The sequence below is a fragment of the Phyllobates terribilis genome, unplaced genomic scaffold (genome assembly GCF_046119375.1).
Source record: "Phyllobates terribilis strain yellow unplaced genomic scaffold, ASM4611937v1 Scaffold_11__3_contigs__length_659146591, whole genome shotgun sequence".
Classification (NCBI taxonomy): domain Eukaryota; kingdom Metazoa; phylum Chordata; class Amphibia; order Anura; family Dendrobatidae; genus Phyllobates; species Phyllobates terribilis.
This window is the reverse complement of record NW_027362771.1, coordinates 558,608,009-558,752,187: the sequence shown is the minus strand read 5'-3', so window position 1 is coordinate 558,752,187 and position 144,179 is coordinate 558,608,009. Positions and strand designations below refer to the sequence as shown.

Here is a 144,179-nt window from a genome sequence, read left to right as displayed (position 1 = left end):
CAGTGTATATCCTCTGCCCCCCCTCCAGTGTATAACATCCAACCCCTGTCACTCCCTTCAGTGTATATCCTCTGCCCCCCCCTCCAGTGTATAACATCCACCCCCCTCTCACTCCCTTCAGTGTATATCCTCTGCCCCCCCGCCAGTGTATAACATCCAACCCCTGTCACTCCCTTCAGTGTATATCCTCTGCCCCCCCGCCAGTGTATAACATCCAACCCCTCTCACTCCCTTCAGTGTATATCCTCTGCCCCCCCTCCAGTGTATAACATCCAACCCCTGTCACTCCCTTCAGTGTATATCCTCTGCCCCCCCCTCCAGTGTATAACATCCACCCCCCTCTCACTCCCTTCAGTGTATATCCTCTGCCCCCCCGCCAGTGTATAACATCCAACCCCTGTCACTCCCTTCAGTGTATATCCTCTGCCCCCCCCTCCAGTGTATAACATCCACCCCCCTCTCACTCCCTTCAGTGTATATCCTCTGCCCCCCCGCCAGTGTATAACATCCAACCCCTGTCACTCCCTTCAGTGTATATCCTCTGCCCCCCCTCCAGTGTATAACATCCACCCCCCTCTCACTCCCTTCAGTGTATATCCTCTGCCCCCCCGCCAGTGTATAACATCCACCCCCCTCTCCCTTCAGTGTATATCCTCTGCCCCCCCGCCAGTGTATAACATCCAACCCCTCTCACTCCCTTCAGTGTATATCCTCTGCCCCCCCTCCAGTGTATAACATCCACCCCCCTCTCACTGCCTTCAGTGTATATCCTCTGCCCCCCCTCCAGTGTATAACATCCACCCCCCTCTCACTGCCTTCAGTGTATATCCTCTGCCCCCCCTCCAGTGTATAACATCCACCCCCCTCTCACTCCCTTCAGTGTATATCCTCTGCCCCCCCGCCAGTGTATAACATCCAACCCCTGTCACTCCCTTCAGTGTATATCCTCTGCCCCCCCCCCGCCAGTGTATAACATCCAACCCCTCTCACTGCCTTCAGTGTATATCCCCCCCCCCCTAGTGTATAACATCTGGAATCTTACTTGGTGTATAACCTGTCCCCTCAACCCCCCTTCAGTGTGTAACATCCGGCCCCTCATCCCCATTAAGAAGTGGAAAGAACCACAGCAACTCAGCCACTAAGTGGGGGGCCGAGTGCTGAGGAGCAGAGAGCAGAAAAGTCACCAACACTCTACTGACTCCATATGTCCAGACCTCCTCTGGTAATAACATCAGCACAAACACTGCGCCCCCGCCTGGAGCTTCATGGCCGAGCAGCTGCATGCAGCCTTACATCACCAAGCACATTACCTAGCGTCAGATGGAGTGGTGTAAAGCCGCCACCACTGGACTCTGGGGGAAACGTGATCTGTGCAGTGACGGATCACTTCTCTATCTGGGATTGGTGAATGCAGAGAGAACGTTACCCCCTGATTGCATTGTGCCCGCTGTACAGATTGGTGGAGAAGGGATAATGCAATGTGGTTGTTTTTCAGGGTTCGGCCGAGGCCAAAAACTCGTGAATTCACTCGACTTCTTACAGCTAAAGGGAGTGTCAGCTCCAGCTGACAGTATACACGAAGTACATAGTCTTGTAGGGACTATAGCCCAAATAAATATCTCTCCTTTCCTGCTCTGATCGCTGCCCTCTTTCTGCAGAGACTGAAGTATAATTGCATATGCTGATTAGTTGTGTCAGTGTACCCGGAGTGTGGCCAAAAGGCTCAGTGCAGCGGTCCACCCACAGGTTTTGCATTTCCTGCCTCCTTCACTGGTGATCGACAGCATTGGCTGGCTTGAATTTTCTTTGCACTCCTTGCTCACTGAAGGCAACCCAGTTCTGTCAATCATCAGTGAGGGAGGTGGGCTAAGCAATACCTATCCGAAGAGCAGTGCCCTGAGCCTCTTGGCCACACCGAGGGTGCCCTGAGCCTCTTGGCCACACCGAGGGTGCCCTGAGCCTCTTGGCCACACCGAGGGTGCCCTGAGCCTCTTGGCCACACCGAGGGTGCCCTGAGCCTCTTGGCCACACCGAGGGTGCCCTGAGAAATCGAATCAACATAAGTAATTAAACTTCAGATTCTCACAAAGATGGCAGCGGTTATAAGACTAAAGGTACAATATTTATAGGGGCTTTACCCTGCAGGACTTGGCTTATGCTGGCTGACAGACCCCCTGTAAAGACCCCCACACTCGTTAGATGAAAGTCAAATTTGGCAGGACCGGCCGACCAATGATGTGTGTACAGACCTCCAGATGCTGTCGGGGAAGAGAAGTATCGGGCAGTTGGAATCTTTGCTCCTGATTTTTCTGTTTTCGAGGAGGGGAGGGATATGCCTGTCTGTTTTTTTTTCTCTCCCTGTAGAAAATACATGGTGGAATAGCCGTTTGACGAACCAACATTTGGTTATATCGGCGGTCCCCTCCTCCATCGCTCATGTCCTATAGATTGGTGATAATTTTTTGCACCTTAGAATTGTCTCGGCTTTTGCAGCTGCTGCCTGGCATTGAGTCCACTATTAGGATTTTTCGGTTCCATGTATACTCCCTATCTTATGGCCTCCCTGCTCGCTCTGTGATTTCTGTGGAGTTGTCTGTAAGACACCAGCAGGTGTATCAGCGGGCTGACATGGTCGGCTGCACTCGCCGCCGGTGCCGCCTTTGATGTTGATCCCGCAGGTCAGCCTTGTGCCTGTCAGTCACTTCGCTCCATTGTGTCTGACAACAATGACCCCCGCGTCTCTACCAAGGACCCTCTGTGCCGAGCGGCGGCGTATTAATAGCGTCCGACTCTGGGAAAGGTATGGAGAGGATTATGGGGATTTCTGGGGTGAATGTGGCAGAGGCGCCGGCGTGCGTGCAGAACTGCACAATGTCTTTGCTGTGTGCCGCTCTGCCCACACCCTGAGGTCTCCGCAGGCTGCGCTCGCCCCCTCCTCTCACAGCAGAGGAATGGCTGTCTGGGAGCATTTCAGGACAGAGACTTAAAGGGAAAAGCAGAACAGATTATATGTAAATGGCTTCTGGGTAGAGAGGAGTGATGGAGAGACCCCCGGGGTCCGGCGGGGGGCTTAGCCCGGCCATTAGGAAGCATCTTCAGCATCAAGTGTGTGAAAGGCTGAATCAGAGATCATTAGAAATAAGATTATTCAGAGGCTATCGGTCTCTAAATCTATATTTAATGGTTGTCAGAACAGCTTATGGTAGTCTGGGTCACCCGGAGCCCCTGTATGTAATGCCCCAGTCACACGCCATGGTAGTGGCTGGAGTTTGGAATGTCCCTCTAAAAAAATTGGTGTAGAAAGTCAGTCAGAAAATGGCACAAATTCTGGCTTGTAGCAGGCGGAAGTACGGCTTGTGCTGGATCCGTCCAGCCAGCGACTGATGGGCCAACTATAACGGGGTCTCCATTGTGGGGTCCACAACTTACAGCACTTTGCACCAGTGTTTTTGCATGAAATCCGCTACAAACCTCTAATGCCCTTAAAGGGGTGTGCTTATCTGGCTTCTGTGGGGGCGCCACGCCGCTCTTTCTGGCTTCTGTGGGGGCGCCACGCCGCTCTTTCTGGCTTCTGTGGGGGCGCCACGCCGCTCTTTCTGGCTTCTGTGGGGGCGCCACGCCGCTCTTTCTGGCTCTCGACTTCCTGCTTGCAGGGGTGAGGTGCACTCCTGATGATTGACAGTTCTGACCGGTGGCATGGTGCGCTGTCCAAGCAGAGGGCAGCATCCAGCGATCCGACCGGCTTTACAGCACTTGCAAGCCGTATAGCAACCCACTTGTAAGCGCTGCGCTCCTTGCCTAGGAGGGAGTTTTTAATAAGTAAATTGCAAAGTTGCTTGTTTTTGCAGTACTAACCATTAATGAACGTGAGACAATCGCACCTTAAAGGGATGTCCTCCTTCTCGGGACTTTTAGTTACTTAAATGCAGGTATTTTGAGCTAGATATCATTTTCGCTATTTTACAGATTTTTGTTTTCTTGCACATTTAACCTTTTTGCTGACTGTAGACATAAATTGGCTGAAAGAAGCTCAGAAAAAGAGGTAGAAACTCTCCCATTGAACTGTGAACACAAGCTCCCTGACAGAATCTCAGTTAACTCCTTCTGCAGCCAACAACTCAGCGGGATTACCATCCCATGTGAAAGCGCCATTAAAGTACGGGCAGTTCTCTCCGGCTCGTGGGAAACTACAACTCCCAACATGCGGAACTTGGAAGTTGTAGTTTCACAATAGCTGGAGAGACACAGGTTGGAGACCCCTGTGTCAGGACAGGTCGGGGGGTTGACATATTAGCTGCTGGATGAGCCCCCTATAGTACCAATGTACAGGAATATGTACAATGTACAATGCAGATTTATCTTAGTGCTTGTTCACACTACTTCTTTTTCCGTCAGTCAAAATCATCTGTTTTTCGAGCAGAAGGGGCTTCAGGAAACTTGAGTTTTACACCCTGGTGGTCCGTAGCTCCGTAGTATGATGCCGGGACCCCTGCGATCGTACAGTGGTGGCTCAGGAGAAGTTGCCGCTCAGGAGTGCAGGGAAGTTGGGTGGTGGCATACTATTCCAGTATAGGGTTAATGCCGCACGCTCGTTACATGATGCAATTAATTGGCGGTTTCCTCGGGCTCCGTCATCCTTTTGTGGCACACGTGAGGCCGGGCTTGTAGCAGACGTGTCTCAGCTCCTGTCGCTGGGCTCCTGTGTCACATAATCCGGGTGCAGCCGCTCAGGAGCTTTATCTGCCGCCCCGTCCGCCTGCTCTGCCTGATAAGACGCTCGCTGCCCTCATCCTGGCCGACCAGACGAGTCCGTGTCTCCTCACAGGTTCTTGGGTGGAACTGCAGATGAACAGCAACGGGAACAACATGGACAGCAACCGGAACGGAGGCCTGGAGCACGTGCCCTCCTCATCCTCCATCCACAACGGCGACATGGAGAAGATCCTGTTGGACGCGCAGCACGAGTCCGGACAGAGCAGCTCCCGGAGCAGCTCGCAGTGTGAGAGGTGGGTGCTGGCGGCGCCAGGGGTGGGTGCTGGCGGCGCCAGGGGTGGGTGCTGGCGGCGCCAGGGGTGGGTGCTCGCACCCCCTGCTGCCCCTCATTACACGGCTTCATGGGTCAAAGTATCCTCCACATCTAATCTTCTACCCCTGACTTATTAGGGAGGACCCCAATCTATACTTATCTAATGTTCTGCTGTGTTATTAGGGAAGACCCCCATTTACACCTGCGTTATGGAAGACCCTCCCTATTTATACTGCACAGTTCAACTGTGTGCTACCGATGTCTTATTAGGGAAGACCCCCATCTATACTTAAGGTGTGGGGGGGTCACTTATCTAATGTTCTACTCTTGTTTTAATAGGGAAGACCCCCATTTAAACTTGGGGGTTCATTTATATTTTTCCCTTATTCCATTAGGAAATATCCCCATCCGTACTTAAGGGGGGGGGGGGGGGGGGTCACTTATCTAATGTTCTGCCCCTCTCCTAATAAAGACCCCCATTTATACATGGGTGGGTGTTATAAAATGTTCAACCCTTGTTTAATTAGGAAAGGCCCCCACTTATACTTCAGGTGTCACCTACATGATACCCGTGTCTTATTAGGGAACACCCCCCCCATCTATACTAGAGGGGGTGTGGTTCACTTATCTAATCTTCTACCCGTCTTACAAGTTTAGGGTCTGATTACAAGTCGGGGGTCCCCACTGGATAGTCTAATTGGTTTTAAGGTTTAACACTACCAATCGCTGGGAGACGCTCACCGGATCCTCCAAACCTCTTGGCAAAGGGGCCCCTAAGGCCGGCACTGATCCGGACCCGTCTCTTCCGCCTCCTGCCCAGAGTGGACATCTCCGTTATTTGAGGGACTTCCTCATCAGGGATTTCTGGACTCTTATTCAATTTCTCAGCCCCTGTATCTCCCGTTTCCTTACTCCCCCATCTTATCGAAGACCCCCGCTGTGGGATGTGATTACTTACTGTATGATTGTCTCCCTCTCGTCCGCAGCCCCTCGCCTGAAGAAGGGCAGATCACCTTCGATGTGGAGATGCACACGAGTAAAGACAGCTTCCAGGTAATGATCCTATACGTATCCATATCCGCCGACGACGACCACTCCGCACAGATGTCCCTGAGAAGCCGCGTCTATTCCTGGGTCTCGTGCTCCTCATTGTCCGCATGTGGAGAGTCGGTGTCCTTCGGGGGGCGTCCAACTTCTGGTCATCTTCTGTTCCAGTGAGGACTGCCGCCAATCAGTGGACTCCATTTCTCACATTTCTGTTGGACGTTCCAAGGTTCGTCTGTAGGAAGTGTGAGCGAAGCTGCCCATCAGTGACCAATGATTGGCTGCAGTGCTCCTGTGTCTGGGAACACCCAGCTCAGACATTGCTGGTATGGGAGGTGAAGATCTGTTTTTTATTTGACATTGGGTAACATAGTATTTAAGAAGGAGTCGTCCATTACTTTAACCCCCTCAGATGCCGCTGTCACTGCCGACCGCTGCATCCAAGCAGTTAGATCATAGTAGGAGGCTTCATCTCGGAGTCCCGAAGGAGGGTCATGGCACCTGAGGGTCTAATGAAGACCCCAGAGTTTAGTTTGCTGTCATTGTCCTCCTATAAAAGCGGAGAAAGATGTTCGGACAGCGCACCGCAATCCAGAAGTATCAGGTATAATCCCCTAGTGGAGACCCCAAAAACCTTCCCACAAAATTGTGCTCCTCCTTAGTTTATTAAAAGGTGGAATAAAAGAGCACGATTTACCACTAGGTTGAATGGAAGATTTAAAAAGTTCTGGCTCTTGTTAGGCAGGAATGAAAAAAGAAAAAAAGCCTGAAGCGAAGGACCGAGACGGGAGGGGTTAATAGTTGTCACATTGTCATTTTACGAATTTTTTTTTTTTTTATGGTTATAATTATAACTTTTTTTTTTATTATTGCAGCATATAATTCCTTCCAGATCTGCTGCACATTTATAATATTTCTGATGTTTAACCTGATTTTCTGCATCCAGTGAAATAGGTCAGAAGTGTCTGACGTCACTGCCGTCTGGCCACCGCTATGGCCGCCATTGCTGACCTGTCACCCTAAAGTCCTGAAAGCCAAGTCTACCTATGGACATAGGAAAGAGGGGAGGGGGGGGCATGTGTCCCTGCATAACTGGGTGGGCTCACAGCCCCTATAGGAGCTAGAAGGGCCGACAGTGGGACATTTGATAGCTACTGACCGCTACATACTGTAAACATCCCACGAGACACGCCATGTACTGGGAATCCCCCCCATGCCCCCATGAGACATGCCACGTCCCCCCGTCCCCCCCCCCCCCCTCCCTGCAAGACGCGCCGTGCCCGGGGAGCCCCCCCCCCCCAATCCTTCCCTGCGAGATGCGCCTTGTCCGGAGAACCCCCCATCCTTCCCTGTGAGACGCGCCGGTCCGGGGAACCCCCCCATCCTTCCCTGTGAGACGCGCCGGTCCGGGGAACCCCCCCATCCTTCCCTGTGAGACGCGCCGGTCCGGGGAACCCCCCATCCTTCCCTGCGAGACGCGCCGCTCCGGGGAACCCCCCATCCTTCCCTGCGAGACACGCCGCTCCGGGGAACCCCCCATCCTTCCCTGCGAGACGCCCCGGGATGCTGTCCCAGGTGTCCGCCCTCGTCGCTCACATCTTCATTCTTCGCCATTTTTCCGTCTTCTAACACATCGAGAACGGTCTTTTCCCTTTCTTCCTAATCTATTGCCCCCCCTGACAGCCGCCATTATCAACATGTAATAATCGGGGTCTTCCGCTTCCCCTGTGGGTGGTTTTAGTCTTATGGCTGAGCGGTGCTTGTAAAGGTGAGTTTATAGGTTTGGGTTGGGAGGACGCAGTGACGTCGCCGGCGAGCGATATGGTGATGGATTCCACATCTCATCCCTCTCCTGGCCCATAAAGCACAGTCATTACATGGGCGCATCCGAATACTCGGTGACTCAGTGCGGAGCCTGGAAGAACCTGCCGGGCGACACTCGCTCACCCCCGGGCTCCCAGGGACTAAATATAGTGTGGCTGCGTCTGCCTCATGTCATGGTGCACGGGATCAGCCCGATCAGGGGCGCACGTTATCCCCGACTCCGACTAACACCCGGATGACCATTTGTTCCAAAAATTTCCAGGAGGAATCCGAGGAACAAGACAACATAGATATAAGGAAAGATCTAGAACTTCATGGGGGAAAAAACCTGTGATTTACTAAAATGGACTTTTCAGGGGTCAGTAAGGTTTTCTTTAACCTTTTCCTGACTTAGGACGTGTCCTCCTATCTCTGCTCTTTTAACCATTTAAATGAGGCAAAGCCGGCGCTTCTACCTGTTTATGGGTTGTGATTGGAGCCAGGAACCTGCTGAGAGCCCCCCATTACTGCCACTGTAGTCCTGGCTTTTTTTTTATAGGGGGGTCTATAGGTGTCCCAAAACAGCCATTATTATTATTATACAGCACAGACCAAAAGTTTGGACACACTTTCTCATTTAAAGATTTTTCTGTATTTTCATCACTATGAAAATTGTACATTCACACTGAAGGCATCAAAACTATGAATTAACACATGTGGAATTATATACTTAACAAAAAAGTGTGAAACAACTGAGAATATGTCTGATATTCTAGGTTCTTCAAAGTAGCCACCTTTTGCTTTGATGACTGCTTTGCACACTCTTGGCATTCTCTTGATGAGCTTCAAGAGGTAGTCACCGGAAATGGTTTTCACTTCACAGGTGTGCCCTGTCAGGTTTAATAAGTGGGATTTCTTGCCTTATAAATGGGGTTGGGACCATCAGTTGTGTTGTGCAGAAGTCAGGTGGATACACAGCTGATAGTCCTACTGAATAGACTGTTAGCTGCTTTTTTCTTGCCATAATACAAATTCTAAGTAAAGAAAAACGAGTGGCCATCATTACTTTAATAACTTCAGTGTGAATGTCCAATTTTCATAGTCATGAAAATACAGAAAAATCTTTAAATGAGAAGGTGTGTCCAAACTTTTGGTCTGTACTGTATATTTACTATTAATTTTAGCATTATATATTTTATTATTTAGATTGGATTATTATATATATTCCTGCGTGTGACAAAGGGGAAATGGGGATGATACAAAGTTTAATGGTTTGTTTCTCTGCTTTTCCTGGACATCCCCTTTATTTCCTCTACAGGAAAGGTTCTGACTTGTTGACCGCTGGGAGCCGGACTGATCGTCAGCAGGAGGCTCTTTTCTCCCCGTTACGATGGAGCAGGAGTGCGAATGCTGAACCGCTGCGCCATTCCTTCCCTATGGGGTCGGGGTCTGCTTTTTCTGGCAGCTCCATAGAGAATGATGGGTGCAGCGGTCCGGCATCTGACCTGGCACCATCTTGTAACAGACCCCCACAGATAAGTAAGCTATCACCTATCCTATGGATCTTGGTTGCCCTCGTTAGTCCAGCAGCTGCAGTCTGATTGCTTAGATACCGCTGTATCTAAGCAGTTAGAGTGCAGCGATCAGAGCCGGCTCCAATCACGGCAGTTTCAGGCGGCTGTATAACACAGCTGGCACCAGCCACGTACAGAGCAGGCTCAGCTGAGGACACCATGGCTTATGGAGGGCTGTGTGTACCCAGCTACACCTGGATCACTGGCCCTAAGGACAGACCTCAGACCCCGCCACGTACGCCATGTCAGCTGGTACATATTATTAGCCCATAATCCACTTCTCTCGGGATGAGGCGGCTTTCTTAGCTCTCAGGACTTTGCAGATTTCCGTCATTCATCCGATCATCATAAAGCATAATAATCCTGTCGTTACTATGTGCCGGACTCTAACCAACGCCGCATTTTTTATTTTTTTTTCAGTCCGAAGATGAAGATGGAGAAGCTGAGAAAGAAGAAGTAGTGTTACAGAAGAGTGCGGACTGGGTATCCGACTGGTCGAGTAGACCCGAAAACATCCCCCCAAAGTAAGCTACCCGGCTGTCACGTGTACATGCTCGGAGCCGCACCACGGCGCTCCTTATCTGGCGGCACTATGCGGCCATACGCCGCCACAGAGGAACCAGAGTCTCTGCCATTGCTCTGCATACCGCAGGCGGACACTTAGAGGAGGCGATACTACACCACATCCAGGCTGTCATGTCATAGGTTCTCCAATACCGCCATTCTCCTAGGCCTTGTCGTAACCTCTTTGGTGATATATATTTTATTTTTTTCACCAGGGAGTTTCATTTCCGACACCCCAAGAGGTCCGTGTCTCTGAGTATGAGAAAGTCAGGAGCCATGAAGAAAGGAGGAATTTTCTCTGCAGAATTCCTGAAAGTTTTCATCCCTTCTCTTTTCATCTCCCACGTCCTGGCCCTGGGGCTCGGGTATGTCTGATCGCTGGAGATTTTCTTCATGTATGATATGCTTACTGAGTACTGTTGGTGCTCAGATGGATGTAATTAGTGCTGGTGCGCTGATCGACTCCACTATGTATATACCGTATTTTGTGGATTATAAGACACACCCCAAATTTTGGGGTGGAAAATGGGGAGAAATAATTTTTTTTAATAAAATGGTGGTGCGTCTTCTAGTCCGATTTAATGGGTGCTTACCTGTGTGGCGGCTGCGGTGGATTTGTGGGACACAGAAGGCACGGTCGCTGCTTCAGGGGGCCGGCAGCAACAGGAGTAGGGAGACGCTGCGGCCTCTGGGCTCTCTTAAGATGTCGGCGCCGGTGAGCGGAGTTCCCTTTAGTTCTGGTGTTCTGATTGTCTCCCCAATGACTGTAGTTAGTGCTGGAGCTCTGATGGTCTTTCTTATGGTTGTAGTTAGTAGATTATTTCTCCTATGCATGTAGTTAGTGTCGGCCCTCTGATTGTCTTTCTTATAGATATAGTTAATGACGGTGCTCTTATAGTCTCTCTTATGGATGTTTTTAGAGGCGGCGCTCTTATGGTCTCTTCTATGGATGCAGTTAATGATGGCGCACTGGTCTCTTATGGTTGTAGTTATGTTTCTAGTGTTGGTGCTCTGATGGTCTCTCCTATGGATGTAGTTAGTGCTGGAGCTCTGATTTTCTCTCCTATGGATGAAGTTAGTGCTGGTGCTCTGATGGTCTCTTATAGATGTAGTTAGTGCTGGTGCTCTGATGGTCTCTCCTATGGATGTAGTTAGTGCTGGTGCTCTGATGGTCTCTCCTATGGATGTAGTTAGTGCTGGTGCTCTGATGGTCTCTCTTATGGATGTAGTTAGTGCTGGTGCTCTGATGGTCTCTCTTATGTATGTAGTTAGTGCTGGTGCTCTGATGGTCTCTCTTATGGATGTAGTTGGTGCTGGTGCTCTGATGGTCTCTCCTATGGATATAGTTAGTGGTGGTGCTCTGATGGTCTCTCCTATGGATGTAGCTAGTGCTGGTGCTCTGATGGTCTCTCTTATGGATATAGTTAGTGCTGGTGCTCTGATGGTCTCTCTTATGGATGTAGTTAGTGCTGGTGCTCTGATGGTCTCTCCTATGGATGTAGCTAGTGCTGGTGCTCTGATGATCTCTCTTATGGATATAGTTAGTGGTGGTGCTCTGATGGTCTCTCTTATGGATATAGTTAGTGGTGGTGCTCTGATGGTCTCTCCTATGGATGTAGCTAGTGCTGGTGCTCTGATGATCTCTCTTATGGATATAGTTAGTGGTGGTGCTCTGATGGTCTCTCTTATGGATATAGTTAGTGGTGGTGCTCTGATGGTCTCTCTTATGGATGTAGTTAGTGCTGGTGCTCTGATGGTCTCTCTTATGGATGTAGTTAGTGCTGGTGCTCTGATGGTCTCTCTTATGGATGTAGTTAGTGCTGGTGCTCTGATGGTCTCTCTTATGGATGTAGTTAGTGCTGGTGCTCTGATGGTCTCTCTTATGGATATAGTTAGTGGTGGTGCTCTGATGGTCTCTCTTATGGATATAGTTAGTGGTGGTGCTCTGATGGTCTCTCTTATGGATGTAGTTAGTGCTGGTGCTCTGATGGTCTCTCTTATGGATGTAGTTAGTGCTGGTGCTCTGATGGTCTCTCTTATGGATGTAGTTAGTGCTGGTGCTCTGATGGTCTCTCTTATGGATGTAGTTAGTGCTGGTGCTCTGATGGTCTCTCTTATGGATATAGTTAGTGGTGGTGCTCTGATGGTCTCTCTTATGGATGTAGTTAGTGCTGGTGCTCTGATGGTCTCTCTTATGGATATAGTTAGTGCTGGTGCTCTGATGGTCTCTCTTATGGATGTAGTTAGTGCTGGTGCTCTGATGGTCTCTCCTATGGATGTAGTTAGTGCTGGTGCTCTGATGGTCTCTTATGGATGTAGCTAGTACCAGCGCTCAGGCGCAAGAGAACCGTGTCTCTAGTGCCCTCTATAGGCACTATGCTCCTAATAATAATGTGATTCTACCACGCAGTAGTGTTTCGGCATTGCTGTGGATTCGGTTTCTGGTTGGTTATGTATCACACGTCCCGCTAACTAAATCTCCTCTCGGATTTCTACCTGGGTAGCATTTCCCTAAAGGCTTCGTACTAGTTTGCTCTCCCAAAGGACCTTTTAACAGGCAGTACACAATGAGTAAGCATTGTATACACAAAGCTGCAATTATTCACGAGCCAACGAGCCACGCTCATGTCATGTTCTGTTTTTCTTTTTTCTTTTTTTTTTTTTACACAGATTTTATTTCAAAAATGACTTTTTTTTTTGCAACTTTGGAAAAAATTACAGCGAAACTTACAACATGACCATCAAATTATGCGTTGAGGATTCAAAGTTTTAGAGCGGTTTCTGCACCTAAATCCATCCAAGTGTCGGCCCTGTTTTCTTGCTGTGGTTCATTTGCTTGTGAACAGTGTGGAGGGCTCGCTGAGGCCACCTAGTGGGAACTTCCAGCTCCAAGCTCAGGACCCATTCTAAGAACAGATTTTTCCTTTCTTAATATTAATCCGTAGACAGTGATCGTATCATTCACATTCTGCGGAACAGATCTATAGCTGGAATCTACAAGTTTGGATGTGGAAAAAAAGTTTCCAAAAATGTTTCTTTACTGTTCTGAATATTAGCACCTTTTTACTTTGGTTGCATGTGGATTTGCTGAAAAGTAAGAGTTCTCCTTTTAAAATATTTTTTTATGCTAAATGAATTTAAGAAGAAAACATTTTTTCACATAACTATATAAAAAAATTATAGGAATGTTGCAATATTCACACTGGCCACTAGGCCTAGTTATAGATTCACACAGCTTTCTCTGTACATGGGAATTTTCAGCAGACTCATTATGATCACTGATCACATACAATGACAGGTCTGTGAACACCCCTACATATATAGTAGATAACAGAGGATCCACCTCCTCCTCCTCCTGTACAATGACTGATCCCACCTCTATACACAGTAGATGACACAGATTCCACCATTCACAATAGGTGATATCACAGCTCACCTCCTCCTCCTCCTGTACAATGACTGATCACAGCTCTATACACAGTAGAGAACACAGGATCCACCATTCACAATAGGTGATATCACAGCTCACCTCCTCCTGTACAATGACTGATCACAGCTCTATACACAGTAGATGACACAGGATCCACCATTCACAATAGGTGATATCACAGCTCACCTCCTCCTCCTGTACAATGACTGATCACACCTCTATATACAGTAGATGACACAGGATCCACCATTCACAATAGGTGATATCACAGCTCACCTCCTCCTCCTCCTGTACAATGACTGATCACACCTCTATACACAGTAGATGACACAGGATCCACCATTCACAATAGGTGATATCACAGCTCCCCTCCTCCTCCTCCTGTACAATGACTGATAACACCTCTATATACAGTAGATAACACCTCTATACACAGTAGATAACACAGGATCCACCATTCATAATAGGTGATATCACAGCTCACCTCCTCCTCCTCCTGTACAATGACTGATCACACCTCTATACACAGTAGATGACAGAGGATCCACCATTCACAATAGGTGATATCACAGCTCACCTCCTCCTCCTCCTGTACAATGACTGATCACACCTCTATACACAGTAGATGACAGAGGATCCACCATTCACAATAGGTGATATCACAGCTCACCTCCTCCTCCTCCTGTACAATGACTGATCACACCTCTATACACAGTAGATGACAGAGGATCCACCATTCACAATAGGTGATGTGTTTTTGTCATTGCAGCATCTATATTGGGAAAAGACTGACCCTCCCATCCGCCAGTTCTTATTGACGGAGCATGATCCGGAATCGAACCCTCGACCCAGTGAAGGTGTGTTCCTGTCACATTTGTGCATTTTGGACTTTGCACCATGTTAAGCATGACTCAAAGCACCCTCTTCTCGTCACCCATCTTGCAAGCCTGGGAGCCCTTCCCTTACAACCTTTGGGGAGCAGCGATCTCTTAATGTGAAGAACCCAAACCAACAGCTCATCTCTCAATCCTTCACTTGAGACCCCTCTCCCGGGAGAAGAAGTGTCTGACTGGCTCCTCAGAACAGACGTTTTTTCTTTGTGGACCACCCATGAAATCGATGAAACCCTACAGTGGGCCGCGGTGCAAACAACAAGAGCCCCAGATATTTAACTTGATCACCCTTTAGCCTTCTGGTGAGAGCACCCAAAAAAAAAAAACACCTTCAAGAAGCGACAGGAGAGGTGTCCACCTACCCGTCCCCCCAAGAAGCCAAACAACCTCCCGGGGTTTCGTCTCCAATTCTGTGTGGATTGCATGATTTCACTCCCTTAAGAAATGGCGAATTTTGGATTTGGCCTTTTTCGATCCCGGCTCAAAACTGTCACAGAATATCACGTACACAAAGTTGGGATTTGAGACTTTGGATAGAAACATTAAAACATTTTTGGGGGAAAGGTTGAAGTAAAATAAGCAGCCTGCCGACTCCAAGTAGATGCAGATCCTACAGGGAACTAACCTGATGATCATCTCATAGATACACTGCTCTCCCTGGAGACAAGACACACACATATACGAGTATTTAGTCTGTAGAAATACTAATCATCCAACCTGGTCACAATCTAAAAACTTTTTACTGCTTTGCCCCCTATTAGTACAGTCAGGTCCCAGCCATGCCCCCTCATAACGTCATCAGTCTCGCCACCATACCTTGTTGTGACCTGATTCTTCCCCCTCCGGGACAGTGAATTTCTCTTACTCTTCTCCCTATTTTTAAGTCTTTGTTGTTTTTGTCTTTTTAACACGTAAAATGTGAATTATTACTGCTTCGGCGATATTGCCGATCCGGCGCGAATCGTATCTGTGGCCCCCGACTTCGCGTCGTAGTACCATACGTGATAGCAAGCCAATGTGGACATCTGTGATGGACTGAAAGAGGGAAGACGAGGTCCACAACTGTGACAAACGAGCCCGTCTAGTGACGTGAAGTAACCGTAGGGTGGAGGATCGTTGACCGCGTATTACAAGGCGAGTGCTGAAGCCTTCATGTCATGGATTGTAATTACTAAGGTCATTTTGTGTAATACAGTGATATATGCAAGTGAAGACAAGTGGCCAATGTAGCAAATACAGGAGACGTGCTGCCGTAGCGGAGCACCGGGTCTTCTGTAGACGTTAGGCGAGTGGAAATCTGCCCTTTCTCCTGCTGCCTGGATGACTTGCTTGGCAGAGGTGCTGATAATCAACATCTTGGTAGATTGGATAAGTACATTTTGTCCTGTCCAATCCCACAATTTACGTAAAGGCCCTCGGGTCGGATCCGTCTGTTTCACAAGCTCCCTTTAAATTGTAGTATCTGTATGATGTCCTATCTAGACAGACCTAGGGGAACAGTTTTGTTCATAACCCCATGGTGACCACCAATGCGCCTTTTTACTGTGGTCCTTAAGTAGACATAGTCCATGTAGAATAAGCCCCAGACTGGTGTCCTACACCAATCTAAAGCAGGGGCTCTATTGTCTAATCATAGCCCCCCCCCTCCCTTAAAGGGGGTGTCAAGGATTAGAAAAAACATTGCCATTTCCACTCCTGACTATGGGTTGTCTGGTTTTCCAACTTTTCCCCATTAGAAGTGAATGGAGCTAAGCTGTAATACCACGCATGACCCGTGGTCAGGGGTGGCGCTGTAACTGAAGGAAAGCAGCCATGTTTTTTCTAATCCCAAACTCCTTTTAACATCTGAGATCTGAAGAGTGACAACAGTATGATACGATCAGGGATTGAGGGGACCTCTGTAGTCAGCCCTGGGGATCTAGGAAGGACCCCAAGGCTGTGTGTACCCAGAGTCTGCTATTAGGATATAATGTATTGGGATAAGGAGTTTAATAATATGTTATAATGGTAATCCCTTACTAGGATTAAAAGAAAAAAAAAGTCAGCAGTAAATAAATAAAATTAATAATACATTATAATAGTAATCCCTTACGAGAATAAAAAAAAAAGCTGTAATAAAGTCAGCAAAAAATAAAGCACAATATATTTTCTTGGGCATAAATTATATAAAAAAACAAGAATCCTTCACCTATTAGGTGTTCACACAAGATTCTTCCTTTTTTTGTCTTGTGGTACACGTTGGCGTTTTTTCCGTCAATTTTTTTCAAAGTGATGCGCCAGGTCCATTATTTTTGCTTATAAAAAAAAGCCTTTTTTTTTTTGCTCAAAAAGTCTCATGTTCTGTAAAAATGATGCAGAATGTGCGCAAAAATGTCAGATTTGCATTAAATCCTGCAAGGAAGGGAGGGACTGGAGGACATTCGCAGAAAAATGTAGCGACTGTTTTCAAAAAGCTGCAATTGATGAATCGGGCGCAAATTTCTGGTAACCCGAAACCCTGCACACAATGGCGAACATTAAAAAAACAATAAAAAACAAAGCAGACGAACACATAAAATAGGCTTTATAAATGGGTGCAAGTTAAAAAAAAAAAAAAAAAATTTAAGGTCCAAATGGTAAAAACGAAATGCAATAATGAATGGAGCGCCTTTAGGGCCCGATTCACTAGGTTGGCATTTCATATGTCAGTCTTTAATGAGGGCACCGCCAGATTAAGATGCCGCTTAATTAGGCACATCTTACAGCTGGCGAGCGTCTCCGCAAGATGTCTTACTCCAGTCGGGAACTGGAGTACATTTATGGCAAAATTTATGCTACGAAGGTGGATTAAATTTTGATACGTTTTCTGGAAGGTCTTCTCCATGCCTCGTACCGCTCTTGTTCCACCCACTTTGTTGAAGCTGAACAGGAATGGCTTAAAATTGGCAAAAGTCGTAAAATTTTTGTGACCTTTTAAAGTCAAGAAAACTGGTCTAAGCACTTTGATGAATCGGACACCTTAATTTTTTTTTTTTTATTCTGTGAAAATCCTAAAAAAGTTAAAAAAAAAAAATCTTAATATTCATGCTGGAGGAAAAAAAAAAAAAAGCTTTTTGAAAGTCCTTTTAATGGACCTCCCCCTAAAATGCCAAAAAATGTATAATTTCTCAAGAAGAAAACGAACCCTCCATACAGCCACCAAAATAACAAACCTGGTCATTAGGAGGATAAAATTGTTGGTTGCATTTATTTGGACGTTTAGAAGAAGCGAGTTCTCCCCCCTTAGAAGCAGAGTCAGAGCTACAGAGCAATGACATGTGACTCGTCTGGGTTCTCCTCATTGGACATTGAAGCTCAGGAAGGGGAGGAGCATATACAGGAAGTAACTTTCCTTCCCCCTAATGAGCACTGCAGGAACTTTATTAGGGCATCATACAGATGTCATTCATGTAGAGGGGCCTGTATAGTTGTCCCAGCTTCCTTCTTGATCTACATGGTGACATGAAGACACCCGGTCCTAAAATGAACCCGTTTTCACTGTATTTGGTGTGACCCGGTGCCCGCTCAGTGCCCAGGTCCACGGTCCAGTGTTATATTTATACATACATAGATGCACACGTGTTTACAGGACAGACGGGACTGGTAATGGCTGCCGTGAGTGTGCGCTCTGCAGTCGGCAGAGCCTTGGAGTGCCGTGTTTACCCCCCACCACCTCCAATACCCCGAGATCAGGGGCGACAGAGAGATGGGAGCTACCTGGTTTTATATCTTCATCTATTAGAAGGGCGAATTTTAGATGTTAAATTTCCTAGCACCTGATGCTTACGACCTGCAGGGGGCGACCATGTAGGAGGCCGCACTTATATGAATGAGAAGGCTTTCCGTCCACTCTTGACGGAGCGCTTCGGTGATGTCACTGGCTCCTCCCACAAGATGGCCGTCTCCTTGTCTCGTGATCATCTGGCGTTCCCTCTAGGCGAATACTAGAGAAATCAATCTTTTAAGAGTTTCCAGGGAAATGCCTAAATTGTAGCTGTACTCATTTTGTACCATTAAAGCTCTCACTATATCCTTGTGTCCGGATCTTGTTATTTATTGCCACAGAATAATATCTATTTTTGGGGCATGAGGACCACCCTGGCCCACTTGCCCTGTTAGAACCATTGATTAGGATCCCCCTGTATGTGTGAGAGAGTGGCTACCGTTATGGAGAACTCGACACAACCCTGTATGACACAGATGACCATTCAGTAGAATGGGCTGTATGCAATACCATATCTCTCCTGTAGTGGCCACTGCAGGAGAAATGTGCACTTACCTCCAGCCATCCTGATTGTGTGTGATCAGCTGCTGGATCAGGCAACCGGCAAAACCTATAAAATTATTCTAGGTTTAGTTTTAAAAGGAATCCGTCACCAGGTTTTTGTTATCCCATCTGAGAGTAGCATAATGTAGGGGCTAAGACCAGCGATGTGTCATTTACTAGGCTGCTTGCTGCAGTTTTTGATAAAATCCCTGTTTTATCTGCTGCAGAACTAGCAGTACTCTGAATGCTGAGCCCTGTATAACCCCGCCCACACCACTGATTGGCTGCACACTGTACATTGGCTGCTTTCTGCTGCTTTCTGCCTATCAATGGAGTGAGCGGTGTTGTACAGAGCTCTTGAATATGGAGGAGTACATGGCAGCAGGTTTACTAGTCCTCTAGCGATAATCTCCTGGTGATAAAACTGTGATATTGTCAAAACCACAGCAAGCAGCCCAGTAAGTGACACATCGCTGGAATCAAGGTCTCTACATTATGCCACTTTCAGATTATGACAAAAACCTGCTGACAGATTCCTTTTTAAGGCTGCGTGGCCACTATATGTTTTTTAAGCGTTTCTGCAGTGGCAATTCCACCGCGGAAACGCTTAAAAACTGCTTGGTAGAAGGTCTGCAATGTTCCCCAATGATAATCCACATGTTCTCCTTTCCTCCTCCTCCTTCTCCTCCTCCTTCTCCTTTCCTCCTCCTCCTTCTCCTTTCCTCCTCCTCCTCCTTCTCCTTTCCTCCTCCTTCTCCTTTCCTCCTCCTCCTTCTCCTTTCCTCCTCCTCCTTCTCCTTTCCTCCTCCTTCTCCTTTCCTCTCTCTCTCCTTTTTTCCTCTCTCTCTCCTTTTTTCCTCTCTCCTCCTCCTCCTTTCCTCTCTCTCCTCCTCCTCCTCCTTTCCTCTCTCTCCTCCTCCTTTCCTCTCTCTCCTCCTCCTCCTCCTTTCCTCTCTCTCCTCCTCCTCCTCCTTTCCTCTCTCTCCTCCTCCTCCTCCTTTCCTCTCTCTCCTCCTCCTCCTCCTCCTTTCCTCTCTCTCCTCCTCCTCCTCCTCCTTTCCTCTCTCTCCTCCTCCTCCTCCTCCTTTCCTCTCTCTCCTCCTCCTCCTCCTCCTTTCCTCTCTCTCCTCCTCCTCCTCCTTTCCTCTCTCTCCTCCTCCTCCTCCTTTCCTCTCTCTCCTCCTCCTCCTCCTCCTCCTTTCCTCTCTCTCCTCCTCTCCTCCTCCTCCTTTCCTCTCTCTCCTCCTCCTCCTCCTCCTCCTCCTTTCCTCTCTCTCCTCTTCCTCCTCCTCCTCCTCCTCCTCCTCCTTTCCTCTCTCTCCTCTTCCTCTCTCTCCTCCTCCTTTCCTCTCTCTCCTCTTCCTCTCTCTCCTCCTCCTTTCCTCTCTCTCCTCTTCCTCTCTCTCCTCCTCCTTTCCTCTCTCTCCTCTTCCTCTCTCTCCTCCTCCTTTCCTCTCTCTCCTCCTCCTCTCTCTCCTCCTCCTTTCCTCTCTCTCCTCCTCCTCTCTCTCCTCCTCCTTTCCTCTCTCTCCTCCTCCTTTCCTCTCTCTCCTCCTCCTTTCCGCTCTCTCCTCCTCCTTTCCTCTCTCTCCTCCTCCTTTCCTCTCTCTCCTCCTCCTTTCCTCTCTCTCCTCCTCCTTTCCTCTCTCTCCTCCTCCCTTCCTCTCTCTCCTCCTCCTTTCCTCTCTCTCCTCCTCCTTTCCTCTCTCTCCTCTTCCTCTCTCTCCTCCTCCTTTCCTCTCTCTCCTCTTCCTCTCTCTCCTCCTCCTTTCCTCTCTCTCCTCTTCCTCTCCCTCCTCCTCCTTTCCTCTCTCTCCTCTTCCTCTCTCTCCTCCTCCTTTCCTCTCTCTCCTCTTCCTCTCTCTCCTCCTCCTTTCCTCTCTCTCCTCTTCCTCTCTCTCCTCCTCCTTTCCTCTCTTCCTCCTCCTCCTCCTCCTTCTCTCAGTATGTCACTGTCCGCTGCTTTTACAGTGACCTGAGCATGCCTTCTGCAGAGCTAAAATGTACAGTAAGTGAATTGTTTCTATAGGCTAAAAAGCAGCTATCATTCTAAGGCCACGTTCACACATTCAGTATTTCACTCTGTATTTATCACCCACTCCTGGTTTTGGCTTACAAATACTAATGTGAAATACTGAATGTGTGACCGTGGCCTAATGCAGAAATTTTTTTTTTCTTATTTGACATTACTTCCAGAATTTGGCCACAAGAGGGCGCATTAACGTTTTGCAATGAGAGTATACGATAAAATCTGCCATGGCTCGTATTCGCCAGTCACTATCCCTTATAGAAATGACCGTGTCTGAGATTCTTGATGTTTCTCATGTCATTATAATGCAGAGCGTGAATGATTTGATCGGTCCCTTTTTCTTAGAGGGGTTCACCAACTACAAGCAGATCACAGGGCGTCTCCTTACTGGGACCACCTGCGATCTATAGTACAATCCAGCAGTAAGTGTTCACATTTTTCGTGCAGCGCCACCACAGGGAATAAAATGCATTGCACCATGCTTATTGCAATCAATACATAGACATGTAATGCTCTCTGCTGCAGCTTATTGAGGGGGGTCCTGAGTACTACACCCCCTCTGGTAACTGAGTTCAGTAATTGAGGTTTGCTAATGCCAATTTCAGGGAGCCAACAACCCCCCCCCCCTCCCCCTCCTTCCTTTTTCCTTTTTTTTTTTTTTTTTTTTTTATAAGAGACCCGGTCACCTGATTCATGCTGTCCAAACTACAGGCAGCATAAGTGAGCCTGGCAGCACAATTACAGCCCGGGATATTATTGTGGTTCTGCCCCTGGCCGGCTCTTCCCAGCGCTGCTAGAAGTGATTGGCAGGTCTCTCCTGTGTGTACATAGAGACCTGTCAATCACCTGTGACAGTGCTGGGCAGAGCCGGCCAGGGGTGGAGACGGACATTTAAAGTATAATTTCTGTGAAACATGGGAGCGTTTTAAAGCATATTATATGGGGCTGCACTCGAGCAGCCAGGCTGCGGTTCCCGCCGACCAAGGCTGCATGAATCCGGTCACAGGTTCCCTTTAAAATGGCTTTTCCCTTCCTCACAAGTCTTGCAGTCAGTTGGGGTTCTGGTTCCTAATCTCTCAAACTGCTCTGAAGTGCTGAGCTGCATGAGAGCTTACACCACTCTGTGCACGCTAACGCAGGAACTCGGTGCTTCTGCCTGCTGAGTGCTTACACCACTCTGTGCACGCTTACGCAGGAACTCGGTGCTTCTGCCTGCTGAGTGCTTACACCACTCTGTGCACGCTTACGCAGGAGCTCGGTGCTTCTGCCTGCTGAGTGCTTACACCACTCTGTGCACGCTAACGCAGGAACTCGGTGCTTCTGCCTGCTGAGTGCTTACACCACTCTGTGCACGCTTACGCAGGAGCTCGGTGCTTCTGCCTGCTGAGTGCTTACACCACTCTGTGCACGCTTACGCCACTCTGTGCACGCTTACGCAGGAGCTCGGTGCTTCTGCCTGCTGAGTGCTTACACCACTCTGTGCACGCTTACGCAGGAACTCTGTGCTTCTGCCTGCTGAGTGCTTACACCACTCTGTGCACGCTTACGCAGGAACTCTGTGCTTCTACCTGCTGAGTGCTTACACCACTCTGTGCACGCTTACGCAGGAACTCTGTGCTTCTGCCTGCTGAGTGCTTACACCACTCTGTGCACGCTAACGCAGGAACTCGGTGCTTCTGCCTGCTGAGTGCTTACACCACTCTGTGCACGCTTACGCAGGAGCTCGGTGCTTCTGCCTGCTGAGTGCTTACACCACTCTGTGCACGCTTACGCCACTCTGTGCACGCTTACGCAGGAGCTCTGTGCTTCTGCCTGCTGAGTGCTTACAAAACTCTGTGCACGCTTACGCAGGAGCTCGGTGCTTCTGCCTGCTGAGTGCTTACACCACTCTGTGCACGCTTACGCAGGAGCTCTGTGCTTCTGCCTGCTGAGTGCTTACACCACTCTGTGCACGCTTACGCAGGAACTCTGTGCTTCTGCCTGCTGAGTGCTTACACCACTCTGTGCACGCTTACGCAGGAACTCGGTGCTTCTGCCTGCTGAGTGCTTACACCACTCTGTGCACGCTTACGCAGGAGCTCGGTGCTTCTGCCTGCTGAGTGCTTACACCACTCTGTGCACGCTTACGCAGGAGCTCGGTGCTTCTGCCTGCTGAGTGCTTACACCACTCTATGCACGCTTACGCAGGAGCTCGGTGCTTCTGCCTGCTGAGTGCTTACACCACTCTGTGCACGCTTACGCAGGAGCTCGGTGCTTCTGCCTGCTGAGTGCTTACACCACTCTGTGCACGCTTACGCAGGAGCTCGGTGCTTCTGCCTGCTGAGTGCTTACACCACTCTGTGCACGCTTACGCAGGAGCTCGGTGCTTCTGCCTGCTGAGTGCTTACAAAACTCTGTGCACGCTTACGCAGGAGCTCGGTGCTTCTGCCTGCTGAGTGCTTACACCACACTGTGCACGCTTACGCAGGAGCTCGGTGCTTCTGCCTGCTGAGAGCTTACACCACACTGTGCACGCTTACGCAGGAGCTCGGTGCTTCTGCCTGCTGAGAGCTTACACCACTCTGTGCACGCTTACACAGGAGCTCGGTGCTTCTGCCTGCTGAGTGCTTACACCACTCTGTGCACGCTTACACAGGAGCTCTGTGCTTCTGCCTGCTGAGTGCTTACACCACTCTGTGCACGCTTACACAGGAGCTCGGTGCTTCTGCCTGCTGAGTGCTTACACCACTCTGTGCACGCTTACACAGGAGCTCGGTGCTTCTGCCTGCTGAGTGCTTACACCACTCTGTGCACGCTTACGCAGGAGCTCGGTGCTTCTGCTTGTTCACCTGCGAACTTCAGATCAGTTTTTTGAGTGAGCAGTGAGGGTCTCGGGACCCAGACCTGTAGGACGAGTAAGGAAGCTCTGTCTCAAGCCCACTTACATAGCAGAGCCCACCCAGATCTGGAGCCATGATCTCCCTGGTCGTGTTTAGTCACAGCATTTTTGTCCCTGTTTGCTGGTGGTCTCATCGCGATCCAGATTCAGCTAAGTATAATTTTTTTTAATTAATTTTAAGTAGCCAATTGTGGCATTATCAGCTCACTGAGGGCATTATTCCTTTTTGGGGGGAGGGTCATTATTACTATTTGTGGGGCACTTAAATGTCAGCCACTAGGAAGAATATTAATTATAATGGGGGCATTATTATTGAGGGGAATGTTAACCTATTACTTTTTACTGTCTGGGCACAATATAATACACCATTACGTTTAAGGACCCTCTGGTATTTGTTTTCAGGGGCACTGCATATGTGGCGCAATTTTTTGAGGGTAATTCTAGTAATGACACCGATATTTCTGATGTATAGTGTTTAGGGCCCTTCTGCCACCACAGATGCAGTCATAGGGACTAATGGGGCAACAACAGGCTCAGTATTGGGGTATCAGCAGGATGAGGAATTTGTGCTGGTTGGCAATAGATGGGGATGGGGCTGGAAATGTGTGAAGTCATATGTGTCTTTCTTGTGATCTCTGCAGCAGAGTCCTGGCTGGAGAAGTTGTCATAGTGGTCTGGGCCAGATGGAAAAGATACGGAAAAGTGAACGACTCCATCAGAAAGAACAACAGCTATAAGTCACTGTCTAAACATGGTCCTAATACAGACTGGGACATCCAGACCGGTCGCAGCTCTTGACCCGAACCCAACTGCTTAATATGTGCCTATGAGGCTACTGAGGTCGGATCAGGAGACATGCGGCCAGTCTGGACATCACGACCTCTACTCGGACCATGATTGACGGACGTCTGAATTCTGCCTGAAGCTAAACATAAAGCTGAATGTCTAGCTTTCCATCCATGTTGGATGTGGTTCCCCACCGAGACGGAGCCGCTCGCAGTAGACATCTAGTTTCCATGACGACCATAAAATCACTTGTGAGACGTTCCTGCGCACTTCCAGATTTCTTGCCGTAGGACACTGAATCGGGAATTTTTAGAAAATGCAGATCTAATTGTGCGGTTAACATTCGTCACCATAGCGAGGTGATTTAAGAGAGGCGGCCATGACAGTGCTGTTATTGATCTTCCAAGATGCGTCGTTAAATGTGCATTTATATGTAGATGTATGGGTTTATGAGTTGCCAGAAAAGCATGGAGGAGTGTAGATGCTGAACTTATATTTCAGGTGTTTTACCCCCCATCTGGTGTGCTGTTATATAGTATACATATAAACATGCCATACAGTGCCTCATTACAAGCGCTATACAGTATGATCCCTATAATCATTAATTATACATTCGTGGCTGCCCTAATACATTAGAATAAGAACTGAGCACGGCCAAACTATGCTCAAGTTAATACCTCCATACAGTGCTCACACTTACATAAAATAATTTAGTACAGTGCCATACTAAATAATACTACTATATAGTTATTAATATTTGCTGTGGCTACAAGCCTTGCATACCCAAGCCCTTTGATCAGGAGGAGCAGCTGAGGCTCCACAGGTTGTACATCCCTTAAACAAGAGCTAGGTGCACAAAAAACTACATGAAAATCACATCAGAAGCCAATCGTGAGGATTGCTAAGATTTATGGGCATTATAGCGGTATAACACACTGGCAGCGAGTGGCGGTAATATTAGATTTGGTAATTACGCTGAATCCTTTGGGGGAAGACCACATGGATCAGCGGCCATCAACCATTCACCAGTGATGTCATATAGATGCAAAATCGGCCCCCGTGGATGGGCCAGGATTTGGCTGTGTGTGGCTACTGGACCATGTGGACTAACCCTTTAGAGACTCTTTTATACTGGTTATTTTCCGACAATATACTGTAGCCAAGAACATATAGCCAGGATTATTTTATGTATGGTCCTGTTTTGTGATCACTGTATATTGGTGTAGTATTTGCGCACCTCATGGTGGTATTATCTTTGACATTGTATAATATCTTTGCAGTGTATCGTGGTATTTTTGTAGACATTATCTGGCAATGCTTCGTAGGCATTGTACATTTAGTATGTGCAATGTATGTTGTTGGTAATGTTGATATCTAGGCAACTGTATGGAAATTCTTGAGCGTGGAGCAATATGAGGAGGGTGCCATCAAACAAGGCCAACCTGGTTACTGCGCCAGTATTGTGTGGCCCACAGGACTCCATTCTACTCTTTGTAAGTTTCATGATCCTGTACATTGTCAGACTAGCGTCAGCCATCATGGAAAATATGCCTGGCGTAAGTGCCAGGTGCATTACAGGAATACAAATGACAATGCCACCCATCTACCGTCGTAGTCTGAGCCCTCCATATAGGCCATGCTTACCATAGTGCTCATGAATAAGCCGATTAATGACCAACACATGGACCATTTTGAGGCCTTTTCCTCTTGTAATGACTTCAGCACCTGTAGCTTACGGATATACTTAAAGTGGTCTTCCCAGCTCGTACATTTATGGCATAGTAGATGGGTATCCTAACTATGGGGTCTGCACCTATCCTGAGTTGGAGGACACCAATGCTGCTGTTTTCAGTGAAGAGGTTGTTTTTGTATCATACACAGGACAGATCATTAATAATACCTAATAGAGCATTAGTGACCATCCCATAAGAAATAGATCATAGAGGCAAGGGATTTTTATTTTTTAGGACTAGATTCCAAGTCCCAAAGATCAATCGCTGACCCATTATCTAATACTATGTAGATAACATCCTAACTCTCCGGAGCCTCCCTGAAAAAAAGGTAGACCTTCATAACTCCTTGATGAGTTGACAAATCTCCCAAATACCCTTGAAGTTCTTGGGAAGGGTTCATTAAGGCTCATTGCGAGATCAGACTGCAATGCATGGACTGGCCGGCGGCTCTCCCGACCTAACTGGCCAGAGGCTCTCTTGACCCATGTCGGCGGCTCTCCCGACCTAACTGGCCGCCAGCTCTCCTGACTCGTGCCAGTGGCTCTACCAACCTAACTGGCTGGTGGCTCTCCTGACCCATGTCGGCAACTTTCCCAACCTATAGCCGGTGGCTCTCCTGACCTGTATGGGCGGCTCTCTCGACACGCTCGTGTGAGCTGCAGGCTAGTCCGAGCACTAAAGTCCGATCTCTGTCCGATTTATACGGCCGTCTGACTGCGCCCTCAGAAGGGGTTCTGCGTACAGCGTTGTCACACCCTCGGGGGAGGTAACATGGAATGAAAAGGGGCATGGTCCAAATACACCAAGGGGGCAGGAATATATATGGAAATTGGGCTTTACCCTTCAAAAGGGACATGTTTAGAAAATGTTCCAGGAGGATAATTTCTTCTATATGTATCTAAGGGGTAACATTTCTCCTTGCGTAGAGCGACATGTTAAGCATGTCAGGGTGAGGAGACTTTTAAAGCCTCAATGCTCCTCTGGGAAATATGCAAGTTGTCTCATTAGAGAGGAAGAGGACCAGAACCAAATTGAGTTTATGGTTCTGGCTTATATCCTAAATCATGTGATAAGGCTCATTAAAGGGTCACTATTGACTTTTAGGATTGCTACTTCCTGTAGGTGGCACTAGAGTTCTATAGAGTTATATATATATATATATATATATATATATATATATATATATATATATATATAATGAAAGTTAGCATGCATATAATGGCAGAAGATGGTTGGATTTCATTTTCCTTCATCTCTCTTCTTCCCATTTGCCTTTAAAGGATCCATAATTAAGTTCTTTTGGCACAGAATAAAAAAATATGCCTTTAATATTAATATCACCACTCTACAATTAAAACCCAACTAAATATTTCCCAACACTGCAGCCTGTGACCACATCGCGCTGATGTAGGGTATCCGGAATCAATTAGTCTTTGAGAACTCCAGACTCGGGGGACCCAAGGCAGGAAGACAGCATTAGCTCCCAGCCGGCTCTCCGCTCCAGACCATATCCCGCAATAATGGAGAGCACCGAAGCCGGAGGTCTGAAGGTGACGCAACGGCTACGCCTCGTATGTGTGGTGTCATAGGTACAACATGTGTATATCAAAAATACATGGATACCAATAACCAGCATAAATTTACAATCAGTGAGTGTTCGACCAATTGGACCCCCACCAATCCCGAGAACAGGGCTCTGACATGCCCCCATAAGAATGGAGCAGTGGTCACACATGCCCAACACCGCTCCATTCATTTTTGTTGGACTCTGACAGTGATAGAGACTGAATGGAGCACATGTGCGACCATTCTGACTGGGCATTTCCAGCTAGGTGGGGGTCCCGGCGGTCAAACCCCCCACTGCTAATAGAGTTTTTGCGTATCCGTTTCAGCCTAAATTCCCACTATGAGTATTTATTGCAATTATTTCTGCACAAAAGAAGCAGCGTCTTACAGTTCCAGTAATGTGTTTTTTTTAACACTGCAGATATTGACCTGCAGTGCCATTTTAAAATCCGCAGCATGTCAATTTCTTTTTATTTCTTTTATTAATTAATTAATTTATTTATTTTTTTATTATTATTTGTGGATTTTTTTCCTCACAGACTTGAACGAGATGCAGAAAAAAAAATCTGCAAATAAAAACTACATTTTGCGATTTTTAGCAAGGAAGTTTCCAAAACAAAGTAATTTTATTTAAAAGATGATGTGTCGAAAAGAGACAAAAAACAAAAAAGAAAGCAGCTGAAAAAGAAATTGGGGGAAAAAAAAAAAACGCATGTAAGAAAGAAATCACTAAAAAAATACTATAAAAATGGACAAGTTAGCTATTTTGTGCAGAAAATCTGCAACATCAAAAAACGCCTCAAATGCTCATGGTGGGGACTACCCCTAAGTGAACGGAGATAAACTGCAATACCTGACACCGCCTATGAACAGGTATGGCGCTGTGTGTAGAATTTTTTTATTTTTTTTATCTAGACTAGCTTATTATTTTTCATGTTTTGGAAAAATGCAGAGTGTGAACAAGCCCTTATTGTTGTTCTCTTGCTGATTTTCGGAGCTCACATAGAAATGAATGTAGAGAGACGTGCGTGCCAGGGCCCCATTTTTGAGATAGATGTCGGACACATCGGTAGGAGTCAACAGAATAACTATCCCATAATAGATGCGGGTCCTGTCTTAGGACAGTTATTCTGTTGACATGCTATAAATGTCTAAGAAGGGAATAACCCTTTAAATTCATGAAAATTAACACTAATAATCTGAATATTTAATTATATGTCTTCATGATTAATCTGTAGGTTTCAGAAAAGGAGGAAGGATGATGAGATTCCTGTATAGGCATCACTTGGCCGTCAGGCTAATATTGACAAAAATCCGACCCGACTTGGTATGTGAGGCATGATTACGCCCCCAATGTCTCCCTCGGTTATAGACCTCTAGTCTCTGAGCTGCGGGTAAATACAGATTTATACATTTTTTTGTGTTACTGATGACAACCAATCAGAGCGCAGCTTTCATTTCTTAAACTGCGTTGGTAATATGAAAGCTGTATTGTGATTGGTTGCTATGAGCAACAAAGACTGTTTTGATAACTATGAGGAATGGAGGGCCCGGAGTCTAGATGGGGCCCCCAAAAGGGCCCTTAGTCCTATATAAAAAGACCAATACTATTAAAAGACCCGTGAAAGTTAAAGGTCCTATAAAAGATTTTGCTTTGGGGCCCACAAGCTTCCATTTCCATTAATGTCTGTGTTCACACCAGCAATTATTAATTGTGTTGTTCTGCTCTGTCGTAGGAGCCGAGCAATGGACGCTGCTGTTTTCTGTCACATGATCGAAAACATCTTGGCCCAACGGTCCCCACTGACTATAAAGACGTTTGTCAGGATTCTCTCGTGGTGTCCCGGTGTTGAAGGGGACGAGGCCTAGAGGGTTTCGGGGGGTCTGTGCCCACACATTAGCCAGGGGTAGTAACAAGTCGCTCACATGAATAAGTATAATGGCTGTGGTAGTTCCAGGAGGTACAGGGGTAAGGGGGCCACAATACCGCCACATCAGTCACATCATGTCTGCTACCATCTAAAGTAAAACACAGGAGAATGGTTCTTCTTTTTGATATTTTACTGAATGCTCCACTTAAGCTGACCATACACATTAGACTAATGTCGGCACAACCTGTCGATATCGGCGGGTTCGGCCGACAGGCTAATGTGTAAGGGGGCGCCAGCCAAATGATGGTCGGGTGAGATGTCGATCAGGTATGTCTGAATTCGGACTGCCAATTGCATTGTTCTCCCGGAGATAAGCTGCCAGGCGACAGGTCAGTCGGCAGCTTTCTCATAGAGAACACAGGGGCGCTCGTCTAAATAGGTGTATGGGAGAGTCAGATGCGATGGCTGTCAGCGGTACAATCTTTCAGCTGACAGTCATGCACAGTGGCGTAACTAGAGTCTGATGGGCCCCGATGCAAGATTTGGACCGGGGCCCCCCATCATGAATACTGTATGTATATACTGTACAGTATAATGCACCTCTTTATTAGTATAATACACAGCCCATATCCTTCATATAGAGTGGGTATGGAAAGTATTCAGACCCCTTTAAATTTTTCACTCTGTGTCATTGCAGCCATTTGGTAAATTCTAAAAAGTTTATTTTTTTTTCTCATTAAAGTCCACTCTGCACCCCATCTTGACTGAAAAAAAAACAGAAATGTAGAAATTTTTGCAAATTTATTAAAAAAGAAAAACTGAAATATCACATGGTCATAAGTATTCAGACCCTTTGCTCAGACACTCATATTTAAGTCACATGCTGTTTATTTCCTTGTGATCATCCTTGAGATGGTTCTACTCCTTCATTGGAGTCCAGCATTGTTTAATTAAACCGATAGGACTTGATTTGGAAAGGCATACACCTGTCTATATAAGACCTCACTGCTCACAGTGCATGTCAGACCAAATGAGAATCATAAGCTCAAAGGAACTGCCCAAGGAGCTCAGAGACAGAATTGTGGCAAGGCACAGATCTGGCCAAGGTTACAAAAGAATTTCTGCATTACTCAAGGTTCCTAAGAGCACAGTGGCCTCCATAATCCTTAAATGGAAGAAGTTTAGGACCACCAGAAGTCTTCCTAGACCTGGCCGTCCAGACAAACTGAGCAATCGCGGGAGAAGAGCGTTGGTGAGAGAGGTAAAGAAGAAACCCAAGATCACTGTGGCTGAGCTCCAGAGATGCAGTAGGAAGATGGGAGAAAGTTCTACAAAGTCAACTATCACTGCAGCCCTCCACCAGTCAGGCCTTTATGGCTGAGTGGCCCGACGGAAGCCTCTCCTCAGTGCAAGACATATGAAAGCTCGCATAGCGTTTGCTCAAAAACACATGAAGGACTCCCAGACTATGAGAAATACACTGTTCAAAAGTATAAAGGGAACACTTAAACAACAGAATCTAACCCCAAGTAGATTAAACTTCTGTGAAATCAAATTGTCCACTTAGGAAGCAACACTGATTGACAATCAATTTCACATGCTGTTGTGCAAATGGAATAGACAATACATGGAAATTATTGGCAATTATCAAGACACACTCAATAAAGGAGTGGTTCTGCAGGTGGGGACCACAGACCACATCTCAGTACCAATGCTTTCTGGCTGATGTTTTGGTCACTTTTGAATGTTGGTTGTGCTTTCACACTCGTGGTAGCATGAGACCGACTTTACAACCCACAGAAGTTGCTCAGGTAGTGCAGCTCATCCAGTATGGCACATCAATGCGAGCTGTGGCAAGAAGGTTTGCTGTGTCTGTCAGCGTAGTGTCCAGAGGCTGGAGGCGCTACCAGGAGACACGCCAGTACACCAGGAGACGTGGAGGGGGCCGTAGGAGGGCAACAACCCAGCAGCAGGACCGCTACCTCCACCTTTGTGCAAGGAGGAGCACTGCCAGAGCCCTGCAAAATGACCTCCAGCAGGCCACAAATGTGCATGTGTCTGTACAAACGGTTAGAAACCGACTCCATGAGGGTGGTATGAGGGCCCGACATCCACAGATGGGGGTTGTGCTCACAGCCCAACACCGTGCAGGACGCTTGGCATTTGCCACAGAACACCAGGATTGGCAAAGTCACCACTGGTGCTCTTCACAGATGAAAGCAGGTTCACACTGAGCACATGTGACAGATGTGACAGAGTCTGGAGACGCCGTGGAGAGCGATCTGCTGGCTGCAACATCCTTCAGCATGACCGGTTTGGCAGTGGGTCAGTAATGGTGTGGGTGGTATTTCTTTGGAGGGCTGCACAGCCCTCCTTGTGCTCACCAGAGGTAGCCTGACTGCCATTAGGTGCTGAGATGAGATCCTCAGACCCCTTGTGAGACCATATGCTGGTGCGGTTGTCCTTGGGTTCCTCCTAATGCAGGACAATGCCAGACCTCATGTGGCTGGAGTGTGTCAGCAGTTCCTGCAAGATGAAGGCATTGAAGCTATGGACTGGCCCGCCCGTTTCCCAGACCTGAATCCGATCGAGCACATCTGGGACATCATGTCTCGCTCCATCCACCAACGTCACGTCGCACCACAGACTGTCCAGGAATTGGCGGATGCTTTAGTCCACAGGTCTAGGAGGAGGTCCCACAGGAGACCATCCGCAACCTCCTCAGGAGCAGGCCCAGGCATTGTAGGGAGGTCATACAGGCACGTGGAGGCCACACACAATACTGAGCCTCATTTTGACTTGTTGTAAGGACATTACATCAAAGTTGGATCAGCCTGTAGTGTGTTTTTCCACTTTAATTTTGGGGGTGACTCCAAATCCAGGCCTCCATTGGTTAATACATTTGATTTCCATTGATGATTTTTGTGTGATTTTGTTGTCAGCACATTCAACTTTGTACAGAACAAAGTATTCAATGAGAATATTTCATTCATTCAGATCTAGGATGTGTTATTTGAGTGTTCCCTTTATTTTTTTGAGCAGTGTAAGATTTTCTGGTCTGATGAGGCGAAGATAGAACTTTTTGGTGATAATTCTAAGCGGTATGTGTGGAGAAAACCAGGCACTGCTCATCACCTGCCCAATACAATCCCAACAGTGAAACATGGTGGTGGCAGCATCATACTATGGGGGTGTTTTTCAGCTGCAGGGACAGGACGACTGGTTGAAATTGAAGGAAACATAAATGCAGCCAAGTACAGAGATATCCTGGATGAAAACCTCTTCCAGAGTGCTCTGGACCTCAGACTTGGCCGAAGGTTCACTATCCAACAAAACAATGACCCTAAGCACACAGCTAAAGTAACAAAGGAATGGCTTCAGAACAACTCTGTGACCATTCTTGACTGGCCCAGCCAGAGCCCTGACCTAAACCCAATTGAGCATCTCTGGAGAGACCTGAAAATGGCTGTCCACCAACGTTCACCATCCAACCTGACGGAACTGGAGAGGATCTGCAAGGAAGAATGGCAGAGGATCCCCAAATCCAGGTGTGAAAAACTTGTTGCATCATTCCCAAGAAAACTCATGGCTGTACTAGCTCAAAAGGGGGCTTCTCCTCAATACTGAGCAAAGGGTCTGAATACTTATGACCATGTGATATTTCAGTTTTTCTTTTTTAATAAATTTGCAAAAATTTCTACATTTCTGTTTTTTTCAGTCAAGATGGGGTGCAGAGTGTACTTTAATGAGAAAAAAAATGAACTTTTTATAATTTACCAAATGGCTGCAATGAAACAAAGAGTGAAAAATTTAAAGGGGTCTGAATACTTTCCGTACCCACTGTAATATAATGCACAGTCTATAGTCCTCCATATTCGTATAATACACAGCCCATATCCTTCATATAATATGATGCACAGCCCATAGTCCTCCATATTCGTATAATACACAGCCCATATCCCTCATATAATATGATGCACTGCCCATAGTCCTCCATATTTGTATACTGCACAGCCCATATCTTTCATATAATATAATGCACAGCCCATAGTCCTCAGTACAGTATAATGCACAACCCATAGTCATCCATGTAGTAGTATGGCCACCGTGTACTCACTGATTTAAAAAAAAAATCAATACATACCTCCCATCCTCCCCGCCACGTAGCATCTTCTTCTGAAGCCAGCAGCTGACTTCTGCGTGCAAGAGACGGGAACGCATGACGTCACTGCCATGCTCCCCAGTCACATACGTGCCAAAGTCAGCTGCTGGCCTCTGATTGGCCGGCAGCATGTATTGCCATGCACGGACATGACAGGTCTGTGAGCCGCAATACACTTCAACTGGATGTGTGTCCATTGAAGTTTCTGCTGGCGTCGGTGGGCCACTCACCTGCATGGTCATGACCTCTGCGACTATGATCGTTATGCCCCTGGCCATCCAATGTGTATGGCCGGCCTTGTAGGTACAATTCCTGAACAAACATTGTGAAATAACGCAACAGTCCTGGCACTGAGTCTCTTTCACGCATCCGCATACAATAGTTTTCAGTAAGCCTCAATCTTGGACTGGGGGTTGGGTGGTTCCTCTGGCACAACTCTAATTGGGTGTTCCCACCAGGTTAATGGTGTTCTCTGATTTAGTGTCTCTCAATCCGCGTAACTCCTCTAATATGGAAATCTGCAGCTTTTCTTACCATTGTCCTCGCACCCCTCTACTCTTCGCCATCACCACCATCCTCTGTGGCTCTTGTCTCCTGGCACACCTTCACTGTTAAGGTGTTAAACGTGACTCTCACCCCACACTCTCCAACAGAAGTGGATCCACATTTTTTCCTCATGGGTGGATTTCTCTGGTCCAGCGCCCGGGAGAACCTGTCAAATCAAAACCCTGACTGGGGCGAGCTGCCAATTTCACTCAGAGCAAATGTCATGTGCTGATTGGGTACACCTTGTCGTGGTGGGATGGCTTTTTGATCAAAATAGTGTAAAATAAATTCCCTATTTCATTGACATGTACTATAATATTCACTTACTTATTACAGGGTATTTGCATTTTCTTTTTATTTTAGGTTCTGTTTGTTAAAAGGCATCAGTGTGAATGCGCACCTACGCATTGCACGTATGCCAACATGTGCTCCGGCTCATTTTATTTTGTCACATCTGACCTCATGGCATGGGAACCTTCCTCTGAATAAAACTCCCATCGCTAAAGCATAGTTCCCCCTCAACCAACACACTCCTCTTCCTTGTCAGTCATTCGCCATCAACTTTACCATTCCCCATTAACCTTTCAGCAGCTGCTCCGTGCGCGCGATTCTATGCCGACATAAAAGTGGGAACGTGAAGAAACAAAACGCTAAGTGATATGCGCCATGGTCGTTATGCCCAAAGTTACAACCAACTGGATACAAAGCAAACATTTCACTCTTGTTCGGGGGTGAATTTGCTCCGGGCCTTTTTTTTTTTTTCCAATACCCTTACAACTATACACCACATGGATCCAAACGATTTGGATCACCAAAGGTCCTGCTAAATACCACCTTGCTTTACTTGATGTAGGGTGAATCCCTATGAGTTATATTAACAAAAAATGTGTTATAGCTCATGAATGATGGGACTTGTGTGCACAATGGTCACTTTGTGGAATATTTTCTTTTGCCGGGCCTAAGCCTGGGGGTCCTCCTACTATAACGCATCCTGTCTGACGGTCTGTGATTGCAGTGCAATACTCTCCGCCTGGTACTGAGCACAGTGTAATATACCCTGATCCATGCCACGTATTGTGCATGACAGCCGAGCCCTGTTATTGGCGGACGCTCGGTGGTCTGACAGCAGATGTCACTACGTCTTGGCCATTAAAGCGTTTAGCAGCTTTCTTCCTGCTCTGCACTTATGCTAATGTAGGAGAGGGCATCTGCTATAGATCTCCTGTCTCCCCTGTGCGTGCCTGGGAAAGCTCCTATGGCATTACGTTACAATACAATGAGGCAGTGACAGCTTTGTGAGATCACACCCCATTACTCCATGTGTTTATAGGCATTACTGTGCACTTTCCAGACATTTTCATTCAATGGTAGCTCCTTGGATTATTAGGATGCCTCACACAGCTGAAGACCACCACGCGAATAATACCAATACCAAGTATGTCCACATCTTGTAGGGAAAAATATATGGCCTGCGCAGCTGCACACTGGCCCTGGGGACCTGCTGGCCGGAGGTGTGATGTGAAGCTTTCGGGCCCAAATGCAAAATCTTAACATGTGCCATCTATAATACTGCAAAAGGCAAAAATAACCAAGAACTATACCAATAATGGCAGCACGCGCTAGTAGGTGACATGAAAACTATAGTTTAATAGGGCTCAAATACAAAAAGCAAAGAAACCACATATACGGCTAAATCACTAAAAAGGCACCAATGTGCTACACACAGAATGTAAACCATGAAAGGTGGTCAAAATCACCCCCCTATTTCTTATAAACAAAGATCTTTGCCCAATACAAAAATTAGGCATCACATGGCATAAAGGGCAATTTGTAGTGTAACAAAGCATACACATATATTATAGCTAATAACATGCCAAAAACAGGAATAATATAAAATCCAACATCCAGGAATACAATAAATAAATACCATTAAGAGTAGACCAAAGATTTCCTAGAGATATATGGGGCCTTTTTGTCCCCACATGTGGCTTCATTGGGGGTAACTGGTATTTTTGTTCCAATGTCTTAAAGGAAATCTGTCAACAGGTTTTTGCTACCCAATTTGAGAACAGCATGATGTAGTTGCAATGACCTCTGATTCCAGCCATGTGTAACTTAATGAGCTGCTTGCTGCAGTTTTAATAAAATCCCTGTTTTGTCTGCTGCAGATCTAGCAGTTCTCTGAATGCAGAGCATGGTCTAAGGGGCTTGTGTCAGTGCAGCACTGACAGGCCTCTTTTACACGTCCTAATATTTCCGGTACTGGAAAAAACAGTACCGGGGACATCTGTGTGTCCGTGTCTACCTGTGTAGTATACTTGTGGCAACCGTGTGCTGCATCAGGATCACACGTACCGGCGCCTGGGAATCAGCGGTACAGTTAGCACTGTTCCCAATGGTTGGGTGCTGAAGGACTCTCTCATCATTGTCCCCTGCTTGTGCTGCGATCAGCGCCAGCAGGGGACAATGTTGACAGTTGTATTCCGCGAGCGGGCCTCTGAACAATGCTGAACTCACTGAGCGGTGTCCTGTCGCTCTGTGAGCTCAGCACAGGTCAGGGCCCACTCGCTACAGCGAGTCATTCTCCTCTGCTCCTCAGCATGTGCGGTCGCCTCAAGCCACCGCAGACGCTGATGCAGAATTGTCGGTTAGATGGATTACAGCATGGGACAGTATATCGGACAGGTGAGTATAAATGTTTTTAATTTTATTCTTATTTTTACACTTGCTGGACACAGCTGAATACAACTGTCAATATTGACCCCTGCTGGTGCTGATCGCAGCGCAAACAGGGGACAATGATGACAGATTCCTTCAGCACCCGGCGCCTGGGAGCAGCGCTAACTGTACCACTGATTCCGAGGCGCCGGTACGTGTCACACTGCTGACACATGGATGTCATCTGTGTGTCATCAGTGTGGGATGTTTTGCGGCCCATGCAGCATAAAAAAAACGGACATATCAGCGTGTTTTGCCCACGACACACGGTCCATGGAAACACACTAACATGTGCACAGACCCATTCATTTGAATGGGTCTACTTGTGTAAGTGTCTCCGGTACGTGTGGAAACTGTCACCACACGTACCGGACACACTGACATGTGAAAGGGCCCTTATAAAGCATTGCAAAGCTCTATATACTTTATACCAGCGATCAGACTGCTGAAAGTCAAAGTCCCATAGTGGAGCTAAGTAAAAAAGTGAAAATAAAGTAAATAAAAATATTAAAAGACAAATCACAAAATAATAATAATAATAAAATATATATATATATATATATATATATATATATATATATATATAATATATACACTGCTCAAAAAAATAAAGGGAACACTCAAATAACACAACCTAGATCTGAATGAATGAAATATTCTCATTGAATACTTTGTTCTGTACAAAGTTGAATGTGCTGACAACAAAATCACACAAAAATCATCAATGGAAATCAAATTTATTAACCAATGGAGGCCTGGATTTGGAGTCACCCCCAAAATTAAAGTGGAAAAACACACTACAGGCTGATCCAACTTTGATCTAATGTCCTTAAAACAAGTCAAAATGAGGCTCAGTATTGTGTGTGTGGCCTCCACGTGCCTGTATGACCTCCCTACAACGCCTGGGCATGCTCCTGATGAGGTTGTGGATGGTCTCCTGTGGGATCTCCTCCCAGACCCGGACTAAAGCATCCCGCCAACTCCTGGACAGTCTGTGGTGCAACGTGACGTTGGTGGATGGAGCGAGACATGATGTCCCAGATGTGCTCAATCGGATTCAGGTCTGGGGAATGGGCGGGCCAGTCCATAGCTTCAATGCCTTCATCTTGCAGGAACTGCTGACACACTCCAGCCACATGAGGTCTGGCATTGTCCTGCATTAGGAGGAACCCAGGGCCAACCGCACCAGCATATGGTCTCACAAGGGGTCTGAGGATCTCATCTCGATACCTAATGGCAGTCAGGCTACCTCTGGCGAGCACATGGAGGGCTGTGTGGCCCTCCAAAGAAATACCACCCCACACCATTACTGACCCACTGCCAAACCGGTCATGCTGAAGGATGTTGCAGGCAGCAGATCGCTCTCCACGGCGTCTCCAGACTGTCACGTCTGTCACATGTGCTCAGTGTGAACCTGCTTTCATCTGTGAAGAGCACCAGTGGTGACTTTGCCAATCCTGGTGTTCTGTGGCAAATGCCAAGCGTCCTGCACGGTGTTGGGCTGTGAGCACAACCCCCATCTGTGGATGTCGGGCCCTCATACCACCCTCATGGAGTCGGTTTCCAACCGTTTGTGCAGACACATGCACATTTGTGGCCTGCTGGAGGTCATTTTGCAGGGCTCTGGCAGTGCTCCTCCTGTTCCTCCTTGCACAAAGGCGGAGGTAGCAGTCCTGCAGCTGGGTTGTTGCCCTCCTACAGCCCCCTCCACATCTCCTGGTGTATTGGCCTGTCTCCTGGTAGCGCCTCCAGCCTCTGGACACTACGCTGACAAACACAGCAAACCTTCTTGCCACAGCTCGCATCGATGTACCATCCTGGATGAGCTGCACTACTTGAGCAACTTCTGTGGGTTGTAGAGTCCGTCTCATGCTACCACAAGTGTGAAAACACAACCAACATTCAAAAGTGACCAAAACATCAGCCAGAAAGCATTGGTACTGAGATGTGGTCTGTGGTCCCCACCTGCAGGACCACTCCTTTATTGAGGGTGTCTTGATAATTGCCAATAATTTTCATCTATTGTCTATTCCATTTGCACAACAGCATGTGAAATTGATTGTCAATCAGTGTTGCTTCCTAAGTGGACAGTTTGATTTCACAGAAGTTTGACTTACTTGGAGTTATATTCTGTTGTTTAAGTGTCCCCTTTATTTTTTTGAGCAGTGTATATATATATATATATATATACATATATATATATTGTAAGGTTGCAGCCGGACAGGTCGTGGACGGGAGGTATGTGTCCCCGAGGTGCCAAGCCTCGGTGATGTAGGACTCGGAGAAGCAGGCTCCAGCACACATAGTGCTGAGAGGTGTTTAATGGACCCGGATTATGGGGCCGGGTATTACGAGCAGCTGAAAGAGCTGGGTGGGATCAGCTGCTCACTTACCTCCAGTCCAGGTCTTGGAGGTCTGATTTAAGACAGCTGCGACTGTCTCAGTCTGTCGGTGTCGGTGTCTCAGTCTGTCTGCTGGAGGCAGAGAAAGGCACTTCATTTAAATGGCTGAGGCCGTGCTGTATGTGGACTTGTTATTTTGAGTTTTGTTCTGTTATATCTTTTTATGCCGGAAAAGGCTGTTTTGTCTTTGATCCATGAGCGGTTTATGCTGTCAAAATAAACCAGCCTGGATACTCTAATGAAAACTCCTCCTGTGCCTACCTCAACCGCAGCCGAGTGAGTACCAAACCCTATAATATATATTCTACCCATAAAATTGTATTTTTATGTAAAAACAAAAAAGGAAAAAAAGTGCATATGTTTGGTATCGCTGCGTCTGGAACGATCTGAGCTGTAAAACTGTCACACTAGTTAATCCCTTCAGTGAACACCGTAAAAAAACTAAATAAAAAAGGGGGCAAAAAAACGGCTTTTTCATCATATTTGCCGAACAAAAAGTGGAATAAAATGTAATCAAAAAGACGAATGTAAATATAAATGGTATCAATGAAAAATACTGACCAAATACTGATAGTGGGGCCACGGCCTTAGATGGAAACCCCAATATAAGTGCTCGGCGTAGAGCCCCGGATAAATGTGATCCCAAACGTTAGGCCACGGCCCCACTATCCGTATTCAGTCAGTATTTTTTCTCAGGAGTGGGTGATAAATGCAGAATTGGTGACTTGTTGCTATTATACCTTTTCTCTGATTGTTCCTCACCTGGTTTTGTCTCCCACTCCTGAGAAAAAATATTGACCGAATACTGATAGTGGGGCCGTGGCCTTTTACACAATGTTCCCAATAAAAGCTTCAAATCAATCCACAAAAAAAGTCCCCACTCAGGTCTGTCATCTGTCAATGCAAATATAGGGGGCTTCCACGTTACTGGTAGCACAAAGGCTCTGGAAAAGTGAAATGGCTCCTCGCCCCCCAAAAGAAATCCAGTGAATTCTGCGCTCCCAAAATCCAAATCCCCCTCCCTTCTGAGCCCCACACTGTGTCTAAACCACAGTTAGCGTCCACATGTTTGGCATTATCTCTGATCCCGGCCATTAGAGCAAAGTGCTGTGTAATACGGCTCCTGTAACATCACTAGTTATAGTTTCCGCAACGTAATAGTACGTCACAGGGCGGTAAAGATTTAAGGGCTTCCCGTCAGGATACAATGTGAAGGGTAATGGATTGATTTCGGTAAAATCTTTGAGCTTCCATGTACAGCTGAGCTGATGTTTATTGTCTCATGGGAGGACAGAATCCAATATTCATTATCCATAAGAGGAGGGGAAAGTGGCATCAGGGTGAGTCAAAATGCTGAGCAATGTTGTATCTGACAGATGCATGACCCACCATATATATGGCCGTCACTGATCAATGTCAGTAATACAAGTGAAAACTAAAAGATGTGTATAAGAGTGTATATCTCATAGGGGAAGACCATGTGGCTCCTGTGCTTGCAGCAGAGAGATGTGGTCCCGCCTTAGTTGATGATAACCCCCTTGTCATGCAATGTGTGGGAAAGACTTAGTGCAACACAAAGCGAAGAGGGAAAGGGGGCCCAGACACTAAGGGAAAGGGGGGAGTGAAGACCTCCCAGGCTGATCTAATATCATCCTGTCTCCACTAACGTCCCTATATTGGTTCTTCACCAATTGCCACAGGCGAACCTCGCGCTCTCTTTCCCTGGCGTTTGGCCCTGGCTAGGGAAGGGAGGGGGATGAGGGTTAGTTGATCCCCACTGACAACTAAAGACAACAAGGGGGAACAAACAAGGGAAGATAGCTTAGCTTAGCTTTTAGTTGACTTAAGAGAAATGAACACCCATCCTCATAGCTCCAGAGAGGAAAATGTAATGCACTTGCTCTGAGTCTTCACAAGGGGTAATGTGAGTATCACCGGCACCTCCCTCTAGCAGACAGCAGGTATTTATACACCCAGGCCAAGGTGTTAATTAGCAAGAGGAAAGTAGCCGCTGGGTCCTAGAGAGAAAGTCTCTAAGAAGGTGTCTGTAATGCAAAACGTAGAGATCTCCTGCAACCAACTGCAAGGTGACTGTCTGTCACTTCTAACACCCGTGACACCCCTATGCTACTCGGTGGCAAAAACCTATGCAGGACTCCATTATCCAAAGAAACTGCAATGTTAGTGCTATTTCTCACCCAAGAGATGGATCTTTGAAGTCCTTAGTCCGGATGAGCAGTTTTTCTGAAGCACAGACATGTGGTGCTTTTGCAGTAACAATAGATGTAGCAAAGTTGTAATCCATGAAGAAGTAGAGCAGACTCCTTGATGCAACAGAGTTGACATAGTGATGTCAAGCGATGCAGGGAGCTGAGTTTGTAAAAAACGCAGCTCATTATAGTGCATCTGGAGCAAGGTGTAGCAGAGTTGACTCAGTGAAGAGAAACCATTGTAGCAGAACTGAGTTTCAATGCACAGAAGCTGCACCAGCAATGAATTAGAGCTGACTCAGCAAAGGGGAATCATTGTAGCAGCAGTGACTTGGTGCTGAAGGTTCAATATAGCAGGGATGGCATGGTGATGTAGCAGAGTTAACTCAACAAAGAGGAACTGGTATAGGTATAGTAAAGCTGGGTTCGCAACATGTTCAATGTTGTAGAGCTGGCATGTTGATCTAGCAGAGTTGACTCAACAAAGAGGAACTGATCTAGCAAAGCTGAGTTTGCAATAGGGTCAATGTAATAGAGCTGGCATAGCGATGTAGCAGAGTTGACTCAACAAAGAGGAACTGATATAGCAAATCTGATTTTGCAATAGGGTCAATTTTATAGAGCTGGCATAGCGATGCAGCAGGGTTGACTTAACTAAGCTGGACCAATAAAGCATGGCTGAGTTGGCAATGGAGGTTCAGTGTTGCAAAGCTGACATGGTGATGTAGCAGTCTTAGCTCAAAGACTGAACTAACAGTCCTGGAACAGCAAAACTGAGACAGAGAGAAGGTTACTACTAGCAAGATGTCAACTACATGAATACTCAGGCGGTGTCCCGCTACTTGAGCAGGGCTATGTGGCCTGGGAAGATGACTCAACAAAGGGCAAATGGATCTGGAAGCTGAGGACGAAGGATCCAGTGCCCGGTGCTGGAGCTAGGAGAGGAGTGAAAGATGTAAAACAAAGGGTAGGGATATTGTTCCAAGGGTTATGAAAAGGGTATGGGGGTGAAACATACCAAGCTCTTTCATCCTGGGTGGTAAAACTATTTGTACAAGCATCTACAAAAGTCCATGCCAAGAATGCCATGTTCAGATGCCAGATTATAAAGAAAAACAATTTTGTACCAAATGGATGTGATTTGGAAAATATTTGTAATGTCCCATGACTTGGGAATCGTACAGTATAGTTGTTAGAACCTTGCTCTTAGTTTTTTTTTCCTTTGCTGGTCACATGACCTTGTTGGCCTATTTAATCCTGCTCCGCCCTTCTGGCTTTGCTGGACTTCATTGTATATCTACTTTCTAGCTAGCCTGTGCTCTGTGTCTTGCTCTGTTAGTTTGCTTGGTCTACTGACCTCTATGTTCTATATATTTTGTTTGTTCGTCTGTCTGCTACTATTTCTGTTAGGAGGTGTCCCATATTCCTCCCAGTCCTTAGTACTTGTAGGGATTCCTCCCCCACATCTATAGGTCTCCGGACAGACTAGCTTAGGACTTTAGCAGGTCTGATCGCAGGATCAGGTTCCCTGTTACATCGTAGGGATTCAGCTGAGTTCTATCGTAGGGACAGATCTCCTCTCTTTCCTTAGCTCTTATAGCAGAACATAACAGTAAGTCCAGCCTGCAAATTCTCTAAGGAAAGATTTTTCTGTTCCATCATGGTGTCGGTTCAGGATTTGGCTCATCGCCTGCAGGGACTCTCTCTGGAGGTGGCCAAGCTCCGTCAGCACGTGAGTAACTGTCCTGGAGCACATTTCTTGGAGCCTAAGGTATGTTTGCCGGATTTATTTTTGGTGAACACCGAGAATTTTTTTCATTCAAAAATGCTTGCTTATTGTATTTTCGTTTGAGACCTAAGTCCTCTGGGGATGAATCCCAGCGCGTAGGGTTCATAATGTCACTTTTGCACAAAGAGCCTCAGGAGTGGGCCTTTTCTTTGCAACCTAGTGATACATGCTTCAGATCAGTGGATAGTTTTTTTTCTGCTTTGGGACTATTATATGATGATCCTGACCGTGTCGCATCAGCTGAGACTGAGTTGAGACGTTTAAAACAAGGATCAGGTAATGTGGAAAAATATTGTACTCATTTCCGTCGTTGGTCTACTCAAACAGGGTGGAACGATTCTGCTCTGAAAAGTCTATTTCTTGCTGGGCTCAGTGAAAGGGTTAAAGACCTGCTAATTGCTTATCCTACACCTGAAGATTTGCAACAGGCTATGCAATTAGCTATACGGGTGGATAGAAGACTGCGTACAAGGGTTAATGAGAGCAAATCCTCTGCTATGTCAGTTTCTGGTTATAAGAATGTGTGTACTAACAGTGGTGAACCGATGGAGATTGGATCGGTGGCACCTCGCTCTCAAGAAAAAGACCGTCGATTTTTTGAAGGCTTGTGTTTCTATTGCGGAAAATCTGGTCATTTGATTAAAGGCTGTGAGCTTCGTATGAAGAAAGAAAAAAAAATGGTCAGTCATGCCCGTATTGCCTGTTTAAATTCCAAGGGTGTATTTTTAGCTGCTTCCACGATTGCTCAGGAAAAATTAATGGAATTTCGGGTGTTTGTCGATTGTGGGTCTACTCTGAATGTAATTGATGGGGGATTCGTGGAAAGACTCAATTTAAAACCTGAACCTTTATCATCCCCCATTGCTGTGGTTTCTGTGGATGGTTCCCCTTTGAAGAATATTACTCTCAAGGTCTGTGAATTTCCTCTCACTATTAATGGTGTTCACCATGAGAAATTGGATTTGGTAGTGTTGAATAACTTGCCTTCTCCAGTAATATTGGGATTGCCCTGGTTAAAATTTCACAATCCTGTACTGGATTGGTCTACCAGTGAAATTAAATCCTGGAGCCATAAATGTTATGACAAGTGTTGTAATGGGCGTATTGCAGCTTTGGATAGGGGAGAATTGCCTGTTCCTATTCAGGATTTTTGGAGAGTTTTTTCTGAGAAGGAATCGCAGGTTTTGCCTCCCCATAGAGACTATGATTGTTCTATTGAATTTGTCCCTGGAGCGACTCTTCCTAAAAGTCGTTTATTTAACCTTACTATTCCTGAGAGGAAGGCTTTGGAGCAATACATACAGACAAGTTTGGCCGCCGGTCACATTAGGCCCTCTAAGTCTCCTGTGGCGGTTGGATTTTTTTTTGTAAAAAAAAAGGACGGCGGTTTACGTCCTTGTCTGGATTTTCGTGAGATTAATAAAATTACTGTACGCAATCCTTACCCACTGCCATTGATTCCTGATCTGTTTAACCAGTTAATGGGGGCCAAGTGGTTCTCTAAAATTGACCTTAAGGGGGCATACAATCTGTTGCGCATGAAGGAGGGTGACGAATGGAAGACTGCTTTTAACACTCCTGTGGGTCATTTTGAGACTCTGGTTATGCCTTTTGGTCTTACTAATGCTCCTGCATTTTTTCAGAATCTTATTAATGACATCCTTAGCCCTTTGATCGGTAAAAATGTGGTTGTGTATTTGGATGACATTTTGATTTATTCGCCAGATCTGGAGTCTCATTGGCGGAGCGTGCGTGAGGTATTACAGTTATTAATGGACAATTCGCTTTTTGCTAAGCTGGAGAAATGTGAGTTCGCTGTACAGAGAATTAGTTTTTTGGGCTACATTATCTCCAGCAAAGGTTTTGAGATGGACCCGGTGAAAGTTCAAGCTGTGCAGGAATGGCCTAGGCCTATTGGTTTGAAATCGATACAGAGGTTTTTGGGTTTCGCCAATTACTATAGAAAATTCATAAAAAATTTTTCTAGTATTGTCAAACCTCTGACCGATCTCACCAGGAAAGGTGCTGATGCGGTTCAGTGGTCTTCTGAGGCCATTGAAGCTTTTGTGTATCTCAAGGAGAGGTTCACCTCTGCTCCCATCCTTATGCAGCCTGATGTTACTAGGCCGTTTTTGGTTGAGGTTGATGCTTCCTCTGTGGGGGTTGGCGCAGTATTGTCTCAGGATAACGGGGATGGATTACATCCCTGTGCCTTTTTTTCAAAAAAATTTTCGGAGACTGAACTGAATTACGATATTGGTAATCGGGAATTATTGGCTATTAAACTCGCATTTGAACACTGGCGTCACCTCTTGGAAGGTGCGGAATTTCCCGTTCAGGTTCTTACGGATCATAAAAATCTGATATATCTTGATGCTGCCAAGCGCCTGAATGCCCGTCAGGCTAGGTGGGCACTGTTTTTCTCGCGGTTTAATTTCTCCGTTACTTACATCCCTGGTACTAAGAATGTTAAGGCGGATGCCTTGTCTCGCAGTTTTTCTCCCATAGTCGGTGCTGAGAAAGAGGAGAACATTTTACAAGAAGGTGTTGTGATATCTGCTTTGGACTCCGTTTTGGAAAATGAGATTCTTAAAGCACAGGAGAATGCCCCTTCTAACACTCCTCATGGGAGGTTGTTTGTGCCTGGGACCTTTAGGAGAGATTTGTTTGTTGAGTGTCACGAATCTCGGTTGGCAGGTCATCCCGGAATCTCTGAGACCAAGAGACTGGTGGGTCGCAGTTTTTGGTGGCCTGGATGGCAGAAGGAAGTCATTAAGTGGGTGCGTCAATGTACTATATGTGCTAGATCTAAGTCCTCACATACTCCTGCTGCGGGGTTGCTTTGTCCTTTGGAGGTTCCCAGTGCTCCTTGGACACATTTGGCTATGGACTTTATAACTGACCTTCCCCCCTCTGAGGGTTTTACTGTCATCTGGGTGGTCGTGGACCGTTTTAGCAAGATGTGTCACTTGGTTCCTTTCGTCAAACTGCCCTGCGCTAAAACTCTCGCTAAGGCCTTTGTCAAGGAAATTGTCAGACTTCATGGCGTTCCTACTGACATTGTTTCTGATAGGGGTCCTCAGTTCGTGGCTCGTTTTTGGCGTGCCTTTTGTGATAGGTTGGGAGTTCATTTGTCGTTCTCGTCCGGATATCATCCTGAATCTAATGGCCAGACAGAAAGGAAAAACCAGGATGTTGAGCAGTTCTTGCGTTGTTTTGTGGCAGACAATCAAGAGGGGTGGTCTGAGTTTCTGCCACTTGCTGAATTTGCTCTGAACAATCATACATCTTCTTCTGCTGGTTGTTCGCCTTTTTTTTGTTGTTCTGGGAGACATCCGTCGTTTGGGTCGTTCTCCAAGTTGGGATCTGCCGTGCCTGAGGAGGAGAATTTTTCCGGTGATTTGGAGAGAGTTTGGACGGATGTGCGTGGTAATCTTCAGGAGGCCAACAGAAAATCTAAAGACTACTTTGATAGGAAACGACAGGAGGTTTTGTTCGCTGTTGGTGACATGGTTTGGTTGTCCTCTAGGAATCTGCGGTTGAGGATTCCTTCAAAGAAATTGGGTCCCAAGTTTGTAGGGCCTTTTAAGGTGCTTCAGGTTGTCAACCAATCTGCTGTTAGGTTGGAGGTTCCTACCTCATGGAGAATTAATCCGGTATTTCATGTCTCTCTGTTGAAAAAAGCTGTTGTATCGGATTGTGACGCCTCTGCCTCTGTTCCTCCGGTGGTGGAGGACGGGGAATATGAAATTTCTCGCATCCTTAACTCTAGACGGTATAGAGGTAGTTTGCAGTATCTTGTGGCCTGGAAAGGTTTCGGTCCCGAGGATAACTCTTGGGTGAGGTCGGATGATGTTTCCGCGTCCAGACTTATCAGAGCGTTTCACAGGAGATTTCCTGATAAGCCTGGTCCTAGGGGATCCGGAGGATCCTCTTAGAAGGGGGGGTACTGTTAGAACCTTGCTCTTAGTTTTTTTTTCCTTTGCTGGTCACATGACCTTGTTGGCCTATTTAAGCCTGCTCCGCCCTTCTGGCTTTACTGGACTTCATTGTATATCTACTTTCTAGCTAGCCTGTGCTCTGTGTCTTGCTCTGTTAGTTTGCTTGGTCTACTGACCTCTATGTTCTATATATTTTGTTTGTTCGTCTGTCTGCTACTATTTCTGTTAGGAGGTGTCCCATATTCCTCCCAGTCCTTAGTACTTGTAGGGATTCCTTCCCCACATCTATAGGTCTCCGTACAGACTAGCTTAGGACTTTAGCAGGTCTGATCGCAGGATCAGGTTCCCTGTTACATCGTAGGGATTAAGCTGAGTTCTATCGTAGGGACAGATCTCCTCTCTTTCCTTAGCTCTTATAGCAGAACATAACAATAGTATTGTCATTATATCGCTGTTCTTATACTGCTGTGCAGTCAGGTTTGGCTTTGGAGGTCTTTGTCCCTGTAGTCCATCTCTGATATAAATAAACCCTCCCTTCTTCCCCAGTTAGTGTTTGTCAGCCATCTTTCTAGGTTCATCTTTGTACATCCCTGGCTCAGAATTGTCTTTTTACCTACTGCAGTTGTTACTATTGTGCATAATACAAGAATTCAGCCTGAGAATAAACTTCTTCTGGAATCGTCATACTTCGTGCCTCTGCAGTCGAGTCAAGCTATCTGACTAAGTGTTTGGTGTGAGTACTGGTGCACCAACCAGTAACTGGTCGCAACCCAGTTATGGAGTCAGAATAATATGTGCTTGGTACTGTAATCTTCTTCGGATTTTACTAGAGAAATTTTGGCCTATCTACACTTATCCTCGCAGACACTATAGGGGTAATCACCCAATTTTCCTCAAATTCTGTATAAAAATTTGCTAATCAAGTCAGTGATATCTTTGCTCTACATAATATGGTAGATCTGCCATGTAAATCACATAGTAATGCAGATACCCATTCTTCTCATCCTCGGTTTCAGATGTTGTCAATGCCTTCTATACAGAGTGTCTGTCTCGTTCTTCCAACACTCATTTCTCTGGTGGCCCTGAGGCACAGCCATTCAAGGACATGTCATATGTTTACTGCGCTAGAGAGGGGCCAAAAGACTGCGGTGTCAGATTTCACGTATTCCTACACTGATTAAAAGCACTTCTTCATATTAAACAGTGCAGGTTTCAGCTAGAAGTGCAGGGGTTAATCTGTTCAGATGAGCATTTCAGAAGCTTCCAACTTTGATGGTCTCAGCTGTTTAGTGTTGGCCACTCCCCTCTGCTATATACAGCATACTCGCCTCTGGCAATCAGGGATTGCCAGTGTTAGTTTTCTTACTGCCTGGTTCTGGAGTTGGTGGAGCTAGTTGTTTGAGGGGGTGTGGTATTCTAAAGACTGTTTGGTGTTTTGTCTGTGTGCATATCCTCATCCTCTCCTGTTTGTTTTTTCCTTCCTTTACCTCCTGGTGTTCCACTCTGTTGTTTGTGAGTGCATATTTGTATGATTGGTATTTTCATTTATCCCTGTACGTCTTCCCTTGTTAGTCTGGTTTGTGTATTCTTATACACTACTACTCCCCACTTCCCTGGGTGGGGGAGGGGACAGATAAGGGCTGATTCACGAGTTCAGCAAGGCACGTGGCCCTGGCGTCTTCACCATTAGAAGTAATCCAGGTAGCAGGGATAGCTAGGGCGCCCCTAGCTTTGCAGATAGGGAAGGAGCCCATGGCCCCGGGATATTTGACAACAGTGCGGTGACAGTACATGTCTAGACTGTGTTGCCCAGTGAGTTAAGATGTGTGTATCAGATTGGCTGGTGGGAAAAGGTGGCACATGAGGAAGAATAGAATTGTTGGTGACAAGGTTGCCCATCCTTTGCTGCATCCTAGAAGATGATTTAGACTCAGACACTTCTTTCAATAGCAAAAGACAAAAAAATGAGCAGATGTCAAATGAAATTAGAATCTAGCACAATGAATGACCCAGAATTCATGTGTTTCAGCTGTTCCTTTTATCCCGTAGTCTCCTTATTCTGCCCTTTTTCAAAGGCATGAAAAATGGTGCTTTATGTGTGCAGGGCACTGAGGGCAATACTTAGGCAGAGGCGCAGCTTGAAGCATTGGGTCCCCATGTAAAAGCTGTAGCAGGAATCCAACAAGATGTAATATTTATCGTTCTCCTGTAATGTGGCTCTCAAATGCAACGGTCTATCTCAGATATTTACTCACTAGGGCCGACTCCATAAGAAGCCAAGTAATAGGTTTTTGGACTGTGGGAGAAGACTAGAGTACCTAGACAAAACTCCCGTGAATATAGGGAGAGCATACATACTGCAGATATTACCAGAAATCAGATTTGAACCCACCACCCCAGTGCTATAAGTTTGATTTTATCGATAACCAGGCAGTGACCCATTTGACAGTAGTTGTGGTCACTCACATCCATTAGGAGCTATAGTTATACAAAAGAGACACAGATGCAGGTGTGAGGCAGACGAGGGGCTGCAGATTGCAGCTGTGCAGCAGTATGCATGTTACAGGCAGTATGCAAACTCCACCCCACAAGATGCTTTTTTTTCTCCATTCATTCTCCAAAATAAAAATGCATCACTTTCAATCTTGAACCTGGAACATTAATTCTTGAATCATTCTCTAGCTTTTTTTTTTTTTTTTTTTTTTTTTTTTTTTATAAAATTTGGAGAACCTTTTGATATCAATACTTAAGTAAAAATTAATAATTTTCTTGTGAAGAGCTTGTAAATGTTCCTAGATTGGACACTTTAAAGAAAACAATAGAACGAAAAATAGTGCGTCATGGTCCTTGTTGGTAGCATGGTTTCCCACTCAGGGGTGGCTGAAGGATGCAGGATTACACAGATGTCACTTGAAGAATCTTACTCCCAATGAACAAGCTTGATAGTTACAACGCTTACATGAAGTAATGGGATTAAGTGAAGACAGGCAAAACAGTTGGCGACAATCTGCTGGCAATTACTTCAGCAGCACTTCCATCACTCTGCAATAGTCTCTGTATTAGTATCTAAGAACCTCAACTTACGCTCTCTATGTTGCTCAGAATCCCACTTATGGTCACCTTTTGATAGCAGCAATAGGAGTAGAAAGTCCAACATGTTTTACAACCAGAACAATCTGCTATAATCCCAATGCTGTTCGGTTGCCATTTTGCTGGATTATATTGAGGGTCCTGATGGGGTTCAAATAATAAACTACATTATAAGAGGCTATTCTCGACCATTACATCTTACGCCGGCTCCACTCTGTCGCTGAGACCAATCATTGGACTGCTGCGGAGGAAACGTTTGACAGATTGAACACCGGCGTGGAGGACCAGGGGGCTGCAGTGTAACAAAGGTGGGTATAATGTGTTTTATTAATTTTTAACCTCTTCCTTCCCCTCCATTTATTATGCATAATAACGGCAATTGGGGCACTTTCGATTTGGACCAAATTTATTCGCACAGAATTTCATTTACCGTCAGATTTGAGCAAACCGGCCCAAAACTAATTTTGGGAAACTCGCACCTCTCTAGCTGTATATTACTCACTATAGGGGCGTAATACCCTACAGCACAATATAGCGTAACATAACATTGCATGCTAGGTGTATAGCACTGATATAATCAGATGGTATTTCCATGGCAATGGGGTCAACCATAACCCACAGAAACCACCCAGAACATAACAGTGGGGTCAATAATTTTTTGTAAAATGGCGGATCATTTTTCTACCCTTTTACAAACTCCTGGGATATAAACAGAATCATGAAACAGACTAAACCTCTGGCGTTCAGCAAGACCCTCCCTGTCTCTTACACGGAGTTTTCCTGCGAACAATGCAAAACTCAGTTTACCATGGCAACTATGAATACCAACCATACAGATCCCACTGCAGAGAGAAACCCATAATGTCAGCTATGGAGAAGACCAAAGATGTCGGAAAGTCGAACATGACATGGTCATACCTAAAGCCGTCTTACATTACAAACTGTTTCATGGCCGCAAGCCCCTGACTTCCTCTAGTTCAAGGGCGACAAAGTTAGATCACCATAGAAGCCGATATTCTACTGGTATGGAGGAAGGTGGGACAGATCGGAGTTTGTGACCATAATACTGGGGGCGTTAAGCTACAGCCTTTGTCGGCTTCTTGCCTCATTTCTTCTGTTTGAGATGGTGCATGACCCTTTTTTTATTCTAATGTTACTGTTTTTTTCCAGTTATTTTTTGGATTTTCTGAAACCTTTTGATTCCACGCTTTCACCCCATCAATCGGCACAAGGACTGGACCATCCTACAGTTCTGGATTCACAGCTACGTTAAATTGCCACCATTCTCCTTTTGTTATATCAGAAATGGAATACGAAACAAATCAAATATCTTCTTTCTTTTTGGGGCTACGACTTTACAGTCTGCAGTATACTGTAATACGATCCCGTAACAGTGCACTGTGCAAGGAAGGCTAGCAGCTCCTAATCAGGTTTAGACGGACAGGCAGGGTACAAACCACTCTGTTTAGCAGGTCCTATGGTGAACCCTAACCTTCTCCCTTTAACCCCTATACAGGGGTCTAGTCTTATGCAGGGTTAGGTCCACTGAGTGGCTGCTGGCCGGTGGAGCGAGCTGGGCAGAGAGTAGGGTTGTCAAGCCTGGTCAAAACCAGAGAGGACTGATTTAGGATACAATAAGAAGACAGGGATGTGGTCAGGAGGATGTCGAGATTAGTAGAAGGACAAAGTTAGAGATAGGCAAGATGTCAAGACAGTCGAAAGTCAGTAATAGGAGTAGGAAGCAGAATCAGGAGGATAAACCAGGTAAGTATAACTTATAACTGGCAGCTAGAGATAGACTGCTAGGGTTTTAACTACTAAAGAGCCTTTCCCATGGCTCCCAAAAGAGAGCTAATTACATCTGATAACTAGCTCTCCGCAGCAAAGCACAGGTGAACTGGAGAGGGACAATTAATCCCAGCCATCTAAGGTGTAACAGAAACACACTGCCGTCACCCAGCTGCATCCGCAGTGTTAATGTGGTGCCACCTAGCGACAAAGGCAGAGATAGGAGCATGTTCTACTGCAATGACCCTTAGAACAATGGGGGCATTGCTGTTTTTGCAATCCTCTACCCCCCCCAAAAAAAAAAAAAACTATGCATTTTGGTGTCACAAAAATTGACATCAATCTGTATAAATATTTTTATTTCACAATGCATATGACAGAATTTGTGCCTCTCAAATAAATTACAATTACAAGTACCCTAAAAAGGTGCAAGTGTACAATACAACTCACCCTGCATTACCCAGGCGCTCATACAGCACATTGAGGGGAGAAAAACTTATGGATCTTGGAATCTGAAAACACAAAAAAACTTCGGCTGATTTCTAAGAACCTAAAGGATTTTCCATCAGTTTTTAAAAAAAATTCTGATAGGGCCGAGGGAGGAGTAATAAAAAGAGAATGCTATACCCACCTCCTGGGCGCGTGCTGCCCTTCTGTATTCACTGTTGTTTTCTCCGCTGGACTACTGCCATTGACATCTGGCGGGGGCATCACATGACCGCTGCAGCCAATCAGCAGCTGCTGATCTGTTGCGGTTTTTATATTCTGTCCAAGCTGGATTTGATTACAGAATGTGAAGGCTGCAGTCGATCAGCAGCTACTGATTGGCTTCAGCGGTCACATAATGTCCCTACCGGATTTTGATGCCAGCAGGCCCGAGAGGGAGACACCAGCGAGTATGGAGGAGCGGCCGAAAGCCATGAAATGGGAATAGTTCCATTTTTACATTTATTTATCAGGCAGAAAATACTTTTACAGCAGGGGAAAACCACTTTAACTCTTGAAGAACCAATGCGTTAAACCAGGGGACATATTTGTCCCATTGTTTTAAACTGCAACAAATGAATTGAATAAACTTACTGTCCTCAAAGGATTAAAGGGAGTGTGTCAGCCTAAACTGAGAGTACAAACTAAGCACAGAGCCCCTATGAAAATGCCACCTTTAGTGCTCTAATTACTGACTTCATTCTGGAGAAACTGCACTTAATCAAATATGCTAATTTGGCTGTTCGGTGCACCCTGGGTGTGGCCAAGAGGCTCAGTGCACCATCCTGCCCATTGGTTTTGCATGTCTCCGCCTCCCTCACTAGCGATTTGAGAGCGCTGGCCTGAGCTTTCTCTGCAGACTGTGCTTGGTACACCGCTTGTCAATCACCAGTGAGCAGGATGGTGTACTGAACCTCTTGGCCACACCCAGGGTGCACCAAGCTGCCGAATTAGCATGTTTGACTGAAGTTCCTTTTCTGCAGAAAGGAGGCAGCAATTACAGAGTTAAAGGTGTGACTTTTATTGCTGCTATATCCCCTACAAGGCAATGTGCTTAGTTTATACCGTCAGTTTGGGCTGACACACTCCCTCTGTGGGGAGTGCTGCCTATAATCATCTGTGATAGATAGAAGATAGATAATAGATCGATGGCTGTACTAGCTCAAAAGGGGGCTTCTACTCAATACTGAGCAAAGGGTCTGAATACTTATGACCATGTGATAGTTCAGTTTTTCTTTTTTAATAAATTTGCAAAAATTTCTACATTTCTGTTTTTTTCAGTCAAGATGGGGTGCAGAGTGTACTTTAATGAGAAAAAAATGAACCTTTTAGAATTTACCAAATGGCTGCAATGAAACAAAGAGTGAAAAATTTTAAAGGGGTCTGAATACTTTCCGTACCCACTGTATAAAAGGATCTGAAATAGATTATACATAGATAAATAGCATACTAATAGACTTATAGGAGAGAGCTAAATATGAAATAATAGATACAATATATGATAGATAAAAATCTAGTTGGATAGACAGATAAGAGATATAGGAGAGAAATACAAATAGATAAATGTGAGATAAATTAGAGATATGGAGTATGGATAGATATGAGAAATATAGGGGCGGATATACCATTAGTGCCACCTCACAGGGGCCCAACAGGTAAGGGGGCCACCTATACTTCCAAAACAGGTGGAATTGTGCATTATAAGGACCAAGGAGGGCACATATATTGTTCTTGCACAGGGGGTCTCTTCTTTTTGTGTCTGCCCCTGGATTGATGAAATAGATAGATAATGGATAGATAAATAATAAATATAGATAGACAGATAATAGATACATGATAAATAGATGATAGACAAATAATGGATAGATACATGATAAATAAATAATAAATATAGATAATAGATAGATGATAGATAATAGATAGATAGATGATAGATAGATGATAGATAATAGATAGATAGATAATAGATATAGATGATAGAAAGATGATAGATAGATAATAGATACATGATAAATAATTGATCTAGATGATACATAGATAGATAATAGACATATAGATAGATGGATAATAGATAGATAGATAGATGGATAATAGATACATTATAAACAGATAAATAATTGATCCGTATGATAAATACATACATAATAGATAGATGGATGTAGATGGATATGCACTAGCTAGATGTGAGCTGGCCACAGCTCATGCCCCCACAGACGCCTGGCAGGGGGCACACATGGCCAGCAGTGGTCGCACATTTCTGGGTGGTGCTGAAGGGACAGCGCCCAGGAGGACGGCTCCTGCCGGCAACTGAGCACTGACAGCCGGTCTCCTCCATGTGCCGTCTTGCCCTTATTGTTCCTTATCCAGGAGATCGTGCACACAGACCCTACAAGCCAGGCAGGACCCCCAGCCCCGTGAGCAGTGCATTCCAGCTGATTGCCACCTCCCCTGCAGCATGGTGACCCCCCAGTAGTGGCCATTGTCCCCCAGCAGCCCTGTGATGCCGGCCTGTGGCTTCTCCCAGTAACTTGTAGGGTCTGTGCTTGTGAATCCCCCCAGCCTGGTGTCATCCCTTCCGGATGTGAGGAGCTTTCTGCAGCAGCAGCTCCCCACCCTCCTCCACCCCCTCTCTCCTTCCCTCCCTGCTCCTTAATTCTGCTAAGTTGAGGAGCAGCCTGTGCACTCTGGAGCTGAGGAGGATCCCAGCAGATTCTCCAGCTGAACTATCCAGTGGTCTCAGCATGGTGTGAGCAGGAGTCATTTCTTTTGTTTCCTCCTAACCTGCAGTGCCTTCTCCTCCCACCACATCACAGTCCTCCCCCTGCAGACTCCTTATTTTTTCCCCCCTATTTTTTAATCTTTATTTGTCTTAAATAACTGGTCCATCCCTAGGGTGTGGGGCAGGTAGTTCAGGATGGCAGACAGGAGGCAACAAGGTGGCCGGCAGAATGATGGGGAGGAGGTACCAGCCTTCTTCAAGAACATGGGATCTGGAAGTCCCAAGCCAAGGCAGAAATTCTGTGGGATGTTCTGCCCTGTGGAAGGTTCCTCTGAGAACAAGACCATTAATTTTGACTCTTTATCTGCTTGTCGGGGGTCTGGGAAAGTCATTGACCAGCAGAAGGATGTGACACCTTCAGACATAGGGAGGAAGATTGAGATCAAGTGTGCTTATGGCAAAGAAGCTCTTCAATACCTCAATGACAAGGTGGGTGATGTCTTGATGATGACCTATGTCAATACACAAGAGGGGGGCAGTAAAGCAGCCTATAGGGCAGGGCATTAACCCTTCTCTTGCTGCAGCCATCAGAAAGTGGGAGTCTCCTGGGTTTAAAGTTGATGGCTTGTCATCATGTGCTTTAGGAACAGGGGTGTTAGAGCCCCTTATGTGGCCCATACTGTACCCCAGTATTAGGAATGTTCAGTGCCACCCTATTGCAATGCTGTATTCTCCATGGATTCAGCTGTATTGATAAGGCTGTCCATGTGGACTCCACCCTATAGGTGGGCTCAGATTTACTGCAGATCTGCTGGTGGCAACATATGCCATAGTGAATGCCATAATATATAGCCACCAGGACCAATGATATCCATGGCCAACCCACAGTGTGTAATATAATAAGCCATACAACATCATTTAGGATCCCAATGACTGGGCCTCTGTGTGTGGAGACCCCCAAGAAAGTTTTTTTTAGATGGTGGGAAGTACTGAGTCAGTATTGACTATGGTGCTATAACATGACTCAGATACATTTATAAAGAGAAGTAACAATTCAGCATGGTATTTAGTTTTCTTTCTATATTATTTATTTACAAGTTTATTTTTTACATATGTTATTAATCTATATTATCTATTTTTATTTATTTCCGTACATTTTATTTATTATATGTTTAGTTTGGGGTACTAATTACATATTTATTATCTATTGTTTTTTTTTTTTTTACAGATTAGTATTTATTTACCCACTTTCTAATTTACATATTTATAATATATCTATTTTTTACATATTCATTATCTATTTTCACATTTTTTTAATTTATGTATGCACTTATTTATTATATTTTAACTTTTGGTTACTATTTATATTTTTATTTATTAGCTTTTTTTATGTATGTTTACTGTTGGGTACTATTTACATATTTATTAACTATTTTTTACATACTTTTATCTATTTACCTACTTTCTAATTAACATATTTATTTATTATTTATATTTTTTTTTATTATTTTCACATTTTTATAATGTATTTATGTACTTATTTTTTATATTTTTACTTTTGGTTACTATTTATCCATTTATTTATATTTTTATTTATCATCTATTTTTTTTTTTACATATTTTTTATTTGTTTACCTTTCTAATTTACATATTTATTTATCATTTTTTTATATTTTTATTATTTTTTTTTCACATTTTTATAATGTATTTATGTACTTATTTTTTATATTTTTACTTTTGGTTACTATTTATCCATTTATTTATATTTTTATTTATCATCTATTATTTTTTTACATTTTTTTTATTTGTTTACCTACTTTCTAATTTACACATTTATTTATCAATTTTTTTTATATTTTTATTATTTTTTTCACATTTTTATAATGTATTTATGTACTTATTTTTTATATTTTTACTTTTGGTAACTATTTATCCATTTATTTATATTTTTATTTATTATCTATTTTTGTTTACATATTTTTTTATTTGTTTACCTACGATCTAATTATTATTATTATTATTATTTATTATTATAGCGCCATTTATTCCATGGCGCTTTACATGTGATAGGGATATACATAACAAAAGCATTTACATAATCTTAACAAAACGAGTCAGCGACTGGTACAGGAGGAGCGAGGACCCTGCCCGCGAGGGCTCACAGTCTACGAGGGATGGGTGAGGATACAGTAGGTGAGGGTAGAGCTGGTCGTGCAGTGGTGGTTACTGCAGGTTGTAGGCTTGTCGGAAGAGGTGGGTCTTCAGGTTCCTTTTGAAGGTTTCCACGGTCGGCGAGAGTCTGATATGTTGGGGTAGAGAGTTCCAGAGTAGGGGGGAAGCACGGGAGAAATCTTGTATACGATTGTGGGAGGAGGAGATAAGAGGGGAGTAGAGCAGGAGATCTTGTGAGGATCGGAGGTTGCGTGCAGGTAATATACATATTTATTATTCATCTATATTTTTATTTAATTTATTACATATTTATTATAAAAGGCGAGGCAGATGTCAAAAGGACATTCAGGTATATAGACCAATTCACTGCACACATATCCAGTGCATATAACAACGCCGGTGCATACAGAGCCTGAAGCTGCCCATAAAGTTTCAATAGCTGTCAGCTCAATGCTCGGTTCGGCCGACACCCGACCACGGCCTTTTGACCTTCTCATACACATGGATGCTCTGCACGGCTGAGCGTGCATGCATTTTGAATGGGGAGGGTGGAGTATGTTGCTGCCGGACACCTTTAAAATTAAACATGAAATCATTATTTGTTGGGAATGTTTGCAGGCCCCATACACATAAGACAACCAGCTAGTCCCACTGGGATCAGCGGATTCGCGCCCAACTTTGCCTAAGTGTGAAGACGACCAGGCAGACTGTGGTAGACTTCAGAGATGATCAAGTCGATTTGTGCTGCCCTGGTCCATTGTACAGTCTGGTCCTCCATGGCAGCCGGTCTTCACTTCTGCACCCTGCATCTTTGGCCTGGCATCCTGGGTGTGTCACTCACCTGTCCTGGCTCCATCTCCGGGCATTGCACTCTTCTCCTATGACTGGCATCTTCGATCTGGCATCCTGGGTGAGTCACTCACCAGTCCTGGCTCCATCTCCAAGCTTTGCACTCTTCTCCTATGTCTGGCATCCTGGGTGTGTCACTCACCAGTTCTGGCTCCATCTCCGGGCATTGCACTCTTCTCCTATGGCTGGCATCTTCGATCTGGCATCCTGGGTGAGTCACTCACCAGTCCTGGCTCCATCTCCGGGCATTGCACTCTTCTCCTATGGCTGGCATCTTCGATCTGGCATCCTGGGTGAGTCACTCACCAGTCCTGGCTCCGTCTCCAGGCATTGCACTCTTCTCCTATGTCTGGCATCTTCGATCTGGCATGCTGGGTGTGTCACTCACCAGTCCTGGCTTCATCTCCGGACATTGCACTCTTATCCTATGGCTGGCATCTTCGATCTGGCATCCTGGGTGAGTCACTCACCAGTCCTGGCTCCATCTCCGGACATTGCACTCTTCTCTTATGGCTGGCATCTTCGATCTGGCATCCTGGGTGAGTCACTCACCAGTCCTGGCTCCATCTCCAGGCTTTGCACTCTTCTCCTATGGCTGGCATCCTGAGTGTGTCACTCACCAGTCCTGGCTCCATCTCCGGGCATTGCACTCTTCTCCTATGGCTGGCATCTTCGATCTGGCATCCTGGGTGAGTCACTCACCAGTCCTGGCTCCATCTCCGGGCATTGCACTCTGCTCCTATGGCTGGCATCTTCGATCTGGCATCCTGGGTGAGTCACTCACCAGTCCTGGCTCCATCTCCAGGCTTTGCACTCTTCTCCTATGGCTGGCATCTTTGATCTGGCATTCTGGGTGTGTCACTCACCTGTCCCGGCTCCATATCCGAGCGTTGCACTCTTCTCCTATGTCTGGCATCTTCAATCTGGCATCCTGGGTGTGTCACTCACCAGTCCTGGCTCCATCTCCGGGCATTGCACTCTTCTCCTATGGCTGGCATCTTTGATCTGCCATCCTGGGTGAGTCACTCACCAGTCCTGGCTCCATCTCCAGGCTTTGCACTCTTCTCCTATGGCTGGCATCTTTGATCTGGCATTCTGGGTGTGTCACTCACCTGTCCCGGCTCCATCTCTGGGCTTTGCACTCTTTTCCTATGGCTGGCATCTTTGATCTGGCATCCTGGGTGAGTCACTCACCAGTCCTTGCTCCATCTCCGGGCTTTGCACTCTTCTCCTATGGCTGGCATCTTTGATCTGGCATCCTGGGTGTGTCACTCACCTGTCCCGGCTCCATCTCTGGGCTTTGCTCTCTTTTCCTATGGCTGGCATCTTTGATCTGGCATCCTGGGTGAGTCACTCACCAGTCCTGGCTCCATCTCCAGGCTTTGTACTCTTCTGCCATGGCTGGCATCTTCGGTCTGGCATCATGGGTGAGTCACTCACCAGTCCTGGCTCCATCTCCGGGCTTTGCACTCTTCCCCTATGGCTGGCATCTTCGGTCTGGCATCATGGGTGAGTCACTCACCAGTCCTGGCTCCATCTCCAGGCTTTGCACTCTTCCCCTATGGCTGGCATCTTCGGTCTGGCATCCTGGGCGTGTCACTCACCTGTCCTGGCTCCATCTCCGGGCTTGGCACTCTTCTCCTATGGCTGGCAACTTCGGTCTGGCATCCTGGGTGTGTCACTCACCTGTCCCAGCTCCATCTCTGGGCTTTGCACTCTTCTCCTCTGACTGGCTCCCTCTGTGCTAGTCTGTTCCGGATTACTATGGCTTCCTGGCAGGCACCTCTGATATCATCATCCAAGGACTTTTAAGGCAGGTGCAGGCAGCCATGCACTACCTGAGTATTGAGGTAGTATTGTACTCTGCTACTACGAGGTAGATGAAAATGAACTCATCCCTACTACTTCCAAGTGTTGCTCATACCTTCAAATCTACTGCAGCAAGATACCTGATGAACTTGTCCCTGATATCCTGGTGCTGCCACATCTACAACTATGCTGTGTCCAGTTACTTAAAGAAGTTGTCCAGTCTTAAACTACAAGTCTGCAGTCACTTTATGTGACTGACGACTTTTAAATCCTCACATCGCACGCTCTGTGTACCTGTGTACTGTGAAGGTTCTTCACTGCCGGCAGTCATGTGACTGCACTCCCGGCCACATTCCTACTAGATGTACGCGGTCTCGCTCAATGCAAGTGTACTGAGTGAGGCCGAAAACAGTCTAGTTGAAATGTGGCCGGGAGTATGCATATCGCATACTTGCGGTCACATGACCACCACCACCTTAGCATGCTCACAGCGCGCACTCCACCCGACATCTTTAAGTCTGGTGCCGCCGCCACATCTTTAACTCTGCTGTGCCAAATTCCTGATACCTAACTCATGTCAGCTATCCTCGTAATGCCACATATTCTACTTTGCTCTCTGAGTGCAGTCCGCACATTTGGCTATGCTGCATCTAGTGCTTCCTGTTTTGATTATCCTTCTGCAATCCTCCATATCCAGTTCTACTGGTTCTAATTGTTCCATGTGCCATCCAGCAAGTCCAGCTCTCCTGTATCATTGCCACTGGTCTGTGCTGCTTACCCTAACCTACAGCTTTGAGAATCCACCTCACCAGGTGAGCCCCTAACTGGGCGACTCTGTCCTCATACATGGTTAAGCCTAACGCAATGTCATGATGCCGCAACGCCTAGCAAGCACCAGATGTGCCTTGGATGCCTGGCCTAAGATTCTAGGCACAGAAATGAAGACCAGCTGCTATTAAGGACTGGACTGTAGGCTGGACCAGCACAAATGGAATTGCTTATCTCTAGTGGACTGACCTAATCGGCAATCATATCTCAGTGGTAGGAAATTGACCATAGGTAAGTAACCAAGTGTTTACTTTGCTTGTCCATGGGTTTACTTGGTGAAATTAGCTGGGAACATCTTGGACTGTATCAACCAAGGCGATCACCGGCATCTCTAAAGCCATGATACCTTGTAGCCCCTATAAGTAGAGGACCATAGGAGAATGGAGATCTCTTGGCACTCCAAAGGAGAGGTATATGAAGTAGTCGGGCATCCAAGTTGCTCTCTCTCTGTAGTTTCTGAGCTGTAAATGACTCGACTGTTTCTGCAGCTCCAATAAACAATGACGTAAAAAAGCCGGATGTATGTCTCCTCCTTTCTGTAGTGTCGAACTCGAAAGAAGAGGATTCTCATTCTAATCCATAACCAGACCACCCACCTATCAGACATGACCATTAGTAGTGGTTCAATCTGACAATTTGGCCCTTAGGTTAGAAAAATTGTGCATCCCTATAGTAAGAGGAATGATATGATGACTAAAGGGGATAATTTCCAATGGCGGCAGTGGTGGAACCCAGTGTGGTAGACTGCTAAAATCACATCAATCACATATGATTTGTGGTGCTTGAAAGTTGGTGAAACTTTTTCCATACATTTGACCTAATACTGCATCAGATTTCCACACCGTAGATAAAGAACCAAACTGAACTCATGTCCAAGATACTTGACTTTGTCAATGTTCTTTTTTTTCCCCTCAGGAAAATGATCCAATATTACATGTCGTTGAGTGGCAAAAGTATGTGAACCTTTGCTTTCAGTATCTGGTGTGCCCCCCTTGTGCTGCATCAAAAAGTTTTCTGTAATTTTTGATCATTCCTGTACATTGTCATGGAGGAATTTTAGCCTTTTTTTCCCTACCAAACAGCTTCAGTCTTGTTGGTGGTTTTCTCCGATGAACTGCTCACCTCAGGTCCTTGAATGACATTTCTATAGGATTAAGTTGAGGACTTGGACATTCCAAAACTTTAATTTTATTCTTTTTTAACTATTTTGTTGAATGACTTGTGTGCTTTGGGTCATTGTCTTGCTACATGACCCACATTCTCGAGACTCTCTTCATGGACAGTTGTCTGGACATTTTCCGTTAGAATTTGCTGTTAAAATGCAGAATTCATTGTCCCATCAATGATGGCAGCTGTCTTGGCCTAGATGCAGCAGAAAGGCCCAAACCATAATACTGCCATTATCATGTGTCATAGATGATATGAGTTTTTTATGCTGTAATGCAGGGTTAATATTTCTTATTTAAACCAAAAACTTCTATTTTGGTCTCATCCGTCCACAAAATATTGTTCCAGCAGCCTTCTGGCTTGTCCATGTGACCTTTAGCTAACTGTAGATAGGCAGCAGTGACTTTCCCCGCTGCAATCTGCCCATGTACACCATTATTGTTCAGTGTCCTCCTAATGGTGGAGTCATGAACATTAACATTAGCTAATGAGTTTAGTTGCTTAAAGATTACCTTGGGTTCCTTTGTGACCTTGCGGACTACTATGCTCCTTGCTCTTGGAGTGATCTTTGTTGGTTGACCACTCATGGAAAGGATAATAATGGCTTTGAATTTCTTCTATTTGTACACAATATGTCTGACTGTGGATTAGTGAAGTCCACACTTTAGAGATGGTTTTGTAACCTTTACCAGCCTGATGAGAATCAACAACTCTTCCTTTGAAATCCTCAGAAATCTCCTTTGTCCATGCCATTATACACTTATACAAATATAGGTTGTGTAGATCAGACTTTGATAGGTCCATTATTTAAATAAAACAGGTCACCCACTCACACCTGATTGTCATCCCATTGATTGAAAAAACAAAAACAAAAAACAGACGGCTTTTACCTTCAAATTATCTGCTAATCCTAAAGGTTCATATACTTTTGCCACTCATTCATTCACATACATGTGATATTGGATCTTTTTCCTTAATAAAAACAAATGTAAAAATGTCAAAGTCTAATATTTTTGACTCATTTGTTTAATTTTATTCTTCTTATCTACTTTTAGGACTTAGGTCAAGTTTATGCAGAAATATGGAACATTCTGAAGGGTTCACTTTATGTATCTCCTCAGCTCCAATGTTCCACATTTAGTAATTCCTGTACATTGTGGTTATCTATCACAGGACCTCCCCAGTGATTACAGATTCTGGTAAATGGGATGTAATAGATCATAATAACGGCCATAATCCTATTGTGCTTGTCTTGCAATCACTAATGACTGAGGAATAGTCTCTAACTATTACATCACTGGTAATTGGGGCTGGGTTCACTAATGGGTATATAGATTAATACTGGATCAGCAGATTCCTAATATTCTGGAGCTATATGATCGACCTGTTAGAAGACACAGCAGCAGTTTTTATAATTCAACCATAGTAGTAAATTCTAATAGTTTTGCATGCCAAGTAAATAACCAGTGTGCGACGTATTTGGTTGAAGAGGGTGCATCATCTATACCTGCTGAAGGTGGCGTTACTTATTGGTCTGGATTTATTGGCCACAGCACCCATAGTTTCTCCCTTGACCACATCCGGCATAGATACCTATGGAAAGGAAGCTGCACAAGATGTTGCTTCACTACCTATTTTGTTGACTGGGTAGTGTTATTTGGACAATTTATGACTGGGTTGTTTGGGAACAATGAGGTACACCACAAGAGGGGGGCAGTTATAGAAGGTTCACAGGGCACCAATCAACCTATGCCATTCAAATGTGATCTGCACTCATCCTCATGATTTACACTCACTCTCAAGGTCTATACTCACCCTCTATGGTCTACACACACCGTCCATGGTCTACTCTCACCCTCCATGGACTACTCTCACCCTCCGTGGTCTATTCACCCCACATGGTCTACTCTGACCCCACATGGTCTACTCTGACCCCACATGGTCTACTCTCACCCCACATGGTCTACTCTCACCCCACATGGTCTATTCACCCCACATGGTCTACTCTCACCCCACATGGTCTACTCTCACCCTCCATGGACTACTCTCACCCTCCGTGGTCTATTCACCCCACATGGTCTACTCTGACCCCACATGGTCTACTCTGACCCCACATGGTCTACTCTCACCCCACATGGTCTATTCACCCCACATGGTCTACTCTCACCCCACATGGTCTACTCTCACCCCACATGGTCTACTCTCAGCCTCCATGGTCTACTCTCAGCCTCCATGGTGTACACTGATCCTACATTTATCTACACTAACCCTTCCTGGTCTATGTTCACCTTCCATGATCTACAGTCACCCTTCATGGTCTATATTTACCTTCCAAGATCAAAATTCATCCTCCATGGTGTATACTCACCCTACATGGTCTACACTCACTCTCCATGGTCTACAATCACCCTTTACGGTTTACACTTACCCTCCAAGATCTATATTCAGCCTCCATAGTCTGCACTCACCTGCCGTAATCTATATTCTCCCTTCATGGTTTATACTTACCCTCCTTTATCTACATTCACCCTCCATGCTTTATACTCCTCCTACATGGTCTACACTTATCTGTCATAATCTATACTCACTCTTCATGGTCTACACTCACCTGCCGTAATGTATACTCACCCTGCATGGTCTATACTCACCCTCCAAGATCTACACTCAAGAATGATGTACACGGATGATCCTGTAGAAGCTGTGGTGTTCTTGGTCATTGTTTTCTCCTCTCCAGGTTCTTTTTCTTGTTGCTGTTTCTCCGGGTCCATATTAATACTTTTCTCGACTTATTCATGCATCGCAGTGGATGACTGGATGACTTTAAAGACAAAAATCTGTCATTCATGTGATAGGTCAGTGGATTTTTAAAGATGACCGCCTCGAAGGCATCTTATCTTTGACTTTGTTATTTCTGGATGCCAATATCTGCTGCTATCCTAACATTTAGTACTGCCAAACCAATAATAGTTATATCTGGTGCCAAAGATGGATCCTCTATGCAGACAGGCTCCAAAGCAGAAATGGGATGCGGTGGTCAATGATGCAGACAACTGACAGCTTACTGAGGGATCAGATTACAGCCGCCTCGTGAAGCCTATGGAAAGGGGAGAGAAAAACACAAACACAGACACACATAGACCCAGGCAGCTACATTCTAGTGAGTGTTTTTTTTTCTTCTCATGCCGGCACTGTATTCACAGCTACCCTGCTCAGTACTGCTGAATAATGTCCTCCATGTTGCTGCTGCTTCTCAACATGTGCTACATACGGCCTTGGGGTACACGTCTGCAGTCACTCTATGTGACTGCGCGCTGTGAGGATTCTCTGGTGCCGGTAGTGGCAGGCGCGTGACCGCAAGTATGCGACGTGCATACATGCGGTCATGCGTCAACTAAACGTGCTCAATGTAAGCGTACACGTCTAGTCGGAATGTGGCCGGAAGCATGCAATGACTAGACGTGTTCAATGCAAGCGTATTGAGAGGCCAGACATGTCTAGTCGGAATGTGGCCGGAAGTATGCAGATCGCTTGCTTGTGGTCACATGACTGCCCACCCCCAGAATCAGACAGATTAGGGTCTGATTACATCTCAATAATTTGAGCCGTTCCAACCAATAAACGGTGAGTTTACGTCCTCTCATTGATAAAAAAAATCTTTTTGGCTTGTTGAGACGGCAGCTAATGATCCGTGTCTGGCATCAAATAGAAATGTATTGTCAGTGAGCGGCACCGGATGCCACCGAGTCATCACCCACTGGTGCTGGGCTGGAATAAACAGGACGGGCACAGGGATATAATATAGTTGGCACTGACTGACTGTGAAGTCTCAGTGGATTACACTGTAATTTTACCTCCTGAGCAATAAGTCGCACTGTAATCCCCACACAACCCTGTTCACTGGATCATATTGTAATCTCCCCCTGAGCACTGGATTACACTGCAATTTTAGCTCCAAAGGACTAGATCAAACTATAATTTTACCCCATGACCAATGTATTACCCTGACGCACTGGATCACTGTGTAATTTTGTCTCCTAAACACTGAAATAAATTTTAATCAACCCATTTGCATGCACTGGATTACACTGCAATTTTACCCCTTGAACAAAGACATTTTACTTTCTAAACACTGGATTACACTATAATTTGATCCCCTAGGTACTGGATTACACTATAATTTGATCCCCTAGGTACTGGATTACATTGTAATTTTACCCTCAGATCACTGGATTACATTGTAATTTTACCCTCAGATCACTGGATTACATTGAAATTTTACCCTCAGAGCACTGGATTACACTGTAATTTGATCCCCTAGGTACTGGATTACATTGTAATTTTACCCTCAGAGCACTGGATTACACTGTAATTTTACCCTCAGATCACTGGATTGCATTGAAATTTTACCCTCAGAGCACTGGATTACACTGTAATTTGATCCCCTAGGTACTGGATTACATTGTAATTTTACCCTCAGAGCACTGGATTACACTGTAATTTTACCCTCAGATCACTGGATTGCATTGAAATTTTACCCTCAGAGCACTGGATTACACTGTAATTTGATCCTCTGGGTACTGGATGATACTGTAATACTAACCCCTGAACACTGGATCAGCCTAAAATTTTACCCTTTAAGCACTGTATTACACTATAATTCTACCCTATTAAGACTCCCCCAAGCACAGAATTGCACTGTATATTTATCCACAAACACTGGATTGCACTGAAATTTACCTCAAGCCCTGGATTACACTGTAATTTCCCCCCCACCACCACTGGAGTAAACTGCAATTTCATCTCCTAAACACTGGGTAACATTGTAAATTAACCCCCTGAGCACTTTACCTCATGATCGCTATATTACATTGTAATGTTACCACTTGTGCACTGGATTACATTATATTTTTACTCCTGGGGCACTGGATTACACTATAATTTTATCCCCAGAGCACTGCATTATATTGTGGTTTTACTACTTTAGCACTGGATTGCACAGTAATTTTAAACCCATGAACACTGGATTACACTGTAATATCGAACACCACTGGATTTAATTGTAATTTCACCCCCTAAACACTGTACTACATTGTAGTTTTACCCCCTGAACACAGGATTACAGTGTCATTTTAGTCAATGTGCATTAGATTACAAAGTATATTTATCCCCCAGAGCAGTGGATTACACTGTAATAAATGTTTTACACCCTCAGAGCACTAGATTACACTGTAATTTTACCACTTGAGCACTGCATTTCACTGTAATTTTATTCCCTGAGCATTGAATCACATTATATCTTTACACTCTGGTAGGTTACACTGTAATTTTATCCCAAGGAAAAAAAGGATTACACTGTAATTTTAGCACCAGAGCACTGGATTACACTGTAATTTTACAATTTTATTACCGGATTACACTGCAATTTTATCCCCCTAAACACTGGATTACACTGTAATCCACCACCACTGAATTGCATTGTAATTTTACCCCATGAGCACTGTATTACATCGTAATTTTACATCCAGAGCAATGAGCTACACTGAGCACTGAAATACAACATTATTTCACCTCCTGGATTATACTGATTTTTTACCCCCTGATGACTGGATTACACTGTAATTCTACTATTTGAATTACACTGTAGATTACCCCCTGAGCACTGGATTATACTGTCATTTTACCCTAGCCCCTCAGCACTGGATTGCTAAAGTAATTTTACCCCCTGAACACTGGACTAAACTCTATTTCTACTCCCTGAGCACTGGATTACAATATTTCTTTCCCTGAACTCACAAGAATTGGGTTACATTGTAGATTTACCTCTAAACACTGTGCTACACTATGATTTTACCCCCTGAACACTGGATTATATTGTACGTTTTGCCCCCAAAAAACACTAGATTATCTCCTGAGCACTTTATTAACCTGTGTAAATTTACCCTCTGAGAACTGGGTTACACTCTAATTTTACCCCGAACACTGGATTTCACTGTAAATTTACCACCTTAGCACTGGATTACATTCTGATTTTTCCTTTGAGCACCGGACAACTCTGTAATTTATACCCCCTGAAGATTGGGTTAAACTAAAATGTTGCCTGTACACTATGAAAGATAAAAGCTCTCACAGCAGGAGAATGACAACAGATAGAAAAAGCAAGTCAACTGCAAACTTGCTTACTTTCTAAAGCAATGTAAGAATTTGAGAATACATTTAAAGCACCAATACAGAGTGGCACTGTATGATACTGGAAAACCAGAGTCTGGCACTGGAGTACAGTATAACACTCTGCAATACCAACCATCACTGGATTACAGACTGTAAGATTAGACCCCAGCAATCTTGGATTACAGCGTTATATTACAGCCCAACGTTGAATCAATCAGTGAGATCAGAGCCCAGCAACACTGGATCACATTGTTATATTACAGCCCATCACTAGATCAGTCTGTAAGATCAGGGACCATCAGTACTGGATCACTGGTATATCACTGGATCAATCTGTAAACTCACATCCCAGGAAAACTGGATCTGGCACTGCTTGCATTTTGCTCTCTCTGCACCTCGCAGTCCGGCACTGCCTGTATTCTGCTCTCACAGCACCTCACAGTCCAGCACTGCCTGTATTCTGCTCTCACTGCACCTCACAGTCCAGCACTGCCTGTATTCTGCTCTCACTGCTCCTCACAGTCCGGCACTGCCTGTATTCTACTCTCACTGCACCTCACAGTCCGACACTGCCTGTATTCTGCTCTCACTGCACCTCACAGTCCAGCACTGCCTGTATTCTGCTCTCACTGCTCCTCACAGTCCGGCATTGCCTGTATTCTACTCTCACTGCACCTCACAGTCCGACACTGCCTGTATTCTACTCTCACTGCACCTCACAGTCTGGCACTGCCTGTATTCTGCTCTCACTGCACCTCACAGTCCGGCACTGCCTGTATTCTGCTCTCACTGCACCTCGCACTCCGGCACTGCCTGTATTCTGCTCTCACTGCACCTCACAGTCCGGCACTGCCTGTATTCTGCTCTCACTCCACCTCACAGTCCGGCACTACCTGTATTTTGCTCTCATTGCACCTCACAGTCCGGCACTGCCTGTATTCTGCTCTCACTGCACCTCGCAGTCCGGCACTGCCTGTATTCTGGTCTCACTGCACCTCGCAGTCCGGCATTGCCCGTATTCTGCTCTCACTGCACCTCACAGTCCGGCACGGCCTGTATTCTGCTCTCACTGCACCTCACAGTCTGGCACTGCCTGTATTCTGCTCTCACTGCACCTCACAGTCTGGCATTGCCTGTATTCTGCTCTCACTGCACCTCACAGTCCGGCACTGCCTGTATTCTGCTCTCACTGCACCTCACAGTCCGGCACTGCCTGTATTCTGCTCTCACTGCATCTCACAGTCCAGCACTGCCTGTATTCTGCTCTCACTGCTCCTCACAGTCCGGCACTGCCTGTATTCTGCTCTCACTGCACCTCACAGTCCGGCACTGACTGTATTCTGTTCTCACTGCACCTCACAATCCGGTACTGCCTGTATTCTGCTCACTGCACCTCACAGTCCGGCACTGCCTGTATTCTGCTCTCACTGCACCTCACAGTCCGGCACTGTCTGTATTCTGCTCTCACTGCACCTCACAGTCCGGCACTGCCTGTATTCTGCTCTCACTGCACCTCACAGTCTGCCACTGCCTGTATTCTGCTCTCACTGCTCCTCACAGTCCGGCACTGCCTGTATTCTGCTCTCACTGCTCCTCACAGTCCGGCACTGCCTGTATTCTGCTCTCACTGCACCTCACAGTCTGGCACTGCCTGTATTCTGCTCTCACTGCACCTCACAGTCTGGCATTGCCTGTATTCTGCTCTCACTGCACCTCACAGTCCGGCACTGCCTGTATTCTGCTCTCACTGCACCTCACAGTCCGGCACTGCCTGTATTCTGCTCTCACTGCATCTCACAGTCCGGCACTGCCTGTATTCTGCTCTCACTGCTCCTCACAGTCCGGCACTGCCTGTATTCTGCTCTCACTGCACCTCACAGTCCGGCACTGCCTGTATTCTGTTCTCACTGCACCTCACAGTTCGGTACTGCCTGTATTCTGCTCACTGCACCTCACAGTCCGGCACTGCCTGTATTCTGCTCTCACTGCACCTCACAGTCCGGCACTGTCTGTATTCTGCTCTCACTGCACCTCACAGTCCGGCACTGCCTGTATTCTGCTCTTACTGCACCTCACAGTCCGGCACTGCCTGTATTCTGCTCTCACTGCACCTCACAGTCCGGCACTGCCTGTATTCTACTCTCACTGCTCCTCACAGTCCGGCACTGCCGGTATTCTGCTCTCACTGCTCCTCACAGTCCGGCACTGCCTGTATTCTGCTCTCACTGCACCTCACAGTCCGGCACTGCCTGTATTCTACTCTCACTGCACCTCACAGTCTGGCACTGCCTGTATTCTGCTCTCACTGCACCTCACAGTCCGGCACTGCCTGTATTCTGCTCTCACTGCACCTCGCACTCCGGCACTGCCTGTATTCTGCTCTCACTGCACCTCACAGTCCGGCACTGCCTGTATTCTGCTCTCACTCCACCTCACAGTCCGGCACTACCTGTATTTTGCTCTCATTGCACCTCACAGTCCGGCACTGCCTGTATTCTGCTCTCACTGCACCTCGCAGTCCGGCACTGCCTGTATTCTGGTCTCACTGCACCTCGCAGTCCGGCATTGCCCGTATTCTGCTCTCACTGCACCTCACAGTCCGGCACGGCCTGTATTCTGCTCTCACTGCACCTCACAGTCTGGCACTGCCTGTATTCTGCTCTCACTGCACCTCACAGTCTGGCATTGCCTGTATTCTGCTCTCACTGCACCTCACAGTCCGGCACTGCCTGTATTCTGCTCTCACTGCACCTCACAGTCCGGCACTGCCTGTATTCTGCTCTCACTGCATCTCACAGTCCAGCACTGCCTGTATTCTGCTCTCACTGCTCCTCACAGTCCGGCACTGCCTGTATTCTGCTCTCACTGCACCTCACAGTCCGGCACTGTCTGTATTCTGCTCTCACTGCACCTCACAGTCCGGCACTGCCTGTATTCTACTCTTACTGCACCTCACAGTCCGGCACTGCCTGTATTCTGCTCTCACTGCACCTCACAGTCCGGCACTGCCTGTATTCTACTCTCACTGCTCATCACAGTCCGGCACTGCCGGTATTCTGCTCTCACTGCTCCTCACAGTCCGGCACTGCCTGTATTCTGCTCTCACTGCACCTCACAGTCCGGCACTGCCTGTATTCTACTCTCAATGCACCTCACAGCCCGGCACTGCCTGTATTCTGCTCTCACTGCACCTCACAGTCCGGCACTGCCTGTATTCTACTCACACTGCTCCTCACAGTCCGGCACTGCCTGTATTCTGCTCTCACTGCTCCTCACAGTCCGGCACTGCCTGTATTCTGCTCTCACTGCTCCTCACAGTCCGGCACTGCCTGTATTCTGCTCTCACTGCACCTCACAGTCCGGCACTGCCTGTATTCTGCTCTCACAGCACCTCGCAGTCTGGCACTGCCTGTATTCTGCTCTCTCTGCATCTCACAGTCCGGCACTGCCTGTATTCTGCTCTCACTGCACCTCACAGTCTGCCACTGCCTGTATTCTGCTCTCACTGCTCCTCACAGTCCGGCACTGCCTGTATTCTGCTCTCACTGCTCCTCACAGTCCGGCACTGCCTGAATTCTGCTCTCACTGCACCTCACAGTCTGGCACTGCCTGTATTCTGCTCTCACTGCACCTCACAGTCTGGCATTGCCTGTATTCTGCTCTCACTGCACCTCACAGTCCGGCACTGCCTGTATTCTGCTCTCACTGCACCTCACAGTCCGGCACTGCCTGTATTCTGCTCTCACTGCATCTCACAGTCCGGCACTGCCTGTATTCTGCTCTCACTGCTCCTCACAGTCGGGCACTGCCTGTATTCTGCTCTCACTGCACCTCACAGTCCGGCACTGCCTGTATTCTGTTCTCACTGCACCTCACAGTTCGGTACTGCCTGTATTCTGCTCACTGCACCTCACAGTCCGGCTCTGTCTGTATTCTGCTCTCACTGCACCTCACAGTCCGGCACTGCCTGTATTCTGCTCTTACTGCACCTCACAGTCCGGCACTGCCTGTATTCTGCTCTCACTGCACCTCACAGTCCGGCACTGCCTGTATTCTACTCTCACTGCTCCTCACAGTCCGGCACTGCCGGTATTCTGCTCTCACTGCTCCTCACAGTCCGGCACTGCCTGTATTCTGCTCTCACTGCACCTCACAGTCCGGCACTGCCTGTATTCTACTCTCACTGCACCTCACAGCCCGGCACTGCCTGTATTCTGCTCTCACTGCACCTCACAGTCCGGCACTGACTGTATTCTCCTCTCACTGCACCTCACAGTCCGGCACTGCCTGTATTCTACTCACACTGCTCCTCACAGTCCGGCACTGCCTGTATTCTGCTCTCACTGCTCCTCACAGTCCGGCACTGCCTGTATTCTGCTCTCACTGCTCCTCACAGTCCGGCACTGCCTGTATTCTGCTCTCACTGCACCTCACAGTCCGGCACTGCCTGTATTCTGCTCTCACAGCACCTCGCAGTCCGGCACTGCCTGTATTCTGCTCTCTCTGCATCTCACAGTCCGGCACTGCCTGTATTCTGCTCTCACTGCACCTCACAGTCTGCCACTGCCTGTATTCTGCTCTCACTGCTCCTCACAGTCCGGCATTGCCTGTATTCTGCTCTCACTGCTCCTCACAGTCCGGCACTGCCTGTATTCTGCTCTCACAGTCCGGCACTGCCTGTATTCTGCTCTCACTGCTCCTCACAGTCCGGCACTGCCTGTATTCTGCTCTCACTGCTCCTCACAGTCCGGCACTGCCTGTATTCTGCTCTCACAGTCCGGCACTGCCTGTATTCTGCTCTCACTGCTCCTCACAGTCCGGCACTGCCTGTTTTCGGCTCTCACAGTCCGGCACTGCCTGTATTCTGCTCTCATTGCTCCCCACAGTCCGGCACTGCCTGTATTCTGCTCTCACTGCTCCTCACAGTCCGGCACTCCCTGTATTCTGCTCTCTCTGCTCCTCGCACGCCGGCACTGCCAGTTTTCTGCTCTCAATGCTCCTCACAGTCCGGCACTGCCTGTATTCTGCTCTCACTGCTCCTCACAGTCCGGCACTGCCTGTATTCTGCTCTCACTGCACCTCACAGTCCGGCACTGCCTGTATTCTGCTCTCACTGCACCTCATAGTCCGGCACTGCCTGTATTGTGCTCTCACTGCACCTCACAGTCCGGCACTGCCTGTATTCTGCTCTCACTGCTCCTCACAGTCCTGCACTGCCTGTATTCTGCTCTCACTGCACCTCACAGTCCGGCACTGCCTGTATTCTGCTCTCACTGCTCCTCACAGTCCGGCACTGCCTGTATTCTGCTCTCACTGTACCTCACAGTCCGGCACTGCCTGTATTCTCCTCTCACTGCATCTCACAGTCCGGCACTGCCTGTATTCTGCTCTCACTGCACCTCACAGTCCGGCACTGCCTGTATTCTGCTCTCACTGCTCCTCACAGTCCGGCACTGACTGTATTCTGCTCTCTCTGCACCTCAGAGTCTGGCACTGCCTGTATTCTGCTCTCACTGCACCTCACAGTCCGGCACTGCCTGTATTCTGCTCTCTCTGCATCTCACAGTCCGGCACTGCCTGTATTCTGCTCTCACTGCACCTCACAGTCCGGCACTGCCTGTATTCTGCTCTCATAGTCCGGAACTGCCTGTATTCTGCTCTCACTGCTCTTCACAGTCTGGCATTGCCCGTATTCTGCTCTCACAGTCCGGCACTGCCTGTATTCTGCTCTCACTGCTCCTCACAGTCCGGCACTGCCTGTATTTTGCTCTCACTGCTCCTCACAGTCCGGCACTGCCTGTATTCTACTCTCACTGCACCTCACAGTCCGGCACTGCCTGTATTCTGCTCTCACTGCACCTCACAGTCCGGCACTGCCTGTATTCTGCTCTCTCTGCATCTCACAGTCCGGCACTGCCTGTATTCTGCTCTCACTGCACCTCACAGTCTGCCACTGCCTGTATTCTGCTCTCACTGCTCCTCACAGTCCGGCACTGCCTGTATTCTGCTCTCACTGCTCCTCACAGTCCGGCACTGCCTGTATTCTGCTCTCACAGTCTGGCACTGCCTGTATTCTGCTCTCACTGCTCCTCACAGTCCGGCACTGCCTGTATTCTGCGCTCACTGCTCCTCACAGTCCGGCACTGCCTGTATTCTGCTCTCACAGTCCGGCACTGCCTGTATTCTGCTCTCACTGCTCCTCACAGTCCGGCACTGCCTGTATTCTGCTCTCACAGTCCGGCACTGCCTGTATTCTGCTCTCACTGCTCCTCACAGTCCGGCACTGCCTGTATTCCGCTCTCACTGCTCCTCACAGTCCGGCACTGCCTGTATTCTGCTCTCACTGCTCCTCACAGTCTGGCACTGCCTGTATTCTGCTCTCACTGCTCCTCACTGTCCGGCACTGCCTGTATTCTGCTCTCACTGCACCTCACAGTCCGGCACTGCCTGTATTCTGCTCTCACTGCACCTCACAGTCCGGCACTGCCTGTATTCTGCTCTCACTGCACCTCACAGTCCGGCACTGCCTGTATTCTGCTCTCACTGCTCCTCACAGTCCGGCACTGCCTGTATTCTGCTCTCACTGCACCTCACAGTCTGCCACTGCCTGTATTCTGCTCTCACTGCTCCTCACAGTCCGGCACCACCTGTATTCTGCTCTCACTGCTCCTCACAGTCCGACACTGCCGGTATTCTGCTCTCATAGTCCGGCACTGCCTGGATTCTGCTCTCACTACTCCTCACAGTCCGGCACTGCCTGTATTCTGCTCTCACTGCTCCTCACAGTCCGACACTGCCTGTACTCTGCTCTCACAGTCCGGCACTGCCTGTATTCTGCTCTCACAGTCGGGCACTGCCTGTATTCTGCTCTCACTGCTCCTCACAATCCGGCACTGCCTGTATTCTGCTCTCACTGCACCTCACAGTCCGGCACTGCCAGTATTCAGCTCTCACTGCACCTCACAGTCCGGCACTGCCTGTATTCTGCTCTCACTGCACCTCACAGCCGGGACTGCCTGTATTCTGCTCTCACTGCTCCTCACAGTCCGGCACTGCCTGTATTCTGCTCTCACTGCTCCTCACAGTCCGGCACTGCCTTTATTCTACTCTCACTGCTCCGCGCACTCCGGCACTGCCAGTATTCTGCTCTCACTGCTCCTCACAGTCCGGCACTGCCTGTATTTTGCTCTCACTGCTCCTCACAGTCCGGCACTGCCTGTATTCTACTCTCACTGCACCTCACAGTCCGGCACTGCCTGTATTCTGCTCTCACTGCACCTCACAGTCCGGCACTGCCTGTATTCTGCTCTCTCTGCATCTCACAGTCCGGCACTGCCTGTATTCTGCTCTCACTGCACCGCACAGTCTGCCACTGCCTGTATTCTGCTCTCACTGCTCCTCACAGTCCGGCACTGCCTGTATTCTGCTCTCACTGCTCCTCACAGTCCGGCACTGCCTGTATTCTTCTCTCACAGTCCGGCACTGCCTGTATTCTGCTCTTACTGCTCCTCACAGTCCGGCACTGCCTGTATTCTGCTCTCACTGCTCCTCAAAGTCCGGCACTGCCTGTGTTCTGCTCTCACAGTCCGGCACTGCCTGTATTCTGCTCTCACTGCTCCTCACAGTCCGGCACTGCCTGTATTCTGCTCTCACAGTCCGGCACTGCCTGTATTCTGCTCTCACTGCTCCTCACAGTCCGGCACTGCCTGTATTCCGCTCTCACTGCTCCTCACAGTGTGGCACTGCCTGTATTCTGCTCTCACTGCTTCTCACAGTCTGGCACTGCCTGTATTCTGCTCTCACTGCTCCTCACTGTCCGGCACTGCCTGTATTCTGCTCTCACTGCACCACACAGTCCGGCACTGCCTGTATTCTGCTCTCACTGCACCTCACAGTCCGGCACTGCCTGTATTCTGCTCTCACTGCACCTCACAGTCCGGCACTGCCTGTATTCTGCTCTCACTGCTCCTCACAGTCCGGCACTGCCTGTATTCTGCTCTCACTGCACCTCACAGTCTGCCACTGCCTGTATTCTGCTCTCACTGCTCCTCACAGACCGGCACCACCTGTATTCTGCTCTCACTGCTCCTCACAGTCCGACACTGCCTGTATTCTGCTCTCATAGTCCGGCACTGCCTGTATTCTGCTCTCACTACTCCTCACAGTCCGGCACTGCCTGTATTCTGCTCTCACTGCTCCTCACAGTCCGACACTGCCTGTATTCTGCTCTCACAGTCCGGCACTGCCTGTATTCTGCTCTCACAGTCGGGCACTGCCTGTATTCTGCTCTCACTGCTCCTCACAATCCGGCACTGCCTGTATTCTGATCTCACTGCACCTCACAGTCCGGCACTGCCAGTATTCTGCTCTCACTGCACCTCACAGTCCGGCACTGCCTGTATTCTGCTCTCACTGCACCTCACAGTCCGGGACTGCCTGTATTCTGCTCTCACTGCTCCTCACAGTCCGGCACTGCCTGTATTCTGCTCTCACTGCTCCTCACAGTCCGGCTCTGCCTTTATTCTACTCTCACTGCTCCTCACAGTCCGGCACTGCCTGTATTCTGCTCTCACTGCTCCTCACAGTCCGGCACTGCCTGTATTCTGCTCTCATTGCTCCCCACAGTCCGGCACTGCCTGTATTCTGCTCTCACTGCTCCTCACAGTCCGGCACTGCCTGTATTCTGCTCTCTCTGCTCCGCGCACTCCGGCACTGCCAGTATTCTGCTCTCAATGCTCTTCACAGTCCGGCACTGCCTGTGTTCTGCTCTCACTGCTCCTCACACTCCGGCACTGCCTGTATTCTGCTCTCACTGCACCTCACAGTCCGGCACTGCCTGTATTCTGCTCTCACTGCACCTCACAGTCCGGCACTGCCTGTATTCTACTCTCACTGCACCTCACAGTCCGGCACTGCCTGTATTCTGCTCTCACTGCACCTCACAGTCCGGCACTGCCTGTATTCTGCTCTCACTGCTCCTCAAAGTCCGGCACTGCCTGTATTCTGCTCTCACTGCACCTCACAGTCTGGAACTGCCTGTATTCTGCTCTCACTGCTCCTGACAGTCCGGCACTGCCTGTATTCTGCTCTCACTGCACCTCACAGTCCGGCACTGCCTGTATTCTGCTCTCACTGCATCTCACAGTCCGGCACTGCCTGTATTCTGCTCTCACTGCACCGCAAAGTCCGGCACTGCCTGTATTCTGCTCTCACTGCTCCTCACAGTCCGGCACTGCCTGTATTCTGCTCTCTCTGCACCTCGGAGTCTGGCACTGCCTGTATTCTGCTCTCACTGCACCTCACAGTCCGGCACTGCCTGTAGTCTGCTCTCACTGCACCTCACAATCTGGCACTGCCTGCATTCTGCTCTCACTGCTCCTCACAGTCCGGCACTGCCTGTATTCTGCTCTCACAGTCCGGCACTGCCTGTATTCTGCTCTCACTGCTCCTCACAGTCCGGCACTGCCTGTATTCTGCTCTCTCTGCTTCGCACACTCCGGCATTGCCAGTATTCTGCTCTCAATGCTCTTCACAGTCCGGCACTGCCTGTGTTCTGCTCTCACTGCTCCTCACACTCTGGCACTGCCTGTATTCTGCTCTCACTGCACCTCACAGTCCGGCACTGCCTGTATTCTGCTCTCACTGCACCTCACAGTCCGGCACTGCCTGTATTCTACTCTCACTGCACCTCACAGTCCGGCACTGCCTGTATTCTGCTCTCACTGCACCTCACAGTCCGGCACTGCCTGTATACTGCTCTCACTGTTCCTCAAAGTCCTGCACTGCCTGTATTCTGCTCTCACTGCTCCTCACAGTCCGGAACTGCCTGTATTCTGCTCTCACTGCTCCTCACAGTCCGGCACTGCCTGTATTCTGCTCTCACTGCACCTAACAGTCCGGCACTGCCTGTATTCTGCTCTCACTGCATCTCACAGTCCGGCACTGCCTGTATTCTGCTCTCACTGCACCGCACAGTCCGGCACTGCCTGTATTCTGCTCTCACTGCTCCTCACAGTCCGGCACTGCCTGTATTCTGCTCTCTGTGCACCTCGGAGTCTGGCACTGCCTGTATTCTGCTCTCACTGCACCTCACAGTCCGGCACTGCCTGTAGTCTACTCTCACTGCACCTCACAATCTGGCACTGCCTGCATTCTGCTCTCACTGCTCCTCACAGTCCGGCACTGCCTGTATTCTGCTCTCACAGTCCGGCACTGCCTGTATTCTGCTCTCACTGCTCCTCACAGTCTGGCATTGCCCGTAATCTGCTCTCACAGTCCGGCACTGCCTGTATTCTGCTCTCACTGCTCCTCACAGTCCGGCACTGCCAGTATTTTGCTCTCACTGCTTCTCACAGTCCGGCACAGCCTGTATTCTACTCTCACTGCACCTCACAATCCGGCACTGCCTGTATTCTGCTCTCACTGCACCTCACAGTCCGGCACTGCCTGTATTCTGCTCTCTCTGCATCTCACAGTCCGGCACTGCCTGTATTCTGCTCTCACTGCACCTCACAGTCTGCCACTGCCTGTATTCTGCTCTCACTGCTCCTCACAGTCCGGCACTGCCTGTATTCTGCTCTCACTGCTCCTCACAGTCCGGCACTGCCTGTATTCTGCTCTCACAGTCCGGCACTGCCTGTATTCTGCTCTCACTGCTCCTCACTGTCCGGTACTGCCTGTATTCTGCTATCACTGCTCCTCCCAGTCCGGCACTGCCTGTATTCTGCTCTCTCTGCTCCTCGCACTCCGGCACTGCCAGTATTCTGCTCTCAATGCTCCTCACAGTCCGGCACTGCCTGTGTTCTGCTCTCACTGCTCCTCACAGTCCGGTACTGCCTGTATTCTGCTCTCAATGCATCTCACAGTCCGGCACTGCCTGTATTCTGCTCTCACTGCACCTCACAGTCCGGCACTGCCTGTATTCTACTCTCACTGCATCTCACAGTCCGGCACTGCCTGTATTCTGCTCTCACTGCACCTCACAGTCCGGTACTGCCTGTATTCTGCTCTCACTGCTCCTCACAGTCCGGCACTGCCTGTATTCTGCTCTCACTGCACCTCAAATTCCGGAACTGCCTGTATTCTGCTCTCACTGCTCCTCACAGTCCGGCACTGCCTGTATTCTGCTCTCACTGCACCTCACAGTCCGGCACTGCCTGTATTCTGCTCTCACTGCATCTCACAGTCCGGCACTGCCTGTATTCTGCTCTCACTGCACTGCACAGTCCGGCACTGCCTGTATTCTGCTCTCACTGCTCCTCACAGTCCGGCACTGCCTGTATTCTGCTCTCTCTGCACCTCGGAGTCTGGCACTGCCTGTATTCTGCTCTCACTGCACCCCACAGTCCGGCACTGCCTGTAGTCTGCTCTCACTGCACCTCACAATCTGGCACTGCCTGCATTCTGCTCGCACTGCTTCTCACAGTCCGGCACTGCCTGTATTCTGCTCTCACAGTCCGGCACTGCCTGTATTCTGCTCTCACTGCTCCTCACAGTCTGGCATTGCCCGTATTCTGCTCTCACAGTCCGGCACTGCCTGTATTCTGCTCTCACTGCTCCTCACAGTCCGGCACTGCCAGTATTTTGCTCTCACTGCTCCTCACAGTCGGGCACAGCCTGTATTCTACTCTCACTGCACCTCACAGTCCGGCACTGCCTGTATTCTGCTCTCACTGCACCTTACAGTCCGGCACTGCCTGTATTCTGCTCTCTCTGCATCTCACAGTCCGGCACTGCCTGTATTCTGCTCTCACTGCACCTCACAGTCTGCCACTGCCTGTATTCTGCTCTCACTGCTCCTCACAGTCCGGCACTGCCTGTATTCTGCTCTCACTGCTCCTCACAGTCCGGCACTGCCTGTATTCTGCTCTCACAGTCCGGCACTGCCTGTATTCTGCTCTCACTGCTCCTCACAGTCCGGCACTGCCTGTATTCTGCTCTCACTGATCCTCACAGTCCGGCACTGCCTGTATTCTGCTCTCACAGTCCGGCACTGCCTGTACTATGCTCTCACTGCTCCTCACAGTCCGGCACTGCCTGTATTCTGCTCTCACAGTCCGGCACTGCCTGTATTCTGCTCTCACTGCTCCTCACAGTCCGGCACAGCCTGTATTCTGCTCTCACTGCTCCTCACAGTCCGGCACTGCCTGTATTCTGCTGTCACTGCTCCTCACAGTCTGGCACTGCCTGTATTCTTCTCTCACTGCTCCTCACAGTCCGGCACTGCCTGTATTCTGCTCTCACTGCACCTCACAGTCCGGCACTGCCTGTATTCTGCTCTCACTGCACCTCACAGTCCGGCACTGCCTGTATTCTGCTCTCACTGCACCTCACAGTCCGGCACTGCCTGTATTCTGCTCTCACTGCTCCTCACAGTCCGGCACTGCCTGTATTCTGCTCTCACTGCACCTCACAGTCTGCCACTGCCTGTATTCTGCTGTCACTGTCCGGCACCGCCTGTATTCTGCTCTCACTGCTCCTCGCAGTCCGGCACTGCCTGTATTCTGCTCTCACAGTCCGGCACTGCCGGTATTCTGCTCTCACTGCTCCTCACAGTCCGGCACTGCCTGTATTCAACTCTCACTGCTCCTCACAGTCCGGCACTGCCTGTATTCTGCTCTCACAGTCCGGCACTGCCTGTATTCTGCTCCTCACAGTCCGGCGCTGCCTGTATTCTGCTCTCACTGCTCCTCACAGTCCAGCACTGCCTGTATTCTGCTCTCACTGCTCCTCACAGTCCGGCACTGCCTGTATTCTGCTCTCACTGCACCCCGCAGTCCGGCACTGCCTGTAATCTGCTCTCTCTGCTCCTCGCACTCCGGCACTGCCTGTATTCCGCTCTCACTGCACCTCACAGTCCGGCACTGCTTGTATTCTGCTCTCACTGCACTTCACAGTCTGGCATTGCCTGTATTCTGCTCTCACTGCACCTCACAGTCTGGCATTGCCTGTATTCTGCTCTCACTGCACCTCACAGTCCGGCACTGCCTGTATTCCGCTCTCACTGCACCTCACAGTCCGGCACTGCCTGTATTCTGCTCTCACTGCTCCTCACAGTCTGGCATTGCCTGTATTCTGCTCTCACTGCACCTCACAGTCCGGCACTGCCTGTATTCTGCTCTCACTGCACCTCACAGTCTGGCACTGCCTGTATTCTGCTGTCACTGTTCCTCACAGTCCGGCACTGCCTGTATTCTGCTCTCACTGCACCTCACAGTCCGGCACTGCCTGTATTCTGCTCTCACTGCTCCTCACAGTCCGGCACTGCCTGTATTCTGCTCTCACTGCACCTCACAGTCCAGTACTGCCTGTATTTTGCTCTCACTGTACCTCACAGTCCGGCACTGCCGGGATTCTGCTCTCTCTGCACCTCACAGTCCGGCACTGCCTGTATTCTGCTCTCACAGTCCGGCACTGCCTGTATTCGGCTCTCTTCACCTCACAGTCCGACACTCCCTGTATTCTGCTCTCACTGCTCCTCACAGTCCGGCACTGCCTGTATTCTGCTCTCTCTGCACCTCACAGTCCGGCACTGCCTGTATTCTGCTCTAACTGCACCTCACAGTCCGGCACTGCCCGTATTCTGCTCTCTCTGCACCTCACAGTCCGGCACTGCCTGTATTCTGCTTTCACTGCACCTCACAGTCCGGCACTGCCTGTATTCTGCTCTCACTGCTCCTCACAGTCCGGCACTGCCTGTATTCTGCTCTCACTGCACCTCACAGTCCGGCACTGCCTGTATTCTGCTCTCACTGCACCTCACAGTCCGGCACTGCGTGTATTCTGCTCTCACTGCTCCTCACAGTCCGGCACTGCCTGTATTCTGCTCTCACTGATCCTCACAGTCCGGAACTGCCTGTATTCTGCTCTCACTGCTCCTCACAGTCCGGCACTGCCTGTATTCTGCTCTCACTGCTCCTCACAGTCCGGCACTGCCTGTATTCTGCTCTCACTGCACCTCACAGTCCGGCACTGCCTGTATTCTGCTCTCTCTGCACCTCACAGTCCGGCACTGCCTGTATTCTGCTCTCACTGCTCCTCACAGTCCGGCACTGCTTGTATTCTGCTCTCACTGCTCCTCACAGTCCGGCACTGCCTGTATTCTGCTATCTCTGCACCTCACAGTCCGGCACTGCCTGTATTCTGCTCTCACTGCACCTCACAGTCCGGGACTGTTTGTATTCTGCTCTCACTGCTCCTCACAGTCCGGCACTGCCTGTATTCTGCTCTCTCTGCACCTCACAGTCCAGCACGGCCTGTATTCTGCTCTCACTGCACCTCACAGTCTGCCACTGCCTGTATTCTGCTCTCACTGCTCCTCACAGTCCGGCACTGCCTGTATTCTGGTCTCACTGTTCCTCATAGTCCGGCACTGCCTGTATTCTGCTCTCACAGTCCGGCACTGCCTGTATTCTGCTCTCACTGCACCTCACAGTCCGGCACTGCCTGTATTCTGCTCTCTCTGCACCTCACAGTCCGGCACTGCCTGTACTCTGCTCTCACAGTCCGGCACTGCCTGTATTCTGCTCTCTGCACCTCACAGTCCTGCACTCCCTGTATTCTGCTCTCACTGCTCCTCACAGTCCGGCACTGCCTGTATTCTGCTCTCTCTGCACCTCACAGTCCGGCACTGCCTGTATTCCGCTCTCACTGCACCTCACAGTCCGGCACTGCCTGTATTCTGCTCTCTCTGCACCTCACAGTCCGGCACTGCCTGTATTCTGTTCTCACTGCACCTCACAGTCCGGCACTGCCTGTATTCTGCTCTCACTGATCCTCACAGTCCGGCACTGCCTGTATTCTGCTCTCACTGCTCCTCACAGTCCGGCACAGCCTGTATTCTGCTCTCACTGCTCCTCACAGTCCGGCACTGCCTGTATTCTGCTCTCACTGCACCTCACAGTCCGGCACTGCCTGTATTCTGCTCTCTCTGCACCTCACAGTCTGGCACTGCCTGTATTCTGCTCTCACTGCTCCTCACAGTCCGGCACTGCTTGTATTCTGCTCTCACTGCTCCTCACAGTCCGGCACTGCCTTTATTCTGCTCTCTCTGCACCTCACAGTCCGGCACTGCCTGTATTCTGCTCTCTCTGCACCTCACAGTCCGGCACTGCTTGTATTCTGCTCTCACTGCTCCTCACAGTCCGGCACTGCCTGTATTCTGCTCTCTCTGCACCTCACAGTCCGGCACTGCCTGTATTCTGCTCTCACTGCACCTCACAGTCTGCCACTGCCTGTATTCTGCTCTCACTGCTCCTCACAGTCCGGCACTGCCTGTATTCTGTTCTCACTGTTCCTCACAGTCCGGCACTGCCTGTATTCTGCTCTCACAGTCCGGCACTGCCTGTATTCTGCTCTCACTGCTCCTCACAGTCCGGCACTGCCTGTATTCTGCTCTCACTGCTCCTCACAGTCCGGCACTGCCTGTATTCTGCTCTCAAAGTCCGGCACTGCCTGTATTCTGCTCTCACTGCTCCTCACAGTCCGGCACTGCCTGTATTCTGCTCTCACAGTCCGGCACTGCCTGTATTCTGCTCTCACTGCTCCTCACAGACCAGCACTGCCTGTATTCTGCTCTCACTGCTCCTCACAGTCCGGCACTGCCTGTATTCTGCTCTCACTGCTCCTCACAGTCTGGCACTGCCTATATTCTGCTCTCACTGCTTTTTCACAGTCCGGCACTGCCTGTATTCTGCTCTCACTGCTCCTCACAGTCCGGCACTGCCTGTATTCTGCTCTCACAGTCCGGCACTGCCTGTATTCTGCTCTCACAGTCCGGCACAGCCTGTATTCTGCTCTCACTGCACCTCACAGTCCGGCACTGCCTGTATTCTGCTGTCACTGCTCCTCACAGTCTGGCACTGCCTGTATTCTTCTCTCACTGCTCCTCACAGTCCGGCACTGCCTGTATTCTGCTCTCACTGCACCTCACAGTCCGGCACTGCCTGTATTCTGCTCTCACTGCACCTCACAGTCCGGCACTGCCTGTATTCTGCTCTCACTGCACCTCACAGTCCGGCACTGCCTGTATTCTGCTCTCACTGCTCCTCACAGTCCGGCACTGCCTGTATTCTGCTCTCACTGCACCTCACAGTCTGCCACTGCCTGTATTCTGCTCTCACTGCTCCTCGCAGTCCGGCACTCCCTGTATTCTGCTCTCACAGTCCGGCACTGCCTGTATTCTGCTCTCACTGCTCCTCACAGTCCGGCACTGCCTGTATTCAGCTCTCACTGCTCCTCACAGTCCGGCACTGCCTGTATTCTGCTTCTCACAGTCTGGCGCTGCCTGTATTCTGCTCTCACTGCTCCTCACAGTCCGGCACTGCCTGTATTCTGCTCTCACAGCTCCTCACAGTCCGGCACTGCCTGTATTCTGCTCTCACTGCACCTCGCAGTCCGGCACTGCCTGTAATCTGCTCTCTCTGCTCCTCGCACTCCGGCACTGCCTGTATTCCGCTCTCACTGAACCTCACAGTCCGGCACTGCCTGTATTCTGCTCTCACTGCACTTCACAGTCTGGCATTGCCTGTATTCTGCTCTCACTGCACCTCACAGTCTGGCATTGCCTGTATTCTGCTCTCACTGCACCTCACAGTCCGGCAGTGCCTGTATTCCGCTCTCACTGCACCTCACAGTCCGGCACTGCCTGTATTCTGCTCTCACTGCTCATCACAGTCTGGCATTGCCTGTATTCTGCTCTCACTGCACCTCACAGTCCGGCACTGCCTGTATTCTGCTCTCACTGCACCTCACAGTCTGGCACTGCCTGTATTCTGCTTTCACTGTTCCTCACAGTCCGGCACTGCCTGTATTCTGCTCTCACTGCACCTCACAGTCCGGCACTGCCTGTATTCTGCTCTCACTGCTCCTCACAGTCCGGCACTGCCTGTATTCTGCTCTCACTGCACCTCACAGTCCAGTACTGCCTGTATTTTGCTCACTGCACCTCACAGTACGGCACTGCCGGGATTCTGCTCTCTCTGCACCTCACAGTCCGGCACTGCCTGTATTCTGCTCTCATAGTCCGGCACTGCCTGTATTCGGTTCTCTGCACCTCACAGTCCGGCACTCCCTGTATTCTGCTCTCACTGCTCCTCACAGTCCGGCACTGCCTGTATTCTGCTCTCTCTGCACCTCACAGTCCGGCACTGCCTGTATTCTGCTCTAACTGCACTTCACAGTCCGGCACTGCCTGTATTCTGCTCTCTCTGCACCTCACAGTCTGGCACTGCCTGTATTCTGCTTTCACTGCACCTCACAGTCCGGCATTGCCTGTATTCTGCTCTCACTGCTCCTCACAGTCCGGCACTGCCTGTATTCTGCTCTCACTGCACCTCACAGTCCGGCACTGCCTGTATTCTGCTCTCACTGCACCTCACAGTCCGGCACTGCCTGTATTCTGCTCTCACTGCACCTCACAGTCCGGCACTGCCTGTATTCTGCTCTCACTGCTCCTCACAGTCCGGCACTGCCTGTATTCTGCTCTCACTGCACCTCACAGTCTGCCACTGCCTGTATTCTGCTCTCACTGCTCCTCGCAGTCCGGCACTCCCTGTATTCTGCTCTCACAGTCCGGCACTGCCTGTATTCTGCTCTCACTGCTCCTCACAGTCCGGCACTGCCTGTATTCAGCTCTCACTGCTCCTCACAGTCCGGCACTGCCTGTATTCTGCTTCTCACAGTCTGGCGCTGCCTGTATTCTGCTCTCACTGCTCCTCACAGTCCGGCACTGCCTGTATTCTGCTCTCACAGCTCCTCACAGTCCGGCACTGCCTGTATTCTGCTCTCACTGCACCTCGCAGTCCGGCACTGCCTGTAATCTGCTCTCTCTGCTCCTCGCACTCCGGCACTGCCTGTATTCCGCTCTCACTGAACCTCACAGTCCGGCACTGCCTGTATTCTGCTCTCACTGCACTTCACAGTCTGGCATTGCCTGTATTCTGCTCTCACTGCACCTCACAGTCTGGCATTGCCTGTATTCTGCTCTCACTGCACCTCACAGTCCGGCAGTGCCTGTATTCCGCTCTCACTGCACCTCACAGTCCGGCACTGCCTGTATTCTGCTCTCACTGCTCATCACAGTCTGGCATTGCCTGTATTCTGCTCTCACTGCACCTCACAGTCCGGCACTGCCTGTATTCTGCTCTCACTGCACCTCACAGTCTGGCACTGCCTGTATTCTGCTTTCACTGTTCCTCACAGTCCGGCACTGCCTGTATTCTGCTCTCACTGCACCTCACAGTCCGGCACTGCCTGTATTCTGCTCTCACTGCTCCTCACAGTCCGGCACTGCCTGTATTCTGCTCTCACTGCACCTCACAGTCCAGTACTGCCTGTATTTTGCTCACTGCACCTCACAGTACGGCACTGCCGGGATTCTGCTCTCTCTGCACCTCACAGTCCGGCACTGCCTGTATTCTGCTCTCATAGTCCGGCACTGCCTGTATTCGGTTCTCTGCACCTCACAGTCCGGCACTCCCTGTATTCTGCTCTCACTGCTCCTCACAGTCCGGCACTGCCTGTATTCTGCTCTCTCTGCACCTCACAGTCCGGCACTGCCTGTATTCTGCTCTAACTGCACTTCACAGTCCGGCACTGCCTGTATTCTGCTCTCTCTGCACCTCACAGTCTGGCACTGCCTGTATTCTGCTTTCACTGCACCTCACAGTCCGGCATTGCCTGTATTCTGCTCTCACTGCTCCTCACAGTCCGGCACTGCCTGTATTCTGCTCTCACTGCACCTCACAGTCCGGCACTGCCTGTATTCTGCTCTCACTGCACCTCACAGTCCGGCACTGCCTGTATTCTACTCTCACTGCTCCTCACAGTCCGGCACTGCCTGTATTCTGCTCTCACTGATCTTCACAGTCCGGCACTGCCTGTATTCTGCTCTCACTGCTCCTCACAGTCCGGCACTGCCTGTATTCTGCTCTCACTGCTCCTCACAGTCCGGCACTGCCTGTATTCTGCTCTCACTGCACCTCACAGTCCGGCACTGCCTGTATTCTGCTCTCACTGCACCTCACAGTCCGGCACTGCCTGTATTCTGCTCTCTCTGCACCTCACAGTCCGGCACTGCCTGTATTCTGCTCTCTCTGCACCTCACAGTCCGGCACTGCCTGTATTCTGCTCTCTCTGCACCTCACAGTCCGGCACTGCCTGTATTCTGCTCTCACTGCACCTCACAGTCCGGCACTGCCTGTATTCTGCTCTCTCTGCACCTCACAGTCCGGCACTGCCTGTATTCTGCTCTCTCTGCACCTCACAGTCCGGCACTGCCTGTATTCTGCTGTCACTGCACCTCGCAGTCCGGCACTGCCTGTATTCTGCTCTCTCTGCACCTCGCAGTCCGGCATTGCCCGTATTCTGCTCTCTCTGCACCTCACAGTCCGGCACTGCCTGTATTCTGCTCTCTCTGCACCTCACAGTCCGGCACTGCCTGTATTCTGCTCTCTCTTCTCCTCACAGTCCGGCACTGCCTGTATTCTGCTCTCTCTGCTCCTCACAGTCCGGCACTGCCTGTATTCTGCTCTCTCTGCACCTCACAGTCCGGCACTGCCTGTATTCTGCTCTCTCTGCTCCTCACAGTCCGGCACTGCCTGTATTCTGCTCTCACTGCACCTCACAGTCCGGCACTGCCTGTATTCTGCTCTCACTGCACCTCACAGTCCGGCACTGCCTGTATTCTGCTCTCTCTGCACCTCACAGTCCGGCACTGCCTGTATTCTGCTCTCTCTGCACCTCACAGTCCGGCACTGCCTGTATTCTGCTCTCTCTGCACCTCACAGTCCGGCACTGCCTGTATTCTGCTCTCACTGCACCTCACAGTCCGGCACTGCCTGTATTCTGCTCTCTCTGCACCTCACAGTCCGGCACTGCCTGTATTCTGCTCTCTCTGCACCTCACAGTCCGGCACTGCCTGTATTCTGCTCTCTCTGCTCCTCACAGTCCGGCACTGCCTGTATTCTGCTCTCTCTGCACCTCACAGTCCGGCACTGCCTATATTCTGCTCTCTCTGCACCTCACAGTCCGGCACTGCCTGTATTCTGCTCTCTCTGCACCTCACAGTCCGGCACTGCCTGTATTCTGCTCTCTCTGCACCTCACAGTCCGGCACTGCCTGTATTCTGCTCTCTCTGCACCTCACAGTCCGGCACTGCCTGTATTCTGCTCTCTCTGCTCCTCACAGTCCGGCACTGCCTGTATTCTGCTCTCTCTGCACCTCACAGTCCGGCACTGCCTGTATTCTGCTCTCTCTGCACCTCACAGTCCGGCACTGCCTGTATTCTGCTGTCACTGCACCTCGCAGTCCGGCACTGCCTGTATTCTGCTCTCTCTGCACCTCGCAGTCCGGCATTGCCCGTATTCTGCTCTCTCTGCACCTCACAGTCCGGCACTGCCTGTATTCTGCTCTCTCTGCACCTCACAGTCCGGCACTGCCTGTATTCTGCTCTCTCTTCTCCTCACAGTCCGGCACTGCCTGTATTCTGCTCTCTCTGCTCCTCACAGTCCGGCACTGCCTGTATTCTGCTCTCTCTGCACCTCACAGTCCGGCACTGCCTGTATTCTGCTCTCTCTGCACCTCACAGTCCGGCACTGCCTGTATTCTGCTCTCTCTGCTCCTCACAGTCCGGCACTGCCTGTATTCTGCTCTCTCTGCACCTCACAGTCCGGCACTGCCTGTATTCTGCTCTCTCTGCACCTCACAGTCCGGCACTGCCTGTATTCTGCTGTCACTGCACCTCGCAGTCCGGCACTGCCTGTATTCTGCTCTCTCTGCACCTCGCAGTCCGGCATTGCCCGTATTCTGCTCTCTCTGCACCTCACAGTCCGGCACTGCCTGTATTCTGCTCTCTCTGCACCTCACAGTCCGGCACTGCCTGTATTCTGCTCTCTCTTCTCCTCACAGTCCGGCACTGCCTGTATTCTGCTCTCTCTGCTCCTCACAGTCCGGCACTGCCTGTATTCTGCTCTCTCTGCACCTCACAGTCCGGCACTGCCTGTATTCTGCTCTCTCTGCTCCTCACAGTCCGGCACTGCCTGTATTCTGCTCTCTCTGCACCTCACAGTCCGGCACTGCCTGTATTCTGCTCTCTCTGCTCCTCACAGCCCGGCACTGCCTGTATTCTGCTCTCACTGCACCTCACAGTCCGGCACTGCCTGTATTCTGCTCTCACTGCACCTCACAGTCCGGCACTGCCTGTATTCTGCTCTCTCTGCTCCTCACAGTCCGGCACTGCCTGTATTCTGCTCTCACTGCTCCTCACAGTCCGGCACTGCCTGTATTCTGCTCTCTCTGCTCCTCACAGTCCGGCACTGCCTGTATTCTGCTCTCACTGCACCTCACAGTCCGGCACTGCCTGTATTCTGCTCTCTCTGCACCTCACAGTCCGGCACTGCCTGTATTCTGCTCTCTCTGCTCCTCACAGTCCGGCACTGCCTGTATTCTGCTCTCACTGCACCTCACAGTCCGGCACTGCCTGTATTCTGCTCTCTCTGCTCCTCACAGTCCGGCACTGCCTGTATTCTGCTCTCACTGCTCCTCACAGTCCGGCACTGACTGTATTCTGCTCTCACTGCTCCTCACAGTCCGGCACTGCCTGTATTCTGCTCTCTCTGCTCCTCACAGTCCGGCACTGCCTGTATTCTGCTCTCTCTGCTCCTCACAGTCCGGCACTGCCTGTATTCTGCTCTCTCTGCTCCTCACAGTCCGGCACTGCCTGTATTCTGCTCTCACTGCACCTCACAGTCCGGCACTGCCTGTATTCTGCTCTCTCTGCACCTCACAGTCCGGCACTGCCTGTATTCTGCTCTCTCTGCACCTCACAGTCCGGCACTGCCTGTATTCTGCTCTCACTGCACCTCACAGTCCGGCACTGCCTGTATTCTGCTCTCACTGCACCTCACAGTCCGGGACTGCCTGTATTCTGCTCTCACTGCATCTCACAGTCCGGCACTGCCTGTATTCTGCTCTCACTGCACCTCACAGTCCGGGACTGCCTGTATTCTGCTCTCACTGCACCTCACAGTCCGGGACTGCCTGTATTCTGCTCTCTCTGCACCTCACAGTCCGGCACTGCCTGTATTCTGCTCTCACTGCACCTCACAGTCCGGCACTGCCTGTATTCTGCTCTCACTGCATCTCACAGTCCGGCACTGCCTGTATTCTGCTCTCACTGCATCTCACAGTCCGGCACTGCCTGTATTCTGCTCTCTCTGCTCCTCACTGTCCGGCACTGCCTGTATTCTGCTCTCTCTGCTCCTCACAGTCCGGCACTGCCTGTATTCTGCTCTCACTGCACCTCACAGTCCGGCACTGCCTGTATTCTGCTCTCTCTGCTCCTCACAGTCCGGCACTGCCTGTATTCTGCTCTCTCTGCTCCTCACAGTCCGGCACTGCCTGTATTCTGCTCTCACTGCACCTCACAGTCCGGCACTGGATGCAGCGCATCACTCTCAGCCCCTCTGCATTGCAGTGGTTGCATCCTTCGCCACGGCCCCGCCCATTCTCCGAGCTCCTCATTTGCATAGCGGCAAACGCCTCAACCAATGAGAAAGTCTGTGAGCTGTTGCCTCGGATGAGCACAGGGAGTGGCGCGGCGCATGCGTAGTGGCGGTTGCTGCAAGTCCTTTATTGCAGCCCGGGTGTAGGGAGATCGGGGGCAGCGCTGCCTCATCCTCCTTCTCCGTCCGCAGCTCAGTGTCCATCACCCCCGCCCTGCACCGAGGGGACCGCCGCCAACATGTCCTACCAGGGCAAGAAGAACATCCCCCGCATCACGGTGAGTGCACGGCACGGATTGTCGGCGGGATGCAGCAGAACCGCAGCACCAGGCTGTCTGCACACACGTCTGCCGGGGATGCCAGGCTGGATGTGCTGCTGGGGCAGGAGGTATCGGTGCCCGGATGTCACTGCAGGGGCTGTGTGCACTGCTGGGAGGATGGGAGTAGTAGTGTCACTACAGGGGCCGGAGGATGGGAGTAGTAGTGTCATTACAGGGACTGTATACAGGGGCCAGAGGATGGGGTTAGTAGTGTCACTACAGGGGCCAAAAGGTGGGAGTAGTAGTGTCACTACAGGGGCCAAAGGGTGGGAGTAGTAGTGTCACTATAGAGGCCAGAGGATGGGGTTAGTAGTGTCACTACAGGGGCCAAAAGGTGGGAGTAGTAGTGTCACTACAGGGGCCAAAGGGTGGGAGTAGTAGTGTCACTACAGGGGCCAAAGGGTGGGAGTAGTAGTGTCACTACAGAGGCCAAAGGGTGGGAGTAGTAGTGTCACTACAGAGGCCAAAGGGTGGGAGTAGTAGTGTCACTACAGGGGCCAAAGGGTGGGAGTAGTAGTGTCACTACAGAGGCCAGAGGATGGGGTTATTAGTGTCACTACAGGGGCCAAAAGGTGGGAGTAGTAGTGTCACTACAGGGGCTAAAGGGTGGGAGTAGTAGTGTCACTACAGGGGCTAAAGGGTGGGAGTAGTAGTGTCACTACAGGGGCTAAAGGGTGGGAGTAGTAGTGTCACTACAGGGGCTAAAGGGTGGGAGTAGTAGTGTCACTACAGGGGCCAAAAGGTGGGAGTAGTAGTGTCACTACAGGGGCTAAAGGGTGGGAGTAGTAGTGTCACTACAGGGGCTAAAGGGTGGGAGTAGTAGTGTCACTACAGGGGCTAAAGGGTGGGAGTAGTAGTGTCACTACAGGGGCCAAAAGGTGGGAGTAGTAGTGTCACTACAGGGGCCAAAAGGTGGGAGTAGTAGTGTCACTACAGGGGCCAAAAGGTGGGAGTAGTAGTGTCACTACAGGGGCCAAAAGGTGGGAGTAGTAGTGTCACTACAGGGGCCAAAGGGTGGGAGTAGTAGTGTCACTACAGGGGCCAAAGGGTGGGAGTAGTAGTGTCACTACAGGGGCCAAAGGGTGGGAGTAGTAGTGTCACTACAGGGGCCAAAGGGTGGGAGTAGTAGTGTCACTACAGGGGCCAAAGGGTGGGAGTAGTAGTGTCACTACAGGGGCCAAAGGGTGGGAGTAGTAGTGTCACTACAGGGGCCAAAGGGTGGGAGTAGTAGTGTCAGGACAGGGGCTGGAGGATGGGGGTAGTAGTGTCATTACAGGGTCTGTATACAGGGGCCAGAGGATGGGGGTAGTAGTGTCACTACAGAGGCCAGAGGATGGGGGTAGTAGTGTCACTACAGAGGCCAGAGGATGGGAGTAGTAGTGTCAGGACAGGGGCCGGAGGATGGGGGTAGTAGTGTCATTACAGGGGCTGTATACAGGGGCCAGAGGATGGGGGTAGTAGTGTCACTACAGAGGCCAGAGGATGGGGGTAGTAGTGTCACTACAGAGGCCAGAGGATGGGGGTAGTAGTGTCACTACAGAGGCCAGAGGATGGGGGTAGTAGTGTCACTACAGAGGCCAGAGGATGGGGGTAGTAGTGTCACTACAGAGGCCAGAGGATGGGGGTAGTAGTGTCACTACAGAGGCCAGAGGATGGGGGTAGTAGTGTCACTACAGAGGCCAGAGGATGGGGGTAGTAGTGTCACTACAGAGGCCAGAGGATGGGGGTAGTAGTGTCACTACAGAGGCCAGAGGATGGGGGTAGTAGTGTCACTACAGAGGCCAGAGGATGGGGGTAGTAGTGTCACTACAGAGGCCAGAGGATGGGGGTAGTAGTGTCACTACAGAGGCCAGAGGATGGGGGTAGTAGTGTCACTACAGGGGCTGTATGCAATAATCATATTGTGTTGGCTGTATATTCAGTATATCAGATATTATAGAATGGTGCTGTATATTAGCTGTAGGGTTGTGTTGGTTGTATATACAATATATCAGATATTATAAAATGGTGCTGTGTATATATAGTATATCAGATATTATAGGATGGTGCTGTATATACAGTGTATCTGTAGCATGATGCCGGATGCATATAAGCTATATCAGATACTATAGAATGGGGCCGGATGTATATACAGCATTGTATTTACTGCATATTGGATGTAGCATGATTATCTATCTATCATCTGTAGCATGATGCCGGCTGAATATACACTACATCACATACTATAGGATGGTGCCTGCTATATATACAATATATAAGCTGTAGGATGGTGCCAGCTGTAATACAGTATATCAAATACTATAGGATACTGGTGGCTGTATATACTGTATATCAGCAGTAAGAAGATACCGTCTGTATATACAGTATATTAGCTGTATGATTGTGCCGGCTGTATATTCAGTATATCAAATGTTGGATGGGTACAGCTGTATGTACACTATATCTGCAGTAGGATGGTGCCGCCTGTGTATACTGCATATTGGCTGTAGGATGGGGCCGGCTGTATGTACACTATATCGACTGTAGGATGGGGCCGCCTGTGTATACAGCATATCGGCTGTAGGATGGGGTCGGCTGTATGTACAGCATTGTGTATACAGTATATCGGCTGCCGGATGGTGCCGCCTCTTTATACAGTATATCGGCTGCCGGATGGTGCCGCCTGTGTATACAGTATGCCGGCTGCCGGATGGTGCCGCCTGTGTATACAGTATACCGGCTGCCGGATGGTGCCGCCTGTGTATACAGTATACCGGCTGTCGGATGGTGCCGCCTGTGTATACAGTATACCGGCTGTCGGATGGTGCCGCCTGTGTATACAGTAGACCGGCTGCCGGAAGGTGCCGCCTGTGTATACAGTATACCTGCTGTCGGATGGTGCCGGCTGTATGTACTACATTGTGTATACAGCATATTAGCTGTCGGATGGTGCCGCCTGTGTATACAGCATATTAGCTGCCGGATGGTGCCGCCTGTGTATACAGTATATCGGCTGCCGGATGGTGCCGCCTGTGTATACAGTATATCGGCTGCCGGATGGTGCCGCCTGTGTATACAGTATGTCGGATGGTGCCGCCAGTGTATACAGTATATCGACTGTAGGATGGGACCGGCTGTATGTACAGCATTGTGTATACAGCATATTAGCTGTCGGATGGTGCCGCCTGTGTATACAGTATACCGGCTGTAGGATGGTGCCGCCTGTGTATACAGTATATCGGCTGCCGGATGGTGCCGCCTGTGTGTACAATATATCGGCTGTAGGATGGGGCCGGCTGTATGTACAGCATTGTGTATACAGCATATTAGCTGTCGGATGGTGCCGCCTGTGTATACAGTATATCGGCTGTCGGATGGTGCCGCCTGTGTGTACAATATATCGGCTGTAGGATGGGGCCGGCTGTATGTACAGCATTGTGTATACAGTATATCGGCTGTAGGATGGTGCCGCCTGTGTATACAGTATATCGGCTGCCGGATGGTGCCGCCTGTGTGTACAATATATCGGCTGTAGGATGGTGCCGCCAGTGTATACAGTATATCGACTGTAGGATGGGGCCGGCTGTATGTACAGCATTGTGTATACAGCATATTAGCTGTCGGATGGTGCCGCCTGTGTATACAGTATACCGGCTGTAGGATGGTGCCGCCTGTGTATACAGTATATCGGCTGCCGGATGGTGCCGCCTGTGTGTACAATATATCGGCTGTAGGATGGGGCCGGCTGTATGTACAGCATTGTGTATACAGCATATTAGCTGTCGGATGGTGCCGCCTGTGTATACAGTATATCGGCTGTCGGATGGTGCCGCCTGTGTGTACAATATATCGACTGTAGGATGCGGCCGGCTGTATGTACAGCATTGTGTATACAGTATATCGGCTGTCGGATGGTGCCGCCTGTGTGTACAATATATCGGCTGTAGGATGGGGCCGGCTGTATGTACAGCATTGTGTATACAGCATATTAGCTGCCGGATGGTGCCGCCTGTGTATACAGTATACCGGCTGTAGGATGGTGCCGCCTGTGTATACAGCATATCGGCTGTAGGATGGGGCCGGCTGTATGTACAGCATTGTGTATACAGCATATCGGCTGTAGGATGGGGTCTGCTGTGTATACAGTAGATTAGCTGTCGGCTGTATATACAGGTTGTAGTGATCAGTGTTTGGTCATGTCGCTGCTGATGCTGCCAGTCTCCGTAATGATGGGCAGGAGGTTGAACGAGGGCACAGGAATTGGGAAGCGTCACCATTGCTGAGGTTACGTAACATGTATGGGTCTGTTATGATGCCAGCTGTGTCCAGGGTATTTTCCAGGGCGTGTGGCAATGTACTTAGTACAGGACAGATTTGCATGCACCTTTTTATTTTTTACATTTTGTTTTATGCCATGGATTGTAATAATAATAATAATATTCCATGTAAAGGTGGTGGGTCTGACTAGTAATGAACAGATGGGGCTACTGTGACACACATTTATGGAGGGGGCATCATCTTGACAATAGAGGAGGGTCATCTATCTATCTATCTTCATCCGCTGACTCTCCTGTAATATCCTTAGGTAGTCCCTCATCTGTTGCCATCATGCTGGCACCAGTGCCCCCCCCCCCCCTACATGTCCTCGGTGTACCACCCTATTTCATTGTGTGCTTTTGTATGTGGATTAGGCCAGGGGTAGGGGGAGGAGAGGCACGCAGACCCCCTGTCACATCCCAGGTTGGGGGACGACCAGCAGAGCTCCGTTGGCACAATACATTGGTGGGTCTTGTTTCCATGGTAACCGCTGCCATCTGATGGGAGACGCCGTGCATTAATGGGCGCCTCTCTTCTTCGCCGGAGCAATCTGGAGCATGTAATTTATGTGGGAAACGCCCAGCGCCGGGACGGTTAACACCATTATCTGGGCAGGAGATGGGAATAAAAGATCTGAAATCACTGCTGGTTGTTGATCTGCGCTCGGGGGGGCTTCTATCTGACAGGCAGATCTGGATTACATGTGTCCGGATGATGAAATTATGCAGCGGTGCTGTGTACGCCGACCGAACTAATGCGATCCATACATTAGCTGATTTATAGTACAGGAGTATGACTCTGTGGTTAAAAGGGAGAAGAAAAACACTTCTGGGGTCTTAGAGCATGTTCACACCACGTTTTTTTTTTTTTTTTTTGTTATTTTTTTTACAGGTGGTCAAAATGGTGCTTTTTTTTCAAGCACCATCATGCATTTTCTTTTTTTTTATACATCATTTTGTTAATGTATTTCTTACCTGCTTCATGATGGCTTTTTGGGGGCAATTTTTTTCAGATGCCTACATTAAGCAATCATTAAAAAAAAAACTGCTGGCGTATTTTTGAGGCAGAAATGTTTGCAGAAAAACCCGACCAGGCGTTTTTTTTTAACATTTTTTTTTTTTTTTAGCTTTCCCATTGACTGCTATTGTAATGTATGGAGTGTCTTCATAGCAAAATAAACGCTGAAGAATGGTCCGCGCACTTATTTTTTGACCCCTTGGCATTTTTGTAAAAAGATGCTCAAATGCTGTATGATCAGACATGTCGTTTTTCCATATAAATTAATAGGAGTCTTTCAAACTTTTTTTGGAACGGACCTGCTAAAGAAAAAAACATTGTGTGACCCTAGCCTTATGGTGTCCATACATGGCTGATGATGAACCAGCTGAACCTTTTATTATAGCTCAAAACACCAATCTGACATGTTGGATTTTTTTTTTTTTTTGGCCAAGGGAAAGCAGACAGCTGTGAGCTGGTCTTATACTGAGAAGAGACCAAAAACCATGGACCTTCCCAGCCTAATATTATCAGCTCACAGCTGTCTGCTTAGCCTTTACTGGGTATTAAAAATAGGGCGGACCCCACGTCATTTTTTTAAGGGTCCCCACTTTTTAATAACCAATAAAGGCTAAGCAGACAGTTGTGAGCTGCTATTAATACACTGGGAATCTCCATGGTTATTGGGCCCTTCCCAGCATAAGACCAGCTCACAGCTGTCTGCTTTCCCTTAGCTGGTAATTAAAAATAAGGGGGACCCAACGCCAGGTATTTTTTTTCATTTTTTTTTTTAGCTAAATACATGTACAGTAAACTTCACACACTGCACTAATTATCTATCTATCATGGACATGTCTACTTGTGGGTCATACGGCCACACTGTCTGTGTGACACGTGCGCAGCCCCATAGATTTAAATGGGTCAACATATGTAAGTGTCTCCGGTATGTGAGAAAACTTTCACCACACGTACCGGAGACACTGACGTGTGAAAGGGGCCTAAGTTTAATACTAAGTTAACTGGTGGGAAAATGATTAATTATTTAACTTGCTTATTTCCATCAGTAAAATCCACAGCAGATTACACACGTTAAGTATTTGGTGCAGAAATTTCTGCACTTCTTGGCAGAAAAAACACAACGGAAAATAAGCGCGTTTTTGATGCATTTTTTTTTACATGCGTTTTTGGTGCAGATTTTTCCCCACTTATTAGGCTATGTGCCCACGTTGCATTTATGAAGCAGAAAATTTCTGCTGCATAAATGCAAGTCCTCTCCCGGAAAAACGCGTGCGGAATTCCGCACGCGTTTATCGCGCTTTTTTCGCGCGTTTATCACGCGTTTTCCACATGCGGAATTGCCTTGCGTTTTTTATGCATTGGACAAAGGCAATTCCGCTTGCGGAAACGCAAAATTAAATGACATGCTGCGGATTTTTGAACGCGGCATAAACGCTGCGGAAAAATCCGCAGCATGTGCATAGAAGTTGCGGAAACCCATTGGGGATCATGGGGTGCGGGTTACCAAGCATTTTACAAGCGTTTCCGCTGCGGAAATTCCGCATCAAAAACGCTTGTAAAACGCTACGTGGGCACACAGCCTTAGTATGGGTGAAATCTGCAGCAAAATTGACGTGCAGTAGATTTAAATCTGCAAGGAAAGAAATAAGCAACGTGTGAATGAGGCTTCAGGATTCTCATTTGCTTAGCTGGCATCAGGAAACTTCAGGTTTGGGAGCAAATCTGTTCAGGAAAAAAAAGCGACAAATCTGCAAGGTGTGCACAGGCCCTAACTGGCTAGTTAGTGCATGACCTTTTACAAATGTGACTTATTCCTCACAGAAAATGGATTTCGGCGGCGATGTTCACATCTGTGACCTGTCCCTTTCTGATTTTTGAGACAGATTTCTCCCCAAATCTGTGGTAGATCTGTTTCAAAATCTGCTACAAAATCCACAATGTAACGTGTGAATTTCACAGTGGATTTGTCGAAAAATGCAGTGTAGACGGAGCATATGCTATAGTACAGGCTTGTGGGGCGGACTTCCACAACCTGCGGCACTCCAGCTCTCGCAGAACTACAACTCCCAACAGATCTTAACAGCCGTCTGACATTCAGTGCCTGCCAGGAAATGCTGGGAGTTGTAGTTTCACAACAGCTGGAGATCCTTTGGTAATATATGGAGCTTAGTTTGGGCACCTGACGGTCTCCGTGTTTATTTTCCCCCAAAAGAATGACGTTTTCTTGACAGATATCATACAGTTAGGTAAATTCAGCAGAAAATGGCGGATAGATAGGACAGAATAATAAACATTTTTTGTCGCGGACAGTGTAACTTTTGCACGCAGTTCCACCAGTATGGATGTAAATCATGCAGATGCACGATGATTATATGTCTGAACGTTTCCATTCACTGATGGCAAGCAGGGATCTGCGGGTGAAAACGTACCGGGCCTCATTTATCAAAAGTGTCTTTGTTGCCCATAGCAACCAATTAGAACTCTGCTTTCATTTTGTAAACTGCTCTGGTAAAATGGAAGCTGCGCTGCAATTGGTTACCACGGGCAACAAAGACAGTGTTTCTCATAGACAGCGTTCATAAATCTGCCGTTGTATGTTATATATTGGGGGGAAAGGGGAGTAGTAAGGCGTCCACTGATGCCTCTAAAGGCGGCTTATCTCCACTGAGAATAAAAAGATTGGGCATATTGTAATCCAGCTGCCCGATCATTACCTCCTCTGTCATATGCCAGGTATAAAAGAGGTGACCGATCCTGCAGAATTGGTGTGTTTAGCTAAAATTAACCTAATGCCTGTTTTAAAGGAGGGTGGGTTGATGGAGGAGAGCTCTGCACCCCCTTTTTAAGGTGCCAGGGTCAGGCAGCCTAATTGTATGGTCCCAATACTGAGCTTGGGTCTCCCGACCTTCAGCCCCACATTAGCCTATAAAGCTGTAATTTTGGGTCAGGAGACCCACGATCAATCTGCGATCTGTATACTGACCATGAAATATGGCCGTCTGAACACCGACCTATGGGGATGGCGCTGTATAAGAGCTTAGAAGGATGTGACACCACTATATGGCGGCCCGTGATAGAACAACTCTTCTTTACATTGCTGGGTGAACCAAATGATCACCATGGGATTTTATTACTGGGAGCTTAAAGGGACCATTTAAGGTATTTACGTCCCATTCAGGATCCCATGGCGACTCCATAGCTGATAACAGCAGATCGGTCAGGATCCCGATTGTCCGACCCCCACCGATCTAATATTTATGACCTATCCTCTGGATAGGTCATCAATATCCAAATAGTGGACAACCCCTTTAAGCGCACCCTTTTAGCCTTCATATCAACAGAACGGAACAAAAATGCTGTGTTAGTAAGGATATTTGTGCCCCAATTTTTACAGATGTCTCCCTTACCCTCGGTGGTACAGTATATACATAAAGTAGAGCCTCCCCCAATCTTCACGTTCAGATATCCATTAATTAGGTCTTGAGGCCATATCCTAGATCCACATGTGCTGCCTGTATAAGCGTTTTACCATCAGTAGTTGCCTAGCGCATGAATATTTTTTTTCCCGTGGGTCTTCGATCCTCCGAGAAGCTCCACAACGCCAGTTGCTATAGTTATAGATGTTACCGCCAGACGCTCATCCTAATACAGCTTATAAAAACTAACGTTATAGCCACAAAGGAAAAAAATCTGCTACGTTGGACAGCTACTAGATGATATTTTGTTAAATTATGTAAAAGAACAGAGATGCAGTGTAAAGCATGGAGATATCGAACATGAGACTTCACACCTTTTGCACCCATTGTGTGAGAGCGGTTTTACACTGAGCGGGGTCCAGAGCTGGGGACACCCCTCTATAACATTGAAATGCTCTATGGTAATGTTATGTCTTATTTTACATAGTCCTTGTGTTGAAAGCATCTTCTACAGTATTTAAAGAGAACCCGTCACTAGTGTTGAGTGAGCGTTCTCACTTAACCCTTTGACCGAGCATGCTTGGGTGCTTTCCGAGTATCTTCGGCGTGCTCGTATATTATGTTCGAGTCCCTGCGTCTACATGATTTACGGCTGTTAGACAGCCTCAACACGTGAGGATTCCCTAACAGGCTAACAGCCGTGAATCATGCAGACGCAGGGACTCGAACATAATATACGAGCACGTCAAAGATACTCGGTTAAAGGGTTAAACGAGCACGCTCGCTCGCTCATCACTACCCATCACCAGTTTTAACATGTTAAACTGCCACATCATGGAATAGCGGCTGCAAAGCATAATAAAACACACTGACTGCCCTTAGATGAAAGCTGGAGGTGTTTGTAATGACATTCGGCTCTGTTGTACTCTATACAGTAGATCTTGTCTGTCTATCTTATCTCACAGGAGAAAGCATATTCTTCTGACCTTCTGGGGGCGTGTTCTTTTTCCCCCTCTGCATGATGCCTCCTGATTTATGATTGCTCAACTATATGCAGGGGAAAAAGTACACGCCCCCAGAGACAAATCTCTGGTAAATCCAGTCTAGCAGACTGTATATAAGCCCCCAACCTCCCTGCTTAGACCAAAAAAGACTTTTAATAAAATGTTTTTTTTTGGGGATTTGCACAGGGGTTGGGACTGCTGTGAAAGACTCATAAATGATGATGGCCGTAGTTTATATTTTGAAAACCTGGTGACAGGTTCCCTTTAAACATGTACCGTAGACAAATCACACATGTAATCTGCACCAAAAAAAAATGCCAAGAAATTCAGCAAAACCTGATCTCGAACGTAGCATTTTTACTGCCAATAGAGCAGGTTTTGGCTGCAGAAAAAAAACTGCTGCATATGAACATAGCCTTAAAATAAAAATAAAAAAATGAGTTCATCCTATTAGTAAAATACATTTTCTTGTAACCACTTCCCCTCATATCTGTTTCCACTAGGTTAAAATAATCTCGCCCTCCCCAGGTCCAGTGCTATGTCTCCGCCGCTGCCCTAGTCTTTGTTGAGCAGGATGCTGGAGAGCCGCAGATATAGGGCTGGATCACAGGAGGGGCGACACTGTGCTTGTGCAGCCGCATGCGTGTCATGGGCAGTCTCTGTCAGCTTTCTTAAAGTGGACCCTTCCTTTCCAAAAATATTTTTTTGTCAAGTCTTCGCCAGAAGTTTCAATCAATGTGATGTCCCTAGATCCCACCAATTGCTAAAATGAAGGAGCAGAAGTACCCAGCTTAGTGCTGATCGTTGGCAGACGGGATCCATGTGAGCATGCCCCATTCACACATGGTGCACCCCTGTAGTGGGCCATCTTCGCTTTTTTTTTGGGATCCTCCCGGATATTGCAGGATATTTGGCAAGTACCTGGTATGCCTGTGCCTGTGTATTGTATATTAGTCGGAAATTTGGCAATCGGTGCATACACTAGGAAGTGATTTAGGCTCCATAATTGGGTGTGACATCTGGCGTCAGACTAAGGTCTTTAGTAGCCAAAAAGTGTTACATTCTGATGAAGCCTGAAATGTCATTGCTGTGGTCTTGTCTGCACCGCAGCCTGGTAGTGCCAGCCTCATCTGCATGGCAGATACCGCCCGTAGGAAGCAGCGCCTCGGTCTGGTGGAGACGCCGTGGTCCTGGATTCTTCTGTTTGTATCTTGGTTTCTGCTGGTTACCAGACATGGGGTTTGCATCCTACATGTGACTCACACACAGACTGTGAAGAGCTGGCACAGAGGGGTCTCCTGTGCGTGCCTGGCTCTGCTTGTACAGGAAGCCCACACCCTGTCATCTATGGGGCTGCCCGCACTGACCGAAGAATGGGCTCTGTCTCTGGATACCATGTGTCACCCTATACAAGGCACAGCGTCGTATCATGTCATGTCTTCTGCTCAGCCATCCTCTGTTACATCTCATCCAAGAGCGATCTGCCTATCTACTATCAGCGCCTATCTACTATCAGCGCCTATCTACTATCAGCGCCTATCTACTATCAGCGCCTATCTATAGTATCAGCAGGTCTTGTAGAGGATCAGCACAATGTTAAATTAATTGAAAAAAAACCCAATCCGGAGTCTTTATTTAAAGAGGTCAATAGTAACCAGCTTTCTTTATCGCTTCATTGGAGGACACAGGTAACCATGGCTCCAAGAAAGAGGTTTTACAGTGGGTACCAAAAATCCATCTTTTACTCCAATGTTATTCCCTTTGCTCCCCTGAATATTCAGTTTTCAGCTGTTGTTTTTTTTTTAAATCCGCCATACAGTTCCAGAGATATGGGGCCTTTTTATTTAGTGCTGATTTTTATGGTCTTTACTAAGGGGCGTGGCTCAGAGGATCCTCTGGGGCGTGTCCTTCGACTGTATAATTACCCTGTGAGCCACACCCCCTTGTAAATACTATAAAAAAAAAAAGGTCCATATCTCTGGCATGATACGTATAGCTGATTTATAAAAAAAAAAAACAAACAAACAATAAAAAACCCCGGAATACTCAGAGGAGCAGCCGGAATAAAAAAGGAGCAAAATCTGCCCACTTCTGAAATGGCGACAGGTCCTCTTTAATTGAGAACACACATTTTTACTAAAACAGACATGTCAGGAGAACGGAGAGGTCGTTTTTAACCCCTGCACCCCCCGGGCGACTTTCCTTTTTTTGTTTTTTCCTTCTCTTCTTCCAAGAGCTATAACTTTTTAATTTTTCCGTTAAGATGGCCGTATGAGGGCTTGTATTTTTACGGGACGAGTTGTACTTTTGAATGACACCTTTTGATTTTACCATATAATGTATTGGAAAACGGGGGGAAAAATTTTGTGCGGTGAAATTGCCCAAAAAAAAGTGCAATTCTACATTTTTTTTTTATTATGTTCAATATATGGAAAAACTGACCTTCTGCAGACCCCGGCTATAATGACAACCCATCGGCGCCCCGTGATAACGTGACAGGGGCGCCGGTAGGCGTGGCTCGTGAAGTTCTTCTGGGCGGCACGTGTTAAATGCTGCTGTCAGTAATTGACAGTGGCATTTAACTGGTTAACAGCTCAGAGATCCTCCCGCGGCTGTTAGAGGCACTTGATGGCTGATTACACCAGCCATAAAGTGTGGGGAAAGGTGCGGGCTCCATGCCAGAGCCTGCATCAAAGGCAGGAACATGGCTGTTGACGTAAAAGTCATGGGTGTGGCGGAGTTGACAGACAGTTGCCTTGCAGTGTCTTGTAGGATGTCTCCACGTTTGGCATTTCAGACGGCTTCCTAGATAGGAGGCTGTCTTTAGGACCAAGCGACTACCTCCCTCTGGCCTGGGTGTATATATAACTGGTCTCTCCAGGTGGGCATTGCCGGTTATACTCATTTCTACTTGGAACTTGGCTGAAGTAGCATCACGTCCTCTTTGGAGTCTTGAGGCCGTGTGCCCTGTTGGACTTCTTCTTAAGCTAAGTTGTTATTCCCCTGTGTTGTCTTCCCCTTTTGTCTTTAGAGTGCTAGCGGAGGTTGACTAGTGCTCATCTCCTTCTACCCCCAGCTATAGCCTTACACCAGGGATAGTAGGGCGAGGCACGTGATCGGCAACAGCTGCGGAGGCTGTATAGGGACGGTAGGGGAAGTCAGGGTGACACTAGTACAGTTTAGGAGGTCACCACTTCCCCCTTTCCCTAGTGTCTGGGTTCCCTCTCCCCCCTGTGTTGCACTTACACCTGGCGTGATTCTCTGTGTTGCACTCACACCTGGCATGATAGTAAATATACGTCATCGCTCGTGAAGGGGTTAAGGTCTTTTACAACTGCCTTCACTGTATTTCCTGTATTTATAATAACTGGTGGTCCCCATTTTTCTGATATGTTGCCCCCACCTCCTTTCAACAAGCCATAAAGTTCAGGTTTTTAGCCATGTGATCAATTGATGCAAAATAGAATTAAGATTCTTTTATCATGTTTATACAATGCTGAGTCCATCTCCTTTTTTCTTTTTTTATGGCCCCAGTAAATTTAAAATGGGAAATGAAGCAGTTTTGCGATGGGTGATAATTACATATTTCTTACCATTTTGTGCCTACAGCCCTTACACTCATCTAAGGCTCTGTTCACACGACGTCTTCTAAACTCAGGCGAACTCGGAGAGTTTTTCAAGCAGAAGTCCCTTCTGGAAACTCTGGATTTTTTTTTTCTTGAAGCATCTTTTTTGTAAATTTTTTTTTTTTGGGGGGGGGGGGTCATTTCCTGAGCGGTTTTTCCAACTGATTTTGGAGGGTTTCCACTTGGTTTTTGTGTATATATATATATATATATATATATATATATATATATATATATATATATATATATATATATATATATATATATATATATATATATATATATATATATATATATATATATATATATATATATATATATATACACAAAAACCATATATATATACAGTGCCTACAAGTAGTATTCAACCCCCTGCAGATTTAGCTGGTTGACACATACGGAATTAACTTGGCATTGTGACATTTGTACTGTAGATCAGCCTGGAAGTGGGAAATGCACTGCAGCAAATATTGTTTTTTTTTTTTGTTTTTTTAAAACGTTAAAAGTTAATTCAGAGTGTCATTTATTATTCAACCTCTCAAACCACAAGAATTCTGTTTGGTCCCCCTAAAGTATTAAGAAGTAGTTCAGGCACCAAGAATAATGAGCTTCACATGTGTGGATTAAAGATCTCTTTTGCCAGCCTTTTCTGACTATTTAAGACCCTCCCCAAACTTGTGAACAGCACTCAGACATGGTCAACATGGGAAAGACAAAGGAGCATTCCAAGGCCATCAGAGACAAGATCGTGGAGGGTCACAAGGCTGGCAAGGGGTACAAAACCCTTTCCAAGGAGTTGGGCCTACCTGTCTCCACTGTTGGGAGCATCATCCGTAAGTGGAAGGCTTATGGAACTACTGTTAGCCTTCCACGGCCTGGACAGCCTTTGAAAGTGTCCTCCCCTGCCGAGGCCAGGCTTGTCCGAAGAGTCAAGGCTAACCCAAGGACAACAAGGAAGGAGCTCCGGGAAGATCTCATGGCAGTGGGGACCTTGGTTTCAGTCAATACCATAAGTAACGTACTCCACCGCAATGGTCTCCGTTCCAGACGAGCCCGTAAGGTACCTTTACTTTCAAAGCGTCATGTCAAGGCTAATATTAGTACAGACCAAAAGTTTGGACACACCTTCTCATTTAAAGATTTTTCTGTATTTTCATGACTATGAAAATTGTACATTCACACTGAAGGCATCAAAACTATGAATTAACACATGTGGAATTATATACTTAACAAAAAAGTATGAAACAACTGAAAATATGTCTTATATTCTAGGTTCTTCAAAGTAGCCACCTTTTGCTTTGATGACTGCTTTGCACACTCTTGGCATTCTCTTGATGAGCTTCAAGAGGTAGTCACCGGAAATGGTCTTCCAACAATCTTGAAGGAGTTCCAAGAGATGCTTAGCACTTGTTGGCCCTTTTGCCTTCACTCTGCGGTCCAGCTCACCCCAAACCATCTCGATTGGGTTCAGGTCTGGTGACTGTGGAGGCCAGGTCATCTGGCGTAGCACCCCATCACTCTCTTTCTTGGTCTAATAGCCCTTACACAGCCTGGAGGTGTGTTTGGGGTCATTGTCCTGTTGAAAAATAAATGATGGTCCAACTAAACGCAAACCGGATGGAATAGCATGCTGCTGCAAGATGCTGTGGTAGCCATGCTGGTTCAGTATGCCTCCAATTTTGAATAAATCCCCAACAGTGTCACCAGCAAAGCACCCCCACACCATCACACCTCCTCCTCCATGCTTCACGGTGGGAACCAGGCATGTAGAGTCCATCCGTTCACCTTTTCTGCGTCGCACAAAGACACGGTGGTTGGAACCAAAGATCTCAAATTTGGACTCATCAGACCAAAGCACAGATTTCCACTGGTCTAATGTCCATTCCTTGTGTTCTTTAGCCCAAACAAGTCTCTTCTGCTTGTTGCCTGTCCTTAGCAGTGGTTTCCTAGCAGCTATTTTACCCTGGAGGCCTGCTGCACAAAGTCTCCTCTTAACAGTTGTTGAAGAGATGTGTCTGCTGCTAGAACTCTGTGTGGCATTGACCTGGTCTCTAATCTGAGCTGCTGTTAACCTGCGATTTCTGAGGCTGGTGACTCGGATAAACTTATCCTCAGAAGCAGAGGTGACTCTTGGTCTTCCTTTCCTGGGGCGGTCCTCATGTGAGCCAGTTTCTATGTAGAGCTTGATGGTTTTTGCAACTGCACTTGGGGACACTTTCAAAGTTTTCCCAATTTTTTGCACTGACTGACCTTCATTTCTTAAAGTAATGATGGCCACTTGTTTTTCTTTACTTAGCTGCTTTTTTCTTGCCATAATACAAATTCTAACAGTCTATTCAGTAGGACTATCAGTTGTGTATCCACCAGACTTCTGCACAACACAACTGATGGTCCCAACCTCATTTATAAGGCAAGAAATCCCTCTTATTAAACCTGACAGGGCACACCTGTGAAGTGAAAACCATTTCCGGTGACTACCTCTTGAAGCTCATCAAGAGAATGCCAAGAGTGTGCAAAGCAGTCATCAAAGCAAAAGGTGGCTACTTTGAAGAACCTAGAATATAAGACATATTTTCAGTTGTTTCACACTTTTTTGTTAAGTATATAATTCCACATATGTTAATTCATAGTTTTGATGCCTTCAGTGTGAATGTACAATTTTCATAGTCATGAAAATACAGAAATTTCTTTAAATGAGAAGGTGTGTCCAAACTTTTGGTCTGTACTGTGTGTGTATATAAATACATTTTTTTTTTTTTTTTTTTTTTTTTTTTTTTTTTTTTTTACTGTCATTTTCTAATAATTCTTTTCACCCCATTGAATAATGAAGAAACTTTTTTTTTTTTTTAGCAAGAACAATAGCAAAAATGCTCCTGTTGTCCAGTTGTCTTCCAGGCATATTTTGACTTGCATTGTAACGTACAGAGTGTCTTCCCAGCAAAAAATGCCAGAATCCTCAAGGGTTAAAAAGATTTTTCGATAGTTTTTTCAGGCGATTCCCATTGGCGGAATCCGCTTGAAAAAGACACTGTGTGCGCATCCTACAAATTCTGTCGAGTCTGATCCCGCAGTCGTTCTCCTTTCTACGGGTCCCCTATTTTATGATAAACATCAAAATGAACATTATCCCCAAAGGGAACAAAAAGAAGTAAAAACTGCACAGTCAGACTACACAAGGTTTGTTTGTAGTCTGTTACCTTGGAGACACACAATAACTGTAGAGGAGCTGTAGATAGAAACTATTTTTGTTTAATTTTATTATAACCTTTGGCAAAGTTGCTTTATTTTAATTACTAGATAATGTTTAGGGGGGGGGGGGATTTCCTCTCCTTGTGCATTGACATGCCGGTGTAGGGAGACTTATAGGCCATGCAATGCTCCTCTGGGAAATTTAATATGAAAATTACCTCTTCAGAGAGAAAGGACTTGAAATCTAGCGCCATCTATTGGAAGTAACAATTCTAGTACTCAACATTGACCCTTTTAATGTACCCTGTGGAGTCTGAGTTGGAGCCCATTTTGGTGGAGTCTTGAGTCGGTATAAAATGGACCGACTCTGACTCCTAAAATATATAATAAATTGGGTACAGTAGTTCAATGCAGTTTGTGGGGAATATTTTTTCATAAGAATTTGGGAAAGTTATGAAATGTCCTATAAATGTCTGTGCTATTCCTGATCTAAGGGTCTAGACTTTTAGCTGAGATGAATCTGTCCTACAGTAAATTTATCACTTAAACATGAGCCGTGTATGAGGGAGTCGGAGTCGTGGAGTCTGAGTCTGAGTTGGAGTTGGTGTCATGGAAATTGACGAGTCGAAGTCGAAGGTTTGGCTTACCGACTCCACAGCCCTGGTTTATGGGGTAATGTCTCTACTTGTGGAGAATGGCATTCCGATGTAAGGAGACTTATAGGCCACGCAATGCTACTCTTGGAAATTAAATATGCAAATTGCCTCTTCAGAGAGGAAGAGGACTTGAATTCTAGTTCCACCTATAAGAAATAGCAATCCTAAGGCCACGGGAGCCAAAACCCGGAGTGGGTGATAAATGCGGAATTGGTGACTTGTTTCGATTATTCCTTTTCTCTGATCGTTCCTCACCTGGTTTTGGCTCCCACTCCTGAGAAAAAATACTGACCGAATACTGATAGTGGGGCCGTGCCTTAAAAGTCAATATTAACCCTTCACTGAGCCTTGCGACATGACCTAGGGTAAAAGCCAAACCAGAATCTCTATTTGCAGACACGTGTTTCAGGGTGTTGCCCCTCCTCAGTGCCATGCAATAGATCTGATTTGGCTTTTGAGAGGCCTCTGACTGGGGTCTAAGGGGTAATGTGGAGAGTGACATGCCGGTGTTAGGAGACTTATAGGCCATGCAATTCGCCTCTGCCAAATCAGATCTCTTGCTTTGCACTGAGGAGGGGCAAACACCCCCAAACACGTGTCTGCAAATAGAGATTCTAGTTTGGCTTTTATCAGTGACAAGGCTTGTTAAAGGGTCACTATTGACTTGTAGGATTGCTGCTTCCAATAGGTGGCGCTAGAATTCAAGTTCTCTTCCTCTCTGAAGAGATTTGGATATTTTATGAGTTTTACGAGTTTCTGGTGCTGTGTGGGGGAGGGGGTGATTTCTCCGGACCGGAAGTTCAGGCATTTTCACTTAATGGCTATGTAGTACGGCAGTGTCCAAGGCTCAGGAGTAACATTTGGCTCTGGAGTTTTCTTGTGGCCCATTAGGTATGGGCAGCGAGTCTGGCACTAGACATATAACACATTTGTCTAAAGTGTTCCTTTTAAGTGAAGTCATATGAGATGCTTTGGAGTCCATTACTTTTTTCTAGAAACTTTCGGCTGCATTGATCTGACTGTATCTTTATGTCTTTCCTTTCAGAGCGACCGACTCCTTATAAAAGGTGGTAAAATCGTCAATGATGACCAATCATTCCATGCCGACATTTACATGGAGGATGGGCTCATTAAGTAAGTATAATATTCACAGGGGCATTAAAGCAGTCCAGATCTAGAAGAGATAAAGAGATTGCTGGATTTTATGTATATAGATGGTTGGGCTGAGGTACAAAAGTCCAATAAGACTGGGCATCAACACCAGGGAAAAAAAGATCTAAAACACAACTTTTACTCTGAAATTAAAAACCTAGTGTGAAGAGGGCAAAAAATGTTTAAAAAATGAAATATGGATCCATAAGCTTACGCGTTTCGGGTTAACAACCCTTATTCATTGGAGTTAACCCGAAACGCGTGAGCTTTTGGATCCATCTCTCTTCTCTTCTTTACCCTCTTCACACTTATGTTTTTTAATTACAGAGTAAAAGTTTAGTATGAAGAGGGGAAAAAAGGGTTAAAAAAATAAACGTGGGTCCATAAGCTTACGCGTTTTGGGTTCAGACCTATGAATAAGGTTTGTTAACCCGAATCGCATAAGCTTATGGATCCATACCTCTCTTTTTTTTTTTTTAACCTTTTTGTACTCTTCACACTTACTTTTACTCTGGAATTAAAAAACATATTTTTTTCCCTGGTGCTGGAGCAAAGTCCTATTGGACTCTTCTCATTTATTGATGGTCTATCCCTAATATGTGAATGGTGGGGATGCTATGATGAGCAAAGATGCCAAAGTGCTGTACCTGCCTCACCGGATTTTACCAGTTCTGCCATCTCCTTATTGGTGGGGGGTAAATCCCTAAACCAAAAAAACCCCCAAACTTTTATACCTGTGGTTTCCTTTTAACCAAATGAGCATGTTAAGTAGAGAGAAGACGGACGAGTGGCCGCCAGGCATTTCTGGGACCTCCTATACCTACACGGTCCATTGTCTTTTCTCCTAAGGTTGGATGACGGACCTGGTAGGTCAATGTCCTTACACTTTTATAATATCTACAGACGTCTTTATTCTTCTATATTTAGCAATGGGGAACAGCCCCTGAGATCTTACTCACCTGGTACCCCACCATGATGTAGACATCACCATATGTACATACCAGCGGATGAGATTTTTCTTACGACTTTTTCTTTTATAGGCAGATTGGTGAAAATCTCATTGTGCCTGGTGGTGTGAAGACCATTGAGGCTCATGGCAGGATGGTAATACCCGGGGGCATTGATGTCCACACCTGCTTCCAGAAACCATGCAATGGAATGGTGTCTGCTGATGACTTCTTCCAGGGGACCAAAGCGTCTTTGGCTGGTGGCACCACCATGATCAGTAAGTGGGAATATCTGACTTGTCCACACTCTTAACCCCTTCTGCTACCAGAACGATTTGCACAAAGATAAGTAGGATAACAGAATCCCTTTCCCTCCCAAAATGTGAGAGCACATATCCTGTCTGATTGGTAAGAGGGTGATAACGAGAAGAAAAGTTCCTGAAGTCACTGGAAGTTCTACAAGGGAAGAGATGATAGTAACTGGCTGTAATCTATCTTCCTCATTCCTACCCGTCCCTTAGAGCCACTCTGTTATTTTATATACTGCGCCCAGAATAGTACACCCCGAGATTCGATCCTGGTATCTTTTGAAAGTAAAGGTTCTAAGCCTAAAAGGGGTTGTCCACTATTCGGACAACCCATTTTCAATCCCTACATTTCCCCCCAGTACAATAACAATACCTGTACTCACCTCTGGTTTCGGCACAGTTTCAGCGATGACGGCACTGGCTCTTCCAGTGTCATGTGATCCCTGCTGCCAATCAGCGTAGGCTTTACTCTCCCCTCCTTTGGACAAATCAGACAACCAGAGGAAGTGAGAGCTGTGACTGCATTTTCCAGATGTCACTTACATCCATAGGAGAGAAGACTGAAGCCAGAGTTGATTGGCATCAGGGATTACGTGACATAACAGTGTCACGCAATCCCCGGGAGTACTGTGCCGACAACATTGTAATGCCTTTTTTTTTTTTTTTTTTTTGTGCCTGACTTTGATTTTTTTCCCCCCATTTTCCAGTACATTATATGATAATATGAATTCTGTCATTCAAAAGTACAACTCTTCAAATTTTCCAGTGTGATTTTACAGCAATTTACGTCAATTTTTTTAATTATTATTTTTGTTCTTCAATACACAAAAATGATGCATAAGAGCATTCTGGGTATATTGGTTAAGTGTAGATTCCCCATAAAACCCCAAATGATCACTTATGTTTCTTAAAGGGAATGTGTGATAAGAAAATTACCTATTATTTAACCCCTTAACGACCTATGGCATATGTTTTCGTCATCCTGCTGAGGGCAGTATGGAGCTCGCTCTAACTACTGCTGTTAATCATTTAGTTGCTGCTCACATGATTTGTGGGAAGCTTATAAGTCACCATGGCAGCTGCCATCTTGTGAAGCTTTCAAGGGTGCCAACACTTTCAACTGTGCATATATATGTATATACATACATATAGAAAAAGTTAACGAATATGTTAAAGGTAAAATTACCCCATTTCCCCTCATCCAAAAATGGAGAAATGGAATGAAATAAAAAAAAAAAAAAACATATTTAGTATTTTCATGTCCGAAAAAGTCCGATCTGTATGTCTAACTAAAAAATAAATAAAAAATTGAAACTCTTAACTTCCCTAAAAAATTACAGCAAAAGGAGATGAAAATATCACAATTAAACCAAAATGGTGTCAATAAAAAAACGTCACCCCAGCGCGCAGCGCGCAGTAAAGCAAATCACCCTCACCCAGCTCCATGGAAGGAAAAATAAAAAAAAAGTTGCAGGTCTCAATTTCTGAAAATGGCAACACAAGCAAAAATAGTTTTTTTGCAAGGTTCTCAATTTTGTTATTTAACCGCCAAAATACAAGAAAACCAACAATGTGTGAGCTTGGTATCGCCGTTATTGTACCGACCTGACGAATCATATTGCCAGGTCATGTCTACCGCATAACAAATGGGATTGGAACCAAACCCAAAAAACAATGGCGGAATTGTGGTGTTTTTTTAGTATTTGACTTCACTTGGGATTTTTTCCCCATTAGTATTTGGCTATTATTTTGGGTCTCCTCTCCTGCTTTATCTGCTCTTCAGGATAAGGGTTTACATAATCCATGTCTTGCTCAGCTTTATCTCTGTCCCCCCGACAGTCGACCATGTGGTGCCGGAGCCGGGGACCAGCCTGATCAGCGCTTTTGAACAGTGGCGAGAGTGGGCAGACACCAAAACCTGTTGTGACTACTCCTTGCACGTGGACATCACCGAGTGGCATAAGGGTGTCCAGGAAGAAATGGAGGCGCTGGTGAAAGATCATGGTAAGTCCCAATATGTACACCACACCCTTATGTAAAAAGCTACGAGAGAGACGGATGCCACCTGCGCTGTGCCCTATATACAGTATATGTCACTTGTGTGGCTGTAACCAGTGCAGGGCACCAGTGAGTCTGACTACCATTCCTGGCAGAGATGGCAGTGCCCATACAGTAGCAGGTTATGGATGACTGTATATCACTGGTGACAGGACTGTTGAATGTCGGGCTAATATGTGGGCATCGTTGGTTATTATTAGTGTACAACTGGGCCTACTAAATGGACACTGGTGGATGTGGTGCTACTATTGGAAATGCAGGTACTCTGAGGAGGACTGTAGATATGAGATACCATATTGGTGCTGAAGAAGTTACTTTAAATGTACTGTGGGTCTGTGGTGTTAGGACTACCATAAAGGCACTGCTGAGAGTGGGCGCTGTTGGTGACGGGACTACTATAAGGGCTAATGACATGACTGAAGATGCAACAAAAAGCACCTACTGCTGAAGGTGGGCTACTAAACTGGCACTATTGGAAGGTGGCGCTACTATTGGCGCGCTGTTGGAGGTGGCGCTACTATTGGCGCGCTGTTGGAGGTGGCGCTACTATTGGCGCGCTGTTGGAGGTGGCGCTACTAAACAGGCACTATTGGAAGGTGGTGCCACTATTGGGGCGCTGTTGGAGGTGGCGCTACTATTGGGGCGCTGTTGGAGGTGGCGCTACTATTGGGGCGCTGTTGGAGGTGGCGCTACTATTGGCGCGCTGTTGGAGGTGGCGCTACTCTTGGCGCGCTGTTGGAGGTGGCGCTACTCTTGGCGCGCTGTTGGAGGTGGCGCTACTCTTGGCGCGCTGTTGGAGGTGGCGCTACTCTTGGCGCGCTGTTGGAGGTGGCGCTACTCTTGGCGCACTGTTGGAGGTGGCGCTACTATTGGCGCGCTGTTGGAGGTGGCGCTACTATTGGCACGCTGTTGGAGGTGGCGCTACTCTTGGGGCGCTGTTGGAGGTGGCGCTACTACTAAGAAAGACATAGCTGAGCTAGAGCGGGTGCAGAAAAGAGCGACCAAGGTTATTAGAGGACTGGGGGGTCTGCAATACCAAGACAGGTTATTACACTTGGGGCTATTTACTGTGGAAAAACGAAGGCTTAGGGGTGATCTTATTACTATGTACAAGTATATGAGGGGACAGTACAAAGACCTGTCTACTGATCTTTTTACTCTGAGGCCTGAGACGGGGACAAGGGGGCATCTTCTACGTCTGGAGGAAAGAAGGTTTAATCATAATCACAGATGCGGATTCTTTACTGTAAGAGCAGTGAGACTATGGAGCTCTCTGCCGCATGATGTTGTAATGAGTGATTCACTGTTAAAATTTAAGGCCTGGATGCCTTTCTTGAAAAGTATAATATTACAGGTTATACAGTACAGACCAAAAGTTTGGACACACCTTCTCATTTAAAGATTTTTCCATATTTTCATGACTATGAAAATTGTACATTCACACTGAAGGCATCAAAACTATGAATTAACACATGTGGAATTATATACTTTACAAAAAAGTGTGAAACAACTGAAAATATGTCTTATATTCTAGGTTCTTCAAAGTAGCCACCTTTTGCTTTGATGACTGCTTTGCACACTCTTGGCATTCTCTTGATGAGCTTCAAGAGGTAGTCACCGGAAATGGTCTTCCAACAATCTTGAAGGAGTTCCCAGAGATGCTTAGCACTTGTTGGCCCTTTTGCCTTCACTCTGCGGTCCAGCTCACCCCAAACCATCTCGATTGGGTTCAGGTCTGGTGACTGTGGAGGCCAGGTCATCTGGCGTAGCACCCCATCACTCTCGTTCTTGGTCTAATAGCCCTTACACAGCCTGGAGGTGTGTTTGGGGTCATTGTCCTGTTGAAAAATAAATGATGGTCCAACTAAACGCAAACCGGATGGAATAGCATGCCCCTGCAAGATGCTGTGGTAGCCATGCTGGTTCAGTATGCCTTCAATTTTGAATAAATCCCCAACAGTGTCACCAGCAAAGCACCCCCACACCATCACACCTCCTCGTCCATGCTTCACGGTGGGAACCAGGCATGTAGAGTCCATCCGTTCACCTTTTCTGCGTCGCACAAAGACACGGTGGTTGGAACCAAAGATCTCAAATTTGGACTCATCAGACCAAAGCACAGATTTCCACTGGTCTAATGTCCATTCCTTGTGTTCTTTAGCCCAAACAAGTCTCTTCTGCTTGTTGCCTGTCCTTAGCAGTGGTTTCCTAGCAGCTATTTTACCATGAAGGCCTGCTGCACAAAGTCTCCTCTTAACAGTTGTTGTAGAGAGGTGTCTGCTGCTAGAACTCTGTGTGGCATTGACCTGGTCTCTAATCTGAGCTGCTGTTAACCTGCGATTTCTGAGGCTGGTGACTCGGATAAACTTATCCTCAGAAGCAGAGGTGACTCTTGGTCTTCCTTTCCTGGGGCGGTCCTCATGTGAGCTAGTTTCTTTGTAGCACTTGATGGTTTTTGCACCTGCACTTGGGGACACTTTCAAAGTTTTCCCAATTTTTCGCACTGACTGACCTTCATTTCTTAAAGTAATGATGGCCTCTCGTTTTTCTTTACTTAGCTGCTTTTTTCTTGCCATAATACAAATTCTAACAGTCTATTCAGTAGGACTATCAGTTGTGTATCCACCTAACTTCTGTACAACACAATTGATGGTCCCAACCCCATTTATAAGGCAAGAAATCCCACTTATTAAACCTGACAGGGCACACCTGTGAAGTGAAAACCATTTCCGGTGACTACCTCTTGAAGCTCATCAAGAGAATGCCAAGAGTGTGCAAAGCAGTCATCAAAGCAAAAGGTGGCTACTTTGAAGAACCTAGAATATAAGACATATTTTCAGTTGTTTCACACTTTTTTGTTAAGTATATAATTCCACATATGTTAATTCATAGTTTTGATGCCTTCAGTGTGAATGTACAATTTTCATAGTCATGAAAATACAGAAAAATCTTTAAATGAGAAGGTGTGTCCAAACTTTTGGTCTGTACTGTATATACAAGATTCCTTGATAGGGCGTTGATCCAGGGAACTAGTCTGATTGCCGAATGGAGTCAGGAAGGAATTTTTTTCCCCAATGTGGAGCTTAGTGTTTGCCACATGGTTTTTTTTTTTTGCCTTCCTCTGGATCAACATGTTAGGCTATGGGTTGAACTAGATGGACTTAGTTTTTAAGGTTGAAGGAAGACTATGTTACTATTGGGGCACTGTTGGAGGTAGTACTACTTTCGGGGCACTGTTGGAGGTAGTGATACTATCGGGGCACTGTTGGAGGTAGTACTACTATGGGGGCACTGTTGGAGGAGGTACTACTATGGGGGCACTGTTGGAGGAAGTACTACTATGGGGGCACTGTTGGAGGTAGTACTACTTGTATAGGGGCACTGTTGGAGGTGGCACCACTATGGGGGCACTGTTGGAGATGGAGCAACTTTATAAGTACAGGCAATGATCTGACCACTATGTGAGCACAGCTGGAGTTGGTAGCGGTTTGATACCGACCAGCAGCTCTTTACAGCGACGATTGTTCCAGAATTGTCACAACGTCTGCCATCTGATATTCAATATAACTATAAGGCTATGTGCCCACGTTGCATTTATGAAGCAGAAAATTTCTGCTGCATAAATGCAAGTCCTCTCCCGGAAAAACGCATGCGGAATTCCGCACGCGTTTATCGCGCTTTTTTCGCGCGTTTATCACGCGTTTTCCACATGCGGAATTGCCTTGCGTTTTTTATGCATTGAACAAAGGCAATTCTGCTTGCGGAAACGCAAAATTAAATGACATGCTGCGGATTTTTGAACGCGGCATAAACGCTGCGGAAAAATCCGCAGCATGTGCATAGAACTTGCGGAATCCCATTGGGGACCATGGGGTGCGTGTTACCAAGCGTTTTTCAAGCGTTTACGCTGCGGAAATTCCGCATCAAAAACGCTTGAAAAATGCTACGTGGGCACACAGCCTTATACTAACCTCTGCCTCGTGCAGAAATAGGAAAGCCTTACTGCTTTTTTTTCTAAAGATAGTGCCACACCTGTCACAGGCCATATGTGGTATTGCAGCTCAGTTCTATCGAAGTGAATGTAGCACAAATGCAATACCACACATGACCTATAGTCAGGAGTGGCGCTGTTTCTGAAAAAAAAAAGCAGCCATATTTTTCTATCCCTGTACAACCCCTTTAATCCTGTGTCTATCTGCAGGCGTTAACTCCTTCCTGGTGTACATGGCGTACAAGGACCAGTACCAGCTCATGGACTCCCAGGTAATGTGGTGCCCGGGTTATGGCTTCCCATGGCGTAGTCGCAGCATCGGGGCAGGCACATGCTTTATTTCTTGCTGTATTGTGCCCGGCCTGTCAGCTTTCTGCGTCTGGGTGTGGAATAAGAATGAGCTGGCTCCTGCCAAGAGTCCTGGCCACCTCGCCGGCGAAGCGCATAGTCAGCATTCCTGTGACACAGCCTGCGTGCCGACCTCTGCCGCCTCTTCTCTCACTTGTTTATGGAAGCTTTTTACTGACGTTTCATTAATGTTCATGAGATCAGAAATAAAAAAAACAACTGAAAACCAGTCTATTTTTCCCGAAACAGCGCCACCATTGTTCATAGGCTGTGCCTGGTATTGCAACTCGGACCCATTCACTCGAATGCTGCATTACCAGACACAGTTCATAAGTGTAAAAGCAAATAATCCCCGAAGTTAACATCCGCTATTATTTTGGCATTAGGAGAATGTGATATACAAATTAAAGAGGTTGCCCAATTTATAAAAAACGACTCTGACACCCTGGTGGAGAATTTAATAGAAGGAGGTCCTCTGAATAGTCTCCTCATCTCGATCTGGAGGACCTCTCCTGGCCTGGATTACACACATTGATTTGAATGGGTGCCATGTAATACCTAACTTCTCCTCCGGTGTCACTGCAGGGAAATGAAACACTTGCAGCTGATCACTGGGGATCTCAGGAGAAACTCTTTTCATCTCTTATTACACAAAGAGCCTGTAGATGCCAAACTGGGCAACATTTTTAATGAAGCCCAATAGCAAAAATTAATTTTAGCTCAAATTACACGCATTTTAGGAAAAAAAAAAAATCTTCGAAAGGGCCCGCATATTTTAAAGGGGTTGTCCGTTATGTGCGCGGCTGCAACCTTCACAATGCTGTCAGGGTGGAAGATGGAATAAGTGAAGGCTACAGCCAATCGGTGGCCGCTGATTGGCTGCAGCGGTCACTGAGCAGGGTTAATTAGAGTAATGGGCCTCATTTATTAAAGCTGGCACAGTGCATCTAGCAATACATTATTAGAGCTGTACAGCGCCTCTGCTGCGCGCGCTCTGTGGTTATTTTTGCTGCCGTTATGTTCCACCCCCACCGCGGTTTTAACCCTGGACATCTACTTCCTGTTCTTCACATGGACAGTAGCAGCAGTAGAACAATTTACACCCCATTTTTTTTGTGAATAAGGCTATGTGCACACGATGCAGAAATGCTCCGGATTTTTTCCTGAGCGTTTCTGCATCTCTCTGGCAAGAAAAAACGCATGCGGATTGTACATGCGGATTGTGCATGTGGATTGTGCATGTGGATTGTGCATGTGGATTGTGCATGTGGATTGTGCATGCGGATTGTGCATGCGGATTGTGCATGCGGATTGTGCATGCGGATTGTGCATGCGGATTGTGCATGCGGATTGTGCATGCGGATTGTGCATGTGGATTGTACATGCGGATTGTACATGCGGTTTCCTGCCAGGGACATGCGGATGTGAAGCGGTCTTCACTTGCATTTCCGCATGCGGGTTGACAAGCGCTTCCCAAGAGATTTTAGCATCACTTGGAAAGTGCTTGTCAACTTGGTCACACTATATAAATCCATGCAACCGGCATGGATTTATATAGTGTGTGAATGTCAAAAAATAAAAAATAAATATATACTTTACCCTCTGATGGCCCCCGGTGTCCGGCTTCGCTCAGTCTCGGCTGCCAGCAGTGAAGACTTTAGGACCTTCCGACGTCAGCGTCATGTGACCCGTCACATGACTCTGACGTCAGCGAAGGTCCTTCTTCATTCAAGCCCAAAGTGCGGGGAACCAAGCAGGAGCGCTGCGCAGGCCGTCAGAAGGTGAGAATATAAATATTTTTTATTTTATTCTTTTTTTTTTAATGGTACCTGGGTCTGGATGAGAGTCCTCTCCTCCACACCCGGGTACCATCCGCACATTAGACCGCATGAAAAGCGCATCAACATATACAGTGATGCGGATTCCATGCGGTCTAATGCAAGTCAATGGCGGCAAAAGAGCAGTTTTTCCGCAAAATTAATTGACATGCTGCGGATTTTTGAGCGCAGTGTTTACGCTGCGGAAAAATGCGCATCATGGGCACAGCACATGCGGATTTCAATTGGGGAACATTGCTGCCCTTCTACCATGCGTTTTTCATGCGTTTCCGCGGCGTTTACGCAACTGCAAAAACGCCGCGGAAACGCATTTAATACGCATCGTGTGAACTCAGCCTAAGTGTTTCCTAAGCCTGCTTTAATCTGAGCAAATGTCATTGTACAGAAGGGTGAGGAGGTGAGCTGTGATATCACCTATTGTGAATGGTGGATCCTGTGTTCTCTACTGTATATAGAGGTGTTATCAGTCATTGTACAGGAGGAGGAGGTGAGCTGTAACATCACCTATTGTGAATGGTGGATCCTGTGTTATCTACTGTATATAGAGGTGTTATCAGTCATTGTACAGGAGGAGGAGGTGAGCTGTAACATCACCTATTGTGAATGGTGGATCCTGTGTTCTCTACTGTATATAGAGGTGTTATCAGTCATTGTACAGGAGGAGGAGGTGAGCTGTAACATCACCTATTGTGAATGGTGGATCCTGTGTTATCTACTGTATATAGAGGTGTTATCAGTCATTGTAAAGGAGGAGGAGGTGAGCTGTAACATCACCTATTGTGAATGGTGGATCCTGTGTTCTCTACTGTATATAGAGGTGTTATCAGTCATTGTACAGGAGGAGGAGGTGAGCTGTAACATCACCTATTGTGAATGGTGGATCCTGTGTTCTCTACTGTATATAGAGGTGTTATCAGTCATTGTACAGGAGGAGGAGGTGAGCTGTAACATCACCTATGGTGGATCCTGTGTTATCTACTGTATATAGAGGTGTTATCAGTCATTGTACAGGAGGAGGAGGTGAGCTGTAACATCACCTATTGTGAATGGTGGATCCTGTGTTCTCTACTGTATATAGAGGTGTTATCAGTCATTGTACAGGAGGAGGAGGTGAGCTGTAACATCACCTATTGTGAATGGTGGATCCTGTGTTATCTACTGTATATAGAGGTGTTATCAGTCATTGTAAAGGAGGAGGAGGTGAGCTGTAACATCACCTATTGTGAATGGTGGATCCTGTGTTCTCTACTGTGTATAGAGGTGTTATCAGTCATTGTACAGGAGGAGGAGGAGGAGAGCTGTGACATCACCTATTGTGAATGGTGGATCCTGTGTTCTCTACTGTATATAGAGGTGTTATCAGTCATTGTACAGGAGGAGGTGAGCTATGATACCACCTATTGTGAATGGTGGATCCTGTGTTCTCTACTGTATATAGAGGTGTTATCAGTCATTGTACAGGAGGAGGAGGTGAGCTGTGATATCACCTATTGTGAATGGTGGATCCTGTGTTCTCTACTGTATATAGAGGTGTGATCAGTCCTTGTAATCCTGTCTGTGATGATAATGAGATTGCTGTAAACTGATCTCTTTAGAAACGGAAGAGAGCGGGAATACCTTTACCCTTTTCCTCTTCCGTTCAGTCCCTGTTCTTCTGCAAAGTTATTTTCTCTGAAGAAGGCCCCTTGGGACTGTAATATATTGAAAATTGAAAAAAATAGATCTATCTTTTTAAATACATCTATTATGAAAACCTGATATAAACAAGAGGGGATTTATCTGATATCTCGTTTCCTGTAACCAAAAGTTCTGTGAAGTAAAATGAGGCAGATTTTTCAAAGTTCCTAATTTTGACATTTTCTATTACTGATCACACATTAGATCTACGAGGTGTTCAGCACCATCCGGGAAATTGGAGCCATTGGACAAGTACATGCTGAGAACGGTGACGTCATCTATGAGGTGAGGCGGCTTTTTTCTTTATTTTTTTTGGCCACATTTAATCTTTTAATTTTTTATTTTGAATTGTGCAGTAGTTTTTTTTTTTTTTTGCTTTAAAGTGCATCACCCCCTCCCACCTTAATTTTGCACAATTTTCCATTTTTGTGTATCCATTTTTTTTTTCCTCGTTGTTTTTTGATTTTTTTTTTTAAGATTGGTTGCAGTTTACCATATAATGTACTGATTTTTTAAAATGTTTTTACAGTAAAAATTACCCACCAACCTGATTTTCCAGTTCTGTACAATTACAACAATACCAAACTTAATTTATTTATTTTTTTACATTTTTTTTTTTAGAATTTTCTAAACAAAAAAAAAAAAATAGTTTGTATCCCCATTCTACAGGACCTAGAACTTTTTTAAGCTCTGTAAATGGACCTGTACGATGGATAGATTTATCTGTAGAATTTGCAATTGCTGCCCGGATATTGCTGGGCTCGATCCTCTCGTTGGCATTTTCCTTTCATTTCGGGTCACCCCTGGGGGGTGACATCTGTCATAGAGTTAGAGCATTGTTCCTATGCCTATTTTTCCCTGTTTCCTTACTATACAGTATGAGGATTGTGCTTCCTCAGGACGTCCTCTATCCTCCTCAGTTGACACTCGGCCATATTATCAGATTATACTCGGCTCATTTAACCCACCTAAAAAGTGATAAAAAAATGAACGTTTAGCTCCCATGTTCTCTGTGGTATCTGCCTTAAGTTGACTACAATCTATATAATTTTTCAGGTTGAACTGACCACCGCATTAGATTTGTGGTGTAGCCAACGCACCCATCCCGCCCCAGCCACATGGGCGTAGCAACAGCTCTGAGGGTATAGCCAACGCCCCCATCCCGCCCCAGCCCTGCGGGCATATCAACAGCCTCTTAGCCATCGCCAGCACCCCCATTCCGCCCCAGCCACATGGGCGTAGCAACAGCTCTGAGGGGATAGCCAATGCACCATCCCGCCCCAGCCCTGCGGGCGTATCAACAGCCTCATGGGCATAGCCAACACACTGTACCTCCCCAACCCCGTGGGTATAGCCAACGCCCCCATCCCACCCCAGCCCTGCGGGCGTATCAACAGCCTCGTGGGCCGTCGCCAATGCCCCCATTCCGCCCCAGCCACATGGGCGTAGCAACAGCTCTGAGGGGATAGCCAATGCCCCATCCCGCCCCAGGCCCATGGTAATTGCAACAGCACCATGGGCATAGCCAACACACTGTACCGCCCCAATCCCGTGGGTATAGCCAACACTCCTATCCTTCTCCAGCCCCGCAGGCATAGCAACAGCCTGGTGGGCATAGCCAACACCCCCATCCCGTCCCAGGCCTGCCGGCATAGCAGCAGTCTTGTGGGCATAGCCAACGCCCCCGTTCCGCCCCAGCCCGGGGCGTAGCAACAGCCCGGTGGACATAGGCAACTTCTCCATGCTGCCCCAGGCCTGCGGGCGTAGCAACAGTCCCACGGGCATACCCAACGCCCTGTCCCGCTCCAGCCCCATCTATTTTGTCGAAGTTGCAAAATTTTAGCGCACAGAACGATGCGATTGGGTCCTTTGAGTGTAATAGAATCCCCAGTATGAAAATTGAAAGATTACAAATTTTTTATTTTATTTATTTATTTTTTTAAATATTTAAAAAAAATACATAAACGCAAACACCCTATCTAAACAGTAATTTCCTGATCATAGATTCCCGTTAGTTTGCAAATCCACCCAGTACATAGAGCACATACATTAACATGAGCACAGAGCACATACATCAACACAATGTGATACTTGTTTTGTCTTTTTTTTTTATTTTACTTTGCAACCTTTTATGAAAATAAAACGATATATATATAAAAAAAAAAACATTTGGATCATTTTCTGATTATATAAATTACTTGGATGACCTTTACGTAAGTTCAGCTCTTCTGCACCTGCATTTATTTTACACCTTTCTTATGTATTTTATTCTCATATTCCAGGAACAACTGAGGATTTTAGAACAAGGAATCACTGGCCCCGAGGGACACGTCCTGAGCCGACCAGAAGAAGTGAGTGTATTCTAACCTGTGGACTTGTGTTATTGGGGCGATTACACATAACTCTCTGAAGCACTACATGGCCATTTATCTCATTAGTAGCCCATTCATATCCCTGTGTACACTGAACTGCTTGTTATCCCGTCTACGGACATTTAGGGTTCATTTAAGTTAATTCCTTTAAAGTGAATGTGTCATCAGAAAATGACCCATTTAACCCTTTCCAATTCAATTTTTTTTTTATTCAAGACATATGGCCTGTTGAACAACCTGCGCTATCTGCAGGCTGAGGTCAGTACTAATCAGAGGAAATGCAACAAAATACATGTCGGACGTCCTCCGACATTACAGCGGAACATGAAAATCATAATGTTGGATAGGAAAGGGTAAAATCAGGGGTAAATCACCAGTCACAGCTCACCTCCTCCTCCTGTACAATGACTGATAACACCTCTATATACAGTAGATAACACAGGATCCACCATTCACAATATGTGATGTCACAGCTCACCTCCTCCTCCTGTACAATGACTGATAACACCTCTATATACAGTAGATAACACAGGATCCACCATTCACAATAGGTGATGTCACAGCTCACCTCCTCCTCCTCCTGTACAATGACTGATTAACATCTCTGTGAAGACAGGGGGTCTTCCATGGGTGTAATACTACTCAGACAACACAGGGTGCGGGTAAAACAGTGTGGCAATACTTTATTGAACCACCAAACAGACAATAACATATATAACAGTCCCAGCAATTACCCAAGATGGGGCAAAATTACACAGTCTCACCCATTCGCTGGCTCGCCGAGAATAGAACTGCAACTGGACTTCCAGGGCCAACTACCTCAACCAGTGGCACCCCGCTTTGCGTGGACACCCACATAGAGAGGTAGCGGCAAGCTTAGGAAGCTGACAGTCAATTGAGGTGCGGGGCCAGGAGACTTGAGGGTCCCACCCCGGCTTCTCTGAACATATCCATGGGACCAGGTGACCGGATGGTCCCAACCTGGATTTCTCAGAGTGTATCCATGGGTTCCAGGTGACCGGATGGTCCCAATCTGGCTAACCCAAACATATCCATGGGACCCGGTGACCGGAGGGTTACTATCCTGGCTTTCCCCAAACGTCTCCATGGGACCAGGTGATCGGAGGGTCACAATTCTGGTTTCCCCAAACGTCTCCATGGGACCAGGTGATCGGAGGGTCACAATCCTGGTTTCCCCAAACATCTCCATAGGGTCAGTGATAGTCAATGTAGCAGATCTGTATCCTTCTAGCCAGGGCCATGTTTCCTTAGGCTGGCATCCTGTAGAATCCAAATCTGTGTCCCTCTGGATGGAGCCATGCTACCAAGCTGCTGTCCTGAAGAGTCTCCCTGATTCTACTTACAGCACAATAGAAATCCCTTTTTATATTTTACATCTGTGGCTCAGGTCATCATTCACAGGTCAGGGGGAGAAGGTGTAAGGCTCCGGTCTCATTGTTTGAGCAATTAATCAATTTGCATAGTTTGTATCCCCCTGCTCTGTAAATGAACAAACTAGCTGGCCTAGTTCAATATCTAATTAGCATATTAGCAAACATTGTTCCCCCAACCCTGAGTCTCTGTCCTCTATACAATAAGTTACAGTAAATATCAACTCAAATGTCAACATTCCGGTTTATACAAATACTAGTCTGTCCTTTTTGACCCACCAAAGAAAAACACATAAATTCAAAAGTCAACACAAACACAATAGAGTATTTCTCCTGGCCTAACAAATTTAGACTTCTGGATAATTAAGATTAGAAGCTGTCGTCACAACCTCTATGTATAGTAGATAACACAGGATCCACCATTCACAATAGGTGATGTCACAGCTCACCTCCTCCTCCTTCTGTACAGTGACTGATAACACAGGATCAACCATTCACAATATGTGATGTCACAGCTCACCTGTAAACACAAGTTTAACATGAAAACCTGATTAAAATAATAGGTCATTTCCTGATAACAGTTCTACTTTGGCTAGTCTCTTGACAGAAGGACCATAATCTAATCACACCGATCCCTCATTGATCAGCTGTAATCTGTAAATTAACCCAGAAGCAAATGTTTAATTTCCCTACAGCGCCACCACTGGAAATAACAGGGATTACACAATTATTTTAGGAGTAAGTGATCCACACAAGTATTGTCAGGATATCCTGGGTCTTCCAGAAGAAGCTGATGGTTCTAGCGGCAGAATATTGTAATCTGCTTATAGTCGGGGAACTCTGAAAAAAGGGATGATCAGCCATTGTGAGAGTGGAGTTCCCCTTTAATTTGATGCATGTGCATTTTATTTTTTGTTACCTGCGTTCTGTGAGGTTCAGAAATGATGATAATTTTTTGTGATTTTTCTATTGATCGCATATCTATTAGTGGTGTATAGAATCTCCCAGTGTGTCTGATGGTTCCCATCCCCATACAGGTGGAGGCCGAAGCCGTCAATCGCTCCATCACCATCGCCAACCAGACGAACTGTCCGCTCTACGTCACCAAGGTGATGAGCAAAAGCTCCGCCGAAGTGATCGCACAATCCAGGAAAAAAGGTGAGTCCCGAGTACAATTACTGGGGGTCCAAACAGTGAAACCTCCGTGAGTTATGACTCCTAAAGTCCCCTGTGTGAATGAAGCGGTAGTGAGCATGTGCGACCACTGCTCCGTCTACTGTCAGTAGAGGTGGTGGTCGCACGTGCTCACTACCACTCCATTCACAAAGGGAATATATCATCAGAAAATGACAAATATTGTTTTATGTTAAATGTGTGTTTTTTTTTTTTTAAAACATTTGTCTTTTTTTTTTATCTCAATCTGTATTAAAAATAAAGAGCAATCTTCCAATTTTCACACTGGCCACGGGGGCTATTTTAGACTTGTGAAATTCTTTGAAACTACAGGAAGTCCATGTATATTAGCCACAATGAACATTACCTGACCCTATCTTTTGATTTGAAGCATCTAATGAGCATGTGCAAAGGTAATTGTGACGGGAGGGAGAGGAGGTGAGCTGTGATATCGCCTATTGTGATTGGTGGATACTGTATTATCTGCTGTATATGTTATTGAAATCCTGCCTCTGATGATAAGGAACCTGCTGAAAACTATTCCTGAAAGGATAATGAGTATCAATAATAAAATGGCCCCAGAGGACAGTGTGAAAATTTGCAAGATTTTTTTAATATAGACTGTGATATATAAAAAAAATGTTTAAATTATTTAAAAAATACATGTAACTCAAGATACTGATTTAAACAATAGGGCATTTTCTGCTAACACATTGCCTTCAAAAGGAATGTCAGTAAGTTTTTGCTATGTAATCTGACAGCAGCATGATGTAGGGGCTGAGATTCTGATTCCAGCGATGTATTACTTAGTTTACCCGGTGGAGCAGTTGTGATTGTACAGGTTTCTCTGCTGCAGATCTGGCAGTGCTTCGAATGCTGAGCTGTGTGTATCCCCGCCCACACCCCTGATTGGCCGCTTTCTGCCAATATAAAGTGTACATAGAAAGCAGCCAATCAGTGGTGAGGGCGTGGTTGGACTAGGAGGCATGAAACACCTAGTCCTGTATTGATCATCTCCAGCTGAGAAAATGCTGATTGTATTGAAACAGAAAAACATAGCCTAGTAAATGATACATCGCTGGAATCGAGGTCTCTGCCCCTGCATCATGATGCTCTCAGATTACAGATTAAAAACCTGCTGATGAATTCCCCTTAAACGTGGCATAGACTTAATGCAAGAAGTGGTATTCTTCTAAGCCATGTAGAGATATTAGAGGATCTTGGACCATCACTGATGTCACAGGATCACCTTGATGCCGTAATGTTCACATGAGCCTATTTTACTCCTTGGTGACAGGCGCAGTTGTCTATGGGGAGCCAGTCACTGCAAGTTTGGGTACCGACGGCTCCCACTACTGGAGCAAAAACTGGGCAAAAGCTGCAGCCTTCGTCACATCTCCGCCTCTGAGCCCCGATCCTAGTACCCCTGACTTTCTCAACTCCCTCCTAGCCTGGTGAGTGCCACTTGCTCTGCCGACAAGTTTTGTGTGCTCAGGTCTCCGCTGGGTCTGGCTGCTTGTGGAGGGTTGGGGGGTCACACAATTGTTCATGAAACATTACAGTCCATGGGCCAACACATGTCAGCAATAAATGATCTCAGCCTCCCTCTACAAACTTTGCTATTAACCCGTTAATACCCACATTGTTTTTTGGGCTTAATGACCAGTATATTCTACCATCTTGAATCCTGCCTCTGATGATAAGGAACCTGCTGAAAACTTTTCCTGAAAGTACAGGAGGCATACGTCTAAAAATAGTCCCAGAGGCCATTGAGAAAATTTACAAGATTTCTCATTTTGATTTTTAATACAGATCGTATATACAAAAAAAAAAAAAAAAAAAAAAAAAATCACAAAATAAAAAAAAACATGTTTTTTTAAATACATATATAAGGCAAAAACCTGGTTTAAACAATAGGTAATTTTCTTACAAAACATTCCCTTTAAATGTGTTTTTTTTATTAGGTTTTTTACCTTATTACTGTAAATAAAAAAAAAAAAAAAAAAAAGGAAAAAAAAAAAATTCTTGCTAACCACTGAGGATGATATTGGACTTCTGGAAGAAGCTCATAATCCAAAAAGTAATTCCAATATAAGTGACAGCACATAAAACAAGCCTAAAATATCAGAAGTGTTACTATACACATATAGTGTGTGCGTATATATATACATATAGTGTGTGTGTATATGTATATATATATATATATATATATATATATATATATATATATATATATATATATATATATATATATATATATATATATATATATATATATATATATATATATATATATAATATTGAGAGGATAAGTGTTGTCTGTGATGATAATGAGACTGCTGAACAGGCACATATAAGGGTCTGTTTATACAGACGACTCTTCTTTGAAGTGGTTTAGTTACTATTATTTGTTCTTTGTTCCCCAGCGGTGACCTGCAGGTTTGCGGGAGCGCACACTGCACTTTTAACACGGCTCAGAAAGCTGTTGGAAAAGACAATTTTACAATAATTCCAGAAGGGACCAATGGAGCTGAAGAGCGGATGAGCATCGTGTGGGACCGAGCTGTGGTGGGTATACAGATTCGTCAAGGGTTTGGCTGTCGTAATAGTGAAGCGGAGAGAGGAGATGGGGACGTTGGGAGATTTTCTTTAGTAAAAATGTGGGACCTTTCCTCCTGCATGTACTCCTGATTCTGTTCATAAATTTTGTCTCCTCATAATTTGCTCCGCTTTCAATATAGAAATTGCCAAAAATGCACCAAAAAACTGAGACGTTCAACACTTTTGCTCGAAATTGAGTTCTAAGCAGAAAATTCGAATATTGGCGCAAAAAAGCCCAGCGAGCAGATTTTGTAAACTTGGACTAGATGGTCTAAAAATTATCCGCTTGAGACACTTAAATAAATGTGCCGCATTTTTAGACTGCCTGGTCAATATTTGCGCTCTCTAGAAGTAAATGTCCTTCATTATTGCTTCTTGAAAGGCTGACCAAAATGAAACTTTAAAGGGGGTTGTCTCATTTTCTTAAATGGTTTTGTCAGTTCACTTGTATTGAGCGAGGCTGTGCACGTCTAGTCGACATGTGACCGCATGTATGCAAATTGCATACTTGAGGTAATGTTCCTGCTTTGTTCCCAGAGCCAGAGAATCGTGACAGCGCACACGGTGCACACTATGAGAAGTCTTGAGTCCCAAACCTGAACAACCCCTTTATCCTATGAAAACTTCAGTATTCCGTTTGCCTAAATAACCCCCCCCACCACCCCTTCCCAGGACAGTTATTATTATTGATTCCCTGTCACTCTTGTTCCAACACTGCCCTGATCTCTTCCTATTTGGTCCAGACAGCCATGTAACCTCTGCAGCCAATCACTGATTTGTTGCAGCGGTCACATATCTGCCTGAAGTAGGGAGAAAGTACAAAACCTGTCTCTTCCTGTTCCACTTGGACTGACATGTTCTGTGGTTACATGCCCAATAGAAAGTACAGAGGCGGGCAGGAAACCCGGGCAGCACTGGAACAGGAGCTGCAGGGGATTTATACGGTGAGTATTATTTATTTTATTTTACTGCATTCTGGGGATTTTTATTTATTTTTTTAAGTAGGTAAACCACCATTTTAAAGTTCCAGGCCTAAAGCATGAGGCTGCACTACTGACATGTATTTTTCTCATTTATGTCGCTTTAAGTGTTGTCATTGTTATCTTGTGTGGATACAGGTCATATATAGAATTCTAGTACTGTTGATTTGGGTGTTTTGGATCCATACATAGACTCCATGGCAAAAAGGTACATAAATCTCTATTGTAGTGCAGTCTCAGGCCTTGGACCTGTAACTTCAAATGAGCCTGTCTCAGGATAGAAGTAAGATATCATCTTGCCCTCTATCTGTTGGCTCAGTCCTAGGGCACCTACTCTTCCCCATCTACACCTTAGGCCTGGGACAGCTCATAGAGTCTCATGGCTTTCATTATCACCTCTATGCTGATGACACACAGATCTACCTCTCTGGACCTGATATCTCCTCCCTACTAACCAGAATCCCACAATGTCTGTCCGCCATCTCATCCTTCTTCTCTGCTAGATTTCTAAAACTTAACATGGATAAAACTGAATTCTTCATATTTCCACCATCTCACTCAACCCCCCCAATCTGACCTATCTATCAATGTCAATGGCTGCCCACTCTCCCCAGTCCCACAAGCTCGCTGCCTTGGGGTAACCCTGGACTCTGATCTCTCCTTCACACCACATATCCAAGCCCTTTCCACTTCCTGCCGACTCCAACTCAAAAATATCTCCCGGATCCGCACATTCCTCAACCATGAATCTGCAAAAACACTAGTGGACGCCCTCATCATCTCCCACCTCGACTACTGCAACCTCCTGCTCTGTGGCCTCCCCTCTAACACTCTCGCACCCCTCCAATCTATCCTAAACTCTGCTGCCCGACTAATCCACCTGTCCCCCCGCTATTCCCCGGCCTCTCCTCTGTCAATCCCTTCACTGGTTCCCCATTGCCTAGAGACTCCAGTTCAAAACCCTAACCTTGACATACAAAGCCATCCACAACCTGTCTCCTCCTTATATCTGTGATCTAGTCTCCCGGTACTTACCTGCACGCAACCTCCGATCCTCACAAGATCTCCTTCTCTACTCCCGTCTTCTCTCCTCTTCCCACAATCGCATACAAGATTTCTCCCGTGCTTCCCCCCTACTCTGGAACTCTCTACCCCAACATATCAGACTCTCGCCTACCGTGGAAACCTTCAAAAAGAGCCTGAAGATTTACCTCTTCTGACAAGCCTACAACCTGCAGTAACTGTCGCTCCTCCATACCGCTGCACGACCAGCTCTACCCTCACCTACTGTATCCTCACCCATCCCTTGTAGATTGTGAGCCCTCACGGGCAGGGTCCTCGCTCCTCCTGTACCAGTCACCGTCACGTTTTGTTAAAGATCATTGTAATTGTTCATGTATGTATACCCCCTTTTCACATGTAAAGCGCCATGGAATAAATGGCGCTATAATAATAATATTCACAAACTCTTTTCACATTTTGTGCTCATTGGAAAGACTTTGTATTAAAGGGGTATTCCAGTTTCCAAGATCCTAGCCCAATATGTAGTAGGTATAATAATATAAGCAAATACCTCCAATTTGAAATGTAGAATAGTTCTCCTGATAACCTATGTCCCTTACCCCATGTGCAGGGAGTTGCAGTAGCTTGGTCATCCAATTACGGCCTCTGATATAGTGACAGTTAGTTAGTTGTTAGTGGTTGTAACCATGGATACCTAAGCTACTGCAATGCCCTACACATGGGGTAAGTGAATCTGAAGAACTATACTACATTTCTAATTGGAGGTATTTGCTAATATTATTATTATTTCACCTACTACATATTGGGATAGGATCTTGGAGATGGGAATACTCCTTTAAGTTTCCTCTAGTAGCAGTAAGAGACCTGAAGGTCTTGTTGGGGGTTTGGGCTTTTTGGTATTCCTGAAGTAAAGTCTTGTTTTTGACTTTAGGTGACAGGAAAAATGGATGAAAACCAGTTTGTTGCTGTCACCAGTACCAATGCTGCCAAAATCTTCAACCTGTACCCTCGAAAAGGCCGCATTGCAGTGGGATCTGACGCCGATCTGGTGATCTGGGATCCAGATAGTGTAAGAACGATCTCGGCCAAAACTCACAATAGTGTAAGTACATCTCCGGTCATTTGTAGAGGAAAGTCCTGGTAGGTTTCACAGTCCCGGACTTACATTATATCTCGTTGCAGTCAGTGGAGTACAATATCTTCGAAGGCATGGAGTGTCGCGGAAGTCCTCTGGTGGTCATCAGCCAGGGAAAGATCGTTCTCGAGGATGGCAACCTCCATGCCACCGAGGGATCTGGACGATACATTCCCAGGAAACCGTTCCCAGACTATGTCTACAAGAGGATCAAGGCCCGAAGCCGGGTGAGGGCATCAATAATTAAAGGAGAAATCCACCCTCGGTCGAGATCTGAGATGTCTGTGCCCCCTGATCAGTGCAGAAGTATCTCAGATACATTTCTTCCCATCTGCAGGGCATTGCAGTAGCTTAGGTATCCATGGTCACGGCCCCTGATGTAGTGACAGTTGCTAATGGTCGTAACTATGGATACCTAAGCTACTGCAATGCCCTGCACATGGGGTAAGCGACTTAACGAATCAGAAGAAATATACTACATGGAGGTATTTGCTAATATTATTACACCTACTACATATTGGGAGATGGAAATACCCCTTTAACTTAGACGAATCTGTCATTAGGTTTTTGCTACCCCTTCTGAGAGCAGCATAATGTAGGGGCAGAGACCCTTGTTCCAGATTTGTATTACTTACTGGGCTGCTTGCTGCAGTTCTGATAAAATCCCTGTTTTCTCTGCTGCAGATCTAGCTGTTCTCTGAATGCAGAGCTCTGTATAATCCCGCCCACACCTCTGATTGACAGCTTTCTGTGTACACTGCATAGGCAGAAACTGCCAATCAGTAGTGGGGGCGTAGTTGGACTACTTGGCACAGGCCATGTAGTCCTTTACTGATAATCTCCTGCTAATAAAACACTGATTTTATAAAAAAAAAAAACATTCAGCATGCAGCTCAGTAAGTGACAAATCGCTGGAATCAGGGTCTTTGCCCCTACATCATGCTGCTCTCAGATTAGATCGCAAAAATGTGCTGACGGATGCCTTTTAAAATGAATGGCCTGTAGGAGTCGAAGGTAGATGGATAAGTTGTAGGATAATGTCTTAAGTGATATTGTAATGTCTTCAGCTTGCTGAGCTGCGAGGAGTTCCCCGCGGACTGTATGATGGACCCGTCTGTGAAGTCTCTGTGACTCCAAAAGCCGTAACACCCGCTTCTTCTGCCAAGACATCGCCTGCCAAACAACCAGCGCAGCCCATAAGGAACCTCCACCAGTCTGGATTCAGCCTGTCAGGTGACTTCTTACATTTCACCTTTTGCATTAAGGAGTTTTTATTTTTTTATTTGCTTCCTAAATAAAAAATTCAAAGAACATTCGCAACATGATAAATGGGTAAAAACACGAAAAATTTGCCATGCACTTGTTATTAAAAATCCTTTCTGTTCTCTCAGATTGGAGAGATTTTAAATTTTATAGTTCACTACTCATTGCCTAGATTATAACAGCCACCGCTGCAGTTTCATGGTCTCCTATGCAATTCTGTTTAATAGATCTGTGTCAGAAGCAGCGGCAAAATCTCTCTCTGCCCTTCTCTTAATCTTGGAAAACTAGTGACCTTCAGGAGATTGTGAAAGGAAGATCACAGGTTGGAGAGGGAGGAAAGCATCCAAGTGTTCAGGGAGGGAAGATCACGCACAAATATTCCTGTATTACTGGCCTCCGATTACTGGCCACTGCTGCAGTTGCATGGTCTCCTAAACAATTCTAAATCATAGATCTGTATCAGAAGCAGCGCCAAAATCTTTCTATATCGACTCTCCGTATGCCCTTCTTTTAATCGTGGAAAACAAGTGGAGAGAATCTTCCTTACACAGGAGATTGTGTAAGGAAGATCAGAGTGGAGAGAGAGGAAAGCATCCAAGTGTTCAGGGTGGGCAGATCACAGAAACATTCTTGTATTAGAGTTTATAGGGAGGAGAGCACACATTGCAGACTCTCTTTCAAAGAAAAATGTATTTTACTTTGTCCTCCTTTACAAAAATAAAATAGTTGTTTGGTGCTCCTGTCTTTTGCATAAGTAGTGGAGCGGCACCGCCAGGATATGTGCATGATCTGCAAGTTTCATGCAGTTGTCTCATTCCTCTCCTGGCAAATGGTGTAGATGCAACATCATGTGCACCGCTCACCTCTGAATCAGAAGTGGCGCCAGATGACCCCTTTAAGAACAGTTTGTCTTAATACCTTATCTCGCTCTCTTCTTGCAGGAGCACAGGTCGATGACAACGTTCCTCGTCGCACTACTCAACGCATAGTGGCGCCTCCTGGTGGCCGTGCCAACATCACCAGCTTAGGCTAGACCCAACTAATTCTCCTGCCCCAAGGATTCCAGTTCCTTTATTTTTCCAAGATTTACCAATTCCTGACATTTTTTTTTTATTTTTAATAAATCTTGGGGGCAGTGACTTTTCTAGAAGCAGATCTAGGAGACACCGGAGTGTGACATCGCTCATACACACCTATATGTATGTACGTATATGTACCCTAATACATATACACGTATGTAAAATGGCGCCCGCAGTGTGTTCATTGCGGGTATGGGTTGGTATGTTTGCATGTGTGTGGGCAGAATTGGGATGAATTAGGGAGCCCCCCTCAAGAACTGTCCTTCCTAGTGACCATTCCTCCCCCTCTTTTAAACCCGTGCCCCCCACCCCAAACCCTCTGGTCGTTCTTTTGTACGGTCACCCTTCTAGAAAAACATCTCGGTCTTGCTACAGTCAGGATTTAGGATTATACATCTCTGTGAGAAAACAAATCGGTGCGTAGAAGAAGACATGTCCATCACCTACTAAAATCATGACGGAAATGCAATTTTTTTTTTTAAATTGATTTTATCGGGCGCGGTCGATGCGCATACAACACGTCGTTACTTGATTCAAGGCTAATACGTCTCAGAAAGACCCTGACGCAAGACTTAAAGGGGTATTCCCATCACCAAGATCCTATCCCAATATGTAGTAGGTGTAATAATAATAATATCATCAAATACCTCCAGTTAGAAATGTAGTATAGTTCTCCTGATTCACTATGTCAGTTATCCCATGTGCAGGGCATTGCAGTAACTTAGGTATCTATGGTCACGGCCACTGATATAGTTACAGTTAGTTTTTAATGTCCGTAACCATGGATACCTGAGGTACCGCAGTGCCCTGCACATGGGGTAAGTGGCATAGTGAATCAGGAGAACTATACTACATTTCTATTTGTTAATATTTTTACATTTACTACATATTGGAATGGGACAACCTTTAAAGCTGAACGACAGCGGAAACCCTCCTAGGTGTGCGGGTGTAGGGGTACAGCGGGGACCCTCCGGGGCTGACATTGCAGGGTAGATGTTCCATACAAGCAGTTTTAACCCATTGTGGGATTTGTGGTTGTGTTCCTGAGTGCAGGAGATGTCGTGCTTATGCTAATAAATGTGTCTAGAATGAAAAAATGTGCTCTCTCCGATGTCTTAAATAGCAAAGAGATAAGTCTTGTGTCTTCCCCCTCCCCCTGTAAACACTGTGTTCTTATTTCTTATCACAGGATCCACTAATAAAATGTCGTGCTTTCAACAATGCTTCTGGCGTGTTCCTCATAACCGGCGGTATTTACACAAGCGTCCACGACTGGACATCAGAAAATTACTAGGCCTCATTTATTGTTTTCATTTGCAGCCAATCGGAATTCAGCTTTCATTTCTCAAACTGCTTGGGTGAAATGAAAGCTGCGCTGTGATTGGTTGCTACGGGCAACAAAGTCAAGCTTTAAAAAAAAAAAAAAACAACAACAAAAAAACCCAGACATTTATCAAAGCTTGTCTTTGTTACCCATAGCAACCAAGTACAGCTCAGCTTTAATTTCTTAAACTACTCTGGTGACATGAACGCTTCGCTGTGCTCGGTTGCTACGGAAACAAAGATTGAAGTTAAAACTGCAACCAATAAATTGTACCAGAACAGTTTAAGAAATGACAGCTGCTCTGTGACAGGTTGCTACGGGCAACACAGACATTTTTTTTTTCTTTAGACAGTCATGATAAATGCCCTGACATAGTTTCTTTCCTGCTCATAGCAACCAATCACAATGAAGCTTTCATTTCACCAGAGCAGTTTAAAAAATGAAATCTGAATCCTCATTGGTTGCTAAGGGCAACAAAGACATTTTTTTTTTCTTTTAGACAGTTTTGAAAGATGTCAATTCTTTAAAAAAAAAAAAAAAATATATATATATATTATATACAGTACAGACAAAAAGTTGGGACACAAACTGGGGGTGTACAATTTTCAAAGTCATGAAAATACAGAAAAATCTTTAAATGAGAAGGTGTGTCCAAACTTTTGGTCTGTACTGTACATAAATATTTTAAGGGGTATTTCCGTCTCCGAGATCATATCCCAATTTGTACTAGTTGTGATAATAATATTAGCAAATACCTCCAATTAGAAATGTAGTATATTTCTTCTGATTAGCTATGTTTCTTTCCCCATGTGCAGGGCATTGCAGTAGCTTAGGTATCCATGGTTACGACCACTCATAGTGACAGTTAGTTGCTAGTGGTCGTAACCATGAATACCTAAGCTACTGCAATGCCCTGCACATAGGGTAAGCGACATAGCTAATCAGAAGAAATATACTACATTTCTAATTGGAGGTATTTGCTAATATTATTATTATTACACCTACTACATATTGGGATAAGATCTTTGAGATGGGAATAACCCTTTTAAGGTTTGATAGTGAATGTGAGGGGCCGATCCAGGTCTGAAAAACCCAGCGATCCCTGAAATGCAGCTGCAGAAGTGCTCATCCTGTGCTCCTTTTCATATAATTGGCTCTCCTCAAGTATATACGGGTTAATGTTGCACCGACTGTAAGGGAGAAATTTATGATTAAAGGGGTATTCTCATCTACTAGATCCTATCCCAGCATGTAGTAGGTGTAAAAATAATATTAGCAATTATAAATGTATAGTTCTTCTGATTTGTTGCTTACCGCATGTGCAGGGCATTGCAGTAGCTTAGTTGCTAGTGGTTGTAACCATGGACACCTAACTAACTGTCACTAGTTGAGTTGTTGTAACCATGGATACCTAAGCTTCTGCAGTGCACTGTACATGGGGTAAGCGACATAGCAAATCAGAAGAACTATACTACATTTTTAATTGGCGGTATTTACTAATATTATTATTATACCTACTATATATTGAGAGAGGATCTTGTGAGATGGGAATACCCCGTTAACAATTTTATGATCATATACCTTACAGCACCAATCAAACGTTTGGTCATCTGTTCTTGCAATGGTTTTCCTTGTTCTTATTGGAATGTGCACATTGCAGATTCAGACTGAAGGAAAACGTGTATGAAAACCATGATTCTTACAAGAGCTTTAGCCTTCTCTACCACAGCTCCATCACCTGGAATGGCTTCCAACAGTCCTGAAGCAGCTCCCATGGACGCTGAGCACTTGGCTGATTTCTCTTCACCTTGCTTCCAACTCATCCTAAACTGTCTAAATTGGGATGAGGCCTGAGGCCGAGTGATTGTGGAGGCCATGTCATCTGACGCATCCTCCATCCTTCTCCTTGAGGCCGAGACAGATCAGGCTCAGGATTTGGTAGACTCAAGACGGGCTCATGAACAGGTTACAGCGGGACAGGCAGGATCAAGTTTAGACAGGATAGGGGAGGGTGCCTTAAATATCAGACGTCTCCCAGCTATTGGCAGAGGACGTTTTTGAAGCATCTTCGCTGCCCCTTTAAGAAGCAGCCCTAAGTACAATCCCAGGAGACCTGCATGCCGCGTACCGACCACCTCCCATTATACTGTATGGAGGGCTATGTAGGACCATTATTCTATATGGAGGACTATGTGGGGCCCATTATTCTGTATGGAGGACTATGTGGGGCCCATTATTCTGTATGGAGGACTATGTGGGGTCCATTATTCTGTATGGAGGACTATGTGGGGCCCATTATACTGTATGGAGGACTATGTGGGGCCCATTATACTGTATGGAGGACTATGTGGGGCCCATTGTACTGTGTGGAGGACTATGTGGGGCCCATTGTACTGTGTGGAGGACTATGTGGGGCCCATTGTACTGTGTGGAGGACTATGTGGGGCCCATTGTACTGTGTGGAGGACTATGTGGGGCCCATTGTACTGTGTGGAGGACTATGTGGGGCCCATTGTACTGTGTGGAGGACTATGTGGGGCCCATTGTACTGTGTGGAGGACTATGTGGGGCCCATTATACTGTATGGAGGGCTATGTGGGGCCCATTATTCTGTATGGAGGGCTATGTGGGGCCCATTATTCTGTATGGAGGGCTATGTGGGGCCCATTATTCTGTATGGAGGACTATGTGGGGCCCATTATACTGTATGGAGGGCTATGTGGGGCCCATTATTCTGTATGGAGGACTATGTGGGGCCCATTATTCTGTATGGAGGACTATGTGGGGCCCATTATTCTGTATGGAGGACTATGTGGGGCCCATTATACTGTATGGAGGACTATGTGCGGTCCATTATTCTGTATGGAGGACTATGTGGGGCCATTATACTGTATGGAGGACTATGTGGGGCCCATTATACTGTATGGAGGACTATGTGGGGCCCATTGTACTGTGTGGAGGACTATGTGGGGCCCATTGTACTGTGTGGAGGACTATGTGGGGCCCATTGTACTGTGTGGAGGACTATGTGGGGCCCATTGTACTGTGTGGAGGACTATGTGGGGCCCATTGTACTGTGTGGAGGACTATGTGGGGCCCATTGTACTGTGTGGAGGACTATGTGGGGCCCATTGTACTGTGTGGAGGACTATGTGGGGCCCATTGTACTGTGTGGAGGACTATGTGGGGCCCATTATACTGTATGGAGGGCTATGTGGGGCCCATTATACTGTATGGAGGGCTATGTGGGGCCCATTATTCTGTATGGAGGGCTATGTGGGGCCCATTATTCTGTATGGAGGACTATGTGGGGCCATTATACTGTATGGAGGACTATGTGGGGCCCATTATACTGTATGGAGGACTATGTGGGGCCCATTGTACTGTGTGGAGGACTATGTGGGGCCCATTGTACTGTGTGGAGGACTATGTGGGGCCCATTGTACTGTGTGGGGGACTATGTGGGGCCCATTTATTCTGTATGGAGGAATATGTGGGGCCCATTATTCTGTATGGAGGACTATGTGGGGCCCATTTATTCTGTATGGAGGACTGTGTGGAGCCCATTATACTGTATGGAGGACTATGTGGGGTCCATTATTCTGTATGGAGGGCTATGTGGGGCCCATTATACTGTATGGAGGACTATGTGGGGCCCATTATACTGTATGGAGGCCTATGTGGGGCCCATTATACTGTATGGAGGGCTATGTGGGGCCCATTATACTGTATGGAGGGCTATGTGGGGCCCATTATACTGTATGGAGGGCTATGTGGGGCCCATTATACTGTATGGAGGGCTATGTGGGGCCCATTATACTGTATGGAGGGCTATGTGGGGCCCATTATACTGTATGGGGGACTATGTGGGGCCCATTATACTGTATGGAGGGCTATGTGAGGCCCATTATTCTGTATGGAGGGCTATGTGAGGCCCATTATTCTGTATGGAGGACTATGTGGGGCCCATTTATTCTGTATGGAGGACTATGTGGGGCCCATTTATTCTGTATGGAGGACTATGTGGGGCCCATTTATTCTGTATGGAGGAATATGTGGGGCCCATTATTCTGTATGGAGGACTATGTGGGGCCCATTTATTCTGTATGGAGGACTGTGGAGCCCATTATTCTGTATGGAGCACTAGGTGGGGCCCATTATTCTGTATGGAGGACTATGTGGGGCCCATTATTCTGTGTGGAGGAATATGTGAGGCCCATTATTCTGTATGGAGGGCTATGTGAGGCCCATTATTCTGTGTGGAGGACTATGTGGGGCCCATTATACTGTATGGAGGACTATGTGGGGCCCATTATACTGTATGGAGGGCTATGTGGGGCCCATTATACTGTATGGAGGGCTATGTGGGGCCATTATACTGTATGGAGTGCTATGTGGGGCCATTATACTGTATGGCGGGCTATGTGGGGCCCATTATACTGTATGGAGGGCTATGTGGGGCCCATTATACCTTATGGAGGGCTATGTGGGGCCCATTATACTGTATGGAGGACTGTGTGGGGCCCATTATACTGTATGGAGGACTGTGTGGGGCCCATTATACTGTATGGAGGACTATGTGGGGCCATTATACCGTATGGCGGGCTATGTGGGGCCCATTATACCTTATGGAGGGCTATGTGGGGCCCATTATACCTTATGGAGGGCTATGTGGGGCCCATTATACCTTATGGAGGGCTGTGTGGGGCCCATTATACCGTATGGAGGGCTATGTGAGGCCCATTATACCGTATGGAGGACTGTGTGGGGCCCATTATACCGTATGGAGGACTGTGTGGGGCCCATTATACTGTATGGAGGACTATGTGGGGCCCATTATACTGTATGGAGGGCTATGTGGGGCCCATTATACTGTATGGAGGGCTATGTGGGGCCCATTATACTGTATGGAGGGCTATGTGGGGCCCATTATACTGTATGGAGGGCTATGTGGGGCCCATTATACTGTATGGAGGGCTATGTGGGGCCATTATACTGTATGGAGTGCTATGTGGGGCCATTATACTGTATGGCGGGCTATGTGGGGCCATTATACTGTATGGCGGGCTATGTGGGGCCATTATACTGTATGGTGGGCTATGTGGGGCCCATTATACTGTATGGAGGGCTATGTGGGGCCCATTATACCTTATGGAGGGCTATGTGGGGCCCATTATACTGTATGGAGGACTGTGTGGGGCCCATTATACTGTATGGAGTGCTATGTGGGGCCATTATACTGTATGGCGGGCTATGTGGGGCCATTATACCTTATGGAGGGCTGTGTGGGGCCCATTATACTGTATGGAGGACTGTGTGGGGCCCATTATACTGTATGGAGTGCTATGTGGGGCCATTATACTGTATGGCGGGCTATGTGGGGCCATTATACTGTATGGCGGGCTATGTGGGGCCCATTATACTGTATGGAGGGCTATGTGGGGCCCATTATACCTTATGGAGGGCTATGTGGGGACCATTATACTGTATGGAGGACTGTGTGGGATACCAAGTCCTCCATACAGTTAACAGTGAACCCCATTAAAAATAATGAGGAGACCCAAACTTTGGATCTCTCTCCCCTCATATCCCCCTTCCCCCCAACTCCGAACTTTGCCTTGGGCTTTCGGTAGAACCATGATAATTGGGATGTTCCTGCACTAGACCAATCAGCTCTTGCTAAGACAAGAGTAGGGGTACAGCCTAATGACAAGAGGAATTGTGGCAGTTATCTATTTATTTGTATATTTCCAGGAGGAATAACAGAGTGAGGGCACAAGGCAGAGTTCTGAAAAAAGATACTGCACTTGGTGAGCTCCACCTACTGCAATCAGGAAGGAGAAAATGAGAATTTCAGATCTCCATTCAGATTGCGTTATATGAATTACTGACTTCAACCACCAGGGGGAGCAAAGTGCCTGTTTATTTTTAAAGTTATCTATAGAATGAATCTGTTTGCAGTGAGCGCCCCCTAGTGGCCACTGCTTGAAACTGTTACTAAAATGTTTTATACTATCTACTGTTTAGTGACATCTAGTGGTCGTATTAAAATACTGCACCTGAAAAGACGTTTCCCAATGTTATTAGACATGCAGAGCAACTTTTAGCATCCACCGCAGTCATTACTTGTACAGTACTATAACTCATAATGAGTGATCTTGCCGGATTCGAAAAAGATGGCCGTTCTCTTCCAAATGCAACGTCACACCCGGCCTCAGATTGTTTTATCGCCGCTCAGCCGTATCCTACTTCAAGTGGAATGGGCTGCAATGTCAGAAAGAACCACCTGGGGCGCTGCTTTTCAATAACCAGCCATGTACAATCCCCCACTCCATTATGACCTGTAAGAAGGTGCAAATAATGGCAATAGTGGAGGCCAAAACTAATGAAGGGAATTGTTCTTCATGTCTTACGGTTAAAAAAAATTGTGATAAATTCTCACGTTCTACAATGTGATGAATTGTAATAAATTCTCTTTTTCTCAGTTGTTCTCCATCTATCGCACTGGACTATATATAAAATTAAAGAAAGCAGGCGGAACTCGAAAATAGAAAACTATCAAAACTAATGAAACTTTTAATAAGCGTTGCGTGCAACAGGCAACGATTCGGCTCCACAGAGCTTTTCCTGGTCTCCCCCTCTTCTTAACGGGGGGCACATGATCCATACTACAACATCTATTAACCCTTTTCGATTGGTGTCACCTTTTTGACGATACTGTGTTTATTTTTAATGCAATTAACTTTAGATTCGCTTTACATGAGTCCTTGTATATCTGATGGGCACTTTTTTTCGCACTTTAACATTGCATTTCCCTATTGAATGCTGTATTACATTTTTTTTTACATGTATCGGACATTTTCCCATTATTGTATAACACTCTGATAAAGTTTGCACCTTTTATATAGTGCTTGCTGCATTATGTGAATCGCTAGAGAAAGGCTCTGTGGAGCTGAAACGTTGCACATATGGCGTATAAAAAAAGTTCACTGGACTTATTTTTATATTTTTTATTTTTATATGATCGGGTTTTTTTTTGGGCTACAACCATCGAACTGGTACCTACCCTTAATTCTGAAATTGGTGTGGTATGTATATATTGTTTATACACATTACATTGTACTATATATTGTTTATCACCTACCAACCAGCAAGAATTCTGGCTCTCACAGACCTGTTAGTTTTTCTTTAAGAATCCCTCCTACTCTGCACTCATTACCTGTATTAATTGCACCTGTTTGAACTCGTTACTTGTATAAAAGACACCTGTCCACATACTCAATCATACTCCAACCTCTCCACCATGGCCAAGACAAAATAGTTGTCTAAGGACACCAGGGACAGAATTATAGACCTGCACACGGCTGGGATAGGCTACAGGACAATAGGCAGGCAGCTTGGTGAGAAGGCAACAACTGTTGGTGCAAGTATTAGAAAATGGAAGAAACACAAGATGACTGTCAAACTTTCTCCATCTGAGGCTCCATGCAGGATCTCGTCTCGTGGGGTAAGGATGATTCTGAGACAGGTCATAAATCAGCCCAGAGCTACACGGTAGGACCTGGTCAATGACCTGAAGAGCTCTGGAAGCTCACTCTCAAACATTACCATTAGTAACACACTACGCCGTCATGGATTAAAATGCTGCAGGGCACGCAAGGTCCCCCTGCTCACACCAGCGCATGTCCAGGCCCATTTTAAGTTTACTAATAACAATCTGGATGATCCAGAGGAGGCATGAAAGAAGGTCATGTGGTCAATAGAACCTTTTGGTATCAACTCCACTCACCGTGTTTGGAGGAAGAAGGATGAGTACAACCCCAAGAACACCATCCTAACCGTGAAGCATGGTGGAGAAAACCTCATACTTTGAGAGTGCTTTCCTGCAAAGGGGACAGGACAACTGCACCGTGTTGAAGGGAGGATGAACGGATGGAGCATTGAAGATGGGTCGTGACTGGGTCTTCCAGCAGGACAATGACCCGAAATATACAGCCAGGGCAACTAAGGAGTGGCTCCGTAAGAAGCATTTCAAGGTCCTGCAGTGGCGTAACCAGTCTCCAGACCTGAACCCAATAGAAAATCTTTGGAGAAAGCTGAAACTCAATGTTGCCCAGAGACAGCCCCGAAACCTGAAAGATCTGGAGAAGATCTGTATGGAGGAGTGGGACAAAATCCCTGGTGCAGTGTGTGCAAACTGGTCAAGAACTACAGGAAAAGTCTGACCTCTGTAATTGCAATCAAAGGTTTCTGTACTGAATATTAAGATCTGTTTCTCTATTGTATGAAATACTTATTTCAGGCAATAAAATGCAAATTATGTAAAAATCATACAATGATTTTCTAGATTTTATTTTTATATTCTGTCTCTCACAGGTGAAGTGACCTACGCTAAAAATTACTGACCTCTCCATTCTTTGTAGGTGGGAAATCTTGCAAAATCGGCAGTGTATCAAATACTTATTATTGCAATTACACATGTTTATTTCCTTTGTGTGTGTTGGAACAACACAAAAAAACTGAGAAAAAAAAGCAAATTGGACATCATTGCACACAAAACCCCAAAAATGAGCCTGACAAAATTGTTCTTGCGCACCTTTCCAAAGTTGGGGGTAAACAACTTTGTTTCAAGCATGTGATGCTCGTTCAAACTCGCCTTCGCCAGGTCTCTCATATTTGAAGGCGCCTTGTCCCAACAACAATTTTAAGATTTCTCAACAGGTGATCAATGGTATTTAGATCTGTACTAATTTCTGGCCACTTCAGAACTCTCCAGCACTTTGTTTCCATACATTTCTGGATTCTTCTTGAAGTATGTTTTGGATCATTGTCCTGCTGGAAGACCCATGACCTAGGACCCAAACCCTGGTTTCTGACACTGGGCACTACATTGCCACCCACAATCCACTGGTAATCTTCAGATTTAATGATGCATTGCACACAGTTAAGGCACTCAGTGCCAGAGGCAGCAAAACGACCTCAAAACATCTTGGAACCTCCACCATATTTGACTGTAGGTACTGTGTTCTTTTCCTTGTAGGTCTCATTCTGTTTTCTGTAAACAGTAGAATGATGTACTTTACCAAAAAGCTCTATAAGTAAACCATAGCACTACTGGAAACCGGTGCCCAAGTAGGATCCAACACCATATAATTAGCAAAACACTTGGC

General features: G+C 46.7%; 2 protein-coding genes across 3 annotated transcripts in view; both read left to right on the top strand.

Moving 5' to 3' along the window:
* The window catches only part of BNIP3L (BCL2 interacting protein 3 like), a 20,458-nt gene extending 2,076 nt beyond the window's left edge, over positions 1 to 18,382 (top strand). The window contains exons 2-6 of the mRNA XM_073654069.1: positions 4,826 to 5,006; positions 6,013 to 6,079; positions 9,868 to 9,971; positions 10,227 to 10,376; positions 14,211 to 18,382. Of these exons, the coding sequence (XP_073510170.1) occupies positions 4,826 to 5,006; positions 6,013 to 6,079; positions 9,868 to 9,971; positions 10,227 to 10,376; positions 14,211 to 14,259 (551 nt within the window). The 3' untranslated portion in view covers positions 14,260 to 18,382. The remainder of the gene's footprint in view (positions 1 to 4,825; positions 5,007 to 6,012; positions 6,080 to 9,867; positions 9,972 to 10,226; positions 10,377 to 14,210) is intronic.
* Positions 18,383 to 55,290: 36,908 nt separating this feature from the next.
* On the top strand, positions 55,291 to 134,906 carry DPYSL2 (dihydropyrimidinase like 2). Of its 2 annotated transcripts, none has more exons than XM_073654066.1 (14): positions 55,291 to 55,822; positions 109,395 to 109,483; positions 110,542 to 110,726; positions 112,596 to 112,760; positions 117,016 to 117,077; positions 120,873 to 120,953; positions 122,951 to 123,019; positions 125,469 to 125,589; positions 126,902 to 127,058; positions 128,031 to 128,172; positions 131,140 to 131,310; positions 131,391 to 131,570; positions 132,411 to 132,576; positions 133,548 to 134,906. In XM_073654066.1, the coding sequence occupies exons 1-14, from the start codon at positions 55,529 to 55,531 to the stop codon at positions 133,637 to 133,639; spliced, it is 1,974 nt and encodes a 657-aa protein (XP_073510167.1). In that variant the 5' UTR covers positions 55,291 to 55,528; the 3' UTR covers positions 133,640 to 134,906. The 2 variants fall into 2 exon arrangements, with proteins under 2 accessions (XP_073510167.1, XP_073510168.1); XM_073654067.1 differs by lacking the exon at positions 55,291 to 55,822 and adding an exon at positions 90,909 to 91,106.
* The last annotated feature ends 9,273 nt before the right edge of the window (positions 134,907 to 144,179 follow it).

Excerpts from the sequence above, each read along its gene's own strand:
- DPYSL2 (XM_073654066.1), top strand. The coding sequence starts at position 55,529 with ATGGCAGACAGGAGGCAACAAGGTGGCCGGCAGAATGATGGGGAGGAG. Across the intron at positions 55,823-109,394 it reads TTCAATACCTCAATGACAAG|AGCGACCGACTCCTTATAAA; the intron begins GTGGGTGATGTC and ends CTTTCCTTTCAG. Across the intron at positions 112,761-117,015 it reads GGCGCTGGTGAAAGATCATG|GCGTTAACTCCTTCCTGGTG; the intron begins GTAAGTCCCAAT and ends GTCTATCTGCAG.